Source organism: Maylandia zebra, linkage group LG5 (genome assembly GCF_041146795.1).
Source record: "Maylandia zebra isolate NMK-2024a linkage group LG5, Mzebra_GT3a, whole genome shotgun sequence".
Classification (NCBI taxonomy): Eukaryota; Metazoa; Chordata; class Actinopteri; order Cichliformes; family Cichlidae; genus Maylandia; species Maylandia zebra.
The window spans coordinates 33,507,548-33,651,726 of NC_135171.1; the positions used below are offsets into that span (position 1 = coordinate 33,507,548).

General features: G+C 39.6%; 2 protein-coding genes across 2 annotated transcripts; both read left to right on the plus strand.

Moving 5' to 3' along the window:
* The first annotated feature begins 14,695 nt into the window (after positions 1-14,695).
* Positions 14,696-100,148, plus strand: LOC101472029 (plexin-A2). Its single transcript, XM_004547488.3, has 32 exons — positions 14,696-15,005; positions 26,643-27,994; positions 33,144-33,326; positions 54,018-54,152; positions 61,602-61,702; positions 65,821-65,944; positions 66,824-66,977; positions 67,475-67,571; positions 70,524-70,638; positions 71,804-72,004; positions 72,684-72,780; positions 73,495-73,694; positions 75,196-75,347; positions 76,370-76,487; positions 77,025-77,161; positions 77,691-77,858; positions 79,751-79,844; positions 81,197-81,436; positions 82,519-82,662; positions 83,099-83,333; positions 84,710-84,852; positions 86,206-86,474; positions 88,095-88,161; positions 88,538-88,684; positions 89,519-89,678; positions 90,494-90,597; positions 92,924-93,020; positions 93,755-93,954; positions 94,234-94,403; positions 95,287-95,499; positions 96,671-96,821; positions 97,750-100,148. The coding sequence occupies exons 2-32, from the start codon at positions 26,771-26,773 to the stop codon at positions 97,843-97,845; spliced, it is 5,736 nt and encodes a 1,911-aa protein (XP_004547545.1). The 5' UTR covers positions 14,696-15,005; positions 26,643-26,770; the 3' UTR covers positions 97,846-100,148.
* Positions 100,149-110,417: 10,269 nt separating this feature from the next.
* Positions 110,418-128,211, plus strand: si:ch211-286o17.1 (uncharacterized). The gene is made up of 8 exons (XM_004547489.4): positions 110,418-110,639; positions 121,176-121,283; positions 121,813-122,039; positions 123,111-123,203; positions 124,700-124,820; positions 125,078-125,130; positions 125,935-126,084; positions 126,836-128,211. The coding sequence occupies exons 1-8, from the start codon at positions 110,555-110,557 to the stop codon at positions 127,022-127,024; spliced, it is 1,026 nt and encodes a 341-aa protein (XP_004547546.1). The 5' UTR covers positions 110,418-110,554; the 3' UTR covers positions 127,025-128,211.
* The last annotated feature ends 15,968 nt before the right edge of the window (positions 128,212-144,179 follow it).

Below are 144,179 nucleotides of genomic sequence, written 5' to 3' on the forward strand. Positions count from 1 at the left end.
CAAAAAGCCAGCCAAGACAGAACTTTGAAAGCCTGTCAATAAGCCTGGAGAACTATCTCAGAAGACTACTTAAAGAAATTACAAGAAAGCTCCCTGAGAGAGCTCAGAGTGTGTTGAAAAATGGACACAAGAAACACTGACTTTAAAGCTCATTGGAATTATACAAGCTCTGTTTTTTCTTTATGCACCGTATTGCCATCTATGCTTTCACATGTTTAACAAAAACCACTGCACTCATTTCCCATTTTCATTGCAAAATATAAAGAAACGAGGTGAGGCTCAAGACTTTTGCACAGTACCCTAGATACAAAAAAATCACTACCAGACACACATCATGTTTTAGGAGTTTGGTATCTTGCTCAAAAACCTTTTGACATGTAGACTGGAGGACGCGGCTATCAAATTACCGACTGTTCAACTAGTGGACAACCTCCTGAGCCACAGTTGGGGAAAAAAAGCCAAGACTGAAACAGTATTTATGCCTAGAGGATGCACTCGTGAGCCTTTGATGCTTTTCAGTAAAATGTTTTGACACAAGTAAGCATGGCCATAAAGTCTGGCCTAAAAATTCAGGTTCTCTTCAAAATTAACTGTGAAAACTTAACAACGTTTTAAATTTAGTGCTTTTCTGTAAAATTACTTATTTCGTTTAACACTTTGTTTTTGATATTCGCATTAGTCTCAGCTGTACTTTTTAGGTTAGTGTTAGTGAATGTGAGTATGCTGATCTGCTAATCTAAGGTTTATGCAGAAGCAACACATGCATGCTAAATATCAACAGCCTCAGTTTTCTGACAGTGGTTAAAATTTAGGTTGTTTGTACTGAAAAGCCCCCTGCCATCACCACTAATTAGTGATGATTAGCAAAAAGAATATAAACATCTAAAATGTAGCTCAGTCTTCTGTCTTTCTACAGGCAAAGATGAAGTTTATACCTTAAAGTTTTTCTTTGTTTTGTTTTATATATTAGCACTGAAACAACAATGGTTCTTCACTGTGAAAAAAAGGAAAAAAAACAGGGATTGATGCTGAGGCACACTCTCCCTCTGACTTGCTTCCTTTTATTTGCTCAGCCACTGTGCAATGATTTCCTTTGCCAAGGCAGAGACACTGCACATTAAACTCTATTCTGAGCACAGGCTTCATCCACCCTGTGTATTGTGAAAGAATCCAATAATAAGGCTGAAAGTGAGAGAAACCCTGCAGAGATCTAATCAGTGCTACGCATTATACTGTGCCAGGGTCCAATGTATACCCAAGTCAAACTCATCAGCAGCCATTTTCAGAAACCAAATTATGAATTATTATCACTCACAGTCTCCGGTACACTCCTTAATGCGCAAATTAACTAAAATATCCTCTGACATTTGTGCTGAGGTTTCAATAGACGACACATGGAACATCTCCAGAGGGGCAACTTCTGAAATCTCGCCGAGCTCATGGTTGAATGGATGCGATATACAGTTTCATGCATTTTCACCTTTTTTGAAACACACTCACTCACCGCATCTTAGTTAAAAATACAGTTTTGTATTTCCTCACATTAATTTGCAGCCTCAGGGAAGGTTCCACTCAGTTCCTGCTGAATATTTTGCCATTTTTTAACTGTGACAAGAAAATGCCAATTTATGGAGCACACAAAATTACTTTCATCCAATAAGCCAGATGCAAATGAATTCCAGTAAAGAAGGTCAAACATATTCAAAGATTTTCAAAGCCCTCTTTAATAGAAAAAAAGCTGGATGTTGGCCTAAATGTGGAAGTACTCTTAAAATACGGTGCACAGTGTGATAAGTAAAGGCTCGCAACGCATTCCTAATGCCTTTCACTTAACCTGCCAGATAGCAAAAAAATGGGCTTGGATAAATTTGTCATGAATGAAATAAAAAGTTAATTTATTTGCTACCTGCCTGACTTTTTATGAAAAACTCGTGGATAAACAAGGCTCAAATGTGTGCAATGGGCATAGAACCAGAGTGATTTGGCTTAAAATGTGCATCCTGCTCCACAGGCTACAGGGAAGTGCTGAGGGGGCTGATCACATTCTGTCCACCTGTTCGCAGAGGGAATGACCTCCAGGAGCAGGTAGACATCCCAGCAGGTAAGTTACTGCTCAAGCCAAGCATGCAGGTAATGCACAGTTGAGTGATGAAGCCCTAAAACCCAGAGTGGGGAAAGAGGAGTGAACTCCAAACCAAAATTAAAACTAAAAGACAAAGAGACCACAAAAAACAAGCTAGATTAAAAACAAACAAATACAAAAAGATGAGTTTGTGTAAACAAAGGTAATGACATCTGCAGTTTTCTATATGCACTCGCTGGTCACATTATTAGGTACACGTTTTGAACTGCACGTTAACACAAATATCTAATCAGTCAATCACATAGCAGCAACATCTAGGCATGTAGACATGACTAAGAGAACAGCTGAAGCAAAACCATCTCTAGTGTTTAAAGAGAATGATCCAAAAATGAGAAAAATATCCAGTGCAACAGCTTTCTGGGTTAAAATGTCTTGCCGATACCAGAGCTCAATAGCTGAAATAACCACTTGTTATAGCCAAAGTAAGCAGAAGAGCATCTCTGAATGGTCAAAACATCAAACCTTAAAGCAAATGAGGTACGGCAGCAGAAGAGTGGCCTGGGTGGGTGCCACTTTTACCAGTTAAGAACAGGAAACTGTGACTACAATTTGTATGGGCTCATCAAAAGTGGAGAAGAGACGATAGGAAAAATGTTTCCTGGTTTGATCTCAATTTCTGCTGCAACATTCAGAGTAGTAGGGTCAGAATCTGGTATGAACAACATAAAATAAAGCATCTATTCTGATTTGTATCAATTATTCAGGCTGGTGGTAGTGATGCCATGGTGTGGAGGACATTTTCTTGACCCCTTAGCAACAACTGAGCATAGTTTTGGTGCCACAGTCTGCCTGAGTAATGTTGCTGACCATGTCATTCCCTTTAGGAGTGTATCACAGTGTATCCATCTTCCAATGGCTGCTTCAAGTAGGATAAACCACCATGTCACAAAGTTCTGCTAACTTCAACCTGCTTTCTTGAACATGGCAATAAGTTCACTGAACTCAAATATCCTCCACAGTCACTAGATATCAATCCAGTAGAACAGTGTAATGAAGAAAGAACACTGGTGATTAAATGTTCTGTCATATTGATCAAAGTTCTTTCAAATCTTTGGATTTTGTGCACATAGAAGGGTCTGGATCGCAGAGGATCTCGGGATTGATCAACACTTTCTTTGTGATTTGTTGCTTCATTGACACTCACAGGTAATTCTTATTGCATACTCTCGAAGCTGAGCTTCAATGGATAACACTCAGTCGCTGTGACATTTGTGTTTAGTGCATTTTCCTTATCTGCTTCTCCACTGTAACTCAGTAAATATTCATAGTATGGAGGTAAGTTTTCCATGGCTTCAATATACTAAAGTTATTTATGAATAAAAGTCAAGACCACCATTATCATCGCTCTCTCTGGTAGTTCAATCAGTGTCGGGGCTCATTAATGTGATAGTAAGTGATATGTATCATGATGGGGACAGCATGGTTGCACAGTGGTTAGCACTGTTACCACACAGCAAGAAGGTCTTGGGACTCTCCAGGTATTTCAGCTTCCGCTGACAGTCCAAAGACATGCAGTTAGTGGTGTTAGGTTAATTGGTGTTTTCTAAATTACCCATACGTGTGAATGTGAGTGTGAATGGACAGACTGGCAACCTGTCCATGGTGTACCCTGTGCCTCTTGCCCCATGGCAGCTGGGATAGGCTCCAGCACCCCATGTGACCCTGAATTAATTGGATGGATAGATGGACCGGTGGATGAAACTATGCTTTGGAAATGTATTTATTTTTATACCTTATGAATTCTTATATTATTAGACTTGTGAGAAAGTTAATTGAGGGAAATCTCGGTTCTACATACATGTAATCCTCAGTAAATATTGCATGGTAATGATGTTATGAAGGAGAGTAAGGGGAAAGATGCTGTTTTTGCCTTAAAAGGGTGAAAATGTATAAGGAATCAAAAATAAGATAAACACTCTGTTCCTAAAAACAATTAAATGTGGCTGGAGGCATTTAATGATCTAATAATTTAGATTAGATTAATAGAAACCCATAAAAATGTTCGACTTCCACTTTTTCTTAGTTTTCTCAATATTTACAGTATTGATTTGCTGCATTATAAACGCTGGAATAAATGGGAAGCTGCAAAATGTCAGCAAATGTCAGCTGATGAAAATGCATGACTGATGGTTGAACTGTGTGTTTTCATATCACATTCACACACAATTGGCTCTCACTGTCTGCCGCCCTCTTCTTCCATCTTCAGCGCTACGAGACATCCTGCAAAATACCTTCAGAGTTAATGACGGTAATAAACTGAAGATAAACACTGAGCTCTTATAAACAGAGCACAGAATTTCATTTACTCACTGTTGTAACTGAGGAAAGGGTCAATTTACTTCCAATTCAATCAACGGAGGTGATAACATTCATAAAGGAGGAAACCTTTCTCTGGTATTTCTAGTCTGCCAGAAACTTGTGAATGAGGTCTCAGTCATGACTTTATAATTTGCAGATTTAATTTGATTTGTGGATTGAGTCTATAATACAGGAAACTTGACACATCTCGTCTTGCAGCAATTCCTGAAATAATGTTTTTGTCTGATTTTGTTGCCTTGTTTCACCTTCAATGACATATTCATTCACTTTATATTAAACTAACTGTGTGAACACATTTACAGTGTCCTTGGCAGGTCTTTCAAAAAGACGGCTGTGAAGAAAGTGAAATAAAGCCTGTAATAAGAGTTAGAACTCTGCATTTATAAGTGTACTTATCCATAAAGCTTACTGATAATTAGAAAAATCTGCAATACAGTTCACCTATCCACACATCTTTTAAAATTTTTAATAAACTTGAACTTCAATTTTTAAGATGCCACAAAGAACACTTATTTGATCTACTTCAAACATGGAGGGTATATTGCCGAGGACCCAAACCAGTGCAGTGCTAAGTCTGAAGTGATTTGCATGAGTAGTTCTCATGTTGGGTAAAAGTAGTTCTCTGTTATCTTATGTGTTTTTCCTGTGAGCAGTATTTTAAGGGCACAACAACTAATAAATAAAATTTAAAATTACTGTATAAGAACATAATGCTTCAATTGAATGGCTTTGATTGATAGAAAGGGGGATGGCATTTGTAGGGAGGTAAAATTTATCAATTGGTGGAGAAAACACTTTAAGATATAAATAACGCCAGGAGAAATTATTGTGACAGCGACCTGGTTTTTGGCTTCAGCTGGACCCTGGAAGTCAACAGGTTTCAGTCTGAATGTTGGAGTTAAATACTGCTAATGTGGTTCCAGGCATTATATAATGACACTTCCAGACTAAAGATCCTTCAGAAAAACTTTGCCTGAAGCAAAGGCAGAAAGACATTTATTGGACTGTGGAAGTGTCTAATAAGGCGATAAATTACACCTTGCATTTGCGAAGCACAAAAAAAGAAGAAGTCAGTGTTATGTTCAAAAATTCATTCAGTGAAAATTACAATGAAAACTGTCATTACTATCATTCCAGAGGACATAAATACCATTTTTATGCAACAGTGTCTTGAATCTTTTTCTTCCTGTTTGACATGCCTCGGATTCTGACAGCTTGAAAACCACTGGACTGACACATTTGTTTATCTGTCTTTATAAAGCCCTACAAAGACATTAAAGCATCCCCAAGCCACTAAACCCAAATTTGAAATTTAACTGTATTACTTTGGTTTGAGGCTGGCCAAAAAGTTCAAACTTTGACAGAATGTCACTACTCTGATAGGCTAAAGCAGACAAAGACAGAACAAAAACTACACAACATCTCTTTTTATGCTTTTATTAAATTCTAGATGTTTAAAGTATTGCTTTATTGTAATACTTAACTTTGTCCTCTCAGTTATTTTATGTGGATATATTACACAGAATACACATGAGACTCAATACACAAGTGTCAAGATTTTATATATTGCTCAATGGATATTTTCTCTCTCTCAGAGGAAACCCTAGAGATGGTTATGCAGGAAAATCGCAGAAGCTCAGCAGTTTCTGAAGTACTAAGACCAACCTGTCTTTCACCAACAATCATACTATGTTCAAAGTCACTTAAGTCACCTTAAATCTTTCCTATTCTGATGCTTACTTTGAAATTCAGCAGATACTTTCCATTAACAAGAAGTTGAAAAGAAGTTGTATATACAGTTATTACAGTGGAAGCTCATGTTAAACATGGCCAACGTTTCAAATGATGAGGTTAACACATGTAACACTGTAAGCTAAAAACTCAACCTTCAGTTTTTTGTTTTTTTTTCGACTCTCGCCTCTGTATGTTGTCATTGAGACTGGATATCTTTAATATGGTCATCTCAGAAACACTGCTCTGGGTGTCAGCACAGCAGATCCAGATTAAAAGATAAATAAGAAGTGTTTTGAACTATGAAAGAGAGTTGCCAAGGAGGATTCAATAATAAAATATTGATTTAGAAATTAGTGTAATTCTTTCCAAATCAATATTTTAGACCAAAAAAAGGTCATTTTTTGACTTGCTGCATGTTGTTCTGTGTATAACAATTACCAGCACTAAAGATCCCTTTGGGTTAAAAACTTTGTGTTTTAGTCTTCAGTTCCAAATAGTTATAATGCTGTGTAAAATGTAAATAAAACCAATATTCAGTGATTTTCTGATCTCGTAAACTCATATTTGATTCACAATATCAAAAAAAGACGAGGGTCACAAAAGGTTGTAAAAGTAATTAGAACCTAAAATAAATGGCTGGACGAACATTTAAAAAGTAATAACTGGGTATAAAAATGTTAAAGTGCCAGAGTTTCTCAGACATAAAGTTTACCAATTTACAAAACAAAACAAAACAAAACAAAACAAAACAAAACAAAACAAAACAAAACAAAACAAAACAAAACAAAACAAAACAAAACAAAACAAAACAAAACAAAACAAAACAAAACAAAACAAAAAACTGCATCTACAATTTGTGGGCAGGAACACCTCCAGAAATCAATGTCTGTGAACACAGTTCACCGTACCGTCCACAACAGCAGGTTAAAGGCAAGGTAAGGAAAGGCAAGTTTATTTATATAGCTCAATTCAACAGCAAGGTGATTCAAAGTGCTTTACAGAGACATTAAAAAAACCAAAACAAATAAAAAGCATGATTTAAAATGAAAAAGAAAAGGAACAGTAGATAAAAATCAGTAGTTGAAATGTAAGTTTTGAAATTTAAGCTTAAAAGTAAACAGTGCGGTGCGGTGCTTTATTCAAATGCAGCTGAGAACAGGCGAGTCTTCAACCTGGATTTAAACTGAGTGTTTCAGCTGATCTTTAAAGTCTATCGTCTGACAGACAGGCAGCCAGTGTAAAGACCTCAGAGCTGGACTGCACTATCATGCAAAGAAGAGACCATATGTGAACATGATCCAGGAACATCACCGTCTCCTTTAGGTTAAAGCTCATTTATAATGGACTGAGGGAAAAAATGAAATTTGAAATTCTTTAGAATTAAACGTAATCCCAGAAGTAAACATGCAGCATCCATGTTTTTGGAGAACACGGTCAGTGTTCTCCAGACTAAAGAGAAGACTGATCATCCAGCTTGTTATCAGTGCTCAGTTCAAAAGCCTGCATTTCTGATGGTATGGGTGTGCATTAGAACCTATGCAATTGACAGGCTGCGTTTGCAGTTTAGAGCAACATATGTCTTTGTCAGGGAAGTCCTTACATGTTTCAGCAAGACCGTGTCAAATCACATACTGGATCTATTTGAACAGCACACCTTTGTAGTAGTCATTTAAGCTGGTCTGCCTGGAGTCCAGTCCTTTCACCAATTGAAAACATTTTGCATACAATGAAATTAAAAAAACGACATTGAAGACTCTGAACTCTCTAGCAGTGTCAATCCTCTACTGTTGTTGTCGACTGTTCTTAAAAGAAGAGGGGATGCTACACAGTGGAAAATTGAAACAATCATTTTTTCCTAGTATTTTTTGGAGTTGAACCATTTGATGTGTTTTCTATTGTGAATAAAATGTGAGTTTATGAGATTTGCAAATCATCGCCTTTTTTATCGTGGGGCAATCGTGGTTCAAGAGTTGGGAGTTCGCCTTGTAATTGGAAGGTTGCCGGGTCGAGCCCCGGCTCGGACAGTCTCGGTCGTTGTGTCATTGGGCAACTTCACCCGTTGCCTACTGGTGGTGGTCAGAGGGCCCGGTGGTGCCAGTGTCCGGCAGCCTCGCCTCTGTCAGTGCGCCCCAGGGTGGCTGTGGCTACAAAGTAGCTTGCCATCACCAGTGTGTGCGAATGGGTGGATGACTGGATGCGTAAAGCGCTTTGGGGTCCTTAGGGACTATACAAATACAGGCCATTTACCATTTTATTTTTATTTACCATTTTATTTTTATTTACATTTTACGCAGGAGCCCAAACTTTTGTGGAATTGGGGTTGAATCACCAGATAAACAAGCGCCTTCTTGTCTATGAGAGCATCCCGGCTTACCCGGTTTGTAAATGTAAAACTTGGCCTCTCCACTCCTTTAGCGCTATTTGGAATCAATACAAAAAGAAACAGCTTGTGTGAAAAATCAACTGAGATTGAAAGGAGCATCATGTACAGACTTCACAAATAAAACTCAGGGAAGAAGATGATACAGCCTGAAATGCTCAATTGATGAACTACTCGACTTTCTGAAAGTTTAATACAAAATCACTACTGGAATCACCACAACAACCTTGACATTGAAAAAGATGTATGCCTAAATGAGCTGATGGCTGTGTGTTTGCAGAGAGATTTTTTTTTATGAATAATATAATTAATTCCTAATCTAAATGCATAAAGTCATTGTTGTTGAACAAGGAAAGTGATTGATTGAACAGAACTGTGTAGAAGCATCAGTGCTTGTATTCTGAACACAAATTTCTCATGGGTAGAAAGAAAAAGGTAGATGAAGTCAAACATTTTCCTTATGCAAAGCTTGACTAATAATTCTACAAAATACATGATTATGTTTTTAATGTTAACTGTGCACAGGCAGCCTCATAAATATTGACAGGAAGACTTCTTTTGGCTTTCATCTAATCTCCTTTTTTCAGGTTTATGTAAATCGACTTTATCATTTGGCAACATGAGTGAGAGATCTGTGTTGGCAGCTCAGGGTGCAATCTGGTCCTGCCAAATGTAGCCATTTTTCATCAACACTACAACAAGACCATCAGATTCAGTGACCCCCACCACGTTACTTCTTGCAGAGCAATAGACAGCATGAAATATGGATGAAACCACCATAACGTCACCCACGGCCAGTGAGGTTCTGTTATGAAGCCTTGAGCTAAATATTTTTACACTCGGCCTTTTGGCTGTTTTGAAATTGGGCGTTTGGAGGAAGGGGTGGCTCTGACTTTGAAACTGAGGACAAACAGACCAGCAAGCATAGCCTGTATTACCCTGCATTCTGACTCTAAAAATTATTGTGATTTATAAAATGAACTAAGCCCATAATATCATCACAGCAAGAGAGCCAAAGGCCATTTTTACCGTATACTATGCAACTAAAAGGCTTTCTGCAATCAGGGGCTATAACCAACTGAGGCACTTCTGTGCTAGCTTCACTTTTCAGACCTGAAATCTGCATCCATCCTTTTATACCGTCTATGTCTCTTTCACTAGGCTACATTATAATAGCTCCATTACCTTGTGTTTAAATCTTGTGTTTCAGTGAAGGTGCCATATTGCCACAGGTTAGCTGTGCCTCCTAACAGATGAATATGGAGGTTGGAGGTACACTTTAATATCATTACGACTCACAAAATTTATAAGAAAAAAATCAGGTGGTTTGGTTTGGTACTTAATTCTGAGAGAATGTTCCTGATTTTCCAATGGAAAAGTGGTCCTTGGTCCCTACTGGTGATAGCACTTTGAATAGAAATCTGAAAAAGTCCCTGGTTTGAAGGCTTCTCTCAGCTTCCTCTAAATATAAAACTGGTCTGACGGAAACAGCCATTTAATGTTTTTACTTTAAACTCTGTCCTTCTTACTGTTCCTTTGTTTGTTAAGCCTCCCACTCTTAGAAGCACAGTTTACACTGATAACGGCAGCTGATTTACTTTTTAAAATACTAAGGATATTTTTTGAAGAACTGGGCCTTTATTTTTGATAGATCTAATAAGGAGGCTGCTTCCTTTCTCTTCCTTTCTCTATTCAGCAGCTGCAGGAAAACAATTGCCACTTGCAGAATGTCTAAGTAGCTAGCAAACTAATTAAACTGACATGCACTCCAGTGCTAGCTCTAGATGACATTTTATATACATTTATGTTTACTGCATGTCACACTCTTTAAAATGACAGAATAAATAGATTTTGCCCGATGAAAGCAGTGAGACATCATCGGGTCGCCTCATCCATAAGCTCTGGTCTTAATACTGACACTTCTGCGCATTGTCCATCAGTCATGATATCAGATGGTGGACACATCATTTAAAAAAACATTTGCTGCCACAGATCCGTGAGCTTTGCCACTTTCACCAAACTATATTTTTTGTCTCATCAACAGAAGAATCAGAAAAACAGTTTTATTCAGGTGTTTGTCCTTAATCAAAATAAAAAAAACAAAACAAAACTGGACCTTCCAATGTGATAACATTCACATTGTACCAGGATTTTTTGGTTGTAAATAAAAAAAAATGTTTTTAAAGTATTTCACCATGAGGAGTAATACCCAGCAGATGTGCTGAAGTATTACTGACAGGCCATGATAAGCGATCGATGTTTTGGTGAGGACTTTAATGTAGTGTTAGTTGTTCGCAGTTCCCTTTTCGCTCCTTTTGCACTCATGATGTAAATAAGAAGTTCGCAAAGCTCAAAGTAGACTCTTAAACTGTTAACCACCGAGGTCTTCACCTGCTTGTGAGCACATTCAGCGCAGTAGATCTTCAGCTTAGGTAAAATCTTTATTTAGTATTTTTCTCTTGGCTCTTTTAAACAAAAGTGCAGTGCAGGAACAGTTTTGGTCAGATCTCTTTAGGCTGTATTTAGTTTAATGCACCTGTAAAGGCAGTCTTGGCCCTGATATCCACTGGCTACATCTGAAGCGCACCCCCCCCCCCCCCCAAAGAAAACCCCAAAAAACTGCCCGTTGGCAAAGTCAGCAGACTAATCAATGGATTCCCAAATTGCATTTTTATTTTCCAGGTCCACATTTTCTCAACCACACAAAAAAGTTGCCGCAGCAAAAATCTTCAGTCTGATGTGAAATACAAACCTGGTTTGACTTTTCTTTTGGATGGAAAACATCTGTGTGAAACTATTAATATAGACAACCTCACAGAAAAAAACACCTCTAAGAGACGTCTAAGGAAGAAAAAGTAACTAGGGAATTAATAATTGTTTTCCATCACGAGCCTCCTTGTTATGAATGTGACATTAGAGTGTGGAAATGATGGATGTGCTTTGGATAAAGCCTGGTGTTTATATGTGACTGTTTAGGCAAAATGAGGGATATGAGGGCCTCTCAATCCTATTCTTTGCACAGTGAGGTGTAGCGGTTCAGACTGAAAGGTTTTAATGGCTTTCAGTTGTTATTATTCTGTGTGTTATGACAGCTTGATTGGGCCTGCGGTTGTCTTTCATTGCCGTTCCATTTGCAGAGCTTCGTGTTGTTATGGTAATTTCCATGAAGTAGATTGCATCTAGCTGGCTACTCCACTTGGGTCCTGTCTGTGAGAGAGGCCCAGAGCCACAGCATAATGAACACATTAGAACAATGCCAGAGTAAAATATCACACACACCAGGCACACTTGAGTCCTTTCACTGACCACCCCGGTTACCTGAGTAACTAATTGCAATATTGATGAAGCTGCAGATCACCATTTTCCAGGAGGAGGTGTGATTTCATTTGAATTTTTACTCATTTCACTAATGTCCACAGGCTTGCAAGGATCCTGCATTGTCCAAAAGTTTACTCTGTGTGTCATAAACAAGGCCAAGGCTCATGTTTGAGAAGGGTTTGACTTAACAATGCAGGTACTTTATACGATCAGCCCATCTGCTAGCTGTGCCTTCCTGCTGTGATATTTAGGCAAATATGCACGTAAGTTTGTGATTTTATTATTTGCTAAATAAAGGTTTTTGCAACTCTGTTTCCTATTTCTCCTTGCCTTCTCATAAAATACTAGAAGACTATGAGTTTTATGCTGTAAAACCCATTGATGCAAAATTGTGAAACTCACTCTCAGCATCTAAGTGTGCAGACAGAGATCAATGCATCCCCTTTACTGCTTCTTCAACTTTGAGTTGCTGGGGACCTGTAGCCTGTAACTGTTTTATTAGTTGTATTAATGAATATTGATATATTTTCTAATTCCAGCGCTCTTTAGTTTTGCTCAGCTGAATCAGATATTATGTTGTCTTTACGTATGGTAGTCTCCTTCAAGACTTCTTGAACTAAAAAGCTAACGTCTCCCTCTCTCTCTCTCTCACTGAGTTTACTCCAGAGATTTGAGTGTGTAAGTGCGGCTCTTGAAGGAATGATAACGTGGATTTGCACACCAGCTTGAAAACTAATTCACAACTGCAATTGCCCTTGAATTAGACCTGTGGAGAACAGATAACAATCTCCCACATTTCAGTTACACACTTACAGTCTACATTAAAACCTCAAGCAACCTTGAAAAATACCATAAGCCATCCATACAGGCATGGCTCATCACACATATCTTAGTATTAACTGTAATTACACATCACTACTCTTTTCAGCACAGGTGACATCTCCTTTACTGTTTAATCTACCTTTTTTATATGATGAAAAGCAGGAGAAACAGAATGTAATATTTAAAAATGAATTGTTGGATGCAAACATGATCAGACAGGTCTACAACTCTGTCCTTCAACATAAAGCATTTTGCTACAATCTGGATGTGAGCTTTTGGCATATGAATGGTAACGTTTATAATTCTTTTATTTTCACAGCCATTTATGAAGCTTTCATCTCAACAAGTTTAGACTATTATAATTCACTTTTCACCAGTCACAGGACCATCTTCTGGCATCATCTCATCTAAAAGCCAGATGCCACACTTTTAACAAATTCAAAGAAATAAGACCCCATCGCTCCCATTTTTGCTGCACTTCTTCAGAACTGATTTTAGACTTAAATTAATTAGTTAGCCCATTTCAAATGCTCCCGAAGCCTTACAAAAAGAAATTGCTCATTTTCTGCTTAAATCCTACAGCTGTGGAACTCTTTATAAGACAAACTGGAGTTTGTCGAAAGAAAGTCTGTTATTGCTCCCCTTTTAAGTCTGTTGAACACATCTGTCTTTATTGTAGGCTTTTGTGTCTTCTCACTTAAATCTGTAGCTGTGTGCATCTGTATTAACTCCCAGCACAGTTTATGTGCATAAATAGCCTCAAGTGTAAGTTTGTATATTTGTCTTTGTTTGTGTTCAGACTTGTGTGTTTGCTAATACAGTATGTGTGTGTATTTGTGGTGTGTGTGTGTGTGTCACAGAGGTTCGTTAACTCGTGCACCCGACGTGGGGCCAGTGAGGAATAACTGCCATCTGCTCAGGCCTGAGGGAGTCCGCTGCCCACCCAGAGCTGCTCAGCCCTAACAGGTAGCCAGTGTGACATCTCAAACTCATCTCCAAACCACCAAACAGCAAATAATGAGGAGCAGACAGCTGGCCGATGGACGCTGCATGCCCCCCTCCCTATCCACACCAGAACCCCCCCCCCCCCCCCCCCAAATGTCTACTGAGCTTTTCAGCAATATGGGCAGGACAATGGTGATAGTGGGTTTGGATACATGCTGCACTAGATCCTTATTGTTACAATCATATATTTTTTAACCTTTATGGTTTATAACGCTTAAAAAGGCTTAAAATGAATGATCTTTGCTAGAGCTCTGAGACACACACACAAAAAGTGTGGCCACATTATTAAGCCTACAGATGGCAGTATTTCAGCTGGAACTTGTGCAGGCTGCTGTGAGCCTTTATATCAGCCAGTGAATGAAAATACAGCACAGAGAATTTGCTCTAAAACATGTGAATGCTTGCATTTCTTAGAGAATCACACACTGAGCGAGCGGGCCTAACGAGCGAGTAAACCGCTGCAACACAATTCCTTTTCCCATCAGAAGATGTGTGAATACATGATTCAAAATATACAGCCCATTTGTGCACATGGAAAGCAGTCATTTCACAAATGTATAAAGATCACAATCGTTTGACAAATAGGCCTATTTTGGTCGCTGACTTTATCTCCGTCCTGTGTGCTGTTGATAACACGCAGTCTAGGTCCAATTTGAATGGAATTGTAAGCGCATTTAGAAGTCGGCTCTTTACCAAATGTTTTGACGACTTTTTAGAATGAATCATTGTCAGTGTCCATCTCCACTGATGAACAAATGCGCAGGAACTTTTATTCGTCCGCTGGAAAAAAAAGACATAGAACAGGTATTGCAACGCGCCCAAGTTGTGCCAAAGGATGACGCGACGGAGGTCGGGTCTAAAAGCGCACATTGTACGTGAGGTGCAAGTGAACTGATGGGTGACTTCATGTAGCACCGGCATCCACACAGAGAGTGAGAGAGAGAGAGAGAGAGGGAGGGAGGGAGAGAGGTGGAGATGGGGTTGTATGACAGCCTGTTACAGAAAATGATCAATCCCTGAACGAGGCGGGAGGGTCACTTGATATCGTCTCCTTCTCAGCGGCTGACAGGGAGATGCTCACTGCTGTCCAGATGACTTTACAAGCTGTGCGTCGCGTCTGCGCGTAGAATAAATTAACCGGCAGTTTATCTCGCTGTATTTGTCGTCCACACTCATTTAGCTCACTGACTGACTCACTGACTGAGACGCGGGACGTTTCTCCCAATATTCAAGCGAAATAACCGGATCTGCGCTACTCATGAATGAGTCTCCTGCTATTTCAAGGTGAGTGGGCTATCCTTTGGTGTTAGCAGCTGAGCGGCAGCTTGTAGAGCAGCTCTGCATTGTGCAGAAGGGTAAAGTTGTTAGACTTCACGCACCTTGGACGCCGTGAAAAGACGCGCAGCGAGCGTGAACTCCGAATGGCGTTATGATTTAGAATGCACGTGTTAATTGGACAAATTGCGGCTCTGCTGACCACCTGTAACAACCAGCAGATGTGGGCTGATGTTCTGAAAACAAAGCAACTGTAAATGCCTCAGCTTCAGTACCAATCAGATCCTCAGGCAAGAGCATTTCTGTATTAGATTTGATGGGAATAATCTTCTTATCAATAACTCTGCTTTACACAAAGCCTGCGAAAGCCACCGGCTTGTGCAGATTTTCCCAAAACTCTTTAGACATTTAGATTATTCTGGGCAGTTCATCAGATTATTGGTCATCAGGAGAATACCAGAGTGAAGTATTTAGCCTGGAGACAGTCAGCTCTCCGCTGCTGCCCTGCAGCCAGAGCTCGTGCTGCTTTGGCAGCCAGGGCAGAGCAGAAGCCACTGGGATGCTGATAAAGCTGGGCAAGAGCTGAGATGAAGCTTGAGTCTGAAAGAACTAAAGCACACACAGCTGCAGCGGTGCCAACTACAACAATGCTGTTCACTAAGTGCATCTTTGTTTGAGCTCTCCTCTGTATGGTGGTTGAGGGGGCGAGGAGCGGTTGTAGTTGGATTCACGGCTCTTTGACTCTCACCCCTCATGCAAACCAGATGAGCCCTTCTTCTCCCTGTATGCTCTTTCTGGTCTGGCTTATCTGGCCGGCCAGTTGGACTAGCTTTTATTCTCCTGGCCCCTCCAGAGTGGGAAAAGCCTCTCGTTGAGAGAGAGAGATTGGCTTCTCTTTTAGCATGCTCTTGCCAGTCATGCGCTTCGGCATTTTATCAGTTGCCTGCTAATTTTAGAATTTAAATGAATCTCCACATTACTTTTCTCTCTCTCTCTCTTGCAATTGACAACAATGAATGAAACTAAGGGTTTGGTTTATGATGATTCCTATTCTTCTGAGGTATAGTTGAGGATTACCCACTCCTAACTCCTCAGCTAAGCCATTTTAAAGCAAACAAAAAGACATACTTTGTGTCTTACACGATAAAGCTCTGTCTGAGATTTGTATTGTGACAGTAACACTTTCCAAGTTGCTGAGGATTATCCACAGTACTATCAGTTTTTGTGGGAACTATGTTTGTTAGGAAAACTGTAAAGAAAAAATACAAAATAACCGGGATAGAATTTCTGGAAAAACAAGTTACTATTGAGGTTTTCACTCACTGCCCAGATTTTAGGGAGTAAGTGAAATTTCAGGGGAAGATTTCTAAAAGTAGTGATATCAGTTAAAAAAAGAACGCTCATAAGTTTAAGAGATTAAACTTTGTTTCTGATTAGGTAAAATTTAAATTATATTTTAACTTTTTTAAGAGTCTAAAAGTAAGCCAATGGGGAAAAAAAATCAATTTTATTGGCAGTTTGATTTAATTGATCTATACATACCATTTGATGTAACTCCTCCATCTGTATTTGTAGTGGTAGTTTCTTGTACTGAGGAAATATAGGTGAATTATTCTGGAGTCTTTTGACCCTAGAGGCAATGTTGGACCAGTGTAGGTGAAGTAATTTAGAGCATCTGTCTCTGTCATTTTCACCCACAAGCTAGGAGTTAAGTGTTATCTCAGACTTCTACAGAGATTAATGAGCTACTTTATGTTTGAGAAGATAAGAAAAAAAGAAGAGGGATGCTTTATTACTACACTGCAAAAAACAGCTTGTGATTTAAAACAACTGCCAATTCAATCTGTGACATTGATTTTGAAGTATTTTCAATATCAGGGAGTGCAGCGTGGGTCAGAGGCAAAGGCGACGCACAGTTGCTCCAATAATACATCAGACGAATTAGTGTATGTAGCACACTTACACGGTGTGTGAGTGCACAGCAGCTCACTGCTACTGCCCATAGCTGGAGACCCCCCACCTCCAAGTCTCACCATCTCCACCCACCGCTACCCCCGGTTGCCTATGGAGACACTGATTAAACACGACTGTTCAGATGCTACAGCCTGCGGAAGAAGACGTCGAGCCTGCAGTTTGTGTGTGTGTGTGTTTGCACGTGTATACTGTACGTGTGTGAATGTGCGTGTTATACGTGTGCCTATTTACTGGTGCGTCTTTGCATATGAGTGCATATTTGCTAAGAGGAGACATAAAGAGAGGGAAGTGTGACGAGAGGGCTGCGATAACGGGGAGGAGAGCAAACAGTGATATGAAATCGACACTGATGAGAGAGAGAAAGGAAAAAAAGAAGGAAATGCAGACAGAACAAAATACTGCAGATGAACAAGCACAGCCAATGTGCAATTGTCCTTAGTCTTTACTCTCTTGCTTCCACCTTTCAGGCTTCATGCTTCCACTTATTTCAGTGTGTGATCCAGGCCTGGAGGGAGGTGCATATACAGTACATGTGGAGAAGAATAACCTTACAGGGTTAGACAGGAGTGTAAAAAGTGGAAATAGCTAGGTAGCAGGGGTGAGAAGGTCTAATATAGGAAGAGCGAGGAAGAGAAGTGGTAAAAAAACAGTGGAGAGGAGAAGTGAGAGGGAGGAGAGGAAAGTGTGCAGCTCACCTGCCAGATGGCAGCTTTGGCAGCGCTCAGCATGCAGTGATGGCGGTCTTGCAATATGGCGCATTGCCTCCAGATTGTCACACTGTTGTTGATACAAACAGTGTAATAACTTTGCTGATGTGTTTGTTTTGCATGATTTCTTTGGCACTTCTGTATTTAGACAGCATATGGCCATACAAAATAGATGACAAAGTTAAGTGATGTCACATGAGTTTTTTTAAATCTGAAATGCATTGACACAAGTTTATCCGTTTGTAATCGGTTTTCTTATATTACTCATGAAATTCAGTTTAATGGCTCTGAAACCGCTGGGCTAAAAATTTTCAGATGTCTGAAAAAGCATTAACAATAACTGGAGAATATTATGGGAAGTACAGGAACCAGTGTTTTCATAACTTGGGTCATATAATGGATCACAAACATTAGGATATCTCGGCTGCTTTTGTTGTAACTTTTACAATCGCTCTTGTGCTAAATTGGTGGGTTTTCTGCCCTTTGAGGCAGATATTCAAGCCAGACTTTGGTAATTTCACAGCACATCAGTTTACTTCATGTAGCTTACATACAAAATACCTAAAACTTGCCATTTGGTAAAATTTGGTTATGTTATTATATCTTATGGAACATGGAAAGAAATTGGTCTTTATGTGTTTGAGCTAAACCCATGTAACTTCACTTTAATCCATCTCTTTCGTACCATTTCAACAAACTAATCATACTCGAATAACTTCTAAAACATGGCTTCTTCGTCTTTCTTCCTTAGTTTTGTGAAGTGTTGTAGTGTAATTATCTATCACCCAATATGAAATCTGAAAGCACAAAGAAGCCACTATGACATTTGTGGTCTCTGGCAGCTCTTTGACCTACTGTTATTTTAAGATATATTTTTGAGTTTCAACTTAAGTCTATGGATAATAACTAAAGATGATAAAGGCTGCTACAGATTTTAATTAAGTGTTTGACAGGTGTAGCATCCATCCATCCATCCATCCATTCTTTCCTGCTTATCCTTGTCAGGGTCACGAGGGGCTAGAACCTATCCCAGCTGACTGGTGAAGCGACGGCTTTAAAACCAAATGTTTTAAACATTAATTCAGCCTTTAAAAAAAAAAGAAACATTTCTTTACACCTTTAAAAAGGTAAAACATAGGATATTTGATGTTTGTGATGCTGAGTACTAAAACAGTTGAACTTTGATAGATGGCTCAGGGAAAGCCTGGGGTGTGGTATCATGCCCAGGGATACTTCTACATGACTCTACATGTCGACTGAGGCAAGCCAACCCCAGTTCCTTGCCAGTTCTCAAAAAACAAGAGGCTGCTAAATGATGTAAACAGAGGTTTCAAGATTATATAAAATAAGTCTGGCACTTCAAACTGGTGTTCATTAGGGTTTCAGTAGTTAGCACTTGCAGTTGTCTTTTGGCCTTTGCATGTCACTGTGGATTTTCATCTGGTGCTCCAGTTTCCTCCCACATTCTAAAGAAACATATAAGACAGACTAGCGACAAATCCAGGGTATGGGGTTTTGTAACCCTAGTTAGATAAGGGCTTGAAAAATGGACAGATGGCACCTTAAACCAAATTGGACTGAATTATGAAACACCATCACCATTACAGAACACCGTCAAATTGCTCTTTTTTGCCACCTGGGAAGACAGAGTATTTGGGTCCACTTTGTAAAAGCCCTGTCTTACAAAAAAGTAAATGACTAATGTCTGGAATAATGCCTCACAACTTTAAGTGATTACATCTGCAAAATTGTCCTCACCAGGTTATCTGCAACATGTCATAGAAGTCCAGACTGTCTGGACTACATCTAAGACTGCTGTATAGTGATCAGCCGTTGGCAGCTACAAACCAGGTGGGACTGAGCTTAATAGACTTGGAGTATTCAATTTTAATTTGACAAGCAAATCCTATTAGGAAGGGCAAGTTGAGACGAAAGGATACTGCATTATTCCTGCAGGAGTTGTGATAAAGCATTAAAAAAAATGTAACGCATTTGCCATGAAGTGAATTTCTATTTGAGAGAAATTCACCTGCATTTGCAGTTTTGGTAAAATTCTAACTCACTTGGTTACTATACTTCAAACCAGGTTATTTCTATTTTTGGACATTGAAGACATTTCTGTGACTCTTCTCAAATTCATGTGAGAGGCTCAGGAAGTAGGATAGAATTTCTGACGGGTAGAATTAGAAAGAGGCCGGGCTGGATTGACCATAGAGTCTGACTGAGATAATCTGGGCAGATGCTTGTATTTGTACAGCTTTGGGGTGAATGGCCACCAAAGGCCTTATTTGCACTGCGGATTAAATGTTAAATGGGTTTTGGAGTAGCAGATACTTAGAGGGAAAGTTGTTGTATAGTAGAACATGCACCATCTCTCCTCCTCTTTCCTGTTTTACTCTCCCTGACTCGCCGTCTATTGCAGTCTCCTCTTGCTCATAGTGATTTGTCAGCAGTCGAGGTAGCAGCTGTTCCTTTTGCATTGTAATTTCTTTGATCGTAATTATTCGTGCCAGCTACCTCCAACCTTGGCATCTCCCACCCCACGAAACCATATGGGCAAAGCGGGAGGAAGCCGAGGAAACATACAGGCTTCTTTGGAATAAGTTCTTTGATTTCTGTGTGCAGTGGTGTGGGAATCATGGACATATGTGCTTCACAGCTTCAAATGTAGTCTGCATCACTGTGTTTGATTGCTTTTTCCCCATTCATACACTCAGTGAGGTCTAGTTTCTGCCAAATGTAAAGTATTTTCCTTGTCAGGTCTCCTTGATTTATGCATGAGAAATCAATATGGTCCTGCACATCTGTAGAGTAAGTCAGTCGGTCTGAGGAAAATATAGCTTTGCTTTAGAGAGAGCAATAACAACCTGGCCAAAAAAAGAAGAAAAAAGGCAGATATATAAGTGCGAACAGACAATAAAGCCATCCCTCTGAACATAAAGCTGGTAGTTAATATATATTATCTTATAGTACAAATAACTAAACAGGTGAGCTGTTCTGTATTTGGTCCCCAGTCTTCATTTCACCATCTTCATTGTCTTTGTGCGGGTGCAGAAAGATAACTCCAAAACCTGATCAAACACACCTGTTTACTCCTCGCTCTGAGGCGATGTAGGTTACCACTACAGGCGCTAGCTGTGTGGCTCCAGAAGAAAGACAGCTCACTCTGTCTTCCTATGCGATTGCTGAATTATAGAAGACCCTCTATTGCACTTGAACTGCATGGGTTTTCATCACGGCGCTGGAGGTCACTTTGTCTTTCCCCTGTATGCTCATCATATATGCAACACGAGGGCCTCAGCAGTTGAGATGAGCCAGCTTGAGGTCACCATTAAGCAGGGAAGACCAACAACGAGATTTATGGAAGAGGAGACAGAGCTGAGAAGAGGGAAGGGTGGAGAAAGGCATGCATGGTTAAATCTGACTGTGGCAGCAGTGCCCTTCATCTGGTCCCTGCTCTTAACAGCAATTTCAGATAAAGTACTGTATCTGCATGTATAATGCATATGCCCTGAGATAATGGAATGCATTGCAGAGGAGGCTGCTGACTGTGTTGTGGTGATCTGTTGGAATTGGTCCCCTATGTCACATTTACAACTGCCCAGGTTCTGCGCAGCATCCTGCAGTTATTAGAAGCCGAGCTAGTTGCGATGACATAGTGCTGTTTTACTGTCCCCCACGGACATCCTCCACTACTCTACCATCAAGAATTGTGGCTGGCTAGAGAGTCCTAAAGCCTGTAATATCTGCGCTGGCCAATAAACTAAACAACAAGCACGGAGAAAAGGAAATAATTGTTGTTTTTTATTATATAAAAAATGCTGGGACACGCAGAGGTGCCAGTCGAGCTGCCAATGAAGCTAAATGAATTCACAGCAGTTTGCAGTGATTTCCAGGGAACAATTGCCTCCCAAAGTGTTATTGCCATTAGTCTAAATACTGGTTTTAAGATTGCCCCCTTCCAACTGGGCAAAGTGCTTCTCTTTGAATTTACATTGTAGAACATAATGATAAAAATTAACCACGGGCCAACTGTCATAAAATTTGACTGAGCAATATCAAAGTGAAGATATCCTGTGGGTATCTGCAGTGTGAGCATCCAAGCTACACATTATGTCCTCTGAGGCTCGAGTCTGTGTTTGGGTGAGGGGGGTTTTGAAGGCGGAGCCTATTGCCCTGGGCTTACCCTCTACAACACTGTGTCTGATAAAACACGATGGGCTGAATAGAAAACACTGCTTTTCTAATAAACTCCACCGGTCCCTTGTGATTCATTATGACATTCATTTAAAAGTCATTGTTAATAAAGACGGCATTTTCATGTCCTAATTCCCCGACTCATCATTGTAGGTACCAGCGACAGCCCCTGGCTCTGGCTTGCTGGCTCCCTCCTCCCTTCTGTGTCTGCCATGTTTGACCTACTTCTGTCTCCACAACATTGTAAACAGATCTACTAATTGCCTTCATTTATTCATTTGGAAGTCAAGTTCTGTTGCGACTGGCGCCCTTTCAGCCCATTCATGTGTGATGTGTACAACTAGCCCTCCCCCCAATGACGGGCCTGTGCGTATTTGACGAGAACCCCAGTCAAATGTATCCCATGTGGGTTTATATACTACAATCTCAAACGTTCAGAAGAACTGCAGCCACATATTGTCCAACTCCAAAATGATGTCCTATAAGAAACTTTTAAACTTCTATCAGCAGCCTCATCAGCACAAACCTACAGACACAAAAACCCTTCACGCTTGTGCACAGCCCGCTTGTAATCATAAAGACAGAAGCTGTTATGACTATTGTAGTTCAGACAGTTTTCCGCCCCCGTGGTCTTATACTGTTATTGGCTTTGTGCAGCCTTATAAATCTAGGCCACACAAAACAACAGCGACAAAAAGGAAAAATTTTTTTATCACCTCTGATGTGAGTGACAATGACTCCTATTGTTGACTAAGTGTGAGCACCGAGAAGTATCTTCTGACCTTTAGAAATATCATGGCGCAGTCTGTCGACAGTGTTCTCAAATCTATAATCCAAAACATAAACAAGATAAACCTGAACACATGCTGCTTGTGCTAAATCTGTCCTTCTTTAAAGTGTAAAAAAAATCCTCTTGTATCATCTTGCTCTGAGTGTTTGGAAAGGTAACATCTCCAAAATGTGAATGCTTTGCAAAAATACGTAGCTACCAGCAACAGCCCCTGGCCGAGTGAGCTGTGATGACAAACATGGATAAGAATGTTCAATTTAAGACTTCAACATAAATGTGACTATTAAATATGATTGTGAACAGAAAATCAAAACCTAATTTCCCTAAACAGTTTACTTTACAACATTTATAGGCACCACCTCTAGCCTTATATTTCAGGCCACTTGTTGTTAAACCTCTCATCCCTTTAGTTTGAGAAGCTTTGTCTGAGGGGTTTCCACCACTTTGCCTGCCAGACCATCTATAGTTCCAGGGAATAATGTATTTGTATTACATCATTCTTGAAGATAAATAATTTATCTCATCATCCTATCATCATCCCATGTTCTTACAAATACTATATAACCAGCCTAAAAGGCTTAGTTTAGCTATAAAGCACAGCTTTAGCAATTCAGTGTTATTGGTTGATCTAAATTATCTAAACTTAATTAAACACGGTGAATTCTTATTAAAGCATTTTATCGGGAAATGTGTATTTTAATACTTTTAACTTCATGTCAGTTCTTTTTGTGATGATCACAATTGCGTTTTAACACAGTATCGCAAATCAATTAAGCCTCTGCCTACAAAGCTCTTCACTACTTCACAAAATATGCAAATCTTCAAGAAATAAGGTTTCCACATAATATCTTATCTGAATGTACTACAGTACACATGAAAAATGCTGACAAAACATATCTTTATGCTGTCAAACTTGAGCGATGACTGAACATGATGCACATACTAAAAAAGAAGAGAGCCCTCTTTTAATTATTTCATCTCAACAGCAGTAACCATCGCTTCCGTCCCGTGAATCATGCTTAACAGGGTGCTACAGAAGCTATGACAGCATTTCGCCTCAATTAAAGCTGAACCAAAAGGATGGATTTGGTTCCACAGATCTTGATCCAGGTCAAAGGGTCGTGTTTGCGGAGCACGAGAGACTGGCTTCTCCCTCCTCTGTGTTGTGATTGGTGCCCGCTGAGAGCTCACGTCCCCAGAGGCCTCAGCAAACCATGTTCCTGTGTGTGAGTGTGAATGAGTCACGTCTGGGCTGGAGCGTGTCTGAGTGGCGAGGCGGAGAATTCAGCAGGGAGGACTGCGCAGGGCGAAGAGCTGTCTCTATAATCCAGGGTAAACACTGAGCAGCATGACTGCACGCCTTAGACGTGACCAAAGCCGGCAGAACAGAAATGGATGAAACGACGAGGCTGCTGCTTGCCTGCATGCCTGCCCAGCTCCGTTTGCCACCAGCACTTCCTTAATTTCTCTTCGTGTTTTTCTCCCCTGTTTTGTAACTCCTTTGAGGATTTCACTGGAGACTCTCAGCACTGAATTAACCTGTGGGTATCACTGCTGGTGTCTGTTGTTTAAGGTCAAGCCAGACTCGAGCCAACCTCTGTAAATATCATTTGGTCTGCTATTTGCTGTTAGACCTCAAGAGCGATGTCTTATTTATTATTTCCAGTTGAGGAAAGGTCATCACTTGAGTTTTTGATAAGATTAAAATGCATATTACACCAAAGGTTTTAAGTTGGAAGTTTGTAGAGTGAGTTCAAGCAGAGAAATCCAAAGCAGAGACAAAGTAGAGACAGCCCCAGCTGAAGCACAAAAATCCCTTTTCTGTGGCAGCTCAAGAATTCAGTCACATTTTTCTAACTCTGCAACTTTCAAGCAGCTCTTAAGTGCATTACTTGACATTCCATTATTTAAAAGACTACAAAAAGAAGAAGAAAGATCTCGGGGGAAAAAGGCTGTACTTCAAAAAGTAAAGTTTCGCAATTAGCACTAGTTCATGGTCATTGCTGAAAATAAGCACATGAATCTTGTTTATATTTCATTTTATCCTGATGCTTCATCCTCCAGTATTTCAATCACGCATGAGTACTGATTTCATCAGGTTTTCAGGATAAATGAAAACAGAAACTGGTTCATGGGCTCATCAGCTTGCAAAGCAGATGATCTGAGGGATTTGCAGAAAGAATTTGCTGGACAACATTTTGCCTTAAATAAAGATGTAAATATTAGAGCCAACATGTCCTGCCAAATCTAGGCTTTCTGAGAACTAATAAAAGACATGTTTTTTTTGTGTCCAGTCAGGAAAAAAAAGGAAAGACTTCTCTGTTTTCTAAAACAAAGGCAGCAAAGATAGCACTGTGACTGTGACTGATTCATTTCATGTCTTTATAAATGGAATCTGTTTTAAACAAACAAAAGCAAACACTAAACTTCAGATTTAAGAGCTCCAATGCAGCGTGTGGCAGATATTACTCTTCGGTGGCCAATTACTGGTAGAGTTGCTCACACTGAGCCTGCCAAATTGAGCAGAGTAGGTCGGGACACTCAAGTGACTTCTCCCCCTGTGTGAGCACGGTGGGGACAGATGGGCAGGAGATGCTGGAGTGGAGCTGGAGTTGGCCCAGCCAGCTCAGTGTCAGTCCATCCGCTCTATCCCTGGCTCCAGCTCAACTCAGCCGGACATCCTGTTAGTCAGCCAATGGAGAGCACCCACCGCATCATGACCTCTGCATTAGGATCTGACATGGCTGTCTTCATTTAACCTTTACTTATACCAGGAAGTCTCACTGAGAAAACACCCCGCTTACGTTAGTTCCAGCCAAAAAAGGACAGTTTGCTTCCGAGGTATAGTCTTCTAGGATTTGGCAGGATATACTTGGAGGAAATTTGAAAGCATTTCATTTATTTTTATTTTTAAAGGATTGTTAGAAGAGTGTGAAGGTGCTTTTGGTGCAGTAACGGCGATAACAAAGGAGAGACAGAAACCACCTTTGAGTGTATGATTGGAGAAGCTTCAGGCAGCACACAGGCAGGATTTAGAGTGATGTAGGTGTTTTAATTTATGATGTATCCTCCTATGCAGACAGTTTTATTACTCTTTTAATGGACATCGATGAAGTAACGGCATATGTGAAGCTACTTTATCTACGATGCTTGTGTTGCCATCATAAAACATCAGTCTTTATATAGAGGAAAAAAGACCCTCTTTTTATTGTAGATAAGCTTATTTTGTCTGGCCATATGGGAGACGAAAATATATTTTATATTAACGTTATAACAGTAAAAAATAAATAAATTAAAAATGTACATCCATCAAACATTCATGTGGCTAACTCATCCATCTTTTTTGTCCGTCATGTGTTTGACGGACATTGTTTGTCCCTTGGAAATATTTACATAAAATATGCTAATGAAATTAAAAAGGGAAGTGTGAGTTGATGCTGCCAGGCTCTGAATCTCTAATGACTCCCTGCCATCCCTGGAAAAAGCCTGATTAATTTAGGAATGTCGGCCGCATTGGAGAGTGATTAATTCCTCCTGGATTCAACCATTTAAACGAACAAGGCAGAGGGGAGGAAGGAAAACAGGGAGCCCAAAATATGGATGCATAATTAATACATTTGGATCATTTAATTAGCCACCCAAACAGAGGGAACGCGCAGCTACATTGTGTCACTGCTTTGTTCAAGTAATAGGCCACAGTTAGGTCTCTCTTACAGAAAGGCGAATATAATGAGCCCCCCTGTTGATATGGGGAATATTGGACCATCTCTCAGGCTAGTAAATATGGGGAGACAGTTTGAACAAATGATTACTTGTTTCTTTGATGTCTCATGTGTCTGACTAAGCAGAGCTAGAGAAGAAAACAAGACATTTCTAGGGTTTTAGTGCCTAACGATATCCTGAAAAGCAATCTTTCACACTTGAAAGAATCAAGGATTTTTTGAGATCTAAAACAAATGTCTGTCTTTTCTTTTTCAGAATGATGTGAAGCTCACTTGAGGAGAACAAGACCCCGCTTGAGCTGATCTTTTTTCTGGACAATCCTGCTACTTGTTGACACACAACCCTGTTTGTCTGAGCTCAATACTTTTCAGAGCCACGTGGGGATGGGAACGTGCTTGTATAAAGGATGGACTTACTGCGGCCTCACTAAAGGTCACGGTCCTCTAAAGGTCATGTCATGGCCCCTGGCACTGTGGCTATTGACTCTAATCTCTCTGAATCAAAAGATGACTCTAGGACAAACTATGAACACCTTCCAATCAGAGAGGAGGGAGTGGTCGCTGAACCACTTGACTGTGCATCAGTCTACTGGGGCTTTGTACATTGGAGCTGTCAATCGAATTTACAAGTTGTCTTCTAATCTAACACTCCTGGTGTCTCATGATACAGGACCAGAGTATGACAACAAAGCATGTTATCCTCCACTAATTGTCCAGCCCTGTTCTGAGCCTTTGGCCTCCACTGACAATGTTAACAAATTGTTGCTTATCGACTACTCTCACAACCGGCTGCTGGCCTGTGGCAGCCTCTACCAGGGCGTCTGTAAGCTGATGAGGCTGGATGATTTGTTCATCCTTGTGGAGCCCACGCATAAGAAAGAGCACTACCTGTCCAGTGACAACCAGACTGGGACGATGTATGGAGTTGTTGTACCCTCTCAGGGTCAGGATGCGACTTTATACATCGGCACTGCCGTAGGCGGAAAACAGGACTACTTTCCAACTATCTCCAGCCGAAAGCTGCCTCGTGACCCAGAATCCTCCGCCATGCTGGACTATGAGCTTCACACTGATTTTGTTTCTTCTCTGATTAAAATCCCCTCAGACACACTGGCTCTTGTGCCACACTTTGACATCTACTACATCTATGGCTTTGCCAGCAGCAGCTTTGTCTACTTCATGACTGTCCAGCCGGAGACTCCAGAGAACGGGATGCCTGCAGGTGGCTCCCCTGGCGACCTCTTTTACACATCCCGCATCATCCGCCTGTGCAAAGGTGACAAGAAGTTCCACTCGTATGTGTCACTTCCTGTGGGGTGCATTCACAGAGGCGAGGAGTACCGTCTGCTGCAGGCAGCTTACCTGTCCAAGGCCGGCAGGGTTCTGGCTAAGTCACTCAACATTAGTGCTCAAGAGGATGTGCTCTTTGCTGTGTTCTCGAAAGGACAGAAGCAGTACCACGACCCTCCAGATCACTCTGCTCTCTGCATCTTCACCATCCAGGACATCAACACCCGCATTAAGGAGCGGCTGCAGTCCTGCTACCAAGGAGAAGGAAATCTGGAGTTGCACTGGCTGCTGGGAAAGGACGTGCAGTGCACCAAGGCGGTAGGTAGATTTTAGGGAGAAATGCTGCTTTGAACTTCATATATTTAGCGAAAGTATCACACAGTAGTGTGTAGCAGTGATATAGTAGAGCTGTACTGAAAGTTAGACTTGCAAGTATGATTGCAGCCTAAACAGCTGATAGATAGGCAGTCTGTGCTATGCTGAAGACACTATTCAGGTTTCAAGATCCCATGAGAGCAGAAGAGCTGGAGGAGATTATTTCCACAATGCTAATCAGAGGAATTCTGTATTGAGCTCTGATTTCATTCAGGGGTTTAGGCACCGACTCCCGCCTCCTTCTCCTCCCCTTTCTCTCCCTCTCTTTCCCCATCTCCCTCCTTCTGCTCTTGTCGCTGTCAGCATTTTTTGAGCCCTCTGAGACCTGTTCTTGATCTTGAGAAAAAACTGCCTTTCTTGTGAATGTCCAAGTCTGTGCCTTTATAAAAGCTATAATTCTGCATAATGAGAGGCTTTCATGGAAGCAAGTTGAAAGTGAAGCGTGAAAACAATGATATTCATCGCATGCGGTAAATCACTCTTGTGGTTCCCAACATGTACTTTGATTAAACCATGTCATCAAATAAATGAGATGTAATGTTATCCATAACACCAACGCAATCGCAAAAGAAATCTCTCTCTCTGTATTCATATGCTGTATGTGTCTGTAATGTGTCTCATTGGATACTTTAGTTCTCTGGTTACATAAATACTCAGTCAAATCAAGCACCAGTTGGGCATGGTGATGCATTAGGTATGATTTCTGTGGTCAGTACAGTTTATATAAGTGTTCATGCATGTAACAACATTGTATAGCCACGGCAGATCACCACTTGAAAAGCCCAAAACCTTTCCACTCTGTTGATTCAGTGCCAATAATGGCAGTTTCTTATTCTGCTAGTTTAAATATAAATTTTATTGCTTTTTGCAACAACATACAAAGGTTTGTTTTCCCAATTATATGCTGCTGTAATAGGAACCCTTTTTCCCCGCCCTCACCTCCCACCCTGCTCTCTTCCAAACCTACAAAAAAAAACCCCAAAAAAAACAAACCCACATAAAATATGTATACATTTGTACAATATGTGGCATTTATACATATTCAAGGAAACAAAAAAGAAAGGAGAGAAAAAAAAAGTAGACAATAGAAATAGCTAGCACATACTAAACAATATTCTCCTCATCCACACTCCTGCAGGAGTTGTCCGATGTTTACTTCTTTTATAAAGTTTTTAAATGGCTTCCAAATTTCATCAAAATATGTTAACTTGTTTTTGAGAAAGTACGTTATCCTTTCCATTGCCATAAACTGTGCCAAAGAATTTATCCAAGCACCAATAGCAGGAGGATCTGATGTTTTCCAATTTAATGCAATCATACGTTTTGCCTGTAATGTACAATAATCCATAAACTTAATTTGATGGGCTCTTAGTTTAAGATTTTTAGAATACACTTGTAATAGCAACATTTCTACATCTAGATGTAGATGTAGATGTAGAAGTATTCTGCTAGTTGCTGGGCAAATAAGACATAAGATTCACAGCTAATGACTGAGGCTTTAAATTGGCAGCTGGGTGCTTTAAGTGAAATGATAATATCACTTAAAGTGTAAGAGGTGGGAACTCAGAGATTTTTGTAGCTGACCGTTTGGGGAGTTCCTTTTTTAAGGCACAAAATATCAATTATGCAAATTAAGTATTTAATAACAAATGGGACATGCAATTAACTGCTAAAATAAGCCTGTCTTATTTTTTTGCATTTGATCTGGAAATTAACTCACTGTACCTGTATCTGTATTTTGTAAATCACACATAAAACTAATCACACCTATGAGAACTATTTGGGGATTGGGCTCACATGCTATTTTGCCGAATATAGTAAATCTGGCCCTTGGTCATTCAATTCTCAAGTTGATCCTTTCAAAGTTTCCTCTAGGTCTACTTTTCCTTCCTGATAAGGGAACAACACAATGAATTGCCACAAAGAAGGCGCTTGAAAATGGCTTCATTGGGCATTAAGGCGTTCTCAACACCAAACAGAGAGACCTACAGTATTTAATTCAATAGCAATCCATCACACTACTGTTAGCATAACAACATTTAACCAAAAGAAAAAAAAGGCAACTATGCTACTTTAATAAAATTTGATCATTAGCCTAATGTGTTTCAGAAACAGAGGATAAAAAATAGCTGCTCTAAAAGGGTAGATTTATATATTAGGTGACAGGCAATTAGCAGAGGTTTGAGGTGCACGTTAGAAGATCAAGCAATCTAAAAATCTGAGAAAAAGACAAACTACACAGGGTCTCTGGTGCACACACTCTTGAGGTCAAATGCAAGTTTTTTTCCCAAGTGAAATACTGACCAGATATTGGAATCAGCATAAACGTCAGGGTTTCCTAAAACTTATGTTCGATGCCATGGCAGTGCTCCAAAAGATGAGATAATTCATGTAAATCACAAAAGTCTGCATAGTGTCAATACAAGAACAGTTAAACAATAACCGAAGTCCTGAAGACACACCATCTGGAAACTATAAACTAAACCAAAGTATAAACCTAATAATAAGCCTGTATATTTCTTGTGCTAATCCATCTAGTGCAAGTTAAGAATCTTTACTGGATCAGTCACTGGCTGAGACCACATCCTCATTATTATTTGACAATGGTGGATGAAGAATTGTGAACTGATGGTGCGGTTTGGGGAAGGCCTGAGAGCGGACTGGCAGCGGCTCCTGAGCCAGGCAGATCCAGAAGTGAATGAAAAAGAGGGGTTGGGAAAATGAGAACAACACGTTTTAGTGTTTTAGGGCTGCAACGATTAGTCGACTAGTCACGATTACGTCGACTATCAAAATCGTCGACGACTGATTTAATAGTCGACGCGTCGTTTGAAGCTTTGTAAGATCCCAAAAGACGCAGGAATAAGTAGTAGGATTTAAGAGTGTAATAACGGACTGAAACAGAAGATGGCAGCACTGCATGTACAAGGATGCCAGCTGCCGTTAAACCCCGAAGAAGAATAAGAAGCTGTGTCCCAGAATTCATAGCGCAGCCTAGTTCAGTTTCCAACAATGGCGGCAGCTAATTAGTTTTAATATTACTCTTATTATTCTTTCTGGGTCACAAAATAAACGTTTAACATATTTTCAGGAGAGAATGTAGATGTGTAAACCTCAAATATCTGTTCAGTTTATCAAGACATCTCATATTTTCAAAAGCGCTCCGACGTTTTCAGAGACGTCTGTTACCCACCAGCTCGATAGCTAGCCGGGGGCAAGGCTCACTAGAGCCCGTGAGAACACCGGACTCCCGGCAAATCGTTTTCAAACCCACCGCTGTCTTCCGCTACTCAGGTTAAACATGATATACAAATCCCTTAGATAACTTAAAAATTTTATTGTTTGCCTTTTTTTTAGTATTTTATTTGTTCCTGAGTAAATCGGTTTGGCTGAGATTAAAGTTATAGTTTTTACACAGCTGAATAAACGTCAAGCAGACAACTGATTATCAGATGCTCGAGAATATACTCCGGTGTCCCGTTATATTTTAGATATCAAGGAGTTTATTAAATTTCACCGAAACAATCTGCAAATGTCATTAAAATTTAATAAACTATCATCTTGTCTTTATTTTTAGTTAGCACATACCTTAAACACTTAAAGCTGTAAGCTAATGATAGTTATATAAGAGCAGATGCATGCTGGTGCAATAAGCTGTACGTTTTACGTCCAATGGATGCATGATCTGATTAGTCGACTAATCGCAAAAATAATCGGTGACTAGTCAACTATCAAAATAATTGTTTGTGGCAGCCCTAATGCATATACAGACAAAGGACCAGAAGGGGAGTGTAGGAGCAGTGGTCCTGCTTCTAAAATTCAGATTAATTATCTTCACGTAAACTTTAACCTGGCGGTACTAGATTTGAGTGCATTTTCTCAAATGTGTGCATCAAGTTTTAAATGACACTCCATTCAATCATCAATCGCAAGTGTCACAACAGCAAGAAGTTATTTGAAGATTATGAAGATTAATCCCCAGAAGACCACAAAATCTGATGGAAGTCCAACAGTTGACGATTAAATTCAAACCAAAATGGTCAAAAAAGCAACCAAAGCAATTCTGCTTTTAGTACAACTACTAAATCCAGTATTAATTTACAGCATATATGTGTAAGTGTCCACATATATTTATTTAGTGTACAGATAGGCATGTCATTAAAATTTCAGCAGCAGAATTTCACATTGACTATTTGGCAATATGTGCAACACTTTTGTGGGTCCAGAGGGAATCTTGAAAATGAGAGATGGATCTTCTATTTCTTGTTTATAAGACTGGAGGTAAAGTGCATGAGCAAAAAGAACTGGGCAGTGGTGCGATATTAGATACATTTATGGTATGCTCACTTAATTGATCACATTTAGTTAAACTCAGGCACAAAGCCTGATCAAAGGAAAAGCTCATTTCAGGGCTAACGAATAATATATGCTTCAGAAATGGAGGATTTAAAACAACAATAAAAAAGCCCTAAAAGGGTAGATTTATATATTAAGTGACAGGCAATTAGCAAAAGTTTGAGGTGCATGTTAGAAGATGCAATAGGACTGCTAAGCGTGCAGCTCTCTTTGATGCCCAATCAAAACCTAACATCTCTTGTGCTCTGTGATGTCAGATCAAGCGATCTAAAAATCACAGAAACAGGCGCAAAATACACGCCGTCTCTCGTGTTTGCCATCAGCAATTATTCTGCTCCGCAAATTTGCCCGCTCTGAGGCGTGTTCACAAACTCAGCAGCACAAACCCTTTTGAAGTAATAATTTTTAACCCTGAAAATCGTGCGCTTAATGCATGTTAGGCTTACCATAAGTCACTCTGAGTTCTCCTCTTATATTCGCATGTGTCTACAGCAATTTCAGTCAGTTTCTGGCCCCCACTAGCTCTCTTCACCCTCTCTCATTACATCTATTTCCTCTCCTTATATCTGTCATACCCACTCCTCCTTCATTTCATTCTCACTGCTTTTCCATCCCTCCTCCTTTCACCTTCTCTCCGGTTCTCTTCCTCACTTCGTCTCAAAAACACAACTCTCTGCCATCATTATCTTAATCTTTTCTATATTTTCACTCGCACACCCTCCTTCTCTCCACGCAGCCTGTTCCCATTGATGATCACTTCTGCGGTCTGGATATAAACCAACCCCTGGGGGGTTCCCAGCTGGTGTCAGGTCGGACAGTGTTCACTGAGAGCAGGGACAGGCTGACCTCTGTCACTTCCTACATCTACGGTGGACACAGTGTGGTCTTCCTGGGGACCAGGAGTGGACGACTTAAGAAGGTGAGTGCAGCTATACACTAACAGTCACTGGCAAACATGAGAGGATTTTTATCTTGTTTTAAAAAGAATGAAATCTGACATGCATGAATTGTATTGTTTGTGGTGAATTGGTAGATCTCAAGACATGGGAAAGATGAGAAGAGATTATGCATCTTTTGATGATTTACCATGTTGCGTTTCTACACAAAACACATCAATGATTTCTTAAGGCTGCTCTGCCTCCTGTGATAATTAGTTTGGGGTCATGTGGTAACATGAAACACCATATGAATGGCATGCCATGAAATTTTGTGTGTTAACACTACATTTTGTTTTTGCTTATGCATTTTTAAATGTATTTTTACATGATTAATTATTCCCTGTAACACTGAACATACTTAAAATGTGCAAAAATGACACAAAACATGCCCGTGGCATGCTCTTACACTACAATCCCATGGCATCATGTTGCTCTTCTATAAAACTTTTGGGTGAATGAATAAACGAAAGGACATGGGTAACTGCCTCCATCATTCAAAGGGACTGACAAAACGAGACACTTCAAAATTAAATGTGTTGTACAGTATTTCAGGACTTCCCTTTTATAAATATTGGCGATTTACATACTTTTTAGTCACAAATGCTGTGTGTCTATTCAGCTTATCTTTAAACTTTACTTTTTCAAGTTCTAACATGAAAAACTGAAAGCTTCAAGCTCAAGCCAGGACTACATCACTGTGACAGCAGGTTCATTTCTCCACCGTGCAATCAGATATTCTGAGCTTAACTATCTCAATCCCATATTTGGCAGCTTTTTAAAACAAGCTTAGCAGAACTGCATGGCATGATCTGATATCGAACATCATAATTGCTGCTGCTCCAGGATCATCACAGGAGCTGAGCAGTTATGTGTTTGAGATATCATATCTTTGTAACTCAGGGGAAAAAAAATGCTGCATGTTGCAGTCAGACTCCTTATAAGTTCTCGCAAGTGAGCTCACATTATCCCTATTTTATACTCCTCACACTGGCTCCCAGTCGATTTTGAGAATGCTTTTTCTGTACTTATATACAGAGCACTAAATCGACTAGGTCCAGATCATTTATCTCAACATCTTATTAAACACACTACCGCTCGCAGTCTTCAGTCGCAGGATCAAAATTTATTAGTTCTGCCTACCAGATTGAAGACTAGCAGGGGCAGAGCCTTTCAGTCTGTGACACCTAGAGTCTACCACTCCAGCTACATTTAGCTGACTCTGTGGACTCCTTCAAAAGGCATTTGAAAAGGCTTCTGTCTAACCAGGCCTTCTGCTGAGATTCTTTTTTTCTTTCATTTATTACTTTTTAAATCCTGTAACATGGTGTCATACTGATAGCAATAGTTTTGTTTTGTTTTTTAACAATTTTTTAAAATGATTGCAATCATTTTGTTGTGCTGTGACTTTATGTCAGTTAAAAGTGCTCTTCAAATAAAGCACTTGCATACTAATTACAATAAAAGACATTTGCCTTTAAGGGTTTCTGCCAGAAAAGCGTCTTAAGATATAGTTAACACTGTGCAAGGATATGCATTCATGCAAACTGATGATACAAAATGATACTTAAACATAACCGATCAGTTTTAGCATCTAAACTTACCCAAACATCGATTGACAGTAACTTAATAGTGCACGAAGTCTAAAAATAATATCTCCACATTGGACACAAACCCCCACCATCACATTTTTCTCTGCAGGAAGTGCTAAACTTCGGTATTTTGCCTGACTTGCAAAGCTGTGACATCACAAACATGTGACTGGTCAGTTCAAGTGATGGTCCTGGAGCAACGTTAACATTATATTGTAGAAGCAAAGCAGATACTGTTATATCAGATACATCTGCTGACACGACAAATTTTTCACATGTAAAATTACCAAATTTATCAAAATCTCTGCGATATACACTGCTGAAATACATCACGTCTGGCAGCTTTTGTGTCTCACCCACGCGGATGTAATAATGATCCCTAATCCATTAACAGAAATTCATGCAATAATCTGTTCAATTAATGATCTAATTAGCATAACTGGTTTTGTTAAGTATATCATGGTTATTATGGTAGGAGGACATTACGCAGCTGAACAAAGGTACAGCAGCACCACATTTTGTGCTTCAGCCCTCAGACAGTCGCTCTTAGTTGAGAACAAATTGATGTAAATCTCCATCCATGACTACTTGAGCCAAAACTGAAGCGCACGTCTGTTCCTTCAGTTCCTTTGTGTTAAAGTAAAAGGACATTATGCAGCTGTAGTGGCTCTTGTTTAACAGTGCCCTGGTGGATTTTGGGTTGAATAGCTTTTAGCATTACAAATTACCTCGAGGACCACTTCACTGATTTAGAAAATGATTTTGCTCCGCTTAATAAGAATTTTTAAATGTTTCTAAACATAATTAAATGTACCTAAGTGTTCTGTGCAAGTTTTAGTTCATGCTGCTCCCTAAAACTTCAAAAACATGCGTGTGTTCTCGGCTTCAAACCCTAAAATATGATTTCCAGTTCTTTTCAATTCCAGGATTCAGCCTCATGGTTATAGCGCCTTGTACGAATGTCTTAAAATCTAATGTTAATTTTCTTTTACAGATAAGTTGGTGATATGAAACATTTTTTTTTCTGTAAAAGGCAAAAAAGATCAAATCCAATATTAAATTGACTAGTATTTCCTGTGCAAACCAGATGTATATTATTTTAAATCATTCTGAGCTCAGCTGCTGTCAAAAAACTGCTAAAACACACATAACTGTTTCACATTTACACTGGGTGACATGTTTCTTTATAACAGTGAACACAAGCTCTGTAGTTTATTTTGAGTCATTCAGCAAATACCATTCTGTTCCCTTATATAACACAGCAAATCTGCATCTGAACATAGCCTGCGACAAATTCTCTTTTTACACTTGTTTAAGTAGCACTGGCTTAACTATGGCTCCTAGCTATTTTAAGAACAGCCTTTTAAAGATTTAATTTTTTAGAAACAAGGTCAAAAGCCTTAGACAAACACAGTCCAGGGTCAAATGCTTTAACAGTCTGACTAAGTCACTGTGGATTTTGGTATTTTCTTTGTAATCATCACAATTTTTTTTTTCTTGTGCCGTCCACATAATCACAGAATCCCTGAGCAACCTTGGTACCAGCTGCCGTGCCAAAAATAAAATGCAGAACACGAGCTAACTGGCACCCCAGTTCACGCCTCTCACACATATCTGCCCTGTGCGTTAGCACTGGAAAGCCTAACAAGCGCTGGCAGGAAAACGACGTTGTACATGAACACGACTTATATCTCTACAGTGACAGTAAACACAACACATGGGCCAGCCAATAACTGTGCTACATAATTAGAGCTTAAAAAGATATTCATGGCTGAAGAACAGAGAGCCTCTGGTTGTAGAGCTCCTAGCTCTTCTATCAAACAGATACCAACAAAGAAACTCTCTGAAAAGGCCACAAGTGTACTTCGGGTGACTGTTTAAAAGGGGATGATAGTGCACACTAACAGACAGTCTTCATGTTGTTACACATTTCAGCACATTATTAACCGTTTATTGACTCTGTCAGTTGTCTAAATGGTAGCAAAGCTTGTTGTTTTATCTAATGTATGTTGCATTCTTGTACAGCACTTTGGTCAACGCTCCTGTTGTAATTAAATGTGCTATATAAAAAATAAACCAATTAAACCATTAATTGGCAGTCCAAAAACACAAAAATACAATCTGTTTATTTAAGGCAAGGCAAGGCAAGTTTATTTGTATAGCACAATTCAACAACAAGGCGATTCAAAGTGCTTTACAGAGACATTAGAAACAAGAACAAATAAAAAGCATGATTTAAAATTGATTAAAACAAACAAATAAACTAACTAACTAATTAACAAACAAACAAACAACAGTATATAAAATCAAAACAGATAAAATCAGAACAGTAGATAAAATCAGTAGTTAAATGTAAGTTTTGAAATTTAAGCTTAAAGTGTGGATTTGGTGCTTTATTCAAATGCAGCTGAGAACAGGTGAGTCTTCAACCTGGATTTAAATAAACTGAGTGTTTCAGCTGATCTGAGGCTTTCTGGGAGTTTGTTCCAGATATAAGGAGCATAAAAGCTGAATGCAGCTTCTCCGTGTCTGGTTCTGACTCTGGGAACTGATAAAAGACCGGATCCAGATGACCTGAGGGATCTGGATGGTTCATACTGGGTCAGGAGGTCATTGATGTATTTTGGTCCTAAACCATTCAGAGCTTTATAGGCCAGCATCAGAACTTTAAAGTCTATCCTCTGACGGACAGGCAGCCAGTGTAAAGACCTCAGAGCTGGACTGATGTGGTCCACTTTTTTGGTCTTAGTGAGGACTCGAGCAGCAGAGTTCTGAATGAGCTGTAGTGGGCAGGGATAGCTCAGTAGGTAACGTGGTCGCCCCATGATCGGAAGGTCGGTGGTTCGAATCCACTTAACGGCTACCCTGAGGTACCCCTGAGCAAGGTACCGTCCCTACACACTGCTCCCCGGGCGCCTGCTTAGTGGGCTGCCCACTGCTTCACTGAGTGAATGGGTCAAATGCAGAGAAAAACAAGTAATTTCCCCATGGGGATCAATAAAGTATCCATTATTATTGTCTGACTGATTTTTTAGGTAGACCTGTAAAGATGCCGTTACAGTAATCAAGCCTACTAAAGATGAATGCATGGACTAGTTTTTCCAGGTCCTGTTGAGACATCAGATCTTTTATCCTTGATATATTCTTGAGGTGATAGTAAGCTGACTTTGTTATTGTCTTAATGTGTTTTTCTAAGTTTAGGTCTGCATCCATCACTACACCCAAATTTCTCGCCTGGTTTGTGGTTTTTAGATGTATAGATTGAAGTTCTCTGGTGACCTGTAATCGTTTTTCTTTGGCGCCAAAGACTATTACCTCAGTTTTGTTTTTGTTTAGCTGGAGAAAATTGTGGCACAACCAGTCATTGATTTCCTCAATGCATTTACCAAGAGCCTGTACAGGGCCTCGGTCTCCTGGTGACACTGTGATATATATTTGTGTGTCATCTGCATAGCTGTGATAGTTTATTTTGTTGTTGTTTATAATCTGTGCCAGTGGGAGCATGTAGATGTTAAACAGAAGGGGTCCCAAGATGGAACCTTGGGGAACTCCACATGTGATACTTGTCTGCTCAGATGTGAAGTTACCTATTGATACAAAGTATTTCCTGTTTTCTAAGTATGTTTTGAACCAGTTTAGTACAGTTCCTGAAAGACCTGTCCAGTTCTCCAGTCGTTTGAGTAATATGTTGTGGTCAACTGTATCAAATGCTGCACTGAGATCCAGTAAAACTAGGACTGACATTTTTCCACTGTCTGTATTCAGACATATGTCATTAAACACTTTGGTCAGAGCGGTTTCAGTGCTGTGGTTCTGTCTAAAACCTGACTGGAAGGCATCGTAGCAATTATTCTGTTTTAAGAAGTAACTGAGCTGTTGAGAAACTGCTTTTTCAATGATCTTACTTAAAAACGGGAGATTTGAGATCGGCCTGTAGTTGTTCATTTGTGTCTTGTCAAGATTGTCCTTTTTCAGTATAGGTTTGATTACAGCAGTTTTTAGTGATTCTGGAAACACACCTGATAGTAAAGAAAAGTTGACGATCTGTAACAGGTCTGACTCTAAAGTCTTTGAGACCTTTTTGAAAAAACTTGTTGGCAGGACATCTAAACAGCAGGAGGAGGAGTTCAGTTGACCTAAGATGTCCTCCAGGTCTTTGCTGTTAATAGGTTGAAACTGTTTCATGGTGTTTAAACAGTTTTTTGGTGGACACAGTACATATCCTGGATCTGCTGTTGATGTACCAATTGCTTGTCTAATTTTTTGGATTTTTTCAGTGAAGAATTTGGCAAAGTCATTGCAGGCCATGGTCGAATGAAGTTCAGCTGCCACTGACACAGGAGGGGTTGTTAGCCTGTCAACTGTAGAAAATAAGACCCGAGCATTATGGCTGTTTTTAGTGATGATGTCAGAGAAGTAGGACCTCCTTGCATTCCTCAGTTGTAAATTATAATTGTGAAGTTTCTCTTTATAAATGTCATAATGAACCTGGAGGTTTGTTTTTCTCCATCTGCGCTCAGCTTTCCTACACTCTCTCTTTTCATTTTTCACCAGTGTGGAGTTTCTCCATGGAGACTTTTTCCTTCCAGAGATAACCTTCACCTTAATGGGAGCAATAGTGTCCATTACATTTAACATGTTAGCATTGAAGCTATTGACGAGCTCATTGACTGACCCTCTGGACAGGTCAGGTGTTAATGGGAAGACCTGGTTAAAAATTGCACTACTGTGTTCAGTTATACACCTTTTTGTGATCACTGTTGTTGATATATTTGTGTGGGCTGAGATTTTACTTTCAAAGAAAACACAGTAATGATCAGACAGGCCCACATCAGACACAGTAACCTTTGAAATGCTCAGGCCTTGGAGGTCAGTAGGTCAAGAGTGTGTCCTCTATTATGTGTGGCCTCTGTTACATGCTGAGTCAGCCCAAAGTTGCCCAGAGTGTTACTCAGGTCTTTAGTCCCTTTGTCCTGAGGGTTGTCCACATGAATGTTAAAATCCCCAGCAATAATTACACAGTCAAAATCAACACAGATCACAGACAGCAGTTCACTGAGGTCATTAAAAAAGTCTGTGCAGTATTTGGGAGGCCTGTAAACATTAAGAAACACAACTTTGGATGGGGCCTTCAGCTGTAAAGCCACATATTCAAAAGACTGAAAACTTCCAGGAGATAGCTGCTTACATTGAAATGATTCATTAAATAAGACAGCAACCCCTCCTCCTCTCCTGCTCGCCCTGACCTCACTGATAAAACTGTAGTTAGGAGGGGTCGTCTCGATGAGAACAGCTCCACTGTTACTTTGGTCCAACCAAGTTTCAGTTAAAAACATAAAATCAAGGCTGTGCTCAGTGATTAAATCATTAATTAAAAATGTTTTCCCAGCTAGAGATCTAATGTTTAATAAAGCCAACTTAAGTGTTTTAGAGGTATTACTTGTCCCCTCGTGTTTGGGAGCAGTCTGTGGCACACAAGGTATGTTTACTATGTTTAAAGATCTTTTAGAGTGCAGCTCTCTGTGTTTTGACCAGGCCACATGTCTCCTGTCACCTAAAAGTACAGAAATTTTAAAACCTTCTAGTAAACAGGGTCCCAGCTTCTCCTGGGAAAAGTCATCACTGCCATAATCCTCACAGCCCGGACCCTTCACACATCACGCATCAGACTGCGGAGACAGGGCATGAAGAGGAACTAAGGGGGGCGAGGCTGGGCAATGTGACTTCGATTGCTCTGTTGAGGGTGGGGCTCGATGGCGAACCTTTGGCCGCTCTGGTGGGGGGTTTATGGGGGACAAAAAGGGATTGGGACGGGGGGTAGATCTGAGCCCAGCATTGACCCGCTCCATCATCTCCTCAGTGAATTTCAGGTGTGGGGAGGAGGGAGAAAGGGAGGGGGAGGAGGGTGATGGCCTGTCAGGGGTTTGGGGGACTGGGGAAGGTCGTGGTCCCTTGTCCTGGTCGTTGGTGTTGTTGAGAGAGTTGGAGGCAAATAGGGACCCCTCTTCTTGCCTTAGATGTCTCTCCTTTCTGAGGCTCTTCCTCAGATGCCATGGATGTCTCTCCTTTCTGAGGCTCTTCCTCAGATGCCATGGATGTCTCTCCTTTCTGAGGCTCTTCCCGATTTGAAAGACAACTCAAATCTTCATATCTGAAACTGACTCAAAATAATCGCCCGGATACCAAAAAAAGTCTTTCTATTAATCATTCATTTATAATTTTAATTTTACGGTAGAGTAATGGAGAAGCTTGTTAAATATTTGTTTTTATAAAATATTTTTTAAAACTCTCTGGTGCAGGCCAAGTATACTAAGCCCTTCACAGTCTATTGCATGTGTAACTACTCATCAAGGTAAGCCTAAAAGAAATTCAGCTGAACCTGCCTTGATGAGGCAGGCGGGGAGGCAAGCAAAGAAAAGCAATCAAACACAAATGCTCGCTAAATATGTTGCTGAATTGACTGACAAAAATCACACAAGTATGAACTACTCAATTCTTCAAGATTGATGTGTTTGTCCAGTCCCACAGACCACGGGATGACCCCTTTCTGTGGGATTCATAAAGTTGATTCAGCTCATTGTCTGTCATGTTTTGTACTGTAGCAAGTTATTATAATCAAGTTCCTATAAAGCTCATTCTTCTGATCTAACTGAATTGACTTGTTGGGACTGCAGGCTCTGGTTCCTGCACAGTTGTAGAGCGTGCAGCTGACTGAGGAAATGTGTGAGAGGACTGTTGTGACATTAGCCCGGGGGCCTCAGTCTTATGAGGAGCAATCTGTCTGACACAACGCACACACACATACTGGTCCAGACTGGGGGCACAGATAGCATCACTGCAGCTCTTTCATTTGATGAGCCATCAGGGAAAAAGACAAGATAGGCTGACAGTGGAGGAGAGAGAGAAAGAGAAAACAGTCAGGCAATGTGAGACAAAGAAAGAAGGATGACCACTGGGGAAAAAGGAGAAGCAACAGATATGGAGGAAGAAAGGCAGGGATATTAAGTGGAAAAAAAACAAGGACATATTAAGAATGAAGGGGAAGTAAGACTGGCAAAAAATAAAAATAAAACACTGAGAGAAAGGGAGACTTCGTGTTTGTTCAGGAGGTAAGCATTAAGTTTTGGGTGAGCAGTAGTAATCCATCGTTACCACTGTTAAGTGCAGCCTTTAAAGGCCAGAGTTTGCCATTACGCTGACAGAACATGCAGGCATGATTCAGACTCCCAGGAGCCTCTAAGGAGCACAGGGTCACCTCTCCAATCCTATTCTATCACCCCCAAATGGACAGTCTCAGTGGAAATGGGGCATGACAATAAATATCATGAGTGGATCACTGCAACAGCAGGGCCATAGCAAAGGTCAAGCCTGCCACAGAAAGGGTGTAACCAGGGTGAAAGGTCACCAGGATAACCATCTTAGTATCCAGGCTCCGTGCAGCATATGGATGCGCTCATCAATGTGTCTCAATTAGACTGCTCCTGTTCCAGCTATAATAGGACGTTTCAATCATCATCTGCTGCAGCTTTGTAGCCATAGGTGGTTGATTTTAGTGAAGTAATATGACCCTGTGGGTGACTCGAGGCTGAACACAAAATGGGGCTTTTACACTTAGCAGGATGTATGCTAATGAGGTGAATCCGGATAGAAGTGATTATCTCATCCTGATCCTTATTAAAATGCATTCTGGTCTCAAGGTATGAGGTACAGAAATAGTAGATGCAACTTTCAGTGGCACAAATACTGTCTCACACCGAGGTTCTAACAATTTATGTGCAACAATGACGCACATTTATCTGAATTCAGTGGTTCTGTTTTGCTCATGTGATGCTCTGGAACAAATCTGAACAGCTTCATAAAAACTGTCGCTGAGCTTTCAGAAAGAAAGAATCTCTTTAGTCTACACACAGTGATTTCATGTCTATTTAAACAAACACTGAAAGAAACACTGAAAACTCATACGTGGGAAATAGAGAGAGTGGAGAAACGATTTAAAGCGCAAGCCTTAGGATGGAAGGAATGAAATGAATGATTATCACCGATCGAATAACTAGTTTTATTGTGCTTTTCTTGGCAGTATGTTCTGAAATCTTGAAAGTTAACAAGACACTTCTTTGTCAAGTCGTGAGGTGAAGGTGATCAATCCTTAACAGTGTTTCACACCCTCGATATAGTGAGGCTGAATTTTTACGACCAGGTTCCCATACCTAGAGATCTTTCAGACCTCCCAGTATATATTTGTTGAACAAATCGAGGTCATATCAGGTTTTCGCCACACTTTGATTGATGGTGGGATATTTTTTTAAACGCACTCGCATATGTTTAGGTCAAATTTTAATTCGATTTCATTTATATAGCACCAAATCACAAGCACAGCTGTCTCAAAGCCCTTTATATTGTAAAGTAAAGACCCCACAGTAATACAGAGAAACCACAATAATCAAACGACCCCCTATGATCAAGCATTTGGCGACAGTGGGAAGGAAAAACTCCCTTTAAGAAGGAAGAAACTTCCAGCAGGCCAATTGGGGGTGTGGGGAGTGTTAACAGTAATGTCTCTCTCTCATGAATGCACTTATCTTAAATGTGCCATGTGCATAAAGAAGGTCTCTGACAGGATAATCAACAAAACTAACATGACTTCCTTGTTTAAAGCTTAATGTTAAATCGTATATAGTCAAAAGTGGTGTTTTACCCTGGTAGAATCCTGAACAGTGATATTGTTGCTTACAGGCATGTCTACAGTTATCAGTTAGGTTGATGGAATCATTACTCGTCTCCAAACCAGCTTTAAGACGATTAAATAATTGTTGGTGGAAAGAGGACACAAAGCTCACTGTAGGAGCCATTTTCGTGTTTGCATGCCTCTAGTTGTCCCTTTTTGTGTTTGTGAGTGATTGCATTTAAGGCAGGAACATTTAATTAGGGTCACTGATCATAAGGACCAAACAGTTTGTGATCGCTGTGCTGTTGTGATTTATGTTTGATAATGTTGGACATTAAGATGAACTGTGGAATGGCAAATGCAATCAATGGTGAACAATAAATGTTTAAGCTGACAAGATAACAACAACGCTGGAATTATTGGACTTTCTCAATACCACAAGTTTTCTTTCATAACAGTGGCACTGTGTCAGCTCCACCATTGAACACCTCAGTGGCTTCAAGCGTAGCCTCTACACTCAATGCAAGGGGTTAACAACATACATTCTGTTTATAGCTTTTTATAATTCTGCATCAGATTTTACCTGCTGATAGCACCACCATAACGCCAGATGGCCGTAATATGTGGGATGAGGCTGCATCAGTAACCATGGACATTCTGTCCTCTACTTTGTGATATACACACACGAGATCTTTAAAACTTCATTATTACAAAGTCCAGACTAAAAAGCAGCAGATTATGCTTCAGATTGTTTCATATTATTTTTATCATTTGGAATTCCTACTAGCATCAAGCTCTAGTAGTACACACCACAGTCATAAGTCCTGTGATCCAATCTTTACAGCTTGTGTAGTGCAGACTATGATAATTAAGCAAAAAGTATATTATGTATGCTGTACGTTCATGTAAAAGAGAAAGTTTTGATAAGATTGTATGCAGTGGCAACTGAGTACACCCACACTGTTTCAATCCGATTATTAAGTGATGACGTGACAAATCCTACTTCCGGGCCTAAAGTAGTCTATGTTTAATATGGCTTTTGTGTTGTTAACATGTTTAATGCTTTGTATTTTCTTCTATTTAATCTCAAAAAGCTCCTAAAAAAAGTCAGTGACCACTGTTGACCTCCCTCGGCTTTTATTACCGCTAATCATTTATTTAAGCTCAGTTTTTAAAACCTTACGATGTAACTACAGCCCAGCCCATGCAGCAGTATATGAATGACTAACCTCGTATTGTGGATGGATTATCTCAGTTGTTCTCCTGGCTGAAGTTTGGTCCTTTTACAGCATCCTGCCATGCGATTACATTTGTTCCTGACCACCGAGAACCCTCACGTTAACTTTTATCGAGTGGAAAAAAAGTTAGTTTGTTTATATTATGCTAACATAGCTGTGTCGCTAGCGGTCACGTAGTACATCATTATATACCAGCTAGCCAAACTTCAGTAACCCTACAAACGTCACTGCTGTTTAGTTTTCTGTCTTCAGCTCATTAGCTGATCATCAGCAAATGTGACCACCTCTGTAAAACTGAAAGGTTTTACTAGTTTGCTGCTTTTCTAAAGTGTTTGGGTGTGTCTTAACACAAAATATTCCCAGAAGTGGACGTCCCAGCAAATTCAAGAACATGACAGCAGGTTTAAGCTTCCAAAGTTTATCTTAAAAATGACTGAGAGGGCCAAATTGCAAGATATTGGCCCATAATGAATAACACTGTGTGGGGTAAAAACCAAATACCAGTGTTGCAGTGATGTTAAGGACAGGCCCTGGGCACCTTGGAGTCACTGAGTCAACTATAAATGCCTCTGCATACCAAAGTGTTCTAAAGGTCAAATGTGAGGTCAAGATGAATCAAGATGTCAATGTCCACTCTTCAGCTTAACTGAAATGGCTTTGCAGGGCCTAAAGAGAGCTGTGCATATACAAATGCCAGTCAACCTCAATGAACTGAAGCTGCAGAATGGGACAAAATTCCTCTGCAACAATATAAGAGTGATAGAATTATACAGAACACCATTGCTTCTGCTTATTCCTCCTAAAGGTGGACTACACAGAATCCTGTGAAAACTTTCCTTTTTTAATTACATATTTTTCACTTGGTCAAAACATTTAGGATAACACTTCTCTCGACCTTTTTGTACGAAAGCCAGAAGGACTGTAAACTTTTGCCTCTTACGTAGCTACCATAGTCTAGCAAGTACCTAAGCAGAAAACACACTGCAGAATGACTTTTCTTACCCTGTGGCAGCCTCAAACACATAACAAATGATGAGTGGATTTGATTTTCTGAGGAAATGTTGCTGCTGAGCACATTAATGCTCAGAAGGACTGTGCCATGGGACTAGGCCATACAGAGTGAAACTATGTGCTCTTCTGACAAAGTGAGCAAATTAAAAATATTGTGCAACTCAGTATGAGATGCTTCCAAGTTTCTTGTAAAATTTATCCTATGTAGTGCTTTTCTATGTTCCGGGAGAAATCAGCGAAGTCATCACTGCCACTGAGAAAGTGCAGTAACATTTTATGATTAACTCATTCGTGTGTGCCACAGGACTTTACCTTAGGTAGACAAGGCTGACAAGCATCACAAATTAGATCCCTGCAGCTGCCTCAGCCCTATTCTTGAGCAAGCCAGTGATGCCTTTACTATTCAATCACTGCAAGAAAACTGCCTCAGTGGTGGCAAATATAATTTGAAGGATGCATTTATGAGTGCAGTGTAGAACGAAATAAAAACAGACCGGCACATTACCTCAGCGGCTGTAGCTACTCAGCAGCAGTATTTCCCTAGAAATGGTTGAAAATGTTAAGCTCACGGCAAATAAAGCCTTAGTCAAATACTCTCATGTGCAAATAGTGGATTCATTACAGCTTATTGAGACAGTTGACTGGCTGAAGAAATCCCAGAGTGAATGGATAAATGACTTGAACTTTTCAAAGTCACGGTTGTAAGGGGACTGAGAAAGGAAGACGTGGTGACTGAAATCATAAGAATGGGGAGGAGAGCAGGAAAAATAGATTTGTTTGAGGCTACTCCGAGAAGAATCTTCATCTTGCATTAAGAGCGCAGACCTTAAGGGTAAAAATCTTTAGAGCGGATCGCAATTCAATGTCTCAGTACAGCTAAAATAGTATTAAGAGAGGCAATTTGGTGATAACAGAGAAAAGTGTACATCTTTCTTCTTTTCCTTACTGGCTTTTATTTAGCAGCTATGTTTCCCTCCAACTCTTTGTCCTCTCTTCCTTTATATCTGTTCTTTCTCTTGTGCGGTCACACAAATGGAAACAGGACTGTGACTGCATTGCGGTCAGGAAAATGAAGACCATACGGGTGCAATGAATTGTTCCACTGTCCCCCTCCCACCGCTTTTGTTGATGGGCCATGGGAACCTGACAAACAATGGGAATGATTGGAGGGATGGGGGCTGCACGGAGGAGGACAGGAAACAGAGAACAGGAAACCATGTCCTCAAGGAGACAGAAAAGAAGTGAACATGCACAGACTGAGCGGAGACTGTGGTCAAGTTGTAGAAATTGTGGAATGAAAACCTGGAAGCTTGCCATGCAGCTGAAGGTTAAAGCGAACTGAAAATTTGGCTGCTGGAACTGGAAGGCTTTTAACAATAAATCTCAAAAACACACATGCATTCACACACACACACACTTGAATGTCATGACCTCTTTTCCAACCCAGTTGGCAATCGTGTTTTAGGTATGCACTTGCCAACATACAGCGTATCTAGTGGCTGTGATCAATATGCTCCTCTTTGTGACTGTGGTTAGCATAATGGCTGAATGATTAGTCGTGTCCTGTAATACACATCTCCACCTCAGTGACACTCTTTGTGTTCATTAGCTGCTGCAGCTCGTCTCTTTAGCATTCACAGAGCCATGATGGATATGCGGGCTAATCAATGCACGCTCTCCTTGGCTGTCATCTACAATTGGACCATATGCCAGCCACTCAACCTTAAAGGTGGACAGTTGTCTGGCCCTTATGTTACTGCATGCCCTGTGTCACAATACGGAGTCAGCCAGGGAGCATCCACTGTGAGTTCTGTGCCAAAATCTGTCTTGTTTACACTCTGAATACATATACTTCGGATCTAGTCTTGCGTGTATAATCATTCTGCTCCTGTTTTCAGAGTAATGGAAGATTTATGTGTGGTTTCCTTGCAAACGTTAGTCCTGATTATTACTCTTAATGGTTTTACATGAAAAACATGCATGGAGGAGGATGAAATATTGATTTCTGGCATAATGTGGCATAAAGACTAGAAAACTGTTTGTTTAAGAACAGCTATACCAGACTTGCCATGTCTAGGTCAGAGTGCGTCAGACAACTGGTCTTCAGGGACAAACCTTGTCAGAGTGGCAGATTGGGAATGATTTACTGAACAGACTGCTCTTTGCCTCCTGGGTCATCATCCATATGTTTAGGTTAACTGGGCACAGCTTGGTTGGCTATATATGGACAGAATTTCTTTCTCAAGTTTGGCTGGTCAGTGCATAAACATAAGAATCATCTGCTTTACAATGTTTCTCCATTTTCAGGAGAAAACAGGTCGTTTTAGACATTTATGAGTGTACTTCCTCTGCTTTAATATCGTTGCCTGAAATCAATCCCATCTGTAAATACACACAGGAGAGACTTTTGACTGAGTGTATTACTCATACGAGGTCTGGCAGCTTTACAGCGGAGCCAAAACGGCTCAAACCAAGCGACATCTTAGAAGTCTTTTTTTTGTTTTCTTTGGCTCTCACAGGATAAGAGTGGAGCTTAGCATTTAAGATGCAAAGCCGTCCACTAGAAAGCTAGGCTGTTTTCGTTAAGAGCCCATGGGCTCAGGTTGCATATCTGTTTGTAGAGGCCAAACTAAGCTGGGTTGTTTATAACCATCACAGGTTCTGCAAGGGAATTTCAGCAGCAGGAAGGATATTGCTGTTATTGGCTTAAATATTATTCATGGGTTAAATATATATCCTTGTCAGCTGTGAGAGGCTGGGATGAGAGAATGAAATGCGAGGCATACTGAGGTCATACTGTATGAACATGTGGTATCAATGGCAAAACAGTACAGTTCTTCTGTTACATGACAAAGACCACACAGGAAGTTCAACAAAAAGAGGTTTCCTAAGGTTTTTGGAAAATATGCAGTCCTTGGTATTGACTTTAAAGCAATGCCCTAACTACTTTACCACAACCCTATTTAGACATGTGATCCATCCACGGTGGATCAAATCTACTATTAAACATGAAAAAAAAGAGCAAAGCACAACCAAAAAGCATTTGAGGTGCTCTGAAATCTAGCACAATGCTGAAGTGTAACTGCACAGCCGATACCTGTTCACAGGGTCTGTCCCCAGAGACGAAAGCAACAGAAGTAAAAATGAAGTCAGTCTGAAATTAGCTGTTGTTCCCTCTATCCCATTAAAGACTAAAAATACCTATACATATACAGACTGCCTTGAGCTTTGTAGCCTGTAACTGTTAAAATCGGTCAAATTAGTGAATGATGCTTGACTGGGCAGCAGATTGTGAAGGCAATTTTGTCATTAAAATATTAAAACTGTTAATTCTTACTGTCCCCAAGGAGAATGGTTACATGAGTTTTAGAAATTACCTAAATTTTATGTGGGCTGTATTAAAAAATAGTTAATGGTTCAATACAAGTGCTGCCCTATAAGTATTCTTATACTATGTATGTGTGTTCTGCAGTCTAACAGATTGTGTATTGATCAAACAAGTAATCATACACACAATTTAAAACTACCGATTTATTGAAAGCAGGCAACAGACGAGTACAAGTGTGTAATTTATTTTGTTTGCATGCTTGTGTGTGCAAATGTGTGTGTAACATCCAAAAAACAGGCTCATTATAAAACCAATTAAACCCACCTTACTCTCATTATGAAGCTGTAGGGCTTAAGAAGAGATTGAGGACCTGTTGTACTCCCAGAGGGCTTCTGCCTGGTCAGGCCTGCTTTAGATGATAAAACCACTTTTAAATCCGCTGAAATCAAACACCACAAATCGGTCGTGATGGGTCAGTATTTTTTTCCGAGTTCATCCCTGTATCCCTGGCCCCTGGTCAACCTCATTATACACCGCTCGGTATCTGACCTCTAGACGGTTGTGCTGGGCTTTCTTAAACATTGTTTCACCGCAGAAATGTTCACATTCTCTGGTTTCTGTTTGTGCTGCTATTTATGAAAAGAAGAGTGTGGGAAAAATAATGTAAACTGGCTCCATTACTGTGTGGGATTTTGATACGGGAGAAGAGGAATAGGATAAGGAGGAGGAGGAGGAGGAATAGTAGCTCGAGCAGACAAGGAAAGAGAGCAAAAACAGAGAGTGAGCGAGCGAGAGCGAGAGAAAGAAGCTTATTTCTGAACTAAATCTGTCTTTGAAATAACTATTTAAAGGATAATTTGTGCATGGTGTTGAGTTATTAACAATCTGACAGGTGAGAGACAGTGTCTGTCCTCTTATGATCTGGATTTAAGAGGCCATCCTGTGTTGCTATTGTAATTGCAACTTTGGTGTTAACATAGAAGACAATCACAAATCTTTGCTTCTCCCCTTCCACCAGCCGCATACACCAACAAACAGACACACCCGTTAGCACATATTTATGCCCCCACCCCTCCACCCTCTTTTCATTCTTGGATGGCAGAACTGACGGTTGGAGAGGCACAGCTGCCTGGAAGGTGGAGGCATGATTGATTGATGAAGTTTTGGTGCCCAGGGGATCCAATCATGTAATCAGTTTGTATTGATTGACTGTCCCCATTGAGAGACTGCTGAGGCTCTGCTGCCATGTGTGCAAGCTAAGCTTGGCACACATTCAAAATCTTCTGCAGTCAGATTTGATTTGGGTGGCGAGGTCGCCTAAGTCCACGTGTTGGGATTCATGCTGGGAAGTCTGTCATAATCACACTGCAGACGTTCCAAACCGCTCCCACAATTCTCTGCTCCAATTCTTCATTATCTTGTATTTATTTTAATTATTATGATTGAGAAATTAATTCAGCTTTACTGTAATTGCATCACATGTTTAATGATCCAGTCTCCTTGGAATTTAAATGGGGCTTCCACCTGGGTTTGCATAGCTAATGAGATTTTTTCCCCCTTGCCACTATGTTTTTTTCCCAGACTCTTGTTTCACATTTCTGACTTCTATTTCACTTGTCAAGTTAGCATCACTTTAGTGATGCAATGCACATCATTCCTTCACCAGCATTACAAAAAAGGGCATTGTGAGTGCAAATAAAGGTATTTTTGTGAAATATAAAATTGAAGGACAGCACTAAGGAGAAAGACAAACAATTTCTGTCTTTGCGACAAAATGATGAAAAATGAACACTTTCAATATATCACTAACATCTAGTTATACTGAGAATAACAATGGCTTTTTAAGCTAAAAGCTCTTCTTAAGATTGACAACTTCCATATCAGTGAGCCACTTTTCACAAAGACAGACCTGCTTATTTATTTGCTTTACCGAAGCAGCACACCTTGTTTGTTGGTAGAGGTGGGAGAGGAGAATCGAAACCGCTTCACCGGTGGGCATTCGTTTTCTATGCTTGCATTTAATGAGCCCCAAAAGATTTCTCTCTGAAAGTCACTCCAAAGTCAAATTAAGGCTGAACTTGCTAAACACGTTTCAAAACTCAGATGCGTCACTGCTTTAACCTCAGGGGTGAATGTGGGTCAGAGGCGCAATAACCAGTTGGACTACTGAATGAGAAGCAGCTAATCTGTCTTTCCCTTTTCTTCCCCTCAGTCTCACCACAGGCTATAAATGTACCTTGTCTTGGTGGCACTGGGTGAACACGCTAGCAAAACTATTGCAAAGCGCCACAAGTCAGGAATGTAAATGAAGGAGAATGAAATAAAATGTAAAGCAACCACAGACTCTCCATTTCAAATACCCACACCTAATTTATTGTGTAAGCTTTCAAACACACATTGGGAAATCAGAGGTAACTGTTGAGGGAAAAACAAACTGTGACTAAGCTGTGAGACAGACATTTTTGAATTTGCTTACTTGCTGTCTGAGAGCTAGATAAGAAGATCAACATCAATTTCATCTCGGTGAAATCCACAGCTGTGATGTTTGGTGCCAAATGTTAGCTTATTATAAAGCCTGCAAGAACTGGCATTAGTAGCCAAGCAACTTGAAAGGTGCTTTCAACTAAAGCCTACTTAAACATGTTTTTGGAACATGGGATAGAATATAGCATATAGAACTATAAAATCAACCGTTACTAGAGATGGACCGATCCGATATTACGTATCAGTATCGGTCTGATACTGACGTAAATTACTGGATCGGATATCGGAGAGAAATAAAAACTGTAATCCGATCCATTAAATATCAAAAAAACACCTCACAAAACTTGCAACAGGCCTAACTCGGCTCATAACGTAGCACGTTGCAGCAGTATGCGTCACGTGATAGAGCGGCTGTGTGTATTTGTAGCATCTGGCATTTTATCTCCGAGGAAGTTATCCCAGAGAGAAGTAAAGCAAATGTGTAAGTTCATCTCTGAATGTTTGTAAAGCATTCCAGCCTTAAGCTTAACAACCGATATATGGAGCGACTGCCTCTTCTCTCCGTCTCCTGCTGCTACTTCAATCATGAAACTGATCAGTGATCAGCTGATCGGCTTTTCTGTCCGTCTCTCTTGTTTGTTCATCGCCCACTTTGCACCAGAAAGAGGAAACCAGCGGCTGAACAACAGCAGCACGTTTAACCTTGATAAGCTGTTGTTAGAATTTATTTAATATTACTTTCTACAGCAGGATCTTCTTCTATGCAGCTGACGGCTGGTAACTGTGCAGGGGCGGATCTAGCAAAGTTTAGCCAGGGGGGCCGATAGGGCATGAACAGGGAAAAGGGGGCACAAAGACATACTTTTCTTTCTTATTCTCATTTAAAATGTCGAGCTTTTAATAAATAATTATCCGAATCTTACACCCAAAGTTTTAATCTGATGTAAAATGTATAGAAGTCCATTAGTGTATATAGTAACTATTAAGTCTAATATACCCTAGTAAGCTATACTACTTTTTCCTTTGGGAAGGTATCTGTGCAGTCTGCAATTCTGTTGAAGAAAGATGTTGAATCTATTTAATTATTCTTGAAAAATAATTTATTTCTGGGCATTTTTTTCACACACTGCATCAAATTGAAGTTGATTACGTCATTTAAGCATCATGAGGTGGAGGGTGGTTCCTTATTTTTTTATTTTTTTTGCTGGGAGTTTTAGAGCCCTATTAGTTAGGTTGCTTACTCTTTAAAATACCAGAATAGGGAGGATGGAGTAGGTTTAAGTTTATTAGATTGATCAGTATTGCTGAACTATGAAATGTTTTGGGTGTATCTTTTGCATACAGGTATAACAGACTAGCTTTAGTGGGGGGTTTTTTTGTTGTTTTTTTTAACTTGAGTATGAACTTATACAAAAAGCAGCAAAATATTAAAAAAAACAGTTTTATTGATTAAAAAACACACTATATCCGATTCATATCGGTATCGACCGATATCCAAATTTATGATATTGGTATCGGACGTAAAAAAGTGATATCGTGTCATCTCTATTATGTACTGAAGTTAATTCCTGATCTACAGCTTAGCAGGTTGACTAATCTCTCAGATCTCTCAGGTTAAGTTTGTTTGGTATTTAATGGTGTTTGAACACCATTAAACCCGGAAAAAAATCCTTCAGCTTGCTTTCTAAGTAGACACAGCTCTTTAATGTAACAACTGATGAATTGATGAATTGCTCCTCTTTGAAGACATCGCTGTACTGAATTAACAGAGATTAAATTGTTTTTGATCTCCTCATTTACAGTACCTACTAGTTAAACATTTCCTTTGCATTTAATTTCAAGTTGCTCTTTTTCATTTACAAGTTAACAAGCTGTTTTGTCTCACATAAGTGCCTTTTTAGATAATGAGCTGATGTTCTAATGGACCGCTGGAAGGTAGGAGCATTTATTTACAACCGATTAGCCATTAACGAAGAATAAAGCGTTACTGGCTTGTATAGTTTGTATGGACCTTCATTACAGTTGTATACTCTGGAGAAATGCATTGATGGTTATTGCTTCACATTTTATTGAAGTCGTTACACTGCTGTGCACCAAATGGAGCCAAGAATGGTTTCCTTTAGTGTTACAAGTTAAAGTGGAAAAACATACCAAACTTTACACATAACAGTGGGTGATCATAAAACTGAAAGCAAAAGCCATCCGTGCATATTTCATATAAAGCTGCTATTTAGTTTTCTTTTAACAAAACATAGAAAGCATACAAAATCTTACAGAGAAGAGTCCTAATTCTACAAATGTACAGTAACCATTCAGTCACTGTCTCTTCATCTCTGTGTTTGTCTATGCCTCTGCAGGTCAGGGTGGACAGCCCTCTGGAAGGAGGAGTGCTGTATGAGACAGTGACTGTGATGAAGGATAGCAGTCCCATCCTCAGGGACATGGCCTTCTCCCTGGACAGGAACTCTCTCTATGTCATGTCTGGCAAGCAGGTGAGGAAAAACCCTCATGTTGGTGCTGCTGTCAAGAGAACCATTGGAAAAGCAGGATGATGCGGCAACAGATGAGGCTGTCCTTCAGCTGGAAGCCCACTGGTTCAAGCCCCTATGATAGCGAGTGTTCGGCATGTTGACATGTCCTTCAGTTAAACACAAGATGTGTAGCATGAAATTTAGAGTTTTAGTTGACAAGAAACATACAGTATGGAAGTATTTTTGGAAATCGGTTAGTGGAAGCGGTTTTGAACAAACATATTAATAATGATGATTAGATTTGGATTGAGGGCCAAAACAAATAAATAATCCTTGTTTTTTTAGGCTGTTGCAAAAAGAAATGTTCTGCACATTCTGTTAAGATTAGTATTTCTGCATGGAGCTTTGGAATCAGAAGTAAAACGGTTTCAAATCAAAAACATTAAGCTATGCTAAATTATAAATTAATACTGTTTATTTGGAATTGAAGCAGAGGATTATGACTTATCCTTAAAACAATAATTCCCTTACATTCATGAACTGTACGTCTACAGAAGAGATTGTTAAATATGCAGACTGTGTGTAAGAGGATGGACCACTGCTCCAATTACTTATCCATGCGAATCGACTTACAGCGCATGCATCTTTTGTACGTAACACACACACACGCACACACATCCCTTACAAAACCAGTGTCGGCTTTTTTTTTTTCTGTGTGGCTGTATTCCACCTCATCTGCTCCTCACTTGGCCCAGCATCACAGAGGCGAGCAGTTGTTGTCGTTGTTGTTGGACGATATTCTCTGCACTCATTGGAGATAAGAGTGAACAGTGGTAATCACTTTCAACTCCCATCAAGTGATTATTTTGGCGCGCTGGCATGCCACTGTGAAATGGGATTAGGTTTCAGTGCAGCCAAAAAAAGAAAAAAAAAAGTCTCTACCACTGCTCTCGGTTGTCTTCTGACTGCTGGAATTTATTGAGCCAGAGTCACAGGACAGAAAGCCAAAGGGCAGTGGGACAATTGCAGTTGTGTCAGTTACATCAGAGTGGCTCTGACTCTTTCCTGAGAGCCTGAAAAACAGTCTGGAAATCTATAAAAGCGTCAAGTTTAAGACAACACATAATGTCATTTGAGGAAGAATAGAGACAGTCTTGTGTTGGGTGCCGTCTTCTAAAACAAATCAAGGCAGCTCTTCCTTCTGTGTGATAGACTGGAAGAGACAGGGCATAACTTATTGATGAGCTCTGGTCGTTCAAGGAGAGACACATGCTTCCTTCAAGGAGATAGCCAGCTATTCTCCTCACTCCGCCTTCAGTGACGCACAGTAACAGAGCAATAACCAAACCCTGCTTCGCCTGGCATTTTCTCTCAATATTAGAACAGCTTTGGCTTTGTAGCCTCCAGGAGCTTGAAACAGAGTAAAGCCTTCCGCTTTCTGTCTCCTCCTCCATCTTTGCTCAGCTTTCCCTTTAGACTTCCCCGTATCATGGGTAAGGAACCCCCCAGGGAGAGGGCTTCACTCGCAGATTTCCCACATTTCCAGTAGATCCCAGAGATGAGAGATTTTCAGATTCCTGGGAGCCAAACAATACAGAAATGATGTGGAATGAGGAGCGAAGCACAGACAGATTTGGCTGAGATCAGCCGACCCTTGTGGAATAACAATGAGCCCCTCTGTCTCCTGCCGGGTGAAACATGCAGGGTTAGCATGATGATGAAGAGTGAGGATCGTGTGTATGTGTGTGGATGTGTGTGTTTTTGTGTCTTCACCAAAACACTACTTGGAAGCCATTATTGATATGGAAAAAAAACAGCAGTTAATCTTTTTTCTCACTGTATGCCTTTAGTTTGATCAATTCTAAGAATAGAAATGCTCAGAATCCAAACACACTAAAACCTCACTGAATGTCATTCTTCAGTCTGTGAAGTCATGGCTAAGGCTTTAAACCTAAAAGAAGAAGGGGGGGGAGAGAAGTGCTGCAGGGTTTTTCCAGAGCAATATTTCAAAGTGCCACTCTGTGAAATGTAAAATCATTGCTTGAAATCCAACCCAACCATTTCTTTGTTTACCTGTGCCTATTTATTAACCCTTACCTGTATGTGAGAGTACAGTGTACCAGCGTTTCCCAGCCTATTTTGTGGGACCTTCCCCCTAAACTCAGATGGGCTGAAGCCCGCCTTTACCAACACACCTATCATGATCCAAACGTGTTCATTTGAATTGTTTCTAAACTGCATGAATATTCATCAGCAGCCACATGGTGCATCTTTTTCTGTTTGTAGACAGATGTTGTAATTGCAATTTAAAAATGAAATATGGATCTAAGATTGTTTATATTTATGTTATCCTTATTTTCTTTGCTTTTGGTTTAGTTTGCATTCATACTACTGTAACACTTCCGGAGTTTGCAGTCGTTTATCAGCACTTATCCACTAATGAACTCAGGTGTTGCTGTACTGTTAACACGGGCTGGTAGGAGCCGTGTCTTGCGAAGTGAATGTGCTGTGCTGGTGATTTAGTACTACTTCTGACAAAATCAGCCTCTCACTAATCTGTAACCTCATTTGTTTATTGCATTATTATGAAATCGTATTATTCTTAATTAAGCAGAGGTACTCTGTCATCTAAATATACAGCCCGACAACTACAGAGTACCTTTTGAGTTACAAAATTATTCTGTTGTGAAATCACTGCAGCCAGGGTGCTGAAAAGGCCAAGAGAGTTTCAAACAGAAACCTCTCTCTAAAGGTGTTCGCTTAAACTAACGTAACATGTTTTAAGTGTTTACAGCCGATAAAGTGAAGAAATTAAATTTAACAGAAATCTGCATTACAATGTTAATACAGACTTTATTTTTTTCATATCCTGAAATGGTAAATGGACTGATTCTTATTATTCACTTCTAAACTCAAGTGCAACTAATAAACATTCACACACATTCACACTCCGATGAACGCATCGGAGGGTTATTTGAGGTTAGTATCTTGCCCAAGGATATTTGGCATGCGGACTGGGGGAGCCAGGAATCGAACCACCAACCTTCCGATCAGTAGCTGATCTGCTCTACGACCTGAGCCACAGCCACCCCGTCTTTTGAAATTTTTGCACCACATATATTAATATTTTTATATTTATGATTTAATGTAGCACAATTTTTGAAACAGCTATAGTCATACTGTAAAACACTGGAAAGGTGTTGGATATTCGTTGAAATGCAATGCAATCATGTAGTCATGTGATGGCTGTGGATTTTTCCAAATCAGACTGAGGATATAGGATGACAGCATCACAGAGGTCTAAAAGCCTGAATGTTCATCTGACAGCATTCGTAAAGTTCCAATAAATCCGGATGAAAGTGTTACAGAGATAGTGAATTGGTCAGATAATAAGGTCGAGCATTAGTGTAAGGCCATCCCAGATGTTGCGAGACGATAAAGATTTTCCCAAAGCTAGAAAAGTGGATGTGATCATCAGCCGATTCTACCACGGTACAACGCTCAAAAGCAGTCAGAATGAGATTTTGCCTCTGGGGAAAAGGGGCATATTTATTGGTTTTCTGTGATTGCTTGAAATGAGGAAATACCACGAAAAAACACAAGGCAAACAAAAGCTTGATGAGAAATACTAAAACTCCGTCTAGTTATGAATGATTCATGAGGATCTACAGCACACTGAACATCCACTGAGAAATTGTGCTTAATTTAAGCAAACACAATTGTAGACATACATTATAAAGGACACACATATACAGTATGTTGTCATATGAACATTGCACAAATTTTCCTTTCTTAGCCATATTCCAAGATGAACAGGTATCTACTTGAGATGTATTCAGTATTCTGTAACAAAGAAAATTCAAATCCCATACAAATTTACTGGTGTGGAAATACATATTCTTATGTTGTTGCGGTCGGTGATCTCCACCAGTGCTCTCTTCTCGTAATTTTCCAGCTTATTTTTTATAACTAAAAATATCTGAATTTCACCCTCATGTTTCAGCTCCCCGTTTAGCCAATTCGGAACCAGTGACTATGTCTTGATTTCCCCTTGGACTGCCTCATTCTGTTTATCTGTGTGTGTTCAGGTCACTACAAAAAATATGAATATTTAAATAAACAACAGCATTAGCTTGTGCTTTCACTCGCAGCAATACCATGGCTGGTCTTGTGTCTGTGCGTTTTTATGGTAAAATATACTCCTTGAAACTACTGTAGCAAGAACTACACAAAGATCATTTTCCAGTACTTCTGTAGATGTTACTACATGTGTCAGTCTGGGATAACTTTAGATCGATTTTGTCAATGCAATAGAGCCACAACCATTCAAAATATTAGGGGTGTGCAGCTGAGCTCAAAATGAAAGAAGAGTGTGAAGATGGGTTTGTTCTAACCAATGGTTACAGAGAAATAGCTTCATCATGGAGCTGTGTTGTTTCTGTGTTGGTGCTTTAGATGATAAATTAAACATGGGTATACCCGCCAATCTGAGAAGTGTCTCCAAACCTGGATTCTTTTTAATGACCAGCAAAGGATGACTACTACATAAAGATCTCAGATTCCATAAAAGTCTTTGGGATAATGACTCCTGGTGACTCATTGTGTACTCTTAAGAAACGTTAGTCCCATTTAGAGTCAAATAGAGTGTAAGCAGAGTATGCTTTAGGTTGTGGGTACTTTGTGATTAATAAGCTGCTTCTATAAGAGTCTGCAGCATTCTGTTTTGCTCAGTCAGATGCACATACCGCTCGCTGTTATGGTACAGCGTGTGATTAGCTCTATGCAGAGTTTTGCAGATGCAAATCTACATGTTTTAGTGCCGTCTACACATTACAAAGCTTAGTGGCATTGCTGCTGTTGTTTGTTGGCACTGAAGATAAAATTGCCAGACATACAAATCATTATAAGTAAATTGACAACCAAGCGTGGAAACGAATTAAAGATGTAACTGCAGCCATTGTTTTTGCAAGTCATCTGTGCTTCTTTGAATTCTGTTGTTTGTTTTACACAACTGCCTATTTATAGTGAAATATGGTTGTTGCTTTCCTGTTCATGGCAACTTTTCACCCAAACAGATTTTTACTAATGCAGTTTCAACATATTGTACCAGATTTATCTAGATACATTTGAAAACTATGAAATGTTGAGCAAGGTGTTCCAATTAGTATCTTTGATTTTCTATTTTATGTCAAGTTGTTATGAGTGGCTTAAGTGTGCAACAAAACGTGTGATTTCACTTGTATGTATGTATTTAACATGTAAATTAGTAAGTCAATTGTGTAGCGTTTTTCCTTTTATGCTTGCCGTCAAATTGTCAAACCCTAACCCTGGTGTCAGCCAGCTGGCTGGGCCTTTCACAACTCCACCCATGGGACACATGACCTAAAAAGACAAAGTGACAGGAGGGTCACCACAAAGTGATCTTGAATGACATAATATTTTGTTGTCTTGTTATGACCATCAAAGTGGACTTTATGCAACTGATATTTCTGAGGCTTGCTATACTTATCATTTTATTAGGTGCAACACAACATGAAGGGTGGTGTACTGGAGACCTTCTGAATGGATGCATATCATGTAACTGTAATAGTGTAATTGATCCAGTGACCGTTGTTGTGTTGTAACTTACCTTTGTGCCTGCATCTCAAATATTCCTGTTTATACATGCACACACAGTTTATTATGTGTGTTTGTGTTTATACACACACACACACACACACACACTCAGGACATATTGTTTGAGCTTATTTGGATTCAACTCAGTAAGACCGTGCTCAGATCAGTTCCACTAAAGGAATCAACCCTGATTCTGCGGTGCAGGCTTCACATCTGATTCTCAGAACAGACAGTAGAAAACAGAAGATCCATAGCTCTCCCCCTGTAAAGGTCACACCGCAGACCAACTTTGTTAACTTAGATGAGCCTCAGTCTACAACAATTCATGGATTATTTCTACTGCGTCAGATATGTACTTAGAGCCCTCAGCTCCACCCGTGCTGCAAAATAATTTTGTTAATGGAATGCACCGAAGGGATTCTGAACTGCTGGAAAAAAGGGAGAAAGTTATTTCGAAGGGAGCAGCAGATAATCCATTTTGCCAACACAGACCTGAGAGAGCACACACTTATGCTATCAAGAGCACCGGAGACACTCTAATCCATAATCCACTCTTCATTTGTGATTGCTTACATCAGGAAATTGCTTGCATCATATGTCCAGACCCAGAATAATAACAAAGTATAAAATAGCTGGGCTCAGGCTGCGGGTCTAACTGGTTTTGTATGCAGGGGTGGTGCAAACGCAACAGCAGCTAATGGAGAGCTTATGCTTTGCCAGACATTCATGCATGGAAGTGGTGCTAGAAGTAGAGAATGTGGCTGTCTGTTAGAATGCGTTTCTGTCTGCGCAGATGTGGAAAATAGTACAGACCTATATAATGTGGCTACAGTGTAATATACTTTATTGGTGTGTAAGAAAATCCTTTATCAAAGGTTATAAAAAAAGTTAAATATGAAGATTGCTGCAAAACTGCTTCTCAGATTTTGGTGTCATTTCAAGTCATTTCTGACAAAAAAATCTAGCAATTCTTCATGTGGGTAAACCCACAGTACTGCATACTGCAAATTTGTGTCTGCAGCTAGAAAGAGAAAAAACGGGTTGTTTTCCTTTGGGATATTTCAGTGCGAGCTCTGACGAGGCTTCCTTATAGTGCAAAATAGGCAAAATGATGAAATGGGCTTTGCTCACTCATCATCAGCTGCTTATTATTTCATCAGTGTTTTATTTGCATGCCTTTGTTGGCCTTATTTCCACTCCATGACATCAGTATAATTGATGCACAGGTTGATGGCTTTTGGATAAAATTCTATTTAATACACTGTCTACCCAGTTTAGGCGTGTCATATGTCAGTATTCTGGCTTATTGGTCAGTGCTTTTGAATTACTTTATTAGTATTTTATTTAGATGTCCCACTTTGTGTGAAATATGATGATAAAATAATATATGTGGCACCTCTAAGCAAATTTCGGTAGCCACATCTATAAGAAGTTTCAGAGGATAGTTTGTATAAGACCAATGTTTGCATATTTCTGTATGACTATTTTGGGTGTCCAGGTGGCCTGGTGGTTTGGGACACTTACAGATATTTCCGGGTTCAGATCAGAAAGCTAATAATGCATGCATGTTATTTTTGCTTCACCATTTTTCCATGTTTCCTGTCTGGATGTCCACTGAAGATTACACAGTGTGGGCACAAATGTACCACATTTATCTTAATAATGTAAAATTGATTGTAATCTAAATTGGACAATATGTTCATGAACAATATAGGGCTCCTACTGGATTCAAGACTCTTTACAGATTTGCTATAGATTAAAAAAGATGTTAAAAATATTGCAACAAGACAGCACTAGAATTTATAGCATTGTTTTTTAATTTTCTTGAGCTGTTAAACTGTTCCTCTTGTTTAGGTGGCTCAAGTTCCTGTGGAGGCCTGTGAGCAGTACAGTACATGTGCTGAGTGTCTGAGCTCTGGTGACCCCCACTGTGGCTGGTGCGTCCTGTATAACATGTAAGTCCACTCACTTTATCTTCTCTCACAATCCCATACTCTCATCATAGCCCAGGGATTTAAAAGCACAAAATTACTGTATGTAGTCACATGATTTGTTGAGTTTAATATAACACAGTTATTGTACTCCATGGAGTTTGCCATTATCAACAGCTGGCAGGATGAATATAAAGCCAGGAAGTGGTTACTGGACAGTGTGATCCCTCCTAAATAGCGCTATTTGGGACAGCAGAAACTGCATGCCCACCAGATTTTATTGTCTGTCGCACAAGAGGAAAAGGGGTGTTTAATGGAGGAGGGAGGGATTAGCCTTACAGCCACAGCAGGTGTACCAGCTGCACTTCTACATACCCGGGGAACATTTTGGACCTGACGGAGCAGGCTTATCTCCTCCATCTTAATTATCTGACCCCAGGTTAGCTTGCATAATACCTCGATATGGAGCAAAGGGGATTCAGAAGATTAAAACCCTGTGTTTCTGAACCAGCCGTCGTGTTGAATCTGACCTCAGCCAGGGATTTACTGCTGTCATCATATGACGTCGTCATTTCAGCCAGCAATATCTTGATGGTGATCAGCATTATTTAAATTGCAGCTCTCTGCTTTATCAAACTGGGTGGGAAGAAGGAAAAAAAGTGCTTTTTAAAATCTAAATTACTTCATTAAACAGTTGTTTTTTTTCTCCCTGAGTACTGACTTTGTCTGAAAGTCCCATTAAACTGTTTATTTAAATTAATGCCTTACACTTATCAGTGAGTAGATAGGCTGCTGTTCCCTCAAGTAACCCAAAGTGAATCATGATCTCTCACACTGCAGAATGAGACTACTTTGTTTTTCTGTCTATTAAATCCAGATTGGGGTCTTTTTCAGCTGCCTGAATGACTCTCTCAGTGTGGCACATACACTGCTTTCAGGATCTCAGTTTCCTACCCCTGGCAGGGTGAACCAAAGAACCTATCTAACAGAGTGTGTGTGGGGGGGTGTTTCTGAGCATGCAAAGAGCCTGAAGGAAACACGAACAAATGGTTCCATCAGACAAAACACGGTGGATAAAAGAGGGAAAAATAAAAGGCAATGAAAGACGGTCAGAGATGAAAGACGTTTTTTTTCAGGAGCACTTCATCTGATGAGCGGTTAGAAGGTGACCGTCTACACTGCTGTGGCTGCGGTCCGCCTCAAGGAGCCGAGCCAGCAACAGCTGTCACCACGTTTCCAATGCACCTTTATATCGTGTTGTAATTACAGCAGAGGCCTCGGTGCTCTTTGAGCTCTTTCAGGAGGTGCCACCCCCTCAACAGCCTCTGAGAGTGGATTAAGTACCTTCTCCCCTTGCTGCATGTGTTACATGTTAAAAAGAAAGAGATGATGGTGTACAGTCAAAATGCTCTCTGGATTTGCTTTCTTAGTTCAACTTTACAGCACAGATACGCTTTATTAATTCTTTTTAAACAGTGTTTGTGTTTAAGTACAGCATAGAAACCGTACAGTCAGATAGATTCTCTCTGAGAGAAAACTGCTATAATGCTTCTATGGTAGTGTCAAGATGGTAGTGTCAATATAATCTCTACATCAAATCCTACATTTCTAAAGCTGGCCAAAAAAAAAAAAAAAAAGATTTAAAGGTCCTTTCCACTTCTTCCCATTACTTAAAATATCTTTTTACTTTGCACTTCTCTCTTACGGGATTATTCTAAGGTCACAGTATGCTGCCAGCCCTTTCACTTTTACTTTTAATTGCCTGTTGGAGTCTGGGAGTTAAAGCTATTCTTCTATTGCTCAGTAATTTCCTCTGCGCAAAAAAAAGCAAAGTGAAATGTTATAGAGACAACCAGCATCTTAAAGTCATTTATAGGAAATAAAAAGTAATTGGACACAATTGGAAATACTTTTAAATGCTATATAACACTTAATTCATATCAACTCAGTCTATATCTGCTATATATTATCTAAACTCTAATTTAGCCAAAGTAGCAGCACTGGTTCTATGAATGGGAATTGGAGAGAGCTGGGTGATACGACAAAGAGGAGAAAGGTAGATATATTGTGTGCAGAAGACCAGGTGGAAGGGAAGCAAGGCCAGGAGCATTGGGAGTGGATTCAAGCTTTTTTTTATCATAGGAGAAATGGGGCTAATGAGGTAATCTTGAATAAATAGTGTTGTGGAAGTGAAGAAAGTGTCAGACAGGATCATGAATTTGAAGCTGGAAATCGAATGTTGAATGTTCTCAGTGCCTATGCCCCACAGGTTGGATGTCAGTTTGAAGAGAAATTCTGGAGTAAGTTAAATGAAGTGGTAGAGAGTGTCCCCAGGAGGAGAGATTGGTGATTGGTGCAGACCTCAATGAACATGTAGTTGAAGGGAACAAAGGTGATGAAGAGGTGTTGGGTAGCTATGGTGTTAAGAGAGGAGAGAAATGCAGTAGGAAAGATGATGGAAATAGTTGTGGTGAACACGTACAACAATAAGAGGGAGGAACATAAGGTGACATTAAAGAGTGGAGGAAGCTTCACATGGGTAAACTGGATTAAATGCTGGAAGCTGAAGAAGGAAGAAAGTTGAGTCCAGGAAGGAGTTGAGACAGGCTCTGGTGGGTAAGGAAGATTTGTCAGATGACCAGGAAAGTGTAGTGCTGAGGTCAAGAAGGTGTTTGGTGGGTTCAACAGACTCGGTGGTAGAATGAGAAAGTGCAGAAAAGAAAGAGAGTGGTTAGCAAAGAAAATGTGGGACAGTCAGAAAAGTTGAAGAAAGTAGATAGGAGTACTGAGAGGCTAGGCATATGGCAAAGAGAGAGGTGGCAAAGGAAAAGTCGTATGTGAGGATAGATATTAAGGAAGGAAAAAAGACTTGTATTGATTGACTTGGTAGAGAGACTGAGCTGGAAAGGATGTGCAGCAGGTTAGGGTGATCAAGGACAAAAAGGGAAATGTAACAAGTAGAGAGAGTGTTTAGAGATGTTGGAACCAGTACTTTGAATGTAGACAATGTCGAAGATGAAGATGAATATGAAGATGTAGAAGATGAATGAATGTAGACCAATGTCGAAGATGAAGATGTAGAAGATGAATGAATGTAGAAAATGACAGCAAGAGGGAGACAGTTGGAAGAAAGTTAGGAAGGAAGTGCAGAGGTAAGGACGAAGTGAGAGCAGCTTTGAAGAGGACGATGAGAGCAAAGGCAGTTGCAGTCCAAGCAGTCCAGATGACATACCTGTGAATATACAGAGATTTCTAGGAGGGAGGGCAGTGGACGTTTTGACCAGCTTGTTTAACACTATCATAGAGAGTGAGAGGATGGCTGAGGAATGAAGAAGAAGTGTACAGGTACTGTTTTTCAAGAAAAAAAGATGATGTGCAGAGCTATACTGACAACAGAGGAATAAAGATGATGAGCCTTACCATGATGATATGGGAAAGAGTTTTTGAAGCTAGGCCAAGAAGAGAGTTAATAACCAGTAGCAGCAGTATGGCAGAATGTCAGAGAAAGAGCATTAAAGATAGAATGTTTGGATTGAGAGTGTTGATGGACAACTATGAGAGGGCCAGAACGGGTTGCACTGTGCTTTTGTGGCTCTAGAGAAAGAATATAATAGGGTGCCAAGAGAGGAACTGTGGTAGTGCTTGAGGAAGTCAGAAGTAGCAGAAAACCATTCGAGGGTGGGTCAGGACATGGATGAGGAATGTGAAACAGTGGTGAGTTGTGAGGATTTTTAAGTGATAGAGATTGTGTTTAGAGGCAAAATTTAAATTTTTTTTTTTTTTTTTCCCAAAAACTGTATATATCTCTTTTCTGCCTTCACTGAGCAGTTAAAGTACTTTGGCACTACAACCCAAATCTATTCACTTTAAGCACTTTTTATCTGTCAAACACACTCATGGTCTGATGGATGCTTCAGGCACCAATTGGGGATCAGTATCTTGCAGATCGGAGGAGCTGTGATACAAATCACTGACCCTCTGATTGGTATATAATTAACTCTACCTTCTGAGCCGCAGCAGCCTGGTCTTTTAGGAGTGAAGTGCTGATTGACCAACAATAACATATAAAACTCAGTGAGATTCAACACTAAGCTCGACATTATTTAATACATTTTTACCTGGAACTTTCTGTTTCTCCACAGGTGTTCGAGAAGAGATCGGTGTCAACGGGCAGACGAAGCCTTCCACTTTGCGACAGACATTGACCGCTGTGTGAAGGTTATTGCTCACCCAGACAGCATCGCTGTATCAGCACATAGTGTCCCTGTGAGTCTGCTTATCATTCCGCCAATCACTGCAATGCCACTCCACTCACAATGCCAGTGTTTATGAGCAATCAGCAGGAGTATCCTTGTTCATCCACATGTACAGTAAGAATAAGCCCGGGAGAGAAGATTAGTTTTGTGAGATGTGAATTGAGACAGAAGGTCCCTGTAGGGCATCCACTATATTTACTTTGGTTTAAAAACATGTATTATGAGATTGGAGACAAATGTGAATGGGGGAGAGTTGTTATTGTAGCGTACTCTGTCTGCTCCTCTGATGCATCAGCCAAAAGGTTGATTACATTTTCTGAAAGCTCTATTTAGCTGCTCTTTCTCCAGTAGCCAAGAGCACAGAAGACATTAGGAGGTAAAAAAAAAACATCATCTTAAAAGGACTCGTGGGACATTTGAGGCAATGTGCTTGTTTGTTTTATTCTTGAGTAATATAGGAGATGATCAACATCACTCGTGGGTAAATGTGCAGCTGGAGCCAGAAGCTGGTTACCTTAGCATTAAAACTGGAAAACGCCCAGTCAATAAAAATGCTATACATAAATCTCACTGAAACAAATCTTGAATAAGTCCAGCTTCTTTCCTCCTATATGCAGTCTTAGTGTTAAGTTATAAACTAACCATCTATCTGGGCATTTACTACACTGGTACAACAGAAGAATCTGTCTTTTCATCTAACTGTAGGCAAGAAAGAAAGAACAATGTGTGTGTGTTTGTGCGTATTTCCAAAATTGGCTTATTCTCAAACTAGATGTGATAAAATATACAGCTGAATCTGTTATATAGTGCTGACATCGCACTGTCAGACTGTTCCCCACCACTGTAAGTGTAGCAGTGTCTTAAATCTTTCCTGTCTGCTTTCTTTTAGCTTCTACTTGAGGTGAACAATGTTCCAGACCTTTCTGCTGGTATTACTTGTTCATTTGGCCAGCAGGCTGAATTGGAGGGTCATGTGAAGGGGAACAGGGTTATGTGTCTTTCCCCAGCCGGAAAAGATGTTCCCCAAATACCAGAGGGACAAGGTGAGCTCAGATATCAGTGTATATTGTAAAAAACATCAATAAAAATATAAACCTATAACCAATATTTAATGATGCTAACATAAGATGTAAGGATTAATGTATCAATATTCTAGACTCTAACAAAAAGAGTCTGCTTTAAAGATTGGCTCCCTTGCAGTTTTTGTTTAGCCAAAGATGTGGTGAGTACCAAGGAGCTGTAGAATTTCCTCTGAGCATTTAAAGTAATCCTTCAATTGAAGTTTGTGACAGAAGGTTTTCTCATGACAACAGCAATATGCCCTTCCAGGAATGCAGACACCAGGTGGCTCTTTACAGGAATGTGATAAAAGCATTAACTTTTTTTTTTTTGCCTCACTTTGACCTTCTCTTTTCACTCATTGTTTTCATTCTTTCACCCATCCTTTTTGTCTCTCTCTCATCAACTCTCTTACATGTTTTTCCACTCCCTCTCGCTTTCCCTTCGCTCACCACGCTGCGTCTGCGTCCCTCTCTTTAAGACTGGGCTGGGGTAGAGCTTCGTCTGAATTCAAAGGAAACGGGTCAAATGGTCGCCAGCACGGAGGTGAAATTCTACAACTGCAGCACACATAAAATGTGAGTTCAGCTGCCCCTGCACCCCCCCAACCCACCATCCACCATCCACCCCACATCTTTGATTTGTTCAATAGATGGAAGAGCACGATTTAATTTAGAGCAATGATGTACTGATGCTCCCAACCCTACTTAAGATCAGCCTGTTAGATAACCTTTGAGATCAATTTATCTGTCAGGTTTAATTTAAATCAACATGATGCATTTGCCATGGCCTGTTTGTTTCGACTCTGGTTTAACTAGCAGTTTGTGGGCTTACTGGTTGAAGCTTTAAGTATCAGTTAACTATCATTGTCTGCCGCACACTCCTGTGAATTCAATACTGAATTCAATACTGTTCCACTCATCCTAGAAAATGTTTTAGGTCTACGAACTGGTATCCAATACAGCAAAAAACTATTAAAGCTGAAGCATTCATGATATACATCATGTACTAACTGCAAAAGATTTACCAGTAAGATCACAGTAAATTTGTCATTTATGACCCCCTGTCTTTGGACAAAAGACCCAGAGTTTATAAGGATTAAAGACTGCAAAACATGACAGGAGGACAGATCGTCGTTCTGCTCTTTGACAGAATCAGCAGTGTTTGGATCAGCCTTTTATATGGTTGTTTTCTTGGTCTTTGAATTACTGTTTTAACACCAGCTGATCAGAAAATATTTTTACAGTTAATCATTGTTTATTTTCTATTCCTTTTTTAAGCAAAAAAACTTCAATCATTCTGAGGGTTCAGCTTTCTCAGTGTGAATTTCCTGCTTTCCTCTGTTTCATATCAAAGTACTTCTGAGTTTTGAACTGTCTGCGGTACAAAATAAGAGACAAAGGCACAACAAACTAAACAATTAATAGAGAGAATAATTGTTAGATTAAACGGTAATAAACTACAATTGTTTGTTGCAGCCCTTATACATATTAACACCTAGAAATGGCTTCACTCTAGACCAACAGTCCCTGACGGCTGCTTAAAAAGATAAGTACTAGATTCACACACCCCCTTTTGACTTCATCCCAAGGGGCCTTGCCAGAGAATTGTGTTTGCCTCCAATATTAGACATAAGATATTTTATATTTTTAGCCTTGCTCTGATGCTTGAGGGTAAGTAAAATAATTTAAAAGTACATTATTTAAATGTCATCCAATATAAGCCTACTAACTGGGCAGGGACGCAGTTTTGACTTTGAGCCATTATGCAAATGTCTGCTGTATTTATCATAACAGTAAAATATGACAAGAGTCTTTCTTTGTGAATAACAATTGCAAGCACTGCTACAAATGTGGATCTTATTAGGATGAAAGCCAATTAGCAGCATTTGTCAGCTTTAAAAGAAGTTAGCAAACACTTTATAAGTTTTCAAAGCAACATTAACAAAACTCCAAATAAGGAAATTTTAATTATTTACTTTAAAGAACTTAAACCTACAACGTGTGCTTTTTTTAAAATCTACTTCAAGTGAGTCACACATCATGAGCCAACACATGCTTTTTTTTTTAGGTTTTAATTGATGTGCTTAAACATAGGCTTCACTTAACTGAACGTTGAATTACACCCAGCCATGAGTGACAAAAGCTAGCCTCTGTATCCACTTTGGGAGGAAACATTTGACTGATGGAGTATTTATAGTAAACCCAGAAAATTAGCCCACATGCCACTTATTCACAATGCTCTTTGACTGTGACATAAACGCTGCAATATAACCATATTAAGCCATTAGAAGAAAACAGTTGGAAGCTCATCACATCCGCCCCACCCCAGTACGGCCTCCATTAGCTGCAGGGTGACCCTGTATACTCCTGTGATTAATATTTCAGACCAAACACACTCCTAACCCAGCACCTCTTTCTCCCCCTCTACCTCCGCTACCACCATCACCTCACCACCACATCACCCTCCATAATTAATTATCCAGTGTTTGCAGCACCCTGCCAGTCCAGCTCTATTAATGCGCAACCCCCCGAATTTCATTCTAACACATGCACCCACAAGCACACATTTTTATGTCCATACTGGCCCTGGGCAGCTAATTAATATCAAATTTTAATGAAGCTGCTCTACATTTATTGGCATTTGTAACTCACTATGAGCTGCAGTGTTGGAGCTCTACTAGTGTTTTTATAGTTTTCTCATGGCTGCATCTCATTCAGCAGGACAATTTAGGATTAACAGACTGTGATAATGCATGGATCCTCTTCCTACACTCTGGTAGAACTTAATTAGAGGCAGGAAAGTCAACAACCTCCCCAACAGGAAAAGAGGATAGACCCTAATCAGAATCTTCACAATTGCTTTATTGGTTTATGAACAGCTGTGTATCGTTCATCTCTGCTGTATTAGCACTGCTTCCATGTTTGTTGACCAAAATGTGATTAAATCTCGTTGGATAGATTCCACAACCTTAATCCACAACTGACCGCTTGTTGTAGGTGACTGAATCCAAGCCAGAGCTGTTGCACAATTCTACCCATGAAACATTCGGTTATTTCCATTCTGATTTTGTACACAATCCTGAGAAGATTGGCATACTGTTAACTGCAAAAAACATAATAAAATGAAAAGCTGTAGTAGTCAAATTTAGATGTATTAAGGACACTGTGTCCTTGATACTAGTGTACATCATTTTTTATATTCCTAGAATGACTGTTTATGCTTTAACTAACAGTGACATGTGAACGGTTTCTCTCCTACCAATATTTCAAGCTGAAGGTAATGCTTTGTTACGCACAAACAAAAAAAAACAAAACACATTCATGCTGCCTGAGGACATCTTCATAAAAGAGAGTGTCAAGATAAATTCAGCACAATCCTTCATTAGTCTCCCGTCTGCAGTCCTTTACGAAGTCTGAGAAAGGGAACATGCAGATGATGGGCAGGGTTTACAATCTGTGTAAATGCGGTAGTGTTGCATGGCACACTTAGTGAACAGTCTGTCATAATGTGTTCATTTTGTCCTGCAGGTGTCTGTCCTGTGTAAACAGCACTTTTCGCTGTCACTGGTGTAAATACCGCAACCTGTGCACGCACGACCCAAGCAGCTGTTCTTTCCAGGAGGGCAGAGTCAACGCCTCGGAGGTACTTTCATAGAAATACTAGAGCAGATTGAAGTCTTGCTTTCAGGAACACAATTTTTCTGATGATATATGACACTTTTGCCTTAAAGGTAGAAATCCAAGTAAACAAAAACACATTCTCTGCAAAGAATCATTAGGATAAAAACCTTACAGCCACACCAGTGGCCTTGCAAAGCCATACGGGGAGAAGGATGGTTCGATCAGCACCCTAACATGCTCATTTTAGCAAATATCATCTTCCACTTAGTTTTTTTGCATATTAACGGTCAGCACTAAGCACATTAGCAACTAAAGAGAATTTCATTAGTTTTCCAAGTGTTTAGTCATAAACCAAAGTGCTATTCACATTAAAAGCATATAAAAGCTGTAGATGACAGAATTTAAAAAATTGTGAATACTTTTTTTCATAATGAATACTTTGAATCATTTTTTTGTCAAATGTCATGATAATTGGTCTTTCAGGAACTTTAGTATAAATATGTATAAAAATATTTTTGCCAATCCATCCTGGAGGATGTTATATATTTTAGCTGATTAGAGGAAACTGTGTACTACTAGTGATATTAGAAGAAAACTCAGAGGTTTACCAAAGACTGTATTATCCTTACTAATCATGCAGCAGTTTAATGGCAGTTCGTCAATATGTTGTGAAAATATTTCAGCAAAGAGCCACCTGTCCATACAATTCCTAGTAATAATATAGATAATTAAATGCTTAATAGAGTAGAAAACAGGGTTGTACTTGATATGTGAACGTAAACAGGTGAGATTTGAACTCTGGAATAGAGTCTAGCTGATATAGCTGAAGAGGTAGTGAGTTCCTACATATCAATCAACTTTACTGTAGAAAAATGATGCACCATGTGAATGCAAAGTCTATTTGGATTAGTGATTTCTTTGCCCCACTAATCCCTGAGTCATATTACAGATTCATATGGATTATGTCATATTAGGCTACATTCAACAAAACAAACAGATGTGCATGCAAACCAACATAGACTAGTGTACAGAAACTATAATGTGTGTGTTTTAGATACACAGCTCAATCTGTCATAAGGAAGCTAACTTTGAAAATATCATAAATGCTACCTGTTTAATATTGAGGCAGTTGATACGTATTTACTGTAAAAAGTAAAATTGCAGTTCTTCGTATGTTCTTTTCACAGGCATGTCCTCAGCTTCTTAACTCTGGAGAAATTCTCATTCCGGCTGGTGAGGTTCGACCCATTACCCTGAGGGCCCGGAACCTTCCTCAGCCACAGTCGGGCCAGCGGGGCTATGAGTGTGTGGTGAATGTGCAGGGTGTCAGCCACCGTGTCACGGCGCTCCGCTTCAACAGCACCAGTGTGCAGTGCCAGAACAGCTCGGTATGACCTCAAACACTCCCAGCGGGAGTCTCACAGCTGTCAAATGAGGCAGACGGCTTGGATGCTGTGTAGGCAAGGTACATAGGGTATATCAGCATCAGTGAATACCGCCTGAAGTGTCAAGCACACCGAGGCAAAAGTAGAGGAAAGGGAAAGTGATAAGGAATTGTGAAAAGCATGTAAGAGAAAGAAGGGGAGTAACAGGGAAGTAACGAAGGAGAGAAGGGAAAATTGTTGCATGGTTAAAAACGAAATACACCACAACTATACGACTGTATCTCAAAACCGTATCTCAGTTTGAATGGCATAAGTTATGGAGGAGCACAGGATATTTCTTGCCCAATTTTTTACACAATACAAATCACAGGCTAAATTTCAATGGAAAAGCACACCTTGGCACTCTGTGACAATGTATGAAAAGGCCATTTTTCTTCAGATGTGGATGATCGGCCACCCCAGCCTGGGTTTGCGTCCCTACATGTCAAAGAGTAGAGGAGCAGACAACCATGGCAGAAATGACAGATGGTTAAAAGCATTGTCTCGCTGCTGCCCTTTCATCCCCTCATTTTCCCTACTCTGTCTCTCTCCATCTTTTTTATACTCTGTGCCCTGTCTCCCTTTGAATTCCCCTCTCCCCCCTATTCTGAACACTCTCTTACTTTTGGTTTCTGCTTTTCAGTACATGTACGAGGGTGTGAAGATCAGTGACCTGGCAGTGGACCTCTCCATTGTATGGAACGGCAATTTCATCATTGACAATCCAGAGAAGATTAAAGGTGCCTCTGTCATCTATCACTGCCATACCAGAGAAGTGTAAAACACTCAATCTACAGGGTATAGATGGGTCATAGAAAGCACTTGAAGGCTCCTGAAGGGCCTTGAGAGAAAGTTCACAATAGCAGGGAGTGTTATCAAAGAGCACCCAATCACTTGTACACCTGAAGGGGTGAAGGATGATTTTTCATATTTGCTCAGCTTGGCTCTTACTGCCGCTTTTGGTTTCTTGTCCATCATCCTGCACGGAAAGGTGCTTGTCAGCTGTCATGGTGGGTGGTACATTAAATACATCCCCATTGACCAAAATATATGCATGCCATGAATTTTAACAGGCCTTGCTGTTATTTAAGGAAGTTCATTTACATGGGTATAAATAAAGGTTACTTACTGGAAAGGATGTAAAAGGCAAACTTCAAAGACGGGTTTATTGGATTACTCATGATCTTTTTCTTAATCCTTGAAATAGGCCATGTGCATAAACATGCCTTATTAAATTATTTTTATTGAATACACATGATGACTTTGCAGTTATTTGTGGCGATGACAGTGAAAAGCAACTGTTTGAGTTTGTGTTCTCTTTTGTTATTTCATAAAATTTTTTAGTTTACCAAATTGCACTCCCTGCTGGTCTAAATTTTGGTGCGTGTACAGTATATTTTATAGGTTTTCATATATTACAGTATTGTTACACTGTTGTCTCTGTTATCCTACAGTGCATCTCTACAAATGCAGTGCCCTACGGGACAGCTGTGGCATGTGTCTGCGGGCAGAGAGGAAGTTCCAGTGTGGCTGGTGTAGCGGTGAGGGCCGGTGCACCATGAAGCAGCACTGTCCTCCCATTTCCCCTTACGCTAGCCGCTGGCTGGATCTTTCTGCCAGGAATGTCAAATGCACCAACCCACGCATTACGGAGGTCTGTGGCTCATTAGTGCACTTGGGTTGTCTGTTGCTGAGTCATCCTATTGAGCCATCAAGTTTAAGCATATGGTGAATTCAAATAATGCAAACACAGCTAAGTAGTTAATTAAGTGGTTAGCTAAGAAGGACGTTAGTTTAGAAGTGGTTTCTGGGACCTGGGTACAAATTTGTAGTAGTTGTGTGCTAAGATCCAGCAATTTATAAATAAATGTTCTATTTAATTTCTTTTTAAAATTCAAAGGAAAGAGAGAAAACAACTCATTGCATTAAAATAACTCCATCACTATCATGTTTGAAAACATGTCTGTCAGAGAAACTGAGTTGAACCAGGTTATTATAGTGGATAAAATACCTGATTTTGCTTCTATTTGCCATTACAGCAAGCGAGACATAGAGAAACAGGTTGATAGACCTTAGAGCGACAAAAAAAGTCTAACTCTGTTCGAAGATTTTGAGAAGTTACTTTCCGAAATCACATCTTTTATCTGTACATAATACTATCCGAAAACCACATGCCAGACATCTTTTTAACAAATACAAGTAGTTCATACTGTACATATCAATAAATAACTCTAATTTTCTCTGTGGCCAACTTCCAGTTTTTCTTCCAAGTGCTTGTTTACCTGAGCCTATCTTACATTTTGTTCCACACCAGCTGAATACCCTAAGTGCTTGACAGCTAAACGTATTCAGTCTGTTTAGAAAGTGATGATGGATCTTTTATGTCACAAACTCCTGTTCATTCTCTTGAATGAGGCGCAGTGGGTCAGGCACAGAGATGCAAGGCTCTTCCACTTCAAAGAGCCGGGAGCCTTTGATGTTCCTGTCACATTATTGGGGTTTTTGAAGGAGCTGCAGCTGAATGAATCAACTACTGAGCGCTGCTTGGGAGTGGAGGGAGTGTTGCTCCGGCATTGCTCCTGTTCTGTTCTGTAGGTCCAAAGGTTTCCTGCTGGGATGGTTAACTTGACACTGGAAAGGGCTGTGAATAGGTTTTCTCAAGGCTTTGTTATTCACTGCATTATTCATTAAAGTTTGCTTGGAATTATGGTGGATTTCAAGGTTTTCTGAAGAGACCCAGTTGCTATGAAAGCTGAGCATTTCACACACAGACTTATGGTATATTTACTTAATATTTGCTTCCCAAGAATAAAGAAAGGCTACACAGATCCAGTTTTAAGTTTTTAAAGTGTGATTCTACTATTCCACATATTATAGGACAATATTTCTTGATCAAAATAGTCAAAAGCCTATATTTTAAGGCAGTGCTCAAAGCCAAATTTTTAGTAAGAACTTAAAGTGTTTGCATTTTATGATAATTGAAATTCTTTTGGGTTTGGCCAAGTTTAACTCTCTTTATAGCATCTTTTTTTCCCAGTATGGAAGTGCACATTATTTATGTGGAAAAAAATATACAAGAATTATTCAAAAAATATGTACAAGAATAAAGCTTTATAATATTTATTTAATTTATTTAATTCCTCTCTTCTATGTAGGTCAACCCAGTTGCTGGACCTTTGGAAGGGGGCACCCTGGTGACAATCCAGGGCTTGAACCTTGGTCTATCCTTCTCTGAGCTGGTTGGTAACGTGGAAGTGGCAGGAGTGCAGTGCACACCACAGGAGGAGGGATACATCACTGCAGAACAGTAAGAGAAACTCCTCCCCTCCAGTACTAATAAATAGTACTGATATAGTACTATTAAATAAATGCGTGCACTCTCCCTATCTCCTTCTTTCTACACATTTTTTCCCCATAAAGACACTAGCACATTCTGAATAAGCTGGATACTCTGTGATGCCTCATCAGGTTGTAGGATTGTGCATGGTTCTTTGTATTGCTCTGGTGCAGTCAGAGCCAAAGGAAGAGACAGTCTTTGTGTCATTGTCGTTATAAGGCTGTCGGCACAGCTGTAATTGAAATGCGTTGCATGTCGCTGACTGGAGGGACAATCTGTTAGCCATGTGTTTCTCTCACAGCCATGTAATGCAATTGGGCTCAGGCTGCAGGGACTTTATTTATATCCTTCTAAAGAAGGGGGGGTAAAAAAAAAAGGGAAAAAAAACATGCCAGCAGAAAATTGGAAAACTCACGTGATGTATGAATAGAAGGGCTGGGCAGGGACGATTCATTGGGTGCTCTTATTGTATCGCAGGACAAGTTTCTTGTGCAGAGCTGTGCATTTGGCAGGGCCATTCATTTGGCACAAACAGTGCTTTAAAACATGGCATTACAGCTGTTACTACCATTAATTTCAGCGTGGGGTCAGTTGCTATAATGACTTATTCATGGCGTACTTTATCTTATTGACCTGACAGGCAATACTGATTTATTGAAGAATCCACTATGTTGTCATGGTAACCGGAGGTAATGGTGGGTGGCAATCGTGCTGGAGATGGGGAGGGGTGTAGTTTATCATTTGAGTTATACTGCTGTTATAGGTTTCCCATTCAGAAGAAAGATGGGCTTCTGTATTGACCCACAACTTCCATGAAAGTCTACCTCAATCACACCGGCCATCTTCCGGCAGTGCACTTCATAACAAATGTGATGCAGTGCAGTGATTCTTCTGTGTGTATGCCTGGATGCTGCTATTACTATTATGCACGATGCCTGTGTTTTTGTGCACCCACATACATATTTTGTTTTTTTACTTTTTTGTCTTGAAAGGATTGTGTGTGAGATGGCTGCAGCTCCTGAAGGAAGTACTCCAGGTCCAGTTATGCTGTGTGTTGGCGAATGTAGACCAGAGCTACGAGCACAGTCTTCCCAGCTCTACTCCTTTGTGGTAACTCTGACACTGAAACACGTGTAACTTGTCCACTTTTTCCAAAATAAACGCGAAGTGTTTGTATGATTGTAGGTAAAAGCTAACCAGTTCGATCGGTTCAGGCAACTGCAATCATCAACTGGCAAGGAAGAGAATAAGACTCTCAATGCATTTTAAGTGCAGCACAGACTGTGCACAAGACAGTTTAAAAAATAATTAGGAATGACTTTTCAACTGTGGTATTTTTGTTAGTGGCTGATGAAAACAATGTTCTGGTTTATTGCACCTTATCCCAAAGAGGGCTCTGTTTCTGAGCATGTGGTGTAGTATTACTCGTTTTTAAAATAATTATAGCCTTGATACTCAATAAATTATTAGACCTTGGTCTACCTTTTATAACAATTTTGCTCTTAACTTTTTAGTTCTACAGAGACTTACTGAGCCAAGGCTGGAAGAACAGGGTTTATCAGAATCACACAGTTAATAAGACATATTGTATTCTGCGTTGGCACGTATGCTAAATGAAACATGAATGATTTTCTTTTTCTTCCAAAGACCCCTGCAATGTTGGCACTGACTCCAGGCCGAGGACCTGAATCTGGGGGCACCAAGGTCACTGTAGTCGGGGAGAATCTAGGAGCTGGCAGTACCGTTAATGTGTACTTTGGTAATCAGACATGTGAGCTATACAGGTGAGTAATATAACCCCTTGACATCATCTTAATCTCACATTAAAAATGATTCCTGACTCACAAGCACTAAATTTAGATTGCCTCTGCACAATATTAAAGATTTAGCCTTCACTAATATCAATTAAAAACTGTATGAGGTCACTCTTTTAAAAAAGCACACCTTTGATACAATTATGTGTCTGTGCGTTAAATTAAAAGTCTTTGATAATTAGTGAGGAGATGATGAAACTCACTGTAGTAAGTTTTGTTCTCTGTGTATTTATAGATATCTATTTAAAGTTCAAAATGCCTCACATTGTAGCAGTCAGGTGGGTGAGGCAAGGAAGCCATTAATTTGAGCACCCTCTAATTACAGTGTTCCATCCCTAATGTGTCTGTAACGAGGAAGAGATGGGACAGACTATAATGAATCCTCTCCTCTCACCGTAATGCGCATGGCTCATAGTGACGTGAAGTCTGCCACTGCAGCACTGAGTGGGCAGTCACAATCAAAGGCATGAATAAATCTCTCTTTTGGTAATCTCACCAGGAGGACCAAGTCAGAGATTGTGTGCTTCTCTGCTCCATCGGTGACTGGAGCGGGGCCAGTGCAAGTCAGTTTGAGTGTTGACCGCGCCAAGGTTCCTGGAAGTCTGACCTTTGAGTACATAGAAGACCCCACAGTACAGCGCATTGAGCCCCTGTGGAGCATTACCAGGTAACATAAAAAAATTAAGTACTGAATAAACGCTGTTACTAGCCTAATCATAGGAACGTGTGACAATTAAAAAAGTGCAAATGATCTCATCTTGCAAGTGACAGTTTTCATGTTGCAAAATGTGTTGCAGATGATGCATGTGTGAAAGAGGACTTCATGCACTTCAACTGTTTTCTGTCATAAATATCCAATACTTCATTTAGATTAAATCAACACCCACACACAAGTTGTGAATCTATGTGTAAAGTCAGTGGCACAGAAAAACTTGTACTATGTGTGATTCACTTTTCTCAAAAAATGGGTACAATTCCCATAAAGTTTCCTTTTTACGAAGGCTATAATGTTCAGTTTTTATTGATGCTGTCACAGAGGTGTTAATTTAATTATATGGACCGTGGTAACAGTAATAGTTTTGTGCTGGTTAGCCATTTCAAATGTTCTGGCCCCCTCATGCACGTAACCTGAAAGGATAAAAAATAAAAACACTTCTCAACATAAAGAAGTCCAAGACAACAACACAATATTATGAAATACAGATGTTGTTCCAGGACTGCACTGCACAGATAAGCTTCAGTGTTCATTGACTAAAGCCCAATCCCTCTTGGCCCATCACTTGGCCCTAGTCCTCCCATTTCTTTTGGCAATGGAGGAGTAGTGGTCCTTTAGTCCTCTAACCAGGGCGTAGAGGACAATTTAGACAGCTAGAGAACAGCTACCCTTTTAATACCCAAAGAAACAGGGCACCCTACATTATTTGTTAAAACTAATCATTTCTGACCAAAGTAATGTGGCATTGGCTTTCTTTGTCAAGAAGCAGGTAATTTAGGTGTTAAGCTCCATTTACTCCTATATATTGAGAATTATCTCACAAACAACTCCTCCGTGAATTGAAGCCAGTTTCGGTACAATGGGATTAATAATACAGCTCTTCATAGAAAGTCTCTTAGGAAATCTGAGAGTTTGGCAATACTGTCAGGGTTGCAGAGATATTATCAAGTCACTAGCCACAACATTGTTATCTATATAAACAATCATAGTCCAAAAAAACCCCCAAACAAACCATCTTTGACTCAAATATTCACGATTCTACATGAATGAGTTCTATGCAGTTAATATTACAATAATGAACCTGCTACGTGAACATTTGTATCGCAGTTGAAGGGTGCACTACCTGGACTCTGCTAAATAAAAGATGGCACTTAATTTGAGTTAGGGTGGGATTACTCGGCACTACGTCCCTGCAGATTAGACTTCAGAGAGACACCCTGGCCCTCAGCCTAGTGACAGGAGGAGCTTTGTGGAGCTGCAATCAAGAGCCCTCATCATGAATCTGCATTCCCACTATGAGGCACTACAAGCTTAGGTAGCCTTTGAAGTGTGAGAAGAGAAGGATTGGCACTCTGTCAGGCTCACTTGACCGACCAGTTTTTTAAAGAATTTTTCCACCTCTCCTGTATTTTGACCTCTTTGTCTCACTTTTCCGACTTTCTACTTCCACATTTTTCTAAGCTCGCACTGCAGTTCAGGTTATTCAGAGATTAGAGCGTGTTGTTTATTTTAATCACATCTAGCGCAGATATGTAAACAAGCAGCACCTGTATTCGTGCTATGCCAGTCTCGCAGTTATGGATGAATATAAAATAGCAGCCAGCTGGTTCTCCGTTTGATCTGTCCAATAACAAAGCCTGAGCTACCATCCCAGCTATTCCTCCTCAAGCCTGCATTAATGCAGGTTTTCTGGGAAATGTTTAAAAACACAGATGTCTCTGTGGTTATCATTCTAATTTAAATCATGATGAAAAAGCAGCAGCATTTCAGCAGGTTGCTTTGAGAGCATTGTGCACGTATGTGCTTGTTTGAACAATAAATATGTATTTCTTTCCTCTAAACAGTGGACACACCACTCTGACCGTGACTGGCACCAATCTGGATGTAGTTCAGGAACCACGCGTCAGAGTCAAATATGCTGGGCATGAATCTGTCAATGTGAGTGTAAAAACTGCTGATTTATAGTTATATTTAGTTTTTAAAAAGCATACATCAATAAATTTACTCTAAATCTGTGATTTGTTATGATTGTATTTAGACAGATTCAGTGCTGTGGTATAATCATTTTTATAATGTGATTGAAGAGGAAGAGGTTTGGGGAGGAAAAAAGAAGTGAGAACAGGTTTACATAAAGGATCATTCCAAAAGAAGATTTAAAAAATGATATGGATGAACAACTCACTTTTGGAGGTGATTTATGGAGCTAATTCTGCTCGCCTGAACTGCTCAGGCAGGTCGCTCAAAGTGATTGATTGTTATAAAGTGTTGGGACCCTGTTGGCAAAAGACCAGGGTCCTTTGGGAGCAAGTTTTCCACTTCTTACTAGTCATGGATTTGCTTTAGGACTGCACCCTGGCAGAAAAGATAACTATTGCAGAGATGCCAGAGAGAGAATGATGGCATTATTTGCTTGCACGAATGTAAGAGAAAACAAGGACCTTCAGTTTTTGTGTTTGATAAATTAGGGTGTTTTTATGTGGAACATGTTGTATGTGAGAAGTTTGCCCAGAGCCAATTAAATGATGTGTTAACGATGCCAGCCCAAATTTTCAGCCAGTCAATTAAAGCTGCATGTTCGACAGTGTTACTGGCAAAGCTGAGATCTGAAGGGATTAAAGTTGAACTTTAACCCGAAACGGCTGCTAGAAAAGGGTCACTGGTGAATTTAATGAGGGCAGCATCTTTATCACACATATCTCGAAAACATAACTGGAATTACTTGAAAATGTTAAGAATCACAAAAGCATTTAATTTACTTCAAATAGCTTTCTGTGCAAAACTAGATCTGACTAAAGCTAACTAGAAACTGGTGTCAAGCTGGTGAAATTTAAAGGGACAGCTCATTTTTAAAGGAGACTTTGAAGAAGTATAGGGGCGAAAAAGCCCACAGAATTTCACTCTCGTAATCGAGTGATTGGCTTAATATGAAACAGATTCTAGTAGATATTATTCTGTTAATATGCAAGTTGAATAGGATTTTAAAGGGTCCAACATCTGGATGTTCGAAATAACAGGATAGTTATTAGCAGTATAACATTTGGGCACGAAGTGAGACATCTGTTCAGATCTATTTAGCAAAAATGGTTCCTACATATATAAAAACTACAAGTGGTGCTTCATTAATTGCTGTACTTAATTTTCCTTTGAGGTTAAATGAATAATTACTGGAAGATATAAAACTTGTATATCATAATACGTACAGTCTGGCTGCTGTAATATTTCACTCACTACATTGTCAGGTTGTGGATAATGTGGTGTAACTTAAAAAACCTGATCTGATTCTTCTCCAGGTGTGCAAAGTTCTGAACACAACCACCATCAGCTGCTTCGCTCCATCTCTGAAGGTGGAGTACACCACAGACCATGAGACAGTGAAACATGTGGATGAGTTTGGATTTGTCTTCAACAATGTCCAAGCTCTGCTCACCTATAACAACACAAGCTTTGTCTACTACCCCAACCCTTACCTGGAGCCCCTCAGCCTTTCGGGTGTTTTGGAGCAGAAACCTGGAGCTCCCATCATACTCAAAGTAAGTTGACGGAGAGCTTCCCAGAAATGAGTCTAGTTTCAGTTCCCATTTCAGAGTAAGGCAAAACCTTAAAAACACTAAGTGGCTTTCATAACAGCATTTGTTTTATCTTCAGTACACATAACCTAATGTAATTCTATCCTTATGCTCAGTGCTATAAATAGTCTGTTGCTTGATTCAGTGATCAAAAAAATCTTATCCCATTTGATCAGATTTTATTTCTTCCACACACATCAACCCCTCTGTTTCCCCATTAATTTTTATGCCTTTTTAATAAATATTTCAGACCACGGTGGACATAACTGCTGACTTTTTCTGTCTGATGTTCTTCTCCCTGTGAACTCAAATGCTTCCAGTCAAAGAACGGACAACACTTCTTTTGTACTTTTTAAAATAATTTTTTTCTGCCTTACTTTTCTTCCCTTTACTTTCATGTGCCACTGCAAGGAAGTTAAATCTTTAGCTACGTTTGCCAAGAGAGAACAGCATGGCATATTGGTTTGTGTCTTGAAGTAATCTGCCTTTGTTAGCTAAAATAATTTAGCAGCTTTCTTGCAAAAAAAAATAAAAAATAGACTCTGTGGCAGTCCGCAGTGCAGTACAGAAACTGACAGAAAGCCTTCTTCGCAAGACAAAAGCCAAGGCAAAGGGATGTGATCAGTGCTGTTTGTTTTGTCTCTCAGCAAGAATATGCAAAAACTACCCAAGCTGAATTTCATAAAACTTGGTGGAAAGGTGCAGAATGGGGACCAGAAAAACCAATTAACTTTTGGTTCTTTGCAAACTTGCAAAGTAGCGCCTAGGCCCTGGCAGGTGATGTGCTCTGTGAATGCCCTTATAGCTGTTTACACTAACTCCACTGATGCATAAACATTGAATGATGCTAAAGCATACTATTTTTCTGGTGAACAGTTGCTTGTCTGGTCAAATAGTTCATGCACAGAATCATGTTTTTAATTGGATCTCTTAGATCAAACAAATATTGTTTTTTTAAGATTCTCAGTACAGAGTTCAGGTTTAATGTTTGGTCTTAAAATGTGAAATGTGCTTGATATATTTAAATTTTATATTATATGTTGCAGGGACGTAACCTGGTGCCATCTGCATCTGGTGGAGCTAGGCTCAACTACACGGTGCTGATCGGGGATACACCTTGTTCTCTTACTGTGTCGGACACTCAGTTACTCTGTGAGCCACCAAACCTCACCGGGCAACACAAAGTCCTGGTCAGTTTCAACTCTGTGCCTATCCGGCAATTCTCTGTCTGTCTGTCCATCTGTTTCCCTGTCTGCATGAATGTGGGTCACTCTCTGCAGGTCAGTGCTTGTCTGTATTTGTGGGTCATTGACAGGCTTTCACTTAGTTGTTGGCTTTCTGTCATTGTTTGTCACTCATGGTCTAGTAGGTTCCAAAGTAGCGAACATTGCCTTCTACAATTATTGACATGCACTCTTGCAAGTATTGACAGTAGAGCTATTAAAAGAAAAGTAAGTGTGTGTGCCTGGATATTAGTTTATTCAAAGGCAACTATACAGGCAAATCTTTAACATTTGATGTGATCATTTTATTTATTTATTTTTTGGCTTTGCCTTTTTTTGAACATGTTTTAAAGATTTTATTGAAAATCTTTAAATCTTTCAATTTTATCGTGCAATTATTCAGGTTCAAGTCGGCGGACTCCACATCTCTCCAGGAGAGGTTCACATCCGATCCGACAGCCTGCTCACCCTTCCTGCTATCCTCAGTATCACAGCTGGAGGAGGGCTGCTCCTCATCATCGTTGTAATAGTTCTGCTGGCCTACAGGCGGAAGTCACATGAGAATGACCTCACTTTGAAGCGCCTGCAGATGCAGATGGACAATCTGGAATCCAGAGTGGCTCTGGAGTGCAAAGAGGGTCAGTACGAACTAAAAGATAAAAATATCTTAAATCCGCTCAATCATATTCCCAAATTAACATGAAATGTATAATTGCATTATATTCTTTTAAAAGCTTATGTCAGAATTATGTGTACAAAATGATTTACAGTGCTGTGAAAAAGCATTTGCCCGCTTCCTGATTTCTTATTTTATTGCATATTTGTCACACATGTTTCAGATCACATGAGAGCTCAGATAACCTGAGATGTGAAAAACGTAATCCTCCCTCTTTGTTAAATCGTGAATTAGCTGTGATTAACCACATTTTGTGAAAAGCTGACTTCAATTTTACTAGCTACACTCAGCCTTGACAGGACTCTTTCTGACAAATTGAATGTGCTAAAAGATCACAAAAAGAAACACATCATGCCACAATCGAAAGAAAAATGAGAAACAGAGTCACTGACATCAGTCTAAAAAGGGTTACAAAAGCATTTCTAAGGCTTTGGGGCTCAACTGAACCAGAGTGAGAACATGGAAGAGCGCATTGATGACTTGTCCAAGAGGTCACAAAAGAACCCAGACAGCATGTAAAGACCTGCAGGCCTCTCTTGCCTCAGTTGAGGTCATTGATTAATGATTCAAAAATAAGAAAGAGACTGAGCAAAAATGGCATTCATAGGAGACCTCCAAGTTGAAAACCACTGACAACCAAAAAGAACAAAGACATATCTGCCAGAAAACATCCGGATGATCTCCAAAACTTTTAGGAAAATATTCTGTGGATAACTTTTTGCCCTTAAAAATGACTCATTTGAAAACTGCATTTTGTATTAACTCGGATCATCTTAGGCTAACAATAAAGCTTGTCTGATCTGAAACATGTAAATACGACAAATATGCATATAAAACAATATCCCATCTGCCCCCCGTCATATTTCTTTTCAAGATTTTCTTATTTAATCACTAGTGTACATATATTTATATTTATAGATACATATATATTTAGTCATCTTTTCTCTTTTACCACGTCTCTCTAATATTTTGCTCTTTACTATTTTTCTATTTATTTTTTTATTTTATTATATTTTATTATATTTTCTTCTACTGTACCATGCTGCTGAGTGACTGCTGCTTGTCAAACATATTTCATTGCAATGTTGACCCTGTGCTAACTTGCATATGACAAATAAAACTGAAAACTGAAACCTGAAAACCCCAAAAAACTAGGCATATGCTTTTTCACAGCACTATATAAGGTGGCTTAATTAAAAGATGAGCAAAATTATAGTTAATATTCAAGCTATAGATATCAAATTTCAAAGATGCAAATGTAAAAGTTTTTTATTTGGAATTACTGTCTTACACTACTAAAATGTTGGGCAAAACATTTTATACATGTGTCATGTGCAGCCTTTGCAGAACTACAGACTGACATCAATGAATTAACCAGTGATCTGGACAGAGCCGGCATTCCCTACTTGGATTATCGCACTTATGCCATGAGAGTTCTCTTCCCCGGTATAGATGATCATCCTGTCCTCAGAGAACTGGAGGTGAGGAACCTTTGAAGAAGAGGCTGCAACACTTGAATGCAGTGTCAACCATTTTTCTGACGTCTTGACCTTAAAGCTTCAGTATACTCCAAAAATAATTGCTACTGGCTTTTTGGCCAAAGCTGTCAAACTGTCTGTGAGAATATTCACATCAGTTTGAGGTCAAAAAGTTTTGGGCCGCTGCCCATAAAAAGCAAAAGAATATACCTGATTAAAATTTGACTGCACTCTATTTCAAGGTCACTTCCAGTGCTCCTGCTATTTTCACATCCCTGACCGGTAGGGCTGTTCAGACCACTTGAACTTGCACATTTGTAATGCCTGCTGAATCTGCTCCACTGTGTCAAAACACCAACCATGCAACTTGATTTCCATTTTCGGGAAGAGAATGGGAAGCAGTTTGAGTGGAGACTGTGGCTTTACAATTGACTGGTGCCACTCCTAACCTGGGGCGCCTTCTTCTAGCTTGGGCACTGTGGAGACCAAACTCACCACCAGTAATTATCCTTGACATAAAGGTTGAGTCAGTTTTGCAGAGAAGTAGATTTTTGCTTTCGAGTTCGAGGTCCCTGCACATAAGTGGACAGAAAGGGACTTCAAGGAGGAAATCTACTGTAAAACAGCTGCAAAGCTGTCAATGGTGCAGACCTTCACAAGAAGTGTCCTTATAGCCAAATTTTATTAATGTTTTTAATTTGAGTTTTTGACTGCTCATACTGGGAATTTTTTGCTTCCATTAATCTCTGAGCCTTCTACTGGGTTTGAAGTCATTTCTGTTTCTTAAAATGTATTTGAAAGAAGTGTTTTCATTATTGTCTCAAAGGATAGGCAAATTATTTAATTTTTGAGGCATTCTCTATTCAGTTTTTAAGAAAATCTGGAGAAAAAAAAGTATTTGGCTTTTAATTTTTTTGTGTAAAAAAAAAAAAGAAGAAGAAGAAGAAGCTTGGAATGTAAAGGTCAAGGCTGATGTTACCAATTAAAGATAGTTTAATCAAGATATTATTAGGGTACAAATTATAGCATTTCTTAAGAACCAATTAACTCTTTAGAAATCCTCTGATTGCACTTGACACATAACAAAGGTTCTTTATTTAGTGCAAAAAAGGTTTTTATTATTTTTTATATATTCCTTTAAATCTACACTTTTAAGGGTGGGGCAGTATTTGCATAACCTTCACTCACTTCTAGGCAAAGGCTTTAGCAACACCAGTAATTCTGGTTTGTACCGACCCTTTGAAGGGGAGAATTTCTACTCTGGTCTGTATTTCTGTTATAACTCATCCATGAGTGTGTACCATCTAATGAGCGCACTCACCTTTCTGTGTGTGCAAAAATGCATGATGCGTGCAGGTGCCAGGGAGCGGACAGGCGAATGTGGAGAAAGCCTTGAAGCAATTTGCTCAGCTGGTGAATAATAAGGTTTTCCTGCTGACATTCATACGCACACTGGAGCTGCAGCGCTCCTTCTCCATGCGTGACCGCGGCTACGTTGCCTCGCTCATCATGACCGCTCTGCAGGGACGGCTGGAGTACGCCACAGACATCCTGAAACATCTGCTCTCAGATCTTATAGAACGCAATCTGGAGAGCAAGAACCACCCCAAACTACTCCTCCGCAGGTAAGCAGAATCATTCACAGTGCTAAAACCCAATTAACAAAAAGCTGTGTAACATACCGAGTTATTTTTTGTCAGCTGAAAACTTTCATTTCCAGTTCTTTGGTAAAATGTAAGACGCATAAATTTAAGGTAAAACTGCAGGACAGAACAGAACATGAATTCATTTATTTAAATTGATATCAGAGAGAGTGGTCCTACTGAGCCACAGTCCTGTGGCTTTTGTGGACAAAGCAGAATTTAGATCTCTAATCAGATCTCAGCTGTGCTTGCAGAAAAGAAGAAATCAGTTGTTCTCCAAAATGTTTAAAGAAAGTCCCTAAAAGCTAGACATGCAAGAAAGTCAGAAATTTGAAAAGCCCATTAAATTTCGGTTGGGAGGTCATGTCGGGTACATCATTCAGTTTCGCAACACTGGACTCCCTTTTTTCTCTGTGGTGAGAGGATTAAAACTAGAGATTTTTTCGGTCACAAACCCGACCAATTCTGATCAATGCTGCTTATCTTTTGGCATAGATAATTCCTTTGTGCATTGTTCTTTCCGGCCCAGTTGCTGCACTTCTGATGGTTGAATAACTAGGCCAGTAATGGGAAGCCCACCTTTGTACAGCTTTGTTTTGTGCAGCAGTGTGAAACATCCGCTATGAGTCTGAGAAACAGGATGCCTGAGCAGACAGGTGAAAGACAGGAGTGTTAAAAGTGATAGAGAGTGGGAGGGACTGGCAGAGGAGGAGAACCTAATGGGGAAGAGTGAGTGCAGCGGCAGCAGAGTTGTTGTCAGTCTGACTTATCTTCTGTGTGCCACTCATGAAACATTCAGCTGTAGCTCACATTTCTTTCCCCATCACCTCTCCTCTTCCTCCCTTCTCTCGCCTCTCTCCCTTTTTCCTCCACCTCTGGTTATCTGCCGATTGTTTTCCCAGTGCTGAGACCGGCCTACTGAATGTTTCATGAGGTCTTAAAAAAAGGGGTGGGGGGTGGGGGGGTTGCTCTCACAATCTGACGCACACTCATTAAATATAAGGATGAGTTCACATGGGAGCTAGTACAACAAGAACTTGTTAGCCCAAACATGCAGCTCTTGCGGAAGCACTCTAAAGTTTAATGGGACGCCGTCAACAGTTGATTCAGTGCAGGTTAAGATTGAAATCTGGGTAAGAACAAAAGAAAAGTGCGACAGGTTTAGGACACGGAATTTGTAGCTAAAATGCTGTAGGCCTTGGATCGGATTTAAAAATTGCCACAGAAATTTTTTTTTTTACATATTTAGTTAGAATATATGACAGTAAATCATAAATTTTTTACCCATGTGGACTCATATAAAGTAGCTAAGTGCAGACACTGCAAGGAAGAAACAGAGTGACTCAAAGTGGCCTTCAAACCTGTCTCTAAGCAATTATGTCATGACCCAAAAATGCTGGGCACTAGCAGCACTTAACCCAAAGTCTGCTGGAGTCCTTCGAGATCAAGCGGCTATATCATCAGAACTCTCCTTGTTAAATTTTTCTTTGGTTTCAACAATGCCAGGCTCGTCTACGTCTTAAATTATAAAGATCAGACCACTCCAGCTCTCAGAGGGGTGCCTTTGCTAATAAATGAGTACACTCTCTCTTTGTCTTACAGAACAGAGTCAGTGGCAGAGAAGATGCTGACAAACTGGTTTGCTTTCTTGCTCCACAAATTTCTCAAGGTAAAACGAAATCCTTCTCACATCTCACTGCTAAGATGGTGAGAGCTACTATGGTTTCGCTTAAAGTTATTTGCATTGATTCTGAAATAGACTGCTGTGCATGTTTGTGTTGCGGCTGTGATTTTAAATGCCTAATATCGATGTGTTCTAACAACACCCTGGAAGGATAATGGTTACCTGCGAGGTCAAACATGTCTCCAGCTTTGTATAAAAGCTCAATTTTATTATGTTTGATGTGTCATGCTCCAGTTACTCAGTCTCATCACCTCTGCTGATGAATACTGATTTCCATCCTTCCCTTCACTACTTTTTTTATGTCTTCTTTTCCTTTCTCCCACCTTTCAACCTAATCCCTGGGTTCTTTTCCAAAACAAAGGAGTGTGCTGGCGAGCCTCTCTTCATGCTGTTCTGTGCCATCAAACAGCAAATGGAGAAAGGACCCATAGACTCCATCACAGGAGAGGCACGCTATTCCCTGAGTGAAGACAAACTCATCCGCCAGCAGATTGAATACAAGACGCTGGTGAGTCACAAAGACATGGATAGAGAAAGAGAAACAAAAAACTCTCTACCTTTTGTCTGCTTTAATTTTTGCACATCTCTTGGCAAAGTGCCTTGACAGATCCCCAGAAATGTTGAATATGCCAAGGCTGTGGTTATAATTTGATGATTGCTTTGAATGTTTGCATACCTTTGATAAAATGAAATAAACATTCTTGCATAGCCAGATGCCCATTTCGTTAAGCTTAAAATTCGACAAAACATTTTCGAAATTCCATTTTTAAAGCGGTTCACACACTTGCCTCAAAACCCCATACAACAAATATCCTTTTTAATCAAATACTGTTTCCACTGGACATCGTTCACCCAAATTAGTGAAAAAAAAGTATTATATTAGCTACCTTTACAATTACAAATATTAGACTGAGTCTATATAAGCTTAACCGTCATGTGCTAAACCAGTACATTCACGAGGTAAGACTACCTGGATAATGCAACATGTCTCTTTCTTTTACATTTCTTTTGAAATGAAGCCAGCTGGGTTCCTCCAGCGCCCCATCAGAATAGGTTCCCCCTCAGGCTTTAGCTGCATGGCAGAGCCAGCCAGCGACAGGATGACACCTCTCTGATCGCCATGTCGGAGATTCTGAGAGTCTGTGTCTCATTACTTGTTTAATGCCCCTGCCAGAGCTGCACAAGCACATCCTGGAGGTGTGAAATTACATTTCTGGCCAAGATGCTCTCCACCAGGACAGTTTGGTGAAGAGCAGGTAATGAAAGGACTTCCGTATCAATCAACACATTTCTCTCTGCCTCCTTCCTTTTCTTCCCCCTTCTCTCTATCCTGGATCTCCAGACGCTGAGCTGTGTGAACCCCGACAATGAGAACAGCCCAGAAATCCCTGTCAAGGTGCTCAACTGTGACACCATTACCCAGGTAAAGGAGAAGATCCTGGATGCAGTGTACAAGAACATGCCGTACTCACAGCGGCCACGGGCTACAGACATGGATCTAGGTGAGGCTGCACAGAGTGCAATCCCATTGTGAAGGAATAATTTCAGTACAGTAATTGTGTTATATATTTTGGGGCAAAACTAAGATTGCACTATTTCTGTGGCACATCACATGTGGAATAATGACAGCTGGGGAAAACAGAGCAGAAATCGAGCGTGCCAAATGACAATATACCAAATACCAAATATGACATCTAGAAAGGGCTCCACATCAGTTTCGTCAAGACTCCCCCCCACCCCCCCTTACCTGTTTACAGCCCTAATCAGAACAACACTCTAACACTGACGTTAAACCGTTCTGACAGTGCACCTACACCTAGGCTTACGCCCACAACATGTCATCCAATACCGAATGACTCGGCACAAATCCAACTGACATGCACCTTCAAAGGCAGTAAATAAGATAACTTGTAGGTAGTGGCTGATCGTGCTTTGGGCTTGTAGTGTTATACCCTAAGGGGCTTTTCCAGGCTAGGGATTTGGAGAGGATCAGTTTCTCTTTGTTGCTTTGGGCAGCTTAAAGCTCTGTGAAGACACTGTCATTTTTATTTTGTTCACAGAATCACAATCACTTTAATTGTCAAGTAGAAATGCACAGGAAGCTGTCTTGGTGACACTTTGGTTGCTACACTTGACAACTTGCAGAGTTTCAAAGAATAAAATATAGTGCGAAAGAATAACATGACCTCAACTGCAGCGCCAAGGGGCAGACAAATGATCGACATTTGACAATATGTAACTGTCAAAAACTTGGGATACCAACATTCCTCAAAGTGCCATATGTCACACATTTATTATTGATTGTATTTTCCTACAGAGTGGCGGCAGGGCAGAACAGCTCGTGTGGTTCTGCAGGATGAGGACATCACAACAAAGATAGAGAGCGACTGGAAGAGACTCAACACCCTCATGCACTACCAGGTCTGTTAATAACAATCATACCACGACTACAAGTAAAAACTGATTTTTGAGTTTATGAATAATTCAGTTATTTGCGCCCATTACAGTGTCTTATAATCAAGGTGATATGCTAAAACTTGCTTGTTTCTCCGACCAACGGTAGAGTATATAAAACGGATTCCAATCAGATAACCCACATCTGAAATGAATGACTTATTACAACAGCAGAATATAGTTAGACTTTGGCGTTCAGACTCCACTCTCCAAAGTTAAGTGATGTGTAAATATATGGATTGGTAAAGGGGAAGAGGGTCAGCAATTTAGCACAGAGATAGATGGGAATTTTTGCAGCTTAAGCAGACCACCAAAGTGGGAGGCAGCTTGGTTTATAATACAGAGTGAGGCATGTGTATGTCCTAGTGTTCCCCAAAGCATACAAGCCTGGGACAGGGAGAGAAGCAGTAAGAAAACATAAAAAAGCATCAATGCATATCATGTCAACATATATTACAATGATTTTGGCAAATGCTGCATGAATAGAAGGATGTGGGGTGGGGGTGGGTTGTAAAGCAGCTTACAGAAGGATAGCAACAAAAAAAATCCTACCTTATAAAATAATGGATGAGTAGCCGGGTATCATTCGAGCAATCAGCTGGTGTCGGCTGTCACTGAGATCAACTGTTATCAGCTTATTTGCTGGGATATTGGGTTTGGAGATTGACTTTATATCCAGCCTGAACCAATACTAAGTGCAATAAAAGCAAAAGCAAAAAAAACCCTCACATGTGAAAAAAGACGGCGGAAATGTTTGACATTTTAGTGACTCAAACATTTTTAAAATTAACGTCTGTCGACTGACGCTTTACTTCAGCTCTAATTACCTCAAAGCTTGTAAAAAACGATTGCAATTTTATACCTGGAAAGTCTGAATTTTTCAGACGGATTACTCAGTTGCTCACTAGATATTGTTGATGAAGGGCAAAGTATTACTCATTTACATTCATCTCACTCACCTCATCACTGCCTACATTTTTTTCCAACCTCGTGGTCACAAACACACTTAGTCAACCAAACATGCACTTGTGTGCCCGTCTCTTTACAACACTTTTTTTTCCTTCCCAGCTCATAAATGCGACTACACAGGTCACTAACCTCAGATGAGTCATCCTGTTCCTTTGTCAGTCAAATGTTCATCTACACTGTCAGCTTTGGGCCAACTGTACCATGCACAGAGAAAACATACTTTTCTAAAAACACAGAGACCAGTAAAGACAAAGAAAAGCCACATTTTCTGCACTAAAAGTATGTTTTGAGAGGAGAGAATGCATTCTGTCTTATCTCTAGAGGAGATAAACAATTTAGCTCTTTCATTTTTAATCTTTCGACTAGCTAGGAAATGCATGTTTTGTCGCTAAGCTGAATTTGGTATTCGCTATAATGCAGCTTTTGCAGAATAGTGCAAAGCTAAGTCTGAATGTGGAATTTCTCTCATACTGCGGATAACCGGTCTTCATCATAGCTCATAGAGCAGAGCTACAATATTCAGCATTTCCCCAGTGCTGTTCCACAGACAGGATCTAGGACCGACACTAGAAAAAAGTGCCTGTATTGTTATGTGAAAACATTTAGCAGTCTATTACATAAATATTTCACTTTACTTACATGCTGCAAAAGATTAAGCTAAGTTATCATGAGCATCACTGGAGGGCAATGTTGAGTTAAGTATTGATGTGAGAGTTTAGAAAAAACCTTTCATGCATTTAGTTATGATCATCACCTACTTAAATAAGAAAGGACCTGAACTCAACTACAAATACAGAAAGGGCTGCAAATACTACACCTCCAAATATATGATATAGAAAGGCACAGTGTAGCAACGGTAAAAGTGTTTCCTGGGGCTGCAGAAACATCATGGTTGGAATTACTTTGGTTTACAACACAATGCATGTCTTTGCTGAATCCATCAATTTTTTAGTTTGGTCATTGTTTGGGCTACTTGCAGAGTATTTCTTTATTTGGGTGTTTGTAGCATCTGCAGTGTGTTGAGTTCTCCTGCAATTTATATTTGGTACAGTAATATAAAGCTGTTCCAGTAGATGCTGTGCTGCCTTTTATTTTCATCTATCTGATGATAGTGGATTTTTACAGGAGACTGCAGTTGAACTAAAAGCCTGTCTTTTATAAATTTACAAAGCCCACAGAGGACATTCAAAACCTTTCCGTCATAATTCTGAAAATCCTTGGCTCTTGGTTTGAAGCTCAAAAAATATTTGGAATTCCTGCCATGATTACTTTTGACCAACAGCTGCTAGCAAAAAATTCACAAGGCTCTACCTTTGTTTTTCAGGTATCTGATCGCTGTGTGGTGGCCTTGGTGCCCAAACAGATGTCCTCTTTCAACATTCCTTCTTCAGCCAGCTTCCCACGCAGTATCAGCAGATATGGTTAGTACTGCTTAGGAAATTCAAATACTTAATATTCATCCACCTCACAGTAGTGATGCACCATCTGTTTCTGTCACTTATCAATCTGCTGTAAAGCACATTAGTTGACACTGTTAGAAGGCATGTTAAATAAAGGAAGCATGATAGTCTAGAAAAAATATTCAAGAAATATTCTGCATTTACAAAAGCAAATCAAGTATGTTGTTTATTAGGTTTTATATATAAGCTGACATGGAACTGTCTTTTCACTTCACGTTTCTATACAGTAGGTATAACACAAGCTGACCTGATCTTAACGTCAATAAAATCATGCACTTTACATAAATGTTTGTCGTTGGGTTTAATATATTCCTTTTAAAAACACAAGAACTTCAAGCGATGCCACGCTGTAAGTCGAAAAGCTGAAAACACAAAACACTTAGTGGCAGAAAGCGAGAACCATAGAAACCATCTCTTTAATGAATGAGTGTATGTCTGCATCATTATTATGACGACCGATGAAATAATGACAGCACCTGATTATACAGTCAAAACACACACAGCCCACCTGCTCACTTCCAGATTACGACGAAGACTGTCAACCACTTATTTAGACCTGAGAAATCAATGTGACGTTCTCTTTGTTTGTGCTCCAGTCTAATAGAGTGATTATCAGATATATAATGTACATTTACAAACTGAAATATTTTAGGAATTGTGCATTTTTCTTTATCATCTATTCTTTAACCATCTAGGTGTGGATGTATCGTTCCGTTCCACCCCCACCAGCCCTGACAGCCCCCACTCCCGTGTGCCTATGCTGACCCCCGACCTGGAGAGTGGTGTCAAAGTTTGGCACTTAGTCAAGAACCATGACCACGGGGACCAGAAAGAGGGCGAGCGAGGCAGCAAGATGGTGTCTGAGATTTACCTGACACGGCTACTAGCAACAAAGGTACCACATAACACATGCTGCAAACTGTAGTAACGGTGAATAGAAAAAAACAAACATGGAGAAAACATTTGTACTCGGAGGCCTTTATTTGGTGATTTTGAAGTTTTCATGACCACTCAAAGTCCTTTGCACCACAGGAAAAGTGACACATCCATTCCTAGAGAAATTAACTAATTAACTTAATGTAGATGTCTGTGGTAGGAAACGTCATCATTTGTAAAAACAACAAACAAAATATTCACAAAAAACAGAGCAAATCTCCATTCTGTTACTTTTCAGGGAACGCTGCAGAAGTTTGTGGACGATTTATTTGAGACCCTGTTCAGCACTGTGTGTCGAGGCACTGCTCTGCCTCTCGCAATTAAATACATGTTTGACTTCCTGGATGAGCAGGCTGACAGACATGGCATCCATGACATGGACGTCCGCCACACATGGAAGAGCAACTGGTGAGAAAGATTTTTGATTTCTCATAGTGCTGTTGTCTACTTACAGCCTAAGAAAAGAAACTTTTCAGCAGCACTTTTAGCTTGTTACAGAAATAGCTTTCTGTAACAATCGTAATATATTTTCATGTTCTAGCCACAGTCTTACACAACTGTTAAGATTATCTTATCAAATATTTTTTTTCTGTTTTGTTTTTTAGAATTGTATAGTATTGTTTTGATTGTATAGTAAAGTATAGAGTTGTTAAATTTTGTAGGTCATCTGGTTTTATCTTGTATGGGTCAATGGCTCTCAAGGAAGCAACTCCTATTTCTGGGAACAATCTGTAATTCCAAATTATCTTTCAGTAGTCTTCTAATCTCCATGTTTTGAAAAGAAAAAGTCACTAAAAGGATGATTAAAAGGACATTTCATGATTTCCTTTTGCAAAATAGCCTTGCACAGCCTAAAATATATATTTTTTTACGTTTCTGTATAGCCGCTATTCTCAATAGCCGCTCTCATTCACTTTCCTCCATTAATTTGACAGCATCTGAATGGGGCGGCTGCAACGCTAAATTAGTACCCAGGTCACTTTTCAGTAAAAGCTGTGATGACAGGCTTTCTAGGTGTGAGCTAGTAATATTTACTCTTAATCACTTTTAACAGAAGACCAGTCTGAATGCATGCAGTCACATTAATGGATAAGCACACGGAGCTTTAAGAAGCACTTGCTTTTTCTCCATTCTGTGTGGCTACCATTGGTATGTCTGAATGAAGCCATTAGGAACGTAAAAGTGACATACTTCTGGATGACAAAATGCAGTCACTTTAACAGATTAATGAAGCCAGCAGTGTTATCAGTTTTCTCTGAAAAGTGCTCATTTGATTCTCCCCCCCCCCCAGCCTTCCCCTCCGCTTCTGGGTAAATGTGATCAAGAATCCCCAGTTTGTGTTTGACATCCATAAAAGTAGCATCACAGACGCCTGTTTGTCTGTGGTGGCCCAAACCTTCATGGACTCTTGCTCAACATCCGAACATCGTCTGGGAAAAGACTCTCCCTCCACCAAACTACTCTACGCCAAGGACATACCACATTACAAAAGCTGGGTAGAAAGGTGTGTATGTGCAGGCTTTTTTATAATTATGTTAAAATTATGTTTTGTATACGGTAGATAAGTATATTTATAGGCAGCTTTTAGGCCTAAATGTTTTCAGGTAAAATGCTGCATATTATAAACTGGAATTTATCAGTGTGAATTTTAAAAAGTAAATAAGATATGGAAGAAACACCCTTCAACCATGTTAAGAATGTTGACATTGCATTCTTTGTCCACTTGTCGGCCACTCTAAAACTGTGATGTATTGGAATATTGGATTTTTAAATCATCAATATCTTTATCACTATCCTGTATTGATCAGGCGCTAACTTGGGAGCATTGACAGACATCCAGCTCCTCACCAGAACGTTGGTTGCCATTGGTTTCATCAGCAATACTATGTTTTGTCAGAACCACCACATTTATTAATTTACTCTCACATACACAGAGCGCCTTTCATGACTCTGTAAGTTTTATCACACCACAGTTCCATATCTTTTACACCTTTGCCATATAAAGCAATAGTGTTGCAACCTTTGTTAATGCAACTCTAGGGACCCATTAGAAAGTCTAGCTAGATCTTCAATGGTGCCTTTACGAGCATGACAAAAAATCCGTCTTTAAATGAAATAATTGTTCTTTAAGTAATAATAATAATCTCACTCATTTGTTAATTATCATATTAGTAAAAGATCAAGGTCAGGTCTTCATCATTCGCCGACATTTTTTAATTCAGTAGTTGCAATAAAAATATGTAGAAACAATGAAATGAGTTGTGCACTGCATGTAAAATTAAACTTCTTCGATGCATGCAGCAAGGCAGGGCATTCTTTATATACACATGCGATTGCTCAGAGTTATGAGTCCAGATGGGTTTTTGTTGAAACCTTTAATGATGAACATAATCTTCCTAAGGCTCTTGCTGAGGCTCAGTTTGTGTATCTGCATATGGAAATAAAAAGCGTGTTCGTTTATTTTTGAATACATTGTCTGCATTACTACATGACTAAACGCATGAGTAACGCTTTCCTTGTTTTCTATGCTGCAACACCTCTGATTTACAGGTTCCCGTGTCGAAGCATATTCTTTTCAAAACAGACCGATTCCATGTGAGAAGAAAAGCTATGGTATGCATCACTGTGCCCTCCACACTGACAGTGCGTGTGTGTGTGCGTGCGTCTCCTCTCAGGTACTATGCTGACATCAACCGCCTGCCTGCCATCAGTGATCAGGATATGAATGCCTATCTGGCTGAACAGGCTCGCCTTCACTCCAGTGAGTTCAATGTGCTCAGTGCCCTCCATGAGATCTACGCATATGTCAGCAAATACAGCCAAGAGGTGAGGCCCAGTCAATACACTTTAAACCAGTAATGTGCACCACATGTTTTTGCAGTATTACCAATTGAAGTTATCAATTTTGGAAGTCAAAGCAGCCATAATTAATCATTTATTTATTTATAAATAGCAGTGTATTGATTCCATTGCATTGAACTTCCAGAGAGTTATAAGCCAACTCTTCAATTTTCTGCAGTTTGGGACACTTTAACGTCTCTCCTGCCATTGTTTGATTTTAGGAATCTGACTTCTTTTAGCCAATACTTTCTTTTATTGTCATTTATTTTAGCAGCTAAAGGGGCAGATAATTCCCTCAAAAATGGAGACAAAAGTAGAGTAATTACTGGAGTTAAATTGGTCAGCTGGACACAAATACATCTCTTAATACACGCCAGTCTTGTTCTGTGAATGCTGGGTGTGCGGACAGGCAACTGTTTGCTAACAACTTACCAAAACACGGTTTTAATTTTGAGCCCTCGAAAAGGTCATGGCTGATTGCAGAAATCAAACGGGCAAAAAACAAAACAGACTGTGTCGAATTTAATGAATTCATTTTGTGATAATATGCTGGGTGATTTTCAATTAACCAATAAAAGAATTACTGAGAATGCCGCTAACAATTTCCAGGAACACGAAGTGTGTCTTCAAATTGCTTCTGTTGTCAGCTAAAAGTGCAAAACTAATTTATGCGACAAACTATATATACATAGTAAGGTAACAAGGATTGAGTGAAACTTATTAGCGTTGAGTCCGTGGTCAAACATAAGTAATGCATTCAGAACAAAGACGGAAACAACACAATCATAAACAAAAATTAAATAAAATCTAAAACAAAATCTGACCCCATGACATAACGCGTGCGTGCTAATTTACTACAGCTGACCGGTGACATGCTTTGTGTCCTTATGGCCTATATCTCTGTGTGTTTTAGATCATTGAGGCACTGGAGCAGGATGAACAGGCCCAAAAGCAGAAGCTGGCGTATAAAGTGGAGCAGATCATCTCAGCTTTGTCCACAGAGAGCTGAGAAACACACACGATCCTAAATACTTCCATATACACACATAAACACATTCTGTATGCACACATGATACACAGACACCAAAATATACCATAACAGGGGAATTATAAACACATATGCCTCTCAGATGTGGAAATCAACCGACTTCTGGTATGCATGTGCGGATATATTAAATCACACATACACACAAACTGTTGTGCACAGAGAGACTGCAGTTTTAATGGACCTACTGTATACAAACTGACAGTTACACGTGGATAAATACACGGGTACAAATGTACATACGCAAACCACAGCACACATCAAACAGCAGAACGTCCCAAAGCAAGACTTTTGAATCCAATGTCATTTTTCAGAAGAAATTCCAAAAGGCAAACATCCAACTTCTAAAACACTACTATAGAGGGAGAGAGAAGGAGGATTTAGGCCATCACAGCTGCTGAATTTCCCACCAATTCTTGTCCGCTGGGTAATGGTTTGCCTTTGTAGTCGGTGGTTATACTAAGTGTGTGTGTGGCATGGCTCTGAAGAGAACACCACTTAATAAAGAATGACTCAACTTGAAAAGTCACTGGAGGAGCTCAAAGACAGGAGCCAATTTAATGGGACAAGACTCAAAGTTCTTTTTATATGTCAAACATGAAGGACACTTATTCGCACTACATATCACAAACTTGGAGTGACATCGCCATTTGTTGCCATTCGGAGCAGAGATGTGCATCTTGCACCAAGTCTTTTTTCTGGGTTTTTAAAGGCTTAAGAGAGAGAACACTTAGGATTTCAGCAAAATTACTTTTTATTTTGCTGCTTGAGGATTTCCATCATATGTGACATCATAAAACATCATATATTTTTTTTCATTTAATGATGATTGTCTGAACTACTGGGTTTTGAAAGAAGTATACAACAGATTTGTCGCTTATAGGTTTAGGGTCTGGCTGTTTAATAATCCAACACCAAGACATCATTACTTTCCAATTTGAAATATGTGTAGATATTTTCAGACCCAATCCCTGGCTCTTCGTGCCAAATATAATATATCTCATGTTTCATTCATATTAAACGCTCCTGTAGAAGCTATTAATAATACATGCCATTGTACGGAAAAGATCCCATTTGAGATAGGACTTTTTTTTTACAGTGATGATCAATAGACCAGTAATTCAGCCATTCAGAGATAAGTGGGGACCAAATTGAACTGCAGTAGAAAGCATGATTAATGATGCTATAAGCCTGAAAGTGGATCAGATTAGCCTAACCTGGCCAACAGCACCCACCCTTCCAGTCTCATCAGTCATTGTTTACATTTAGCGTGATACTTGAAATGCACTCGGTGTACAAGATACCAAGAACACCTGCAGCTCCTGTCAAGTAATCTGGTCAAACTAGATTAGATAAAGGCCTTGATGCTTTTTTGATTTACCAAATGAATCCACTTTGAGCATAATGTGGAAACTAAATGCAGGTTAAAAGCTGAAGTCTGATTTTTTCACCTTCAAAACAGGCGATCTGGATCGGGATTCAGCTCAGTGTAAAGCAGGTGCTCTTATATTTCTTAAACAGAGTGGATATATGATTAACGGTATATGTGACTGGTCCAGCAGTGGGTTCTTGTAAAGTCTGTTTGTTGCTTCACAGCACTAGTGACGCTTTATATCCTTACTGTTTTCGTGCTTTAACGTAGAATTCACGTTTTATTCCAGTTTTATTTTGCATTCCAGTGTACACTTTACCTGATTGCTCGTTGTCCCCCCCTGCTCCTGTAGTTATAGTGCCATATCTAAACTTTAAAATAATTATCTAAACTTCAGCATAACTGTAAAAAAAAAAGAAAAAAAAAAGAAAAAAAAATCTGCGACATCACGACTACTTCACAGTTTTAGTTCTGATTGGTTGTTTCACCAATTTACAATGAGGAAACAAATGCCTTTTTATGCTTGAGGCTTCTTATAAAGTCTCTGGAAGTATTACTGCTATCTTCTTAACATTTCCGTACCAATGGAGTTCATTTATCCCCCACAAGACCTTGAATCATGTTATCTACAAGAACAAGATGAACTACGATAAATAATAAGTACATTTCCTGTTAAATGTTGAAATATGACAGAATTCATCAGTTTCATGTGTGGTTTGATGATGATAATTTATAAATGTGTTGTGCAATAAACTGTCAGATGTTTAAGCTGTAATGTTTTTTTAAACTATATATTACTGTATAAATACTGTACATAAAAAACACTCCTATTTTGCAAGCAAAAGATTCACTTTGTACTGTTGTTATACATTAAATGCGCAGCTAATGAAAATGATTTTTGCATTTTTGTCTAATTTGTGGTGACATTTCTTTTTAAAATAATCAGGCTGAACATGATTATTCATTTTCTCTGTATTAAAAGGGTACTACATCCCAAGTCCTGGCTGTAATAGGTCAAATATTGTCTTTATTTAAGAACATTTAACTAAACTTCTTTGCCTTTCATCGTACTTCATTATACATAGTTTACAGTTCTGCATTTTTAACCACATGAAACATCAGAATCATCATAATGTGACTTACTTAATTTGCACAGTGCTTTTTTTTCTCTGACAAAATACTGCTGATGGTAGAGGTGAAGTCATTTTTAACCCAATCAAAACTCTGCCACACATAACTGGATAATCTATTTTTATGGTATTAGTGGACCATTAGCATTCCACTTTAATAATTAAACTTATTGACTTTTCATGGGAAGGCTTTGCAAGACGGTGATGTCACAGGGATAAACTCAAATCCCACGAGAACATACATCATTCATCCTTTTTAGTGTTTGACCCACAAGCAGATAATATTAGCCCTCCAGCAAAGTCTCAAAATATTTTTAAATAGGGTTTTTTAATACGTGTTTTACTAGATTTGCTTCTTAATGAAAGCCATTATTTAGTAAAAGAGTACCTATTTCAACACTAGCACAATGTTATTATTTTAAATATCGTATTATTTATAAGCCTATAACCATGATTGAAATTTTTAGTCATGCAATCAGAATACCATTTTAAAAAGATAGTTAATTTTTTGTTGAATTTAAATGCTCATGGTTGTGTTGCTTTACAGTGTTCCACAGGAAGAGGGTGTTGTATTTCCAGACCCAACAAAGGTAAAGCCTACTTCACAAATCAGCAAAGACCTGTAGAGTAATGGCCTCCAGCTGGAATATTTTCCCTGGAACTAGAAAACAAATGTGAGGAGAATGATCAAGTAATGATAATGCTGTTCCTTCCCCTTTTTGAATTAATCAAGAAGCAATGCCGTTTCAGGGAGTCTGAACTACTGCCATGAGCCAAAAACAGCCAATCATCACTCTATGAGCTCAAGACTCTAATGTAACTTTACTAAAGTACAGTTTGTACTACCGTGATTGTGGTGATGTAGTACGGCATGTGACAAGCATATATGAAGTTTGTGAGTCTTTGCTATAAGCATTGTTCATGTTTAACCCGCAAAACTCCGGACAAGCAGAAACCAGGTGTGGGGGGCTTGCAGTAATACCCAGACTCCACAACTCAAACCTGTCGGACTCATATTGGTTATGATCAGTGTATCAAAAGGGTCCTCTGTACACCTGCCAGGCTCTAACTCCTCATCTTGCCCTTTTTCACTCTTTACTTGTCAGAGTACCGACACTCAGTTGCCAACAATTCCCCCTCGCACACATTCGAGGAGGATCATTAGGACTCAGACCTCTTCTACTGACAGCTGAGAAAGCTGCAGGATATCAACTTGATAGACTGTGTGCTATAGGATGGTACAAGACAAGTTTATAGAGCAACTATTGTCATCAGACAACAATCACTTTTCATTTAAAAAAAAAAACAACCTTAAGTTGTCATAATATCTCATTCTGCTTGGACGCCTGATTGACGTAATTAGTCTGAGGTAAAGTAATATGACAGATCATCAGCTTCTCTAGGTAGTCAGAAAATAATGAGGACACTGGCCTTATGCACAGACTGCTGATTTTTAAGACAGCTCTTTCTGCAGAAGGAATGCTGAATGGAGGCCTCCTTGGACTTTCTGTGCACTTGAGCAAATGCGAACAATTCAGCACAGCAGGTGTAAATAGTTAATGGACTGTCCTTAAGCATAAAGTGGGATAAGGCACCAGCTAGGTGATAAGATCACCCCATTCATTAAATAAAGATACTTTTCTTTAATAGAACTGATTCACGGGTCACATTTCCTTGAGCATCTCTTGAATGCAACCTTCAAGCTTTTGAGTGCTTTAAACATTAGCCTCCAGCTGCTTTGATTAAATAATTATTAGTGTGCACACAATCATGTAAATGATGCTTGTTCATTCTCATGACAAAGAAAAGTTGTCTATACTTGGAAAAGAAAAACCTCTTAACTGTGTAGAATAAATCTTAAAGGACCATAACTGCTATCAGTAACAGCTTCATTCACGATTTATTAGATGAGCTCATCCATGACGACATTTTATTTCTTCAATTTGCAGAAGTAATTTTTCATTTGTCCACTAGCAACTCCACAGTCATACTCTCTTATTCGCCACCTAAAACTAACAGCTTAATTCTTTTTATAGGACAAAGTGGAAAATAGTTCAAGGTAATATACACACATATTACATATACATATATTTATAAGCACAAAGCAAAGGAATGATGTATTAAGGGATCTAAAGCCCATTTGGTTGATCTGGACCTCACACTAGTCTACTAATGCCATCTTCTGGTGAAAATGATCATCACAGGTAGGGACAAAATAAGGATTATTAATTCTTTCATGGAAAATAGTAGATGTGAGAGGCTCCAAAACATGACATGGGAAACAAGAAAAGGGTAAACATGTATTAGTGACAAAAAACTGTACTTTCACCTGAGATTGTATTTGTTCACATATACATATATACACATACCCTTTAGTTTTTATAACTGCCTTAATGGCACAGATTTAACGAAGTGCTGAAAACATTCAGATCTTGGCTCAAAGAGTTGGCAGTTCGTCTTGTAACCGGAAGGTTGCCGGTTCGAGCCCCGACTCGGACAGTCTCGGTTGTTGTGTCCTTGGGCAAGACACTTCACCTACCGCCTACTGGTGATGGCCAGAGGGGCTGATGGCGCGGTATAGCAGCCTCGCTTCTGTCAGTCTGCCCCAGGGCAGCTGTGGCTACAACTGTAGCTGCCTCCACCAGTGTGTGAATGAATAGTGGAATTGTAAAGCGCTTTGAGGGCCCCGAATAGTAAAGCCTATCCAAGCTGTAATAGGGCGAGGGGCAGTTTACACTTTGGACAGGTCCCTAGTCTGTCACAGTGCTAACACATAGAGGCATAATATATAAATTAAAATAAAACACGCTCCACAGGCCAACTGGGGTACCAGAGCTGGACTCCTTCTGAATCCATTGCTGTGTGAAAAATTTGGACTGCATATACACCTTCAATTACATGGGTAATCACTAGTTGCTGGACTATCAAGGGGCCAATTCAAAGATTGTAACATCATGTAACACCTTCAGGCTGTGTAAGGGCTATGTGACCACGAAGGATGATGGAGTGCCTCCACAGTCACCTGACCTAAACCCAATCGAGATGGTTTGGGATGAGATGGACCATAGAGTGAAGGCAAAAGGGCCAACAAGCGCTCAGCCTCTCTGGGAACTCCTTAAAGACTGTTGAAAAACCATTTCAGGGGACAAGCTCACAAAGCTTATTGAGAGAATGCCAAGAGCAAGAGTGTGCAAAGCAGTAATCAAAGCAAAGGGTCGCTATCGAACAATCTAAAATATAAAACATGTTTTGAGTTATTTCACACTTTTTTGTTTACTACATGTACTCGTTCATAGTTTCGATGCCTTCAGTGAGAATCTACAATGTAAACAGTCATCAAAATAAAGAAAAAACCTTAAATGAGAAGGTTTGTCCTAACGTTTCACAGTAGTTATCTTTGTATGTCTTGACAAAGTACATATAAACATATAAACTAGCATAACAAAACTGGATTAAATGATCATTTGGTTTAAATCACAACTTAGGCAAATATATTATTTTAGTTTAAGTCTATTTTTATTTTTGTTAAACTGTTTCCCTCCTTTTTACACAACTTAGTTCTGATTCGATCTCAATTAGAATTTTTTTTTCAGCATTTATTTAGTTATTGTTGACAAAGGATGTTGACAAAAACTATGATGAAAGTTATTGGTCAATGAAACTAAAACTACCTTTAAATATTAATGCAAAATCTGCAAATTATCTACCCTAATCATTTCCATAAAGCACTTTATGGAAGTCACTTTGTGGAAACAAGTCAAAGTAACATCGAAGATAAATACCGGAAATATAACAGCTTTTCATAAATACTGCAAACATGCAAATAATTTTTTTCCTTTTTCAGCTTCTGAGTGGATGAGACGGTCTTATACGTATGCTATAGCTGTAATGTGAACACTAACACCATGTATACATGTTCACTAGACCAGTCTTCATTAAATCTGCAGTTTTCTGCATCAACTTTCTATTAAGGCTCTTCAAGAGTGCCATTTTTCATGCTTGACATACATTCAGAAGGCCTTTCTCCTGCCAGTGTACTCCATAAACTACAACACTGCATGTGCTTGACAGCCTCATAAATATGAAGCCTAAAATATTGCAGTCGCCCTCTGGTGGGTTTCTGCGGTATAAGTAATGCGAGTCTTTTAACATTGACGAAGGCTAACATAAACCTAGGAGGAAAGTTAGTATAATCAAATAATAATATATTACCCAGGATACAATATTCATTTTATTTTAAAACAGCATCTGGCCCCTCACAGTGCCTGCTGAGAAAATTCTGTCTCTTGGACAAATGTAGTTGACGACAACTGGACTAGGAAATAAAGACATCTAATAATTTGACTGAATATTATTCCAATTCTGAGTCCAAAAATTATATAAGGTAATTTGACAGTTCGCTAGTAAATTCAATTAAATTCTGTTTTGTTCTGTGGTTATGGCATCATGTGTCAGGAATCTTTGGATGACAGAAGTGATTGAGAAAAGAAGAAGCTTCCCCTTCTGACTTTTTAAATCTTATTATCTTGAGTTTAACATAAACTCATGGGAAACTTTCACTGGCATGGTAACAAATCAATTTGCAATAAATGCAACTAAAAAGATTTCATTTCACCTATGTCTGTTTGAGAAAGAGCACTCATAGGACAGGGAGAAGAGAAACTAGTGCAACTGTACTGTGAAGGTATAAATTGTATAAATTGGGACAACTGTATCACTGGTCATTTTTTCAATACATAAAAATGACATCATTTTCAAACTCTAATAAATACAATTAATGAGGTCTTTTGGGTAACTAAGACGGTGTGCATAAATCTGTGCATCAAAGCCAGATATGTACATCGTAGAGCAACATACATGTAAATGTCAAAAAGGGAAAAGAAAAGAAAAAACAAGAAATAATCAATGATAAAATTCAGTACAACTTCAGTGAGTATCAGATTTTTTTTAATTTTTTTAATTTTTGTGATGAACTGTTTTTCTGTGTGAAGCTATTTTGACTGGTCAATCAGAGACCCTACGGTTAATCTGTAGACGTTATACTTCTAACCTAGATAAAAGTGAGAGACTTTCACTTCTGCATATGTGAGAAGTAAGATTTCCAACACGTCGCTGTAGCGCTTATGAAGCGCATGCCAATTGGCCTCTCAACAGGCCCAAGTTTTAGTTTAAATGATTTCCAAATGCTGCACATATTGTTTGTTGTCCCACAAAATAAAAGAAAACACAAATCCATGCAATATAATTAACAGTGTCTTACCGCCTCTCATCACTGCAGCGCTCTAATAACAGTGGAGTTAACATTAACAGAGGCTTTATTTCATTTTCTGGGTTAGTAGATGATATACAACATTTGGAAACTCTGCTTTATGTACACCCTAGAGTAGCTAAAACATACTGAGAGTGTTGACAGTGGCTTTGGCTATGTGCTGGTAATGTTACTTGCCCACACACTTCCACTGAGCAGCCACATCAACAGTGGCTGCAGCAGTCTTTAGCAGAAAAATATAAAGTATATAAAAAGCAAATACCACAGAAATATGGTAGAGATGAGCATACATTTCAGCAGATATGTTACAACAAGCACATGATTCAGCCACCTTCAGTGTTTGGTGTAGCACGCTCCAAAGTAACGTGTTCCTATAATCACATTACATATTTTAGAGAAACAGTAATATAACATCTTGACTGGAACAAATTCCAGCAATTAAGGCTACAGCTCTGTCTTTACTTGTGTAACAAAGATTCTTCAACCACCTGCACATCTGATGGTTAGAAATTGGGGGGGGGGGGGGGGGGGGGGGGGGCATCCTCGTTTCTTCCTGCGTACTTGCACTTCAGTTAGCTGATTTCAGTTTGTGTTCAGGAAGAGGAAAATGGTGGAGTGATTTATAGCTTTAAATTTTTCAAAAGAAATCAAAAAAAGTATTTCAGGAGTATTTGAACAGAGAGACATGAACATTACTTTTATTATGAAACCAAGGGACAATAGCATTTTCAGCAGGACAGGAAAAACTGCATCATACTGCAAACACAACTTCAGCTCCTTTGTAAACAGCTGCACAGACTCCATGCTGACACAAAGTTAGCTAAGAACTCTGGGTGATGGTGATGTTAAAGCTGAGTGAATGCTGACCCCAGCGTCTCTTTAACAGCTATCAAAGGCATGATGAGCAGTTGGGCTCGCAGACTCCATTTCTACCTGTAAGTGGTTCCACACTTTCCACATTTCTATCACTTTAAGGGTCTCTCTGGTTTTTAACTTTGTTTTTTGTTGGCTTTGTATTCATACATGTTAACAAAAAAAAGACTGAATGTGTGTTCACATCAAGATAGGATAGGTTACAGTTTCTGTTATTGTTAACTAGTAATTATGTGACAATATATTTCAGCTAATTTTATAGAATGTAAGGATGTAACTTTTTTTATCGACAGTTAACAAAAAAAAAAATTAAACAACTTGCATTATATTTGAAAACTCCAGACTAGACCCTGCACACTTTAGCCTAAGTTTCCAGGTCTTAGCTGCAGTGACAGCCAGTGTGGTCTTCCACTGTTGCATCTCTTTCAAGGACCGAACTGAGGTGCATACCTCAGTTGGAACAAGTGGCTATTTAAGTTTCTGTTGCCCGTCTATCACTTTGAAGCAGCCTGGCCATTCTCATCTAACATCAACAAAGCATTTTTGCCCGGAGAACTGCCACTTACTGGATATTTTCTCTTTTTCAAACCATTCTCTTTAAACTCTAGAGTTTAGAGAGGGGAAAATCCCAGCAGATGAGCAGTTTCTGAAATACTGAGCCCAGCCACATGGATGCATCCCTGAAATGCCCCGAATGAAAGCATATTTCATTTTGGGAAGAGTGACACTGTTTTTGTTATTTGTCTGCACGGCTCTCGTTGCTCAGCATAGAGAGGTAACAGTCCAAATTTGCTGGAGTTTGAAACAAAATCTCCACCCACTTCTGCTCCTCCCAAAGTTTTCCCTCCTTCTCAGCTTCCCTCTCTCCTGCACTCATGAAATCACTTCAAGACAGACTCCCTCCTAGGTAGCCAAGCTGGTTTTATAGCTCACATTTTCAAAGTGCCATAAAATCTGCATTACATAGTATGTGTTTTTGTGGCTGTGTGTTACTGCATGTTTGTACAAATAAATAAATTTAAATTAAAATAAGAACACACTATTTTGTTTTGTTTTACAATAAATCATTTAATTCATTTTACAAAGTGTGTTAATTGCTTTTCAGCTGTTTCTGTGACTAAAGTCAGAACAGAACTACTAATCTCCTAAATTGAGCTGGTAATTATGTATGGGTGGAAAAAATGTGTTTCCCAAAACATTAGGTGAGTTGCCATTTTACAGCTTCCTGCTCAGAACTCTGCCTGAGCTCACACAAATAAGCCACTGCGTGTGGACACCCTGCGTTCTTGTGCTCTCAGACAAAATAAAATAAACATTCCTAGTAGTCAACCATTGAGATTCGCATTTTAAACAAAACTATAAAGAAAGCTTCTGTCTTTTTAAAGAGGCTAAAAGAGGCTTTCTTATAATCTCAGAAGCACGTCTTCTGAGAATATAATCCAGGTAATATCCTTCTAATATGATCTCTAGTAAGTAAAGAGGATCTGCCGCTTAAAGTACTCATCTGATTCACCAGACGAGCCTCAGTGATCAGAGCCATTCAATTAACAACCAAGCAAGTTTGCATGGATAAAACGCCACTGACGCCTCTGAAACACCTTAAAGAAGTGAAATTCTGACGCAGGTTCAATTCAGGTTAATGTACCTTCCTCAGCACAAACACCATTAACAAAAGAGAAATTAACTACCAACAATGATTTAGTCTAACATATGCCTAAAAGACAAACGTGCTTTCTTTTACTGTGTTTGATTGCAAAAGGAGGTGAGTATATGTGAAAGCAAGTGTGTGTTGACTGAATAAACTGAGAAAAATAGAAATGAAAAGAATGCATACAAATGAAAAAAACAACACATTTTTACAAAATGGTTTGCAACAGCTTGAGATTTTTGTGGTCTTTAAAGTACAGGGTATATCTACAGGGGATTCACTGTGAGAAACTACAAGCAAAGTATTTCTGCCCATGAGACAGTGCATCATACATTTCAGAGAGCATTTAACACACATGCTCCGAGGCGTATGCACATGATTTATACAACTAAAAAGCAAAAACTTGAATATGACATCTGAAAATGCGCTTACAACCAAGACTGACTGAGACACACACACACACACACACACACACACACACACACACACACACACACACACACACACACACACACACGGTTCAGAAAAACTATAAATTAGTTTCTCTGAACCCTGGACATTTCCTATAGGCTTTGCTTTATCCAAAGATTCTAGCAATTAGATCAACAAGTAATCCTTGTGAGCCAAAAGCTTGGTGTATAGAGCTCTAAATGCTACATGCCAAAGTGTTTTTCTACTATTAGATAACTACAATGTCAGAGAGAACAGCAACCCCAACAATCATCTGTTTAAACCTTTTGTTTGAAAGGTGCAGCTTCTCAAACTGAAGAACGTTAGAGAAGAGCATTAACAGCGAGACGCTAAAACTGGTTTTATTAAACAGCTGATAAACTGAGGGGCTGCACCAAGCCCTGCGTAAAATGCAAGGATTATTTTTGAACTGGGAATAAACTCCCTATGACAGACAAAGTATAAAATGTAGGACTTTAAATGACTGGAAATAGGTCAACTTTATTGGATAAAACGTTACAGAAGAAAACATATACAATGGGCAAGAAAAACTATAATTTTGTTCCTGTTGTGATTTGTGGAGGGGAAAATGTAAAATCTGTTCCTTGTCATTGACTACTCAAGTTGTGATTCATTAGGACTCAAGTTGAAGAAATACTTAACTAGCTAACAGTGTAATTAATATTTTACTGGGGTGGCATGACTGATGGCTTACAGCTGTGGCCATCGGTATACCACTGCTTTCTTTCTTGAGGTTTTCACCAAAAGCTCATCTTGGGCTCACAGTAAGGAGCCAATTGCCCACCTCAGCATCCCACTGTTTGAGCTCAATGTTTGATAGAGGTCTGCAGAGGGTGGGGGTGTTACAGGAAGGAAATTCAATGACTGGGGGAAGGATGGGCTAAAACAGGAACAAGGGAGATTTGGGCATTGCTGGTATCAAGTTACAAGACTGTTCCTTGAGAATGTGAATTTCCTCGACTTACTATTGTTGCTCATTTCTCTTGGCCTTAGGGTGGGTCTTTTTTTTAACAACTCATTTAGCATACCTTCACCAGTGTTTCCAGATGTGCAATTCACACAGAGCATGAGTAGAGCTAGCATGAAAGCAAACAAAAGTAAAGCAAAGAGCCTCAAATTGCAGGGGGGCTAGATGCTTTCAGGACTTTGTGGAAGTGTGAAAGGTTTAAGCGTATCCTGTGGTGTCTCAACTACTGGCAAGACTCGCATTGATTGATGGCCTTGCAGAGTAGTGAGGACTGCAGGCCACTGAAATGGATTAATGCTATTAACATAACAGTGGATTGCACCTTTGTTTCGAGTATGATATTCTGCTCCACGGCCTATTTCTTTAAGCCTATTAAGGACTTGAATGTCACAGCTTATTGTGAGCTATCACCTTTTATTGTGAATGGATTAATGCTCCCGTCCAGACAGGGTTCACAGTTCAAACAGACATTGTTGCCCAGTCAGAGAATGGATGAAATAATGAACAGTGATCACCAAAACACTTCACACAATACAGCACTGCTATAAAGGATATCTCAAGCACTGAACCACTTTTTTTAATGCACATATAATCTAAATATCGAGAGGCATTTAAAGAATGCAGAGGGTTTTTAAAAAAACACACAACACCCCAACAAGATCTCATTACTCACTTTTCCTATGTCTGCCTTCCTTTTGCCTGCTAGAAGGGTGGGGGCACAGATGAAGGGTTAAAGTGGAAGACGGGGTGTAGGGCTGGGCCTTAGTGAAGCAGAAAGGGGGGTGGCTATATAAAAACTGACAGAACACAAGTGGGGCTTTATCCACACCATCCTGCTCTGGGTAAGAGGAAACCCTAAAGTGCCTTGGCTCAACCAGCTTCTCGTCTTCTTTCCCTCTCTTTTTACTCACACCCGTTGGACGTGTGTCCGCTCAGGACAAGAATGGCAGCATCCTCCGCACAGAGAACACACAGGCCCTGCATAATGCCGCCTTTTGCTTTGCTCCTCATCGTTTCATTTTTAAATGGTAAGTTACTAAATACTAAATGCAAAGAATACAAATTCTAAGATCGCATGCTCATCTGCTGAATTCGAGTGAACTGTAAGGGTGGGGTTGGGGTGGAGCAGCGTTTGTTTGAATGGTCTTTGAGTTGAATCCAGGTTTTAACCCTACAACCCTTTGATTCCCAGGAATCCTAACTGTCTCCAACATAAAATAGATCTATATACATTGTAAAAGCAGTTGATAAAGATTTGTTTTCCCCAACATATTTCTCAGAAAAGGGTTACTTTGTAGTTTGCCCAGGCAAACAAAGGGATTTTTTTTAGAGAGTGATTTTTTTAAATTATGAGGAGGTACAGTGAAGTTTGAATTGATATTTCAAGTTAAAATCTCTATTTTGAACTTTTGAGTATACAGCCAAACAGTTTTTAAGTATTATCTAGTTAATTTTTCTGTATTGCACTCTACAGTACAACAGAACTATTTATGGGCATTCCACTGGTGTTATGTTTCCTTTTCTACAGCACTGGTTCCCATGATTTTCAAGGACTTTGAGAAATGTGTATTTATATTTAGCTGGTTGTAACGTGAGGCCAGTTGAAGCGTGCGTGGAAGAAGGGTGTGGGGTTTGCATGTTAATGTGCATTTCAAAAAAAGGCTGTGGTGAAGTAGCAACAGATTTGGGGAGCCATCGGGGATATATCAGGATGTTCAACTTCCACAGACAGTTGGAACTCATGTTTGTGTGATGATGTCACCATATTTTTCACACTGCAGGACTTATTCTAAAGTTTAGTTCCTACAATAGCTAAATTTAAATGTGGCAAATGTTTTAAATTCATTTGAAACCAGTTTTGAATAGAATTCCTATCTGTAGCTTTATACTAGGCTGCCACAAACTATTATTTTGATAGTCGACTAGTCACCGATTATTTTTGCGATTAGTAGACTAATCAGATCATGCATCCATTGCACCAGCATGCATCTGCTCTTATATAACTATCATTAGCTTACAGCTTTAAGTGTTTACGGTATGTGCTAACTAAAAATAAAGACAAGATGATAGTTTATTAAATTTTAATGACATTTGCAGATTGTTTCAGTGAAGTTTAATAAACTCCTTGATATCTAAAATATAACAGGACACCAGAGTATATTCTCAAGCATCTCACACTTCTGATAATCAGTTGTCTGCTTGACGTTTATTCAGCTGTGTAAAAACTATAACTTTAATCTCAGCCAAACCGATTTACTCAGGAACAAATAAAATACTAAAAAAAAAGCCAAACAATAAAATTTTTAAGTTATCTGAGGGATTTGTATATGTTTAACCTGAGTAGCGAAAGACGGCGGTGGGTTTGAAAACGATTTGCCCAGAGTCCGGTGTTCTCACGGGCTCTAGTGAGCCTTGCCCCCGGCTAGCTATCGAGCTGGTGGGTAACAGACGTCTCCGAAAACGTCAGAGCGCTTTTGAAAATATGTGTCTTGATAAACTGAGCAGATATTTGAGGTTTACACAGCTACATTCTCGCCTGAAAATATGTTAAACGTTTATTTTGTGACCCAGAAAGAATAATAAGAGTAATATTAAAACTAACTAGCTGCCACCATTGTTGGAAACTGAGCTGGGCTGCGCTATAAATTCTGGGACACAGCTTCTTCTTCTTCGGGGTTTAACGGCAGCTGGCATCCTTGTACATGCAGTGCTGCCATCTTCTGTTTCAGTCCGTTATTACACTCTTAAATCCTACTACTTATTCCTGCGTCTTTTGGGATCTTACAAAGCTTCAAACGACGCGGGTCGACTATTAAATCAGTCGTCGACGATTTTGATAGTCGACGTGATCGTGACTAGTCGACTAATCGTGGCAGCCCTACTTTATACCAGTAAACAGACATTTGGTGACAGGAAAAGAAAAAGACAAAAATAAAAGATAGGATATGCGCAGAAGAAAATGTATATTAAGATTCAATAGTGGCATAGGAAAGTTCAAAACAAAAAAAACAGCTCTCGTTCAAGCTCTTTGGCTCATGCTTTACTATCATCTTGAGTGCCCTCTGTTGTGGCTGCAAATGAATCACACACTGGGGGACTTAATTCAAACCTCATGTCCCGTTTATGGCATGTAGAACTTATGGGATTGAGGTCATCAGCAAAGGGAGGCAGCTGCATCGGCTTTGCAAAATAAAACTGCACCCATATAGTTTCAACCAACAGTGGGCTATCGATTCAGATCTGGAGGGATACAAACTCTTATTCTCCAGTTGGATAAGAAAAAGAGTGTTCTGATGAGAATTGCTAATTCAAAGCAGCTCAAAGCATCTGACACTGTATCTGGGCCAAATGGGCATGCCAAATAAAGATGAATAGCAATAAAGAAGATAACAGATTTTATAGTACAAATGAAAAACAGACCACTTAAGCTTAAGCATATTTCAACCACAGAATCAAGTTTACAAACGTAGGCAACAATCCCTATTCCTGAATTGCCTTTCCAACCAAGGAGATGTGAGCATTGCAGTTATCTATATATAAAATTAAGATGGGTTTACTATATAACTCTGATGAAATGAGAGTAGACATACAGATGTTGTGAACAAGCATGTTACCCAGACAATGAGTTGATTTTTCATGAAACAGTTTAAGTTGACTTCATTGTGAGCTGATTTGAAGAATCACTAAAGTCCGAGATGTAGCAAAAAGAATTAGAAAAATGTCAGCAACAGATTGTTCATTTCATTTTTAGAAACACAGCACAGAATATCTCAAACCTCAGTGTCAAGTGAGCCAGCGGTGACAAGTAAACATGCTGATACATACACACAAACACACACTACATACACGCACTTAACATATATACCATTCTCGTTTGCTTGCCATTGTGTTTTCCTTTATCCATTACTAATAAGAGTAGACTGTTTTCCACTGTCCTCTCAGCAGTGTTGGCTTTGAAGTGTTTCCAGCCTTTGTACTTTTGGGTTTACTGTGTGTGTAATAACAGTGAATGTACATTCACATGGTATAGCCGAAAATGCGGCTTTATAAAAACAACCAGGAGGTCCAAGCATTTGCTCTGATCTACAAATTACATAAAAGGGAGTACCAGAGAAGCAAGGACTGAGGAAAATTATCACTGCATAAACAAACTACAAATATATTTCATGTACATACTCTATTTCCTTCACAGCCAGAAGGTCCTGGGTTTAAATCAAGGCTGGGGCCTTTCTTTGTGGCACTTTCATGTTTCCCCTGCATGTCTGGTGTTCTCTCATTATGAGTGAAACTGAGGGTGGGGTCTCTCCAAGTACTCCCAACTTTTTCCCAGAGTTCACAGGTTAACTGCTGATTCTAAATTGGCTATGGATGTGAATGTGAGTGTAAGTGATTGGTAATTTCTCTGTGATAACGATAGGCTAGCCAACTGTCCAAGGTACACTGGCCTCTCACAGAATGACAGCTGAGATCATCTCCAGCTCCCCGTAACCCTGAGGTGCATAAATGATTAAGAAAATGGATGGATGGAATGAGTTCATTGTGTTATCCTTGGAGTTAATAAATATTAACATTCTAACTGTTACTTTTATTGGAGTGCATTAAAAAGAGAAGACTTTAAGATTCAACTTCAAGATATTCATTATATATGTTGTGGTACAACTGAAATACTGATAATTAGTCAAGCAAGGATATTCCTATAAATGACCAAGGTTAATATTAATTAAACAAGAATTCTAGTTCAACGTCACACCATATCTGAGTATGTGTAAGTGATAAGTGTCCATGTTATGGCTGGGAAAGCTGATGTTAATTATATGAATATAGATTAATGAAAGTGTTATGAAATGTTGCTGTAAGCATCTGTGTTTATTAGTCTCCAGTTGACTTTTTTGCTGTAAAACTAAAAGTTTACAAGGAAGTGTGGAGGAGTACCTCATCCATCTGGCCCTGGCAGTGGGATTTTTCCCCTTACAGTGCCCAGGTTTATAACGTCAGTGTTTCAGATACAGAGAATGAATCTGTGGGCATTGAATAAGTGCAGTTAGTTCAACTTCTTGATGCATTAAGATGATTTTTATTCAGTACCACCCAGAAACGTGTGCTAGCTATGATAATTCCCGTCGATTTTCAACAGGTATAATCTTAAATTTGTTCTGGACAAAATCCACGTAAAGCCTTTTATCAACTGATCCTCAGCTTTGACTGTAACAGGATCTACCTGCACACACTCGAATCCAGACAGGCTCATTTCATAAACGCACTAGGCAGTGAAACTTTAGCGGGCAACTGAGAGAGTGACTGTGGGTGTGTGAGTCTGTGAGAGGGGTTGGGGAGTGATATATTGCTTGCAATTGAAAACAGATGTCATGTTTCCTGATTGTGATCCCTAGAAACAGGCATCACACTCTTGATAAGAAGCTGCAGTGGCTTCAGGGTTGGGCTGGGTGAATGTTACAGCTGGGCAGCATTGGGTGAGGTAGATTCTGCTTCACCGGCCTGATTGAAACCATGAGATTCAGTTGGTTTGCTGCCATGAGAGAAGAATGGCCTGGCTTCTGCTATTAATTGGCGTGACAGAAATGACAGAGTAGGGGGTGCAGAGAGGGTGCAGTAGGGGGTGGGGAGGGTCAAGATAGTAGGGGTCAACAGACTGTTGTTTCAAAGAGGGTAGAGTTGCAGAGCATGTTTAACCCTACGGGACTCTGCTCCAATGTCACATTCCATAGTGTATGCTTAACAAACTCTGATACTAAATTATGAAAACATCCCTTAAGAAAACAACACTATGAATACATCAATGAATGCTGTTTTTGTCATTCTGTAATCCTGCCTGAAATCGAGATAGACTCAGATGAAGACAAATTCCACTTAATGGCCGTAAAATAAGCTTTCTTCCAAGTTTGGGCATTAATTATTTTAAAAAGAAATTATTTTAGGGATTCTTTTATACTATACTGCAGCGATTCAAATATGTGTAGAATTGTAGAATGCCTGCAGAATTTTGTTTTTAAAGTCTTTTTTGAATATTACTCCATAAAAGATTTTGGTTTTGCAACTAATTTATATGTTTATACATTGCATGCTGTTGACGCAGTGCTGATCAAACAGCATGTGGGATGTTATGGCATTCATTATGGATCTATCCTGCTACTCTGTTCCACAGCTTCCATTCACTCACCACTGCACAAGACATCCCTGTCCTGCTGACAAGAGCCTATTTCAAGTATATATAGTATGATTGTGATTTTTGAGTGTTTACAGTGTGTGTGTTGAGGGTGTTGGCGTTTAGCATCAAAAACAACACATTTCTATACATATATACAAACATATTTTTTTGGTTTCCCATAAAAAAAAACAAACAAACTGTGAATTAAAGCTATTGAAATGTTTTGTGGCAGCGGGGGCTAGTGGAGCTTCGGTCACTGGGACTTTAACATGGTGGTTAACTGATGTGTGTAGACCATTATCACCTCACTAAGCCCAATTACACGTTACAGGGTTCTCATCAGTAGAAGCAGGCAGAGGCCAGAGGTCACGGGCACACAATGCTATATTTTCTCCCCTCGTGATCATGTATCACAGGACTTTATGGAAGCCAGGGTGGGACCGGAGGCCAAAGGCTTGTAAAGCTAGATCACTGAAAGCATCTAACAGCTGGCTCATGCTTCACATATAGATACAGTGAAGCATGCAGAGTGGTTGCAGTTACATGGGTGCATTTTGACAATTTACATGAAAACCTGTCAATACAGAAGAACAGATCCCTTGAACGATGCATCAGGAAGGTCATCAATGAAAAAAAAATCTGCCAAATCAAAGTGTTTGCAGCTCCCTCGTAAAATAAGTACAATAAAAAGAAAATTAAAATACTTTTTTTTATAGTCATATCCAATATTATTTGTATTATTTCATTATTCCCTTTTTTCTGTTGCAACATTTGTTACATTTCTTTTGTCTGCTTGTGACCATTTAGGAATTTCAGTACCAATAACATGCCTTAATCAGCGCGTCTCTTTTTGAACCTTGGCTTAACTAGAAACAATCAAAATGCGGGACCCAGTCTCACAATGTGGGAGGAAAGCGGGGGGGGGAAAGTCTTTGGGTCACACATCTGGTCACCCTATGTACAGTACACCATGACGCAATCTTTGCAAACTTTCTGGAACATCGTGAAAGAAATTAAACTGCTTTACGCAATGTTATGCTGTGGGAGGTGTGAAGGTTGAAGTTAAATCTCATCTCGCTGGATGCCTGGGATTAGCTGTGCGTGACTGGGAGAGGGTGAAGAGAGACAGAGGGTTGGGAGGGAGCAGGGCGTGGAACCGAGGGCTCGTCTCCTTCCAAAGCCTGCCACATTCCTTCATCCAGAGTCCCAAGAGATGGGGGGGTGTGCGTTAGCATATCCAGACTGCAGACTTTACTCAGAGCAATCTGATGGGAAAATCTTTAAGAGGGCAATGAAGTCAGGGCCTATGCTAAATAACATATGGAATCTAAGTTTATTACAACAGTTACAGTTGCCTTGTTTGTGCAGTGATAGCTAGACCCACGGCTGATGACTGATATCTTGACCTTTCTAGACATTAAACACAGAAAGACAAAAAACATACCATACCATAAGAATTCAGTAAACCCAGTTAAAAGTCCAATTTAGTTGTAGTTTAAATGAATGTGTGAAAGGTAAAGAGAGGTGAGGTGGTGGTGAGTTCAAAGGTCATGCTGTTAGAAAATCTGTTAAAATACGGATATAACACCACTGTATCGATTACAGCACAAAGGCCAAGGCTACAATCTACCTTTAAATAACAGACTTGCCTCTAAACCAATAACCAAAGCAGACGGCAAGTGTAAAAAGAATCTACCAAAAAAGCAGCACTGTTAGGTAAAAACAATGCGATCAAATTCAGATCCAAATGTTTTTGTAAATGTTGATCATAAGAGGTAATTATATTGCAGAGGTTTCATTCCATCTGGTTTCTGGTCTGTCAGGAAAACTTGTTTGCGTGTAATGAGTGATGGCTGGTCAGAGAGCTGGACAGGATTTACTGGCAATGTTGGCAGAGTTGCAGAAGGCCCTGTGTTATTTCGCCTCAAGCTAAAACACGCATGTTTTGCTTTATAAAAGTGTTGCAGCCAATTATAAACATGTGCTTGAGATGGTCTTGCTTCATTATTATAGTTGAATTTTATCCAGCAAATATGTTAAAATATTGCTAATGTTATCGTTTTCATTCACCACAACATCTCCCCAGCGTCCAGCAGAGTCTGCTTCAAAGGCCAGACTGTTACGGAGGACTAAACATAACAATCAGCCACAGTGTACATCTTTAGACTTTTGTTTTACAGCACAATTGACTGGGTTTTAATTGTCAATGCAGTACAGAAAATGACCTCAGAGCTGAAACAACACATTTCAGCTTTAGCCTGTATGTCACGTTTGTATGAGAAAACCTAATTTATGCCTTACCATCTCACCCATACTAAACCTCCTCCTTTCCATTAAAATAAACAGACAGACCACCCAGACATGGAGGGACTGGAGGGAGGGCAGCTGTAGGCCGCAGGCTGGAAAAGGATCTCAAAGACAGGTTTAACAAGGGAAGATGGTCCCTGCTCTGAAAGTAAACTAGAGATACAGAGTGAAGTCAAACAGAGGATTCATATTTGCAACTTTCACATGATATATTTACTGTTAATTTTTATGTAGATGCAGAAAAGATCACTAACTGTTATGTGTTTTCTAAAGCAATTAAAAACAATGACAAAGTGCAAAACAGATCTCACATGACAGCTGCAATAGACAGTTGCTGACACTAATCATGCCAAAGGAACTCCTTAGAGATTACCATCCCACCTGTTAGCTATAAGCACACACAATGTTTACACTAGACTTGTGGCACCTGCGTGTCACAATGGGTTATGAAGTTGGTGGAAATGTGTCACAGTGTCACCAGTGTGTAAACACATGTGTCCCATATATGAAGACCCCAGCTTGTGACAGAGAGATGACTCCAAGAAAAGCTGAAGCAACCTGAAAAAAAAGATGAGTTATGACACAACAACCAATAAAAATTAGAATGTGAGAAAAATATTGAAAATAAAATAAATAATAAATCACATCTTGTGTAGGTTATTCAAATGTTCCAACAATATTTAGTCTAAACTACAATTAGGTCTATAAGTATTTGGAGAAGGATACATGTCAGAAATATGAAGGCAAGATTAGAATTTGTCTAAATTTAAAAGAGGCTGCACAGTTCTGAAAAACCAAGATCAACTTTTACCAGAAATGATGGGAAGAGAAAAGTATTGAGAGGGTAAGGAACAGCATGTAATCCGAAGATTACCACATCATCTATCAAACACGGTGGAGGCAATGTTATAGCACGGGCATGTGGAACTGTGCTAATAAACTGATTACTGATGATGTGACTGCTGATCGAGTGTACAGGGATATACACTCTGCTCAGATTCAGCCAAATCCTGCAAAACTGATCAGGCAGCATTTCACAGTGTAAATGGATGACGAGCCAAAATGACAGCAAAAGCAAAGCAAGAGTTTCTCGAGGCAATGAAAAGAGATATTCTTCAATGGTCAAATCAGTCACCTGATCTCAGCCCAAAAGAAGATGTTTTTCATTCATCAAAGAAAAAGTGGAGGGAAGCGTGACTCCCAAACAAAGAGCAACTGAAGGTTGTTGCTGCAAAAGCCCAGGAGGAAGTACAGCATTTGGTAATGGGTCCTAAGTATTAGAAAACAGCATGGCACAAAGATGCCAGTGATTTTTAAATAGTTTATTGTGTGAATGCAGTAAGTTTTTTTCACCTCTTTTTAGCAGAAAGTTCAGCTTTTTCACCGCTTTTCAGCACAAATTCCACTTCTTCACCTCTTTTCAGCACAAATTCCACTTCTTCACCTCTTTTCAGCACAAATTCCACTTCTTCACCTCTTTTCAGCAGAAAGTTCTGCTTCTTCAACTGTTTACAGCAGATTCCTACGGTGGCCCTGAAGTGCAAATCACACCAACAAATCAGGGCCTCTCAATTTTGTTGTTGTGTTTAGCAATTTGTTGGTGTGATTTGCACTTCAGGGCCACCGTAGATTCCACTACACTGCATTTTTGCAGGAAATGCAACTTTTTCTAGTGACCTTCTATTGTTAAATATTGTCTGTGGAGAGAGTTTGTATGCTCTCCATGCCAAAGTATCCAAGTACAAAAGTAGTTTCCTACTCTGGCTTAATGAACAGAAAGTAAAAACTGTATGACTATTTATGTAAAAGTTAAAAGTGCCTTGTAGTGTAAGGTGCTGTGAGTTATATAAGAATAGAAAACTACAATATGAATATATGTCCATACTAGGAATTCAACTAATTGGTAAGCATTAAATATACCATTTATAATTTTTGTTTGCTGTAAAATGTCAGCTTAAATTTACACAGAAATCTAATGTTCATCTACGTAATGTGTAACAGCTGTATACAGTATGCACAAACAAAAATGAAGTCAATGTAGGTCAAGAGGGGGCAGTACAGAGCAACTGCAAACCTGAAACCTGAAATCAATCACAAACTTAATATGGGACAATAAGGAATGACTTAGTAAGAGTGTAGAAGTAATGAGATCTGCAGAAGAACGGTATTATGGGAATGTTTTGAGTGTGAGGTAATGCTGTTGTTGTTAGACAGAGAGAGGGAGAGCTGGGTAAAATAGAATGAACACTGCGTACCCTGTATGGACTTTTAGATCCTACCACTAACAAAAACACAATAAAGAGCTCGAGTCAGTGACTGCAGAGTGCAGCAGCATAGCAGCAAACGAACACAAAAATCAAATGTGTCTTTAGAGCAATCCAGGTTATTACAGGTTTTGAAATTAATGAAAGATGTTTTTCCTAAAGTCACACGTCTCCTGAAAAATGAACAACTGTGCCGTAACCTATTACATAATTCTATAATTTGGAAAAAGCTGTGGCATCACTGCCTGGTGTCTTTCAGCAGCACATTCAGTCAGGGCATTTAACAGGTTGATAGAAACCCAAATTAATACAGTTCAGGAAACTATTTTGTACATTCCATTTGTGTCTAAACAAAAATAAGTGACTGCAAACGTAGGATCTTTTTTAAAACCTTGAAGCGAAAAAGATTGTATTTCAGAGTAAATGACTTTGTGATGTGATCCGTGGATCTGAGACTTTAGTTATTTACTGCACTACGATCTGTTACCTAATCTTCCATCACTCCAGAGGCCTCGAGGGACATGAAGAAATAATACTGTGAGAACACTGAAGAGCTCTCATCGAGTCCAGGCATTAAGATAATAACTGACATTAAGCTAGCACACTTTTAAAAACCATTCTCCATCCATGCTACAAGCTGTTACCTCCGATGGCTAAATTTGCCACCAGAGGTAACAGCTCTGACCTACTTTCTTATCACACCTGCATAGGTAAATTAAAATGATGGACAACTGACTCAATAAGTCATGTTTCTTCCGTGTAACTGAATGCAAAACAAACCCTTGAAAGATTCTTTCCTATACTTAACATACATTCTGATTTAACAGCAGGAGTCATGGCGCAGACAGACGCACCTATGAAACAAGAAACAGCGGCGGCTGTGGGATCGTCGATAGTACGTGGAGACATGGTCCCAAAGCCATCACAATTTCCTGGTAAGAAACACTATACATTACATAATAATAATACCTTTTATTGAGGTTTGTTTTACAGATTTATTTGTGTGTGTGACAAATGGACTCACTTATGTGAAGAAAGAACAGAGTACTTTATTTGAGTCACAATCTACGCAAAAGAATACCAAGTTGTCCTGACAATTCTTATATGAATACAGGTATTATCAGAACAAATGTAAAATCTTAGACCTGTAAACACAGGGCTGCAGTGTCCCTACGAACAGACACATACTTAATAGAGTTCATTTAAAGTGTACCTAAGCCCCTGGGCTGAATGGATTGCTGTAGCTGAAATAATGTCATCATTTTTCAGAATGAACTGCATATAACCTCACGCAATTTTCTAAAACCATAGCCCACTCATTTGTCTACACACACTTCAAACCAAACTGCAATACTTAATAATAAGTAAATTGCCACCTTTTTTACGCAAACGCCTGGAATCGAAACTGTGTGTATTGTATGGCTATTTACCATATTAACCATGTCAACTGAATTATATTTTCAGCAAACGATGATTCACAAGGTCAAAAGTTGGTATATCCTACTGATAAACAAGGAACTCAAGCGGCTACAGCAGCTACAACTACACAGATGCCGGGAGACAATGATTACAGTCAAACTGAAGCTACACAGAAGGCATTTGGTGCAACAGAATTTGTGGTACACACGGAAATTCTGGAATCAGATACTCCAGCACCTTCAAGAGGTGACGGACCTAACAATAAACCAAAGGTAAGACTGCACAGGCTGTCATAACATAACGCAATGTTGCTAGTTTGAAGTTTATCTGGAAGAGTAGACCGAGAAAAGCATGTTGTTGAATAGAAACAAGTAAATGTGATTTAAAACAAAAAAAAAAGGACAAAACAAATCATTTTACTTCTTATTTGAAGACGTCTACTTTAAATACTCACTTTAGAATAACATATAGCTGCATAAGCATAGAACATTGAGGGACACCTGGTTTTACATCAAATTTTCAAATGTTGCAAATTATACTCAGGCGTGACGTTATTTGCAAACGATTCCTGATGTGGAAAAAGGATTAGTGGTAGCTGATTTTGCATAAGAAAATAAGGATGGATTTCATACAAAATACATTTCCTTTGCATTTGTTCATCAACTCAAAAATGTCATCCCTGCAGCAAAAACTGATACAAATTTTCATCTCTGAATATTTGAGCTCAATCCTAAAAGTGTGACTTAGATTTTTTTTTCCTTGTTCTGGGAGCATCAAACATGTTTGCAATTAAGACATAATGTTATTTGGACTCGGTGTAAGGGAAATCAGCAAATGATAGAAAATCAATAACAGTTTAATCATTAAAAAAAGGATGTTTTTAAGTAGCTTAAAAAGTAGCTTAGCAGAGGAGCGCATTAATACTTCACTTTTTAGGCACTTGAATGACATTAACCTAAAAACAGAGAGATGACAGGACACCCAACATGCGTAAGATATTGAATTCCTTATTGCATTGTATGAAGTTAAATTTAATTCTATTCTATTTTGTAAATTTCCATTGTTTATGTGTTTCATATTGTTTCATGTTTAGTGGATTTAATTTAAATAACTTACAGATATTGTGTTTTTGAATGTGCCATAGGAATTAAGATGATTGTTTTACGTAGGATCAAAGTATGATACAATTATTAGAAAGGGCAACAAAGGAATTCAACACTAAATCGAATTCTGTGTATAAACACTGGTTAGAGGAACTGGCTACATTGGGCTGGTGCCATGCTGCAGTTAATGGTAAGAAGGGCACATCAAGGTTAAGAGTTTTGGTTTCTCTCTTTTTACAGCCGGTGCCAAAGGATGATGTCAGATGCGTGAGCAAAGAGGTTATCGAAGACAGAAGTGCTGTCAGTCTGAAACTCAAGGCATCCTCCAACTGTGTAAGTTCTGTTTCTTATTCTCATATTCGGTGTACAATGAAAATGTTTGGAAGACGTAGCAGGAAGAAAAATATACAAAATCATACAGGTAATAAGACGGAAATAGCCGAGAGTAAAACAAAGAATCTTAAAATATTCCTGCATACATTTCATCCTGTGCTCACACAAACAACCAACTGCACTAGAGAGAAAAATATTCCCCGGATTGGTTTAGTTGCCATTCCCACTGGCAATCAGGCGAACATGAGCTCAGCAGGAAATTTTTCCTCATTTTGAAGGCAGTAACTGTTACATCTCAGTGAAGCTAGAGAAAAACGCTGCCCAGGAAATGTCCAAAAATATTTCTGCTGTATGTAATCCAGGGGATGTATGGTGCTATGAGTGCAGAGGGAGTGGGAGCATGATGGGAAGCTCACCGCTACTGTAAAATGAATAATGTAAAGAGACCTCAGGCAGTACTGTGGGTGTGTGTGTGGGTGTGTTTGTGTTTAGAAGTATACATTCTCCAGTGTCTAAGCATAACAGCTTTGAGGTCTACAAAGCTATGTGGAGGTCTGAACTCACTAGATATGGTTTCAGTTAGCTACAGCTCTCATGTAGCCTGAGCAGCAAATGCCTTGTAGAATATACTGTAACCAGCAGAATAACATCGGGGGTTCTTGTGCCACCAGTCAAAGACATTTACCAAGGATTTCTGTTTTTCACTGTCATTTCAGAGGAACAATTTTGCTCTAATCTAGAGCAAATTAAACAACAACAATGGTTCATGTAAAGTTTATCACAACTGAGCAGTACAGTTTATGCTGCTATGGTTATAAACAGGATGAAACCGAGATCTGAAATGAACCGTGCTTCAGATCAGAGAGTAAACCTTGCTCACAGGGAGGGACTGAAACAGAGTAGGGTATATAGGCGTTTACCCTTGCGTTATTTAAAGAGTAAAGTATTTCAGTAATGGCATGCGAAGTTCCTGATATGAGACACTGCATATAACACAGTGATGGACCTGCAAAATAAGGTCTTGGCTATCCAGCTAAATATGTAATTGAAAGGCTTATCTAGTGCAGTGCATTCATTTATGGAACTGAACCATTCTGGTGCCACTGCAGGGAAACTGAAATAAAAATTGAATTATCAGATAAGCGTGCACATTCCCTGGCTGTCTGTTACTGTGTCCTGCCATCTGTTCCTTTTTGAACTGAGATAAAGGGCTGCTACGGTGTGGTAGAGTCTGTTGTTTGGATCAGATTACATGAAAAGGTAGCACACAGAATTGTGATAGCCCTGACTGGATTAAAGACAAAGAGAAATGAAACTGAGCGTGAAGGGATTAGGGAATGAGAGAAAGATTAAAGGTGATACTGAAGGTTTGGAGCTGTGATTTTGAAGGGAGCTAATGATTTGGTATTAGCAATGAATTTCACGTTTATTCTAGATTTTGACATGTGAAAACCGTTTCAGTGCTAATTACCTTTTATTTGTTGTCTTGTTTGTAGGAGGAATCTAAAGTGAAAATTCAAAGCGTTCTACAAGAGCTGTGTAGTGAGGACTGTAAACTAGAGATCTATCAGGAAAACAACTCCGATGAAATCCTTGTGTCTGGGAAATATGTTGAAGGTCAGTACCAATATTTTAATAAGCTCAGTTTGAAATTTGATATTCAGTGTTGAAGCCTATAATAAGCTTTTTATGTTTTGGCTGGCAGGAGTTATAATTCCTGCAAAATCTGCATTAATGTCATCTTCTTTATTGCCTTAAACATTAAAAATCACCAATAAATTTTTAAAGCAAAAATGATCTTGTCCAACAATATAGCACCCTCTGGTTATGTCTACCTTGTGACAGTAAAAACACCAACATTTGTGTATTTACAGATGATGTTACAGGCATGGCTAACAAGTTCAACAACGACAACATAAAAGACAAGGTAAAGTCCCACCTAGAGTACACTATATTGCAGAAATACTCCACACAAGTGTCAGTATAGTCATATAATTTGGATGCAGTTTCAGTGCCAATTACCTTTTGTTTTTGTCTTTGTGTCATAATGTCACTTTATCTGTTAGATAGATAAAGATTCAAACCTATGCAATAGCACGAGGGCACCAAAGAGCCACTAAAAGTTGACTCATAATCAAACTCGACAGGAAGCTACTCATGGGAAAAATACGAAATACGAAAAGAGTTTGGAGACTTTTTCAAAGGCATCAGGCTGACACTTGGTGTCAAACCCCACAAACAATCCACTTGTCAGCAGCAAAACATTTTTTTCTAATACCTAGGGAACAATATTTGGTTATGGGTGTGCCTGTTACACCCATCTGTTTCTCTGCATTTGTCATACTCTACAGTTCACTCCCTGTTCCAACATATACGGAACAACCTTATAAGCAATTCCCTCTTTCTGACACGTTTCATTTTTCATTATGCTGTCTATCTGCTTACTGGCATCTTTTTTGACACTGCTTTGAAGCCAGGAAATATATTGCAGCAACTATGCATACATTTCCAGAAAGAGTGGAGCTGTTTTCCCCCAAAGTCTCTCAAGGCACGGTCACTGGATAATGAAGATCTTTTTCTCCAAGTAAAAAAATATAGGTATTAAAAACATAACTCCTTCATGGGGCCCATTTCAGTTTCTATAGTGATCTTTTTTTCTGGTTTTCTACAAGTGCTGTAATTATGACTGAACACTCAACTAATGTTACTTTGTACACATTTTTATAATCAGACTGATGTGAAGGAGGCTGTTCCTCGCTGGGGAAAGAACTCAAAGTTGGTACTGGTTTCCTTGTTGCTGACTGGCCTGTTGCTGGCTGCACTGCTGGTAGCTGGTTATTACCTCAAGATGCACCGCAAGAACTCAAAAGGAGTCAGACTGGTGGGTAGATTTATTGCCAAAAATCCCTTATTTTTAATAGTTGCTTTTCACATGATGGCCACTGTGGGTGCTGTGTTTTAAAAGCAGCAATGAAGTAAATTATAACAGTTATACCGACCTTCTGGGTTGTTTTTTTAAGAGTAAATAGCTGAAATTAACCTTTGACCTGATCTAACCAAAGTACACAGTGACTGTAAATTTTCCAGAAAAAAACAGTACATATGGATCTGAGATCACATGTGTTATTATCTTACAGTCAATTCCTGACTTAATAGAGTAAGCAAGCTAAGGTGGTGCTTTCTCTTGTTTCTGCTTCAGCCTCTTGCCTGGGGGATACAGATGGTTTAATTTTTTGTCTAAAGAACATCACGTACATTACGTATGGTGGTACATCCATGTGATTGCTGGTGTAACAGCTTGTTGATGCTGTGCTTTTTTAATCAAGATCTGTTGTGAGAATCAGTCATGGCCACAAACTTCTCACTGACAGAGTAAAAACCCTCGCACTTTCAAACTTTGTTTTTGCCAAGAAAAATAATAAAGCAAGTATGTGTGGAAACTGCAAGGAAAAAGCACACACCCTAAGACATTAACTGAGAGTGTGCTTATTTAAACAACTCCCACAAAAACAAATCGATTTTCAATTACACACCATGTGGCTTGTATGTTAAAATGTAGCTGGCCTGTGTTAAAGCTCTTCTAATCCAGAATAAGTTATGAAATGAAGTCTTGGTTCTGTGCTCTCTCTTAGGCCGAGTCTTTTCAGGTTGATGAGGAGAACCAGGCCAATACACTGGTGTCTGTTGCACCCCTGCCCCAGGAGCAAGTTGATAAGCCCACTGTCAATGGAGAGTCTCCTCCAGAAAATGGGACCAACGCTACTCCCACTACCAATGGACACTCTGCCACCCAGACCCCCGTGGCTGACACAGAGATGTGAATCACGACACCTTCAACCTCTTTTGCCAGTCATCCTCTGGGACCCACTGGTCTCTCATCCTCAGTGTGCAAATTGAGATAAATTCAACAATTTTTCTCTTCTCAATCCATGCCATTCTGAATGATAACAACAACAAAGTCCCTGCTGACAATATAATGACAGCGGGGACTGTTCCTCCAATGTGAAAAGTTTGGGAATACTTACTTTTGCCAAATTCAAGAGACGCTATGCACGCTGACTGACTGGGATTTGTCTTTTGACTTTAATATAGTTGAAACAATCTCTGTAGGATAGTCAAATAATGTCATATATGTCATATAATGTTGATTCGTGACAAAGAAGCAGAAGATGCTTTGTTATTTCAACCAACAATTGTGTTGCAGTGAAACAGTGAAGCCAGGCAGCTGAATGGTGACCAGTTTTTATACCGTTTGACTCGCCTATAAAAAAGGACTGACACTCTCCCATCACTTTTTTTGAAACGCTTCTGTATTTGCCATAAACTAAATGGTTTTTTTCTTGAATTGGCTGCATTTTTTTTTATATACAGGTAATTGTCAAACTGCAATTTACAAAAAGAAGCCATATTTCCATTTATTACAGACACCAAAAGTTTGTTGACCTAACATAAGCATAGAAAATGATTAAATAGCAACAATCATGATTTTTGGTATCATTGAGGTATAAAAATGTTAATAAGCTATTCATGTCAGTAAATGTCCGCTGAAAATCACACAGTTGCCTCAGTGCTTTAGACTCTAGCCTAGTGAAAAGTTCAATTTTTTTAACTGACCTCTGATCAAAGTTGAATTGTTTCAGAGAACAAAGTGCATTTCTATTTTTGTGGTTGCATGGTTGTCACTAATGTACAGATTGTTTAATTTTTCTTTTCAACAAATCAAGATCTTCTCTACTCTTACCACTGTCTCAGAACATGATGAAGCACAGCAGCAGGTCAATTTTATAGGGAAAAGTGGGAGGAAAACAAATGACACAATGACAAATACAATCATCAGTTCAGCATTCCCAAGGCTGCTCTTATCACCTTGTTGATAGACACGTACACATTTTGTGCTTCTCTTTTAAATAACTGGCTTCTTTTTTTGATATACTACACGTGTAAATACGTTTGCTTTCTCTGTTAGTAATGCCTGTGTCTGATTTATAAACTGTGATTCTTGACAATATCACTGCAGGCTGTTTTCAGCCGAGTTGTGTTTTTCTTTCCTTTTCTTTGTTTTTACTTGATATATGAATAGAAACATTTCATAATTTAAAATTCACAACCCATACTTTTTTTTTTTTTTTTTAAAAAAAAGCAGAGTTGTTTTTAGGAGACTTGACATTTATTGTAACGCATATCTGCCTATCTCTAACCTTGTGGAAATCTTAAAACAAGGCTTACCTCCTTACTTTCCTTTTGGTGTGTCTGCTTTTTTATCTCTCCAAGTTGAAACTTAACAGACTCTACATATCCCTCTGTATTATAAGTAATACAACACGTATCCACACTGGAATATTCACAAACATTTCGGAAATAATGGAAATAATCAACGACTGGATTAAGGACTTGCATACTCCAGACACGTGTAACACACATAAGCTTTAGTGCAAACTAATGGATGGCGCAACAAAGAATGTGATTTTTAAGATATGGAGTTGTACTGTACATCCTCAGTTTCTAGTCTCTTATTAGTAAGCTAGCTACTACACTCAAAACAATTATTCTTGGCCCTCATAAACATGAAGCGATAAAAGTAAAATGCCACTGAAATTTATAAATATACTTGGTAAATAAAAGTAAGTAAATTAATTAGATCACATTCCATTAAAATGTAAAATTTTACATTTAGTTAACAAAATTAATTGTTAGCTCAGTTTAAAACATAGTTTTTTTTTTAGCACAAATGTCCAGTTCAGGCTTTTTAGTTTATAGGCTGTTTATATATTTACTTCCACCCACACTAAATTAGCACAAACTTGTTTTTCAATATGCATCTTGGAGGACACAATTATTTTGATTGTTACTCTAAAACTGACTATATTACAAATGTAAACATGAACAAATTTAAAAGAACATGCAAAGGAATAGGAGTTTAACAGTGGCACTGTGAATACATTATGCAAGGTTCTCAGTCATGCTACTTAAATGCAAATCAATATTTTGACTAAGGCAGTACAGAAAATAGCCTCTATGACTAAATGCTGAAGTGTAAATTTCCATAGTGAAAAACACAAATGAAACATTCAAAACATATCATTAGCAGACTGCACGGATTAATAGCCCTGAGTTTGCATGTAAGGTACAAGGAGAGAATACTTCCATCATTACACACACAAAGTTAAATACTTTTCAATCTCAAGATTGAGATGTTTTTATATTCTCCTCTTTTTTTATGTAATTTTTTGAATTATGCCGTCTCAAAAATTAATGCATGCCTTACACAACTTATAACAGAAAGCTTAATGCTAAGAAGCTGTGACTGACAGGACAGTTTCAACACCAGATACGGATTCAGCTTCCCACAACGAAGGGTACAAACATGCCCCTCCTTTAGAGTTAATACCCAATGTTCTTTTTTTTTTTTTTGTGTGTGTCCCGTTTGGATCTTTAGCCATCAGAATTGTTGTCTTAAGGCCAAGAAAGATGCCAAGCGGATTTATTTTACCAAGTGGATCATCATGGCCTTGCCATATTGGTCCATTTGATTGACCTTTATTATAATTATGAATTTATTTTATTTTCAGTTGCTACAAACGTGACTGTGGTAGGACTCGACTTAAGCGGTCAAAGAAGTGCAGGAGACTGATGCTGTCCAGTGTAGCAAGTGATTTATTCACCATTCTGTGGCCCAAGAATATTTACAAAGAAACAAATAAGAAACTCAACTCTATAATAAACTCAATTCAAATAAACATAACTGAACTTAAATCAACGGAAATTAAGGTCAAACTGCACACAGCTACACTGACCTGAACCCTTCTTCTGAAACACCTGAGTTTGTCTGCTTAAATAGTCCCCTTAATCAAACACTTTCTCCTCTGGACTATTCCATTCAGTAGGTAGGTGAGATGAACATGATTATATTCATCCTCTACTACTCCTCTTGACTGGCAACATAAACTCTGGTGTAATCAATACATATCACAACATTAAATCTATTTCTTTATAAACCCTTTAAAATCAACTTTATTAAATTATAAGAATTCTTCCCCTCCTGCCCTTGGTCTCTTCCTGTGACCTCAGATGAACCCAGAAGGTATAAAGCAGGAAGTAGAACTACATTTCCTCCTTTTGCTTCTGGAAGACAGGTAGGTAAAGGTAAGTTCAAACAATACAAATTAACAGTTGAAATAAATAACATGTTAACTTAACAAACTTGCATGAATTGATTTAAACCAAGATGTTATATTATATAATCTGTAAAAGTGCAGAACATAAACAAACCCGGGATAGTAGATGTTTGCCTATTGCAGATTACATGTGAAATATGGTTAAATCAAAACAAGAATGTTAACTAAGAATGTAGACAAATGGTCTTCTCACCCACTTTGTCACACTCCCCCCCCCTTAAGACCGTTACTCCTCTGAGTCACGGGACAGGAAATCAGCAATGACATTCTTATGTCCAGGTCTATACTGGACCTGGAAACGAAAAGGCTGGAGAGATAAATACCATCTTGTTATCCTGGCATTAGTGTCTTTCATATTATGAATCCATTGCAAAGCACGATGATCAGTCTCAAGAACAAACTCTTTCCCAACAAGATAATATCGCAAGGTGTCTAGAGCCCATTTAATCGCCAATGCCTCCTTTTCAATGGTCGAATACCTCATTTCCCTTGGAAAAAGTTTTTGACTGATGTACTGGACAGGCAACTGCTGCCCTTCCTCTCCTTGCAGTAAAACAGCTCCCAGACCCACCTCAGAGGCATCTGTTTGTACTGTGAATGGAAGGTTAAAATCTGGACACTGCAAAACAGGTTTCTGACACAAACAGTCTTTCAAATCATTAAATGCATTCTCAGCATCTTTCGTCCACCTGATCCTTGTAGGACTAGATTTTCTTGTCATGTCAGTCAATAAAGCTGCTCTTGATGAAAAATTTGGAATTAGTCGACGATACCAACCTACTAATCCCAAAAATGATCTCAACCTTTTCTTTGTGTTTGGCAAGAGTGCTGCAGCAACTGCATCCACTTTTCCAACCTGAGGGCGAATGCCTCCACCCCCTATTACATAACCCAGGTACTGCACCTCGGGCTTGGCGATGTGACATTTCTTGGCATTTATGACAAGTCCAGCATTTGCGATACGTCGAAACACATCAGCAAGATGTTTCAGATGATCTTCCCATGTACCACTATAAACAACAATGTCATCAATGTAGGCAGCTGCATATTGTTCTGCACCCTTCAACACTCGATCCACCAACCTTTGGAATGTAGCTGGTGCTCCATGCAAACCAAAGGGCATCACTGTGAATCTAAACAGTCCACTCGGCACTCTGAATGTTGTTAAGTCCTTAGATGAGTCTGTCAAGGGAACCTGCCAATAACCTTTACAGAGGTCAAGGGTAGTCAGAAATTTAGCATTTCCCAAACGATCAATTAGTTCATCAACCCTCGGCATTGGATAAGGATCAAAAGCAGACACAGAATTTAACTTAGAAAAGTTTACACAAAATCTAAGCTTAGGATCATCTTTCTTTGGTACAAGCACAACAGGGCTACACCACTCACTGTGCGATGGCTCAATGATTCCTGCAGCCAGCATCTCCTCCAGCTCACTTTTCAACTCAGGCAATAGCTTAGCTGGGATACGGCAAGTGGTATCTCTAATTGGCCGTTGGTCTGGAGAATGCAAAGTGATTTTGTGTTCAATGAGGTGTGTACGACCTGGCTTTAGACTGAAGAGTTCTTTGGTCATAAGTGATTGCACCTCCTGACGTCTTTCCAAAGGCAAATGGTTTAAATCTGGAAACACAGTTTTGACAGCTGAAGAAGGGAAGTACTGCTCCTGAGGCTCTTCCTCATCCACAACTGTACATGCCCTCTCTTTGCTCGGGTAGACATCTTCTCCACTCCTTAATTGGCCTGGAATCCCACTGCTGCCACCAAATGTGGTAGGACTCGACTTAAGCGGTCAAAGAAGTGCAGGAGACTGATGCTGTCCAGTGTAGCAAGTGATTTATTCACCATTCTGTGGCCCAAGAATATTTACAAAGAAACAAATAAGAAACTCAACTCTATAATAAACTCAATTCAAATAAACATAACTGAACTTAAATCAACGGAAATTAAGGTCAAACTGCACACAGCTACACTGACCTGAACCCTTCTTCTGAAACACCTGAGTTCGTCTGCTTAAATAGTCCCCTTAATCAAACACTTTCTCCTCTGGACTATTCCATTCAGTAGGTAGGTGAGATGAACATGATTATATTCATCCTCTACTACTCCTCTTGACTGGCAACATAAACTCTGGTGTAATCAATACATATCACAACATTAAATCTATTTCTTTATAAACCCTTTAAAATCAACTTTATTAAATTATAAGAATTCTTCCCCTCCTGCCCTTGGTCTCTTCCTGTGACCTCAGATGAACCCAGAAGGTATAAAGCAGGAAGTAGAACTACATTTCCTCCTTTTGCTTCTGGAAGACAGGTAGGTAAAGGTAAGTTCAAACAATACAAATTAACAGTTGAAATAAATAACATGTTAACTTAACAAACTTGCATGAATTGATTTAAACCAAGATGTTATATTATATAATCTGTAAAAGTGCAGAACATAAACAAACCCGGGATAGTAGATGTTTGCCTATTGCAGATTACATGTGAAATATGGTTAAATCAAAACAAGAATGTTAACTAAGAATGTAGACAAATGGTCTTCTCACCCACTTTGTCACAGTGACAGACATGACTGGGGGATAGGACAGGGAGAAAGAATGAAAGAAAGAGAGGGAGAGAAAGAAAACCAAAGGGGAGAAGAGACGGTGAGAAGGGGGGGGAAGAAAAAAAAACAAAAAACAAAACAAAACACCTGGGTCACCTGTATGGAGAAAAAAAACAGAAGAGAAAGCAAACAACAAAGAGCAACATAATAAAAAAAACGGCACCATCACAATAAACTAGCTAGCAGTAGATATCAGTAGATACTAAATAATAAACGATATTGTGCAGCACGCAAGATAGACAGCGCACAATGTGCTTTGAGGCAGCAGCCAAGAAAGCTGTAGTCCGCGTCTGTGAATACCCGTGTGTACACCTGTGTGCATACCTGTGTGGATCAGCATGCTTGCATTCCAAAGGTTTCTCCATGTAACGATCTGCTATGGAGTGTGGGGAGCCACAGCCCCGTCCTCCAGGGTATGAAGCAGGTATGGAAGAGATCAAAACTCCAGACATCCAGAGGCCCCCAGAACACAAGAGACCAAGGAAGACCAACAGAGGGGCAGCCGCGCCACTGTCCCAGTAAGAGCTGAGGAGAGTCCCAGATGAGGGCTCACTCAGCAGCCGTGGAGCAGAAGCCAGGGGGAGTTGCAGTGACGCGCCCGTGAGCTCCGCCGGCAGCCAGCTGTGCCTGAGTGACCGAGCCCCAGGCCGAGAGGCCGGGGGCACCCCACCTCCGAAGTGGCCCGAGCGAGCCCCAGGCTCCAGGCCCCGATGAGCGGCCGTCAAGGAGTGAGCCGGTGTGTACCCGGACGCCCACCCCCACACACAAAGAACCACCAACGCACCGACACCTGAGGGAGTCCGCCACTGGCAGGGGAAGTGGTGGTGGGTGGAGATAGGCCTCCAAACCTTGGAGGGCCTGAGATGTCCCCAGAGAGGTGGCGTCTGATACCCAACCTGACATATAGACACAGACATACAGGCACACACAGACACAAACATCCATTCCCTCATGCTCTCATATGCACTTACTCCACACTCAACCAACGTGGAGACAGACATAAAGAGACGCTGTGCACACGATCACACTCCCCAAGCGTACTCTACGAACCGGGTCTAGGTACCCTTGCCCCTGGAGGGGGGAACTGCACCCAGACCCAGGTGGTGTTACCCTTTTCCCTGCGGTGGGGGGGGGGCAGACCGCCCCGACTCCGCAGCAGCGGGGAGGCCCCACACTCCAGACCGCAGTCGGACGGCCAACTCCTCCTCCTAGCCCCCCCGCTCCAGCAGGCCGCAGAGAACGGGGGTGAGAGAAGACTCCAAACCTCCCTCCACCCGCTCATTGTAGTGTTGATGCATGTGTGTTCTAAGGTGCAATTAAAACCCAGGAGGGCATGGAGCTACCTGCCAGAGAGCAGCAGGTAAGCGCATGGTCCCTCCTGCTAGCCCTCAATGTCTACGTGTATTTAAAATTGAGAGGTGGGCAACGACGCCAGGGGTGAGGTGTACACCCTGATGGTAATTTGGACTCCGTGTATCGTGCCCACCCCCAAGATCCTATATGTATGTGTAATGAGAGTGTGAGTAATGTGAATGTCTAAGTTGTGGGATAAAATTGAGGCAGAGGCAGCCAGAAGGGGACGGGGGGGTAGCCTCCTCTGCACCCTGGTGACATACCCCTACTCCAAGGCCCTCCATGTGTGGGTGGTTGTGGTGGAGCGGGAAGAGAGAGGCAGCTGGAGATGGGGAGGGAAGGAAGGGAGGGGCAGGTGACCCCTCCCTGGGGCCAGCTCCTCCGCTGACCCCAGTAGGCACTCCCATACTCCACGACCCGCCAGGGAAAGGGGGCCCAGGCCCATCCAGACCGGGGCCCAGTGCAGCAGCGCCCCCCGGCCCCACAGAGCCCGGGACAGTCCACCCAACCCCACCACAGAGAAAACTGCACCCACCCCACCATCCACTCATCTTCCAGACTACATGAGACAATAGACGCCCAGGCTGAGATCTTCCTCCACCTCTCCTGTATCTCCCCCTCCTGCAGAGAGTTCCTGAGGAGAGGAAAGCTCCTGCAAGATGTGACAATCTCCCCCACCAATGTTCTTATCCAGGGTGTAAGTTAATAACACAAAATATTGCCACAATCCATAAAATCATTACTTAAAACGTATGTACATATATACATATATGTATATATTACATAACTATATTACGTAGTTTTTAACGTAATACCCTTATTTGTAACTGCCCTCAATTAGTACACCTGTGTATTTTCATAACAGCCTACAATGCATTGTAATTGGATGCTTGCTGCTCCTTCAAGTTCCTTAAAACCCCTGATAGGACAAGGTCATTCCACAGAAGGGAACTCTCTTGTACACTCAAGATGAAGATAAGTGCTCTGAGATTCCTCATTCTTACAGTTCTGTTCAAATTGGCCCTTGGTATCCTCACTGGGCACAATCATTATGTTAGCATAAAAATGACTTGGTCAGACGCCAGAACATATTGCAGAGAGCACTACACTGATCTGTCTTCAATCAACAATCAGGAAGAAGAAGATGCACTGCTTCAACTTTTTTCACTTGTTCATTCAGATTCAGAGGAAAAAGATGATGCATCACTTCAACAAGACAGTTGGATTGGCCTCTACAGTGATGACCATGACACTTGGAAGTGGTCAGGAGGAACAAATGCATCTTTCTTCAACTGGACAAAAGGGCATGATGCAGCTGCAAACACAAAATGTGTTGTATTCAGTCAAGCTGGCTGGCTTAAAAACAACTGTGAGAACAAATTCAGCTTCTTCTGTTTTCACAACAACATGGTGTTGGTGAAAGAAAACAAAACGTGGGAGGAAGCACTCGATCACTGTCGCAGCCAGAACATGGAACTGGTCAGTTTACTTTCTAAGACAGCACTTGTTCAAGTCCTGCAAACAAGCAAGGCAACGGAGACTGACCATGTGTGGATCAGCCTGCGCTACCTAGCTGGCACCTGGCTGTGGGTGGATAGGGCCATTGACGACCAGCAGTCTAGAATACCACAGGAGCTGCCTCAGTGTCCCACCTGGACTCACCGTTGTGCAGCCTTCTCACTGAGCAAGCAGCGTTTGGACAGCTGGGACTGTGCAGACAGGCTGAACTTTATCTGCTACTGTAAACCTTTCCATCTGTTGTAGGATAAACTGTGTCAGTGCAGTGTGATATACATATAATCTATACTACGAAATCACATATCAGCTCATATAGATATATCTATGACTTTACAAACATAAATGGATTATGTTGTTCTAAAATGTAATGTGCATGTAAATTGTGATGACAAAATAGTCATCAAAGTCAGTTTCAATACTTACTAAATTCCATGAAATATACGCCGATAGTTGTTTGTTGTTCTGTTCTTTTGTCTGTTTATGTGTTGTAACAAAAGACATTCCAGATTTTGGGATAAATAAAGTATATCTTCTCCTGTTATGTTGCCTTACCACAATTGCTTGCTTAGTATTTACTTTTTTTAAATTACCAACAAATTAGAGGAACTGGGAATGGAGGAAGATTATTTCTATAAGTATATCTAGGGCTACTTTGAAAAAGATCCGTAATAAAGCTCTGGCCACTTTGAATCCTATCTGTATTTATGCTACTGACTCAATTAAATGCTGATAGTACAAAATTAAACTTCAGCAAAAATTTTCATACTCATTTTGTCAAAGTCACAGGAAGACACATGAGAAAGGCAAATAAGTTGCATGTGGGTCTGGAGCCACACATTTAAGACCTTAAACAAACAAGTAAAATAAACTACTTCTTTGTATTCTTTAAAGTTATTGAACACTCCACCACAAAAACTGATGACTTTAAATGTGCAGTAAAGTGACAGGACAGTTCCACTAACACTAGCTCATTTAATATTTTAATGCTTGTATAATTTTCAACTGGACTCTATGAACAATTCATGTAAAAGTAACACAATTTTTAAGCTTGATAGAAAATGCCCCCAAAACAGTTCAATCCCAGATGAGACCAGATTGAGGAAAATGGTATCTGAGAGATAAGTACATATTTCTATCTGTATCGTCACATTCGCATTCAGTATATTAAGACAAAAGAAAATCAGTGACTATTGAAATTTTATGTACAAAGGCAGAAAAATACACAATTTCAGACTCACTACTTGATGTCTTCTCATTATTTGATCTTAATGGGTAACACAGATAGCTGGAAATACTATCCGTTCAGCATGAGCTTGGCTCGGCGTGCACTGAGCTTTAAAATCACAACCTCGGATAAAAACAAAACAAAAAACATGTGCCATATTATACTATGTAGTTTTTCATTTAATTAAAAAAAAAGTCAAATTTCAAAAGTAGTGCATGAAAAACTAAGTACACCTCAAGATTCAACAACTTATAGAACCACCTTTTGCAACAATAACACTTTACCTTTTCTCTATGGACTTTTAACAGTCTTGCACATTGTTGTGTAATGGTCTCACATTTAATGTAGAAGACTTTCATATATAGAGGAGTTCGTGGTCACCTGACTGACTGTAAGTTGCCTGGACCTTTAGTATCACTGAGGTATAAAAAAATGTTGCCAGGCTATTCATGTTATATAAATTTGACATAAAAATGACAGTTGCTTTAGTGATTTAGACTTTAGCCTAGGAAACAACAAAACCCCTTTAACTGAACACTGGTCACAGTTTAATTGCTTTAGACTGACAAATATTTTTCTGTTTTTATGGTTGCATTAATGCACTGCTGATGTTTTTTTTAACATATTCAATATTTTTCTGTACTTTCCATCTGCATAGGAAAAAGTTCAATTTTTATTTTAATTAATCCACCTATTACTTAGCTGAATTTTTATATGCAGTTTTTGTGCAAAAAAAGTCCAGTGTTAGCCTTGCAGTATGCTTACACATTTACTTCCATCTATAATAAATTGCCAAAAACATATTTTATCCCTAATGTTATCGCAGTCAATACAATAGTATTTGACAAAAATGGAATAACTAAAATTCTTATTTTTCTTCCTGTTATTAAGAAGAAGAAAAAGAATTCTAGTTATTCCATATTGATCAAATTCTTCAAAATAAAGGCAATGAAAGGAGTTTAACAGTGGTCCTGTGATTACATTATGCAGGGTTCTCAGTCATGCTACCTAATGAAATGCAAATCAATATTTTGACTAAGGCAGTGCAGAAAGCAGCCTGCATGACTAAATGCTGTAGTGTAAATTTTCATAGTTAAAAGCACAAATGAAAAATTCAAAACATTTCATTAGCAGACTGCATGGATTAATAGTCCTGAGTTTGCATGTGAATTACACGGAGGGCAACACAAAACACACTATTTTCAATCATTTTCAGTCTCACCAGTTTTTTTTCTGTTAAAATTGAATGTTTTTTTTTTATTTATCTAACACGTTTATGTTTTCTGAAAAGTTAAGGGAAGGCCAACAGAGTTTTAGAAACCTGATGTCTGCAAATCAGCTTAATGCTGAGAAGTTAACCCTGGTTGACAGGCTAGTATCAACATCACATTCGAATCCGAGAACCAAAATCTGCGTATTAAAAAACAAACAAACAAACAAAAACTTCTGAGCAACTAATTAATGCCATAATTTCCCACAGAGAGGGCAGAATGATACCAATTTTTTTCTATTATCAGTCCTGAATGAGTAGCACAGATGACTGGGAAAATTTCAAACAAAGTCAAACCCCTTATAATCATTAGTTAATACTTTCCATGCAGCCTTATTTGTGAATGCCATCAATTAATTTCAGTACACCTGTGCATTTTCATACCAGGCTAAAATGAACTCTGATTGGATGCTTGCTGCTCCTTCAAATGCTTAAAGTCCCCAACAGAGTTAAGTCATTCCACAGTAAGAAACTAACATCCACTCAACATGAAGATAAGCACTCTCAGATTGCTTATTCTTATGGGTCTCTTCAAGATGACCCTCTGCACCTACTTTGGTACTAATTATTATGTCAAAGGAGAAATGACTTGGTCTGACGCCAGAAAATACTGCAGAGATGAATATACTGATCTGTCATCAATCGGTAACCAGTATGAAGAGGAATTATTCAGCAGTTACATTTCCTCTTTGCCATCGGGACAAAAATTGTACTGGATTGGTCTCTACCAGGATGACAGTGATAACTGGAAGTGGTCAGGGGGGACAAATGCATCTTTCTTCAACTGGGATCCACAGGACCCTATAGATCCTAATAACAGATGTGTTGTAAAAAACCAAGCTGGCTGGCGTAAAAAGAATTGTGAGAACAAATTCTTCTTCTTCTGCTTTAAGAGCCACCTGGTCCTGGTGAAAGAAAACAAGACGTGGGAGGAAGCACTCGAGCACTGTCGTATAAAGGGCATGGAACTGTTCAGCTTGCGCTCATATTCTGATCTGATTCAAGTCATGGCGACAAGCAGAACAGCCGAAATCAACAACATGTGGACCAGCCTCCGCTACCTAGCTGGCAGCTGGCTTTGGGTGGATCGTATCCTTGCTGATCACCAGGCCAAGAACCAAAACGAGATGCCTCAGTGTCCCACCTGGACTCACCGCTGTGGGGCCCTCTCACTGGATGAGCAGCACTTGGTCAGCTGGGACTGTGCAGACAGACTCAACTTTGTCTGCTACAATGGAGCTTGAATATTTGCATAAATGTAATGCTGTATTTTGCTACACATATAATCTTTAGTATAAAATGCATATTTGCGTTGATAACGATATATTCAAGTCTTTGCAAAAAGATAGATAGCAATCATTATTGTGAAGTGTTTTTGATCCAACTGTAATGCACATATAGAATCTAGAATTTCCCTTATATAAAATTAAATAGTTAACTACCTTTATTCTAGGACCTTCCATTGTTTTCTTTCCTCATCATGTTAATTACTTCCAAAGATATTCAAAAAAGATTGTTATGTTCAAATAGATAATAAACACTCTTAAAAGACACTGTATGTTTTTTGTGACGAATTTAACAAAACGCTAGACATGACATGTTACCTTCTGCTCGTTTCTTGGTCTGTGGTACCCTGAAGATGGTATACTTGGTATCTCAGATGAGAGAAAATCCACCGATAGTCTAGCTCATAAGCTTTTTTTAATGTATTTCTGATATATTCTCATTTCATTTGAGTTAGTTTTGCAAATACACTACATTTTAGTTGATGTTTCAGTGCTTTCTTATTTTTAGTTCGGTTTACTAAAAGTTTAAATGTAGCTTTAGTTAACAAGTGACCTGACAGTGTCCAGATACACTGGAGAGCGGGCTTGCATGTGTGAAAAGCCTGACTTCATATGTGTTTTAATGTGCAGCCACAGCAAATTAACCACTGCTGTCATTCTGATGTGACCTTTATCAGCCCTTGTTGTTACATGCTGACAGCCCTTACATGCCTACTGTAATGGTTCACTTACCCAGCCTGCCGGGCTTCACTCCTCCATTGTCTGTGCTGCTGCTGTAAAGCCGTGAGGGTGGAAAGGTTAGTGGAGTGTTGGCTGGCAGCAGATCAGCAATGACTCTAAAGAAGACCACATCAGTCCATCATTGCACATATCAAAACATGTTACTTAAAATCTCTCATTCTAGCTCGCAGTCAAACCCAAAGTTTATATCCTCTTTGATTTAGTTTAATTTAGTTTAGATTTAAAGAAGCTACAATAAATTAGTTTGTGTTTGATGTCTTTGTAATTTAATGTGACAGTTGTCCTATAAACATGACACAATGTGCAAAACCAACCTATATTTTCCACTCTGTGGATGACCTAACAGGGGATGAGAAACCAGGACCAGTAGTCCCTTTGGTGGGCCAAAGTGTTCAACCTGTTCCACTATATAGAAGAAAATGTGCAATAATTGCAAAGAAGGAATATATAAGTTTGTATGTAGGTGTGTACGTATTTTGTGTTGCAAGTTGGTAAGAATAGTGACATCAATAGAGTTACTGTAAGAACTGCAAACTATATGTTGAGCAGGAGTCTGAATCATCACCACAGTTTTACTCACTTCTTACTGACAAACACATCAGCGATGTTCTGTAGACCATAGTGGTTACACTGATGAGCATCTCTGTAATGACTTTAGGTCATAAAGCTAAAAAGGGAACTTATTTTTCTAAAGAAACCCCAGGCTGCTACGGATAGAATGAATTAATTAAATGTGAATGTTTTCAGATTGTACTTAATCTTCTGAACATTTAAAGAAAGCAAAACTATTTATTTTTTAGGTTATTGGACAGTAGTTTCAGTGTTCCCATCTACAACAGATCAAAACTGAAATCAGTTTGATACCACTGAGCTAGCCTTTCAGATGATAGCTGTGTCTCCATCTACTGGGAATTTGTCCTTCAGTCAATTATCATGCTGCTCTTAAACAAGAACTTATATCAAACTTAGAGAGGTTGTATTTAAACCACATAGCTGCCCTGGTAACACTGCTGAGACTAAAACAGATTTGTTCTCTTACAAATTAATAATATTTTTCACTTTTTCTCAAAAACAAGAACATAATTCGGAAGGTGTAATAAAAATCAAAATAACCGAGTCTAATCAAACAGCTACCACTTTAAACATACATACCAGGATGGCTTTGTTTGTCTGTGTAAGAGTGGGATCTTTAATTACTTTAATAACTAGTCTCAGCTGCCATAAATATCCCACCAAAACATAAGCTACATGACAAAACAATTACCGTAAAGTGCAGTGAAGTAAAGCAGTGAATCACGTCAGAGTAATGGTTGCTACGGGATTTGTGACGTTTACCGCCTAAATTAGAATGAATGTCTTCTTCGGTCTGATAATAACCGAACTATACAAACTGCAGTAGCTCCAAAGGCAGATACAGAATCACACAGTCTATGGTTTTGTTTTTACCATTTGAGCAGCTCCTTGCCCGAATCTTGGTATAAAAAAATATAGCATGTTTATAGGATAGAAGTCATCTGTTACTCACAAAAGATGTATAGTGAATGTCTAGAATTTCACTTCTGATATAGTATAATGCACCCATAAAAATAACCTCACGGTACCAAGTCACTATTTCATGAATATGGTGCCATCTATCGTGACACAATGCTCATTGCAATGTAGACGATTGTTTTTTTGTTTTTTTCTTGTAACCTTACAGCTTACTGCAGGATCAGTTGTGTTACAAAACATTTTAGGAGGTCCCTTTACGAAGAAGAAAAAAGGGGTGGGAGGGGTGGCTTTAGTCTTATTAAGAGAGTACTTCAAAACACAAGGCCATTAAATTAAGCATTCTATATAATTTGATGTGGATGTTAATATAACTTCGTCTGTGTGTAGCAGCTATGAAATATATTACTTAAAATGATCATGGTTCATATCTTTTTAGCCATTTAAAATGTAAGCAATTATTGCCTGATAAAGTATAACCCAAGTCCACTTTCGTGCGACATTAGCGGGAGTAGGGCAGAAGAAAACAATTTTTGAAAAGCTATATAATTTATAGAAATGCGCCCCACCCCCCAAAGGTAAAGTGTACCAGCGATTTCTACTCTTTATATCTAACATGATAAATATCCTTTATATATTCTACTTGCTGTTTTCATTTTTTTTCGTAACAGCCTCTCGTCACGACATCTGGTATCTGCGTCAGTGGGAGGTAGTTTACGGTAAAACGGCGACCATTACCATGTGATTTCACCGATGTTTGTAAACATGCGTCAGCCACATGTGATTCTGGCGATGACGAAAGAGTCTCCAGCCGCTTGGCCAATCAGTAACCGGGGGAGTGTCAGGGGCGGGGTTCTCGTCTTGCGCTATGGAAAATCGTTAGGGGAATACACTGTGATAACGCGCGCTCTGAGATTGATAATGGCGACAGTAACGTCGAAACCTGAATCAGATGGACTGATAGTTCAGCGAGGACCGGGTCTGAGTGCCACCGGCCGGGAAGTGAGTGACACTCCTTCGCCACGGGAGGAAGACAGGCTTGGGATAAACACGTAAGTTATTTATGCTATTACATGGCCAAAGCGACATAATACTGCGTATGTTGCGTAGAGAATACCACTATGTAATTCATAACCACTGGATTGCTGGATGAAAAGGTAAGAATAAAAGCCCAGGGGTGCTATCGTGAGAGTGTAAAGAATGACGAAAGAAAATAAAAGTCTTGCTTTCACAGTCTTATAGGCTAGGGCGCGGAGGCTTGATGGCAAAAAGCGGTTTTAAACACTTTTGTAAAATCACGGTGCTTCATCATCGATATGACAACAGGTAAATTAAACTGCGTCAGCGCGAACTCCGACAAGCCACTTGAAATCCAGTGGGAATTTCCGCTGCGATGGTTGAACGTGCTGCGAAGGCATAACAGCGTAGTTGAGCTCATTCCGAAACTTGACTTGTGACTGTTTTTAACGTTAAAATGAGGATGTAAACAAAGCGTGGTGTCGACAGGGATGGCGTGTCAAGGAAGAGCTCGGAATAGGATGCTGCGCAAGAGATGGATAGTGCGTAATCCTGTTGTGGGAGAGGACGATGTTACGCAGTTCGTATTGGCACGATCATTAAACAGCCAGTGGCCTCATTTTTCATTGTGTTGTCATCATTAAAGTGCAGTTTTGAATAAAGACTAACGTACATATACGTGTTGTGCTCTTATTTGTGGGATTTGAGAGGAAATAAAAACTTGAGCGTTTAGTAAGCAACACAATGGTGACGCAGCTTGATTTGTGGGTTAGGTATCAAGCAACATTTGCTGCGTCACAGAGATCCCAGGAGGTCCTTAATAGTAACCTGGGAGTGTGCACTTGATCTTTCAAAAACAAGCTGTATGTCCAAAACATAGGGGGTGCTATTGAGTAATACAATAGCTGGCAATATTATTTGCTGTGCAGAGATGTTGACACACAGGTATTTTTCCTCTCGAATGACCACTCGGTGTTTTTCCTCTATCTCTGGGGCCTACTAAACCCTACGCTATATTGGTGGCATGGTCAAAGATAACCGGATTATAAAACTTAAATAAATTACTCACAGCCTTAAGCTGCTAGTCATAGTTTTGCAATCTTCGCTGTTACTGTAAATTGGAGCCATTTAGCAGATTTGTCACACTTTACTAGAGCTTGTAATGTACCCCTGCCAGAGCACAATAGGACACTGACACGCTTGATGTGATAACAGCGTTGTTGCTGTTGGCACTGAGGCGGCTGGTCACTCCTACCTTCCTTATGACCTCAGTGAAGGAAGGTGTGGTCCCTC

Bases quoted from the DNA above. Each gene is read 5' to 3' on its own strand.
- si:ch211-286o17.1 (XM_004547489.4), top strand. From the start codon at position 110,555: ATGGCAGCATCCTCCGCACAGAGAACACACAGGCCCTGCATAATGCCG. The intron at 124,821-125,077 runs GTCAGTACCAAT...GTGTATTTACAG, and splicing joins GTCTGGGAAATATGTTGAAG to ATGATGTTACAGGCATGGCT. The intron at 126,085-126,835 runs GTGGGTAGATTT...GCTCTCTCTTAG, and splicing joins ACTCAAAAGGAGTCAGACTG to GCCGAGTCTTTTCAGGTTGA.
- LOC101472029 (XM_004547488.3), top strand. From the start codon at position 26,771: ATGGGAACGTGCTTGTATAAAGGATGGACTTACTGCGGCCTCACTAAA. The intron at 33,327-54,017 runs GTGAGTGCAGCT...ATGCCTCTGCAG, and splicing joins GGAGTGGACGACTTAAGAAG to GTCAGGGTGGACAGCCCTCT. The intron at 73,695-75,195 runs GTCTGTGGCTCA...TCTTCTATGTAG, and splicing joins CCAACCCACGCATTACGGAG to GTCAACCCAGTTGCTGGACC.